A 144,179-nucleotide genomic window follows, 5' to 3' on the forward strand; every position below is an offset into this window, starting at 1 on the left:
CACAGTCCTTCTGCCATCAACCTCCTACCTTGAATTAAAAGTATACAACAGACAATGGGATTGAAGAAATAGTTAGTTGTTCTAATAAGAAAAAGTACTGTGGCTGACCAGTGAAAAATAGGCAACACTGTGCCTCTGACGGCTACTCTGGGGCCTTCTGCTTGGCTTCCCCACAGTATTTCCATGGTGTAAGGTGCTTTACAGATAATGTGCATTATCTGATGTCAATTTTTTTTTTTTTTTGAGAAGTGAAAGATTTCTCAAAGTGTTTATCAAGAGAAGATGATAGGTTTATGGTGACTCCCCCATAAACAAACAGAATAGGGTTACAGAAAAATACATTCTTGGTTTATGACATGATCAACTTACTGATTACATCAGTGTTTTGGTTAACTATTGAAGTACACAAAACACCATGGCAAGAAAGTTTATATTTAGGGGCGCCTGGGTGGCTCAGTGGGTTAAGCCACTGCCTTCGGCTTGGGTCATGATCCCAGGGTCCTGGGATCGAGCCCCGCATCGGGCTCTCTGCTCAGCGGGGAGCCTGCTTCCTTCTCTCTCTCTCTCTGCCTGCCTCTCTGCCTGCTTGTGATCTCTCTCTGTCAAATAAATAAATAAAATCTTTAAAAAAAAAAAAAAAAAAAAAGAAAGTTTATATTTATGTAACCAACAGGAGATATTTGTATTTTTAAGTAACATTTCTGATAGCCTATGGGGAGCCTGGAGATGTGGATACGGGCAAGTGTGGTAAGAGTAATACACTAGATCTGGATTCATACAACCGTTCTACCCCTTTCTTACTTGTGGGACCAGTCATTCCATTCCTCTCGGTCTTTTTCCCTTCCCTAGATGACTCCTAATGTCCCTTCATCTTTAAAATTTTGTGATTATAGTAACTTGTTATAATGTTCTTTTTTTTTTTTTTAGATTTTATTTATTTATTTGATAGAGATCACAAGTAGGCAGAAAGAGAGAGAGAGAGGAGGAAGCAGGCTCTCTGCTGAGCAGAGAGCCCAATGTGGGGCCCGATCCCAGGACATTGGGATCATGAACCCGAGCAGAAAGCAGAGGCTTCAACCCACTGAGCCACCCAGGTGCCCCAATGTTCATTTAGGCTCCACTCACATGATTCATCCGAATGCTAGAAGAGAACCAAGACATTCAATTTCCATAGCTTAGAATAATACCTGCTTATTCAGCAGAACTTAAATCCTTTTGTGGAACAGAGAGACGTATGAATAAGGTAAACTGACAACTGCAGCTACACCAGAAACCATAACTGTATTTTGATTAGGAGGTAAAAACTATTGTTTCCCATTGCAAAAGTCAGTGCATTTTCTGCTGTTACTTTCCAGAAACTGACAGTTTTGCTGTCAATTCATACTAATGAATTATCAAGTAGTCCTAGCAATTCATACTAATAAAAATAACGATCTAATTAACTATCATCTGCTATCATGATCTAAAAAATTAAAGGGGCCTAAATAATACAGAATTGCATAAATAAAAAGTGAACATTTAGAACAGTTAAATAAAATTAAAGATGAGCATACAAAATAAGCCAGGAATGAGGTTCTATCTAATAAATCACCATTAACAGTCAACATTACAACTGCTTCTCTCTTTTTTTTTTTTTTTAAGATTTATTTATTTATTTGACAGAGATCACAAGTAGGCAGAGAGGCAGGCAGAGAGAGAGGAAGGGAAGCAGTCTCCCCGCTGAGCAGAGAGCCCTGGGATCAAGACCTGAGCCAAAGGCAGATGCTTTAACCCACTGAACTACCCAGGCACTACTACTTCTTGTGGAACCCAAATTTGGCATTAAGTTTTCCAGCACCCAGTGTGAATGAGGAAGTCTACCTGATCAATTACATAATTCACAGAGAAAATAAGATGAAAGCAAAAGCTCAGCGGAAATGCAGTTGCTTATGGTTGAAGAAGCAAAAGCTCCTCTTTGGGGGTCTTCACAAAGAATTGTGCCAACAGCATCCTCAGTAACCTTCCTAAAATAGATGCAGTGGGTGGGTACACAGGGCTAGTCCTCAAGACAATTCTTACTTGAAAGTGATAGCATCACATTCACACAGTGGGAGGCATCATAGCACAATGGTTAGGAGAAACTCCAGTTCCACACTGTCCAAGTTCAAATCCCAGCTCTGCTGGGTGACCCTGGTTATTCTGACCTGCCACGGGTCCTTAGTTTCTTTAACTGTGAGGTGGAGAGAACAACAGCAATTTGCAAAGATTAAGCAAGTTAATAAGCATTGTATTGTGTTACCACTTTTAATGAAGAGCTTAGTAAAAGTAATTAGGGTGGGCACTGCCACAATTCAATTGAGTACACTGATCTAACTTGACCCTATAGATTTTAGGACAGTGCTGTCCAAAAGAACTTCTGCAAAAATCTGTGCTATTCAATAGACTAGCCTCTTGTAGCTATTGAACACTAGAAATGTGGCTAGTTTTGCTTTCAAATGTAAAATGGAGTTGGGTTTTAGGCTCAGATAACTGTTAATGAAGAACTGAATTTCTAATTTAATTTAAATAACCACAAGTAACAAGTGGTCACCACACTGGACAGCACGGATATAGAAATTTCAGAAAGTTTAAATAGTACTTATCTATAAACGTCTTCCAAGTAATATTCTCTAAATACCATTGCAAGTTTTTGATGAGTATTTGGCAATAAGTTCTCCAGATCGTATTCCTTGACATCTAACTGGTGTGTGGCCACCTCCACTGCCAGGTAAACACAGTTCCTACTCCTTGGGCTATGGACCTGTCCATTTTTGATGTGCAAAGTCCAAGGTGACTGAACAGAATGCCCACCTATCTACGCTGTGAGGAAAGCCAAAGAGGTGTCCACAGCAAGGCCAAGATCATCCCTAAAAAACTGCTTTGAAGCTACTTTAAAGCACAAAGGAGGGCGCCTGGGTGGCTCAGTGGGTTAAGCCGCTGCCTTTGGCTCAGGTCATGATCTCAGGGTCCTGGGATCGAGTCCCGCATCGGGTTCTCTGCTCCACGGGGAGCCTGCTTCCTCCTCTCTCTCTCTCTGCCTGCCTCTCTGCCTACTTGTGATCTCTCTGTGTCAAATGAATAAATAAAATCTTTAAAAAAAAAAAAAAACACAAAGGAATGGGCTTTGATCCCACGATCCTACTTCGATCAGCAGAGTTGGAAGTGTTTGGACTTGAACGATTTTATTTTTATTTCCTTTAAAGATTTTATTTATTTATTCAAGAGACAGAGAGCAAGAAAGTATAAGCAGGGGAAGGGGCAGAGAGAGAGGGAGAAGCAGGCTCCCTGCTCAGGACCTTAGGACCCCAGGATCATGACCTGAGCCAAAGGCAGATGTTTAACCGACTAAGCCACACCAGGCACCCTGGACCTGAACAATTTTAAAGGGTAGTTTAACCAGGTGCTGGCCTCTTCTTTCCCCCAGTGTTCTATTAACTTCATGAAATGCTATTTCCTGGATAAACTATTTGGAAAGGGTACATTAAGATGACTAAATGAGAGAAGGTATAGTAAGGATATGAGTCCCAGAAAAAAGTAACAACTGCTAAAATCAATAAAATGATTTCATATAAGTCATGCAATATAAAGGCAAAATAAAGGTCAAGTAATTGATAATAAAACGTGTATTTCAATATATAAATGCTTAGGCACGGCCACACAAGAAGCAATAAAGTCATCAATACCTATACACAGACCTGTGATGGTGACTCAATTATCACCAGTAGCACTGGTAACAAGATTTTCTGAGACAGGTACAGTTCTTGGTCAAGTTTTAATGAAATAAAGTAAAATCTTCCCTCACTGATTGCATCGTTGTATTCTTAGAAAATTCAATGTACATTGAATGTACATTGTACATTACTGTATATGTACTATACGTACTGTATGGTGACTAACATAACACAATTAATAAAATGTATTAGGTGAAAAAATTTTTAGGATGTTAAAATTTAGTACATGTCTTATACATCTAACACATAGTTGATAATATCATATAATTTTTTCAAATACGACTTAGGTTAAAATTTAAATACTGTAACACTAAGCACAAAGAAAAGGACTCAAACATGTTCACTGTCAGTAAGCAATATCAACTTTATATGTCATAAGGAGAATATGCAAAAATCAGTTGTTTTAGAGAGGCTAAAAAAAACTAAAAATGGAGTTGGGTTTAAGGCTCAGAAAACTAAACTTTCTTTTTTTTCTGAATATTCAATAGAACATTCAAGAATCATGACCTATAGAACAATTCTTTATTGTGTTAAACCTTCCCATGTACTATGGGACATAAAACACAGCTGACCCCCCTGCCCACTAGTTGCCAGCAACACCTCCAACCATTTTTCTAAAACCACTGCTCCAAGCCAATCATATGGGTTCTATCACTGCCACCGTCACCAGTATCTGGCTCATAAATCCAGGCTTCACTGTCCAGTGCCTGGCTGTGGTTGGTTTGGGAAGAGGAAACATGATGTAATGTCAGCCAATGAAACACAGAGCAAGTTTGCTGGGCGCCTGGCAGGAAGTTTCCTAGGAGAAAACCACAGGACAGACAGTTTCTTTCTTTTTCTCTTCATGATTACAAATGGATATGAGGCCTGAAAATTCTAAGCTCATCTCAGAACCAGCTGGAAGATGAAGTGAACAAGCAGGAGGGCAGAGCCAGAAGCACAGGAGAACTGAGGTAAATTTGGATTATCACCCTTGGGATCTACTCTACCTCTACACTTCCAGTTGTATCAGTCAGTAACTTCCTATGGTTTAAACCACTTTTAATTTGGATTTTGGTTTCCTGCAGCTAAAAGTACTTTGATACATACATGAACAACTTCACAAGACAAAGAATAAGACCTGGTTGGGGGAAAAAAAAAAAAAGCCAAACCAAAACAACATTAACAGGTTAAGTATTGTTCCTGGACTTCTAGAGCAAGAACACACCAATTATATATGTGTGTGTATATATATTTTTTAGCCTGCATGCTCTTAGTAAAGGAGCCACAGTGTTCATGACTGTGCAATTCTCCTACCAAGTGACAGGCATACTGTGAAGAATGAACAACACCATTCACACATGTAGCCTGTTAGAACATGTGAAAGGTAAAAAGCTACTTAATCTGAAAAGAAAAAATACAGCTACAGGTGAAAAAGCAATGCTGTCAGTATGTGTGTACAAAGAGTCCTACACAACATAGGAGGTACTGTGGACAAATAGGGTAGTAATAGGGATTAAGCCCTTGCTCTCATGAAGCTTATAATAAGAGACAAATGAAAAAACATTGTTTATTCAGTATGGTAATTGATGAGGAAATAAGAGGCAGAGAAATGGGCTGTCAAGGTTAACTAGGGAAGGTCTTCTGAACATGCCAGAGTTAGACCTTTAATTTTAAAGGTTGGTAATACTAAGAAGATGTGGTAAATGGAGCATTAGAGGAGGAGGAAAGTTTTTAGGAATGTGGGTGGAAAATTTAGTAATGTATTACTGTGATGGCAGCAGGCAAGGTTCTAGATGACTCCATTGTTAGGTGTATGACAGTGGGGCAGAAGGAAAAAAGAAACTTATAATTGGGGTAGAGCCTCAGCTTGGAATCCCTGTTCCACTATGTTCTATCTGTCTGACTTTGGATAAGTCACAACGCTCCCTGTGTCAGTTTTCTCACTTTGCAAAATGGGAAAATGTAGCTTGCGTCGGGGGACTGACAGACAGCACAAGATGAGGCATGTTAAGTAAAAATGAGAAAGGTGCTTGATCATGGTAGCTACTGTCGCTCTTGAATCCACAAGCAATTCACCCAAATTAGTTTCAGAGCACTTACAAGGCAAACATATGTGAAATTCAATATACCTGTTATATCAGGTTTGAAAAAAACATTTTTTTAAACAGGCAATTGTAACCCATTACAAAGAGTCCTAAATTAAAAGAAAACAATGACACACTAAGAAAATGGGTTGTGATTAAGAGACTATAAATGCGTTTATTGGTAGTATTACTGAATGCTGAATGCAGAGATTAAAATAGAAAGAAATCAGCACTTAAAATCTTCTAAAAATGCAGTATCTTTACATATATGTTAACCAATCCTGCTTATCTATTTAGATTTACAAACATAAAGCAAATTCCAAAGCTTTCATTCTGAATATACTCTGATTCTGAGTTCTAGTGTTCTCTACTCTAAAGTCGGTTTTTATTTTATCGTTTTTATTTATTGTTTCTACCCTAAAAACAAGACTCTCTGAGCTGATCCTGAAGCAGTCAGTAAAATCAGGAATTTTTAAACAGTTCTTTAAGAGAGGATAAAGCCACATGAAAGAAAACACCTCATCCTACATATATAAATACAAGAGAAAATATCAAGAAGCAATGAGAATCACAGAAATGCCAATCCTACTCTAAACTATAATTTCTACCTCTAACAACAATTCAATTAGCAGTAGCTTAGATGCCTTTGTTCTAAAAAATAAAACCATTAGTTCTTTCACTACAATTTTCTGACTACACTCAGTGAATAATTATCAACTTCATATACTTTTTAAAAACTCAAGAATATGATTTATACATAACAGAGTCATTAACAAAAGAGGCCTTCAAACATACTGCTGAAAGCTGCAATATAGTTTGAGGACCAGATTTCGATTTACATAATATTACCATCCATAAAGAGTTAATGGCACCCAGTACAGTAGTGCTCAACATGGTTACCTCAGAAATACTCCATCCGTTCTTGCATCAGAGAATTACTGACACGGATGAAACTGTTAAGACAATTCTAACAGGGCCTCTAAACAGGACTGCATGTACAGTTGTGACAGCACAGCTAGCCTGTAAAGCTGAATTTTCCACAATAATTACACTACAGAATTACAGTGACAGATGTTCAAATTATCTTTCCCTGCTAACTACTGAGTAGAAAAAGTGTTTCCTGACTAAATTTTTGATGAACAGGAGATCTTTGATAAAAACACTAGGGGAAACACGAAAGTGAACTAAATGAACTTAAGTTTTTTCACAGATATTAACAACAAGCAAAGCAGTTTACAAAAAAGAGAATCAAAATTATCCTATAAACAAATAAATATAAGATCAAATCAATCATTTTTGAAGAAAACACAGCTAATTTTCTAGAGTTCTGTTCGGTTTGTAACTAGACTTTAAAAATATTAAAATAAACCAAACAGCTTCCCACAATACTGATTTGCTATACAGGATGTGAAAAAAAGCACTTCAAGTTTTAAGCTTAATGTTTCATTCTTTCCCCTATTCCCAGGAAAGAAGAAGAAAAAGAAGAAAAGGGGCTCCTGCAAAAATAAACAAAACCCAAATCAACCAACTAACAAAAAAGTAATCACATAAGAAAATCTTTCTCCTATTGAACACTTCACTTTAGTTGGTCCATATTAGGGTAAGGTTTCCATAGCAAGTCACCTCCACGTTTTTATGAAACAAGGCTATGTGAAGGCATTCTAACAAGTTGGGCTGAGTCAGAGGTAGCTTTAGGATGAAGTATACTTGACTACGGTATGTGGTTAGTTCAAATGACCACGTTGTTCGAAAAGGATTACAATACATAAAAATGCACAAAGAAAAAATGTACAGCCCTCACTGCCTTGCACTAAGAGAAAACGTTTGAGAAACTCAGGACAACAGTGGAAGCCAGGAAAGAGACACAGGCCCCACCCCCATGGGCTCCTTTAATGCACCAGTTCCGGCTGGTTCTCCACAAAGGGGAGCACCCCGCTCACATAGTATGCAATGCCAAGAGATAGCAAAGCAATGACAAAGATCAAGAGCAACACCCTCCAGAAGCCCAGGTCCTCGACAAATTCCTGCCATGTGGTTCGGAAGCTGGACAGGACTCCTTCCCCTTGCTGCAGGTTGGGATTGAGGAGAGAATGGCTTTCCATGGCACTGTGAAAAGGAGCAAAGACAAGGGAAAGGGGCATGAACAACACATTCCACCCATTTCAGAAAGATACAACAGCAACCATGTTACTTAGAAAAGCCAAGACAACACTTGCAAGAAGAAAACTGACATATACGTGCTCTCATACATTCATGTACTGATGTATGTATCTGCATGTATCAGGACAATCTACATTCAATTGCCAATTAAGCCGCAATGATTATGTTTCTTGGTTTGGTATCCAGCAGAGTTAGAGTCAAAAATCCTTTTCTAATGAAAAGGTCCCAAGCAGAAGTCTTGACTGTAGGTCAAATGAGTTGTTTTAAACTCTTAGTATCTAAGTTACTTTAAATTTAGAAGAATTCAAAACAAAGATTCATATTTTAAGAATTCATATTAATGAAAATAAGCAAAGATGGGTAAATCTAAAAATGATTTTATGATTCACTTTTACACAGTGTGTGAATCTTAAAGTCAAAAGGGGATTTTCATTAACTTTTAAATTATCTGAACAATGAAGGAATTACTTCTTTTAACTGTAATCCTCTAAAAATGGACACTTAGCTCAGTCTGTTGAACATCTGAACAAGCCTAGTCATTAGGAATTCTTAATAGCTTCCACCCACTGGTTGTAGTTCTCTCTTGTACAATAATACAAAATAAGTTTATTTTGTTTCTGCATAAAGGCTGAATCTAGGTAGCACAACAGGTAATAAGGTAGCACAAAAGCCATAAGAATAATTCTGGTTTTCAGAACTCTATCAATGAGAAATATGACCCCTGAAAGTAGAAAACAGGGTATCTGACTTTGATATGTGGATGGCCACACTGTGAAGAATTTAAAGCTCAGAGCGATAAGCACCTGCAATTATGTCACAAAATGCAGGTCCAATAACAGGGTATCATTTAGATTAAAGCCACAATCACCATAATCCTATATATCAACTATCTGTTGCTTATAAAAGATCATTTACCACCCTTCCTAAAACCTTTCTCTTCATATTCTCCCAACCGTCTGGGCTCAGAACAATGGAAACAAAATAAAACAGTGTCTTACAAACTAGCATTTTTATTTAACCTATAATTTTACTTTACTTCTTGACACTTAACCAGACATTCTTCAGCATTTACTAGTATTAGAGGTCTTCTCTAATCATAGGAAGCTGACTTCCTAATTGGCCACTCTGCTTGATATCCAAGCTTTTCTTTCTTCTATATTAAAAGATGTTTATTCTCTAAATAAGAAAAGACATTTTCAGTGGGAGTCTACATGAATACAAAAATTTAAGAAAACTGAAGCAAGTTCAAAAATAAGATTGGAACTTTGAGAAGGTTTAAACACATGATACCATGATTAGATAAAGAAGTTCAGGAGAGGTTAATTCGGACTTGTATGAAATATAGTGAATGTCCAAGCTGATGTGATCTCATGTTCAAAGATATTAGATATAAAACGAGAATTCCGCTGAGCAATCTCTAGGAGCTTAAGAAGCTCTGCCAATCAGAATTTTCCATAGTGACCTTATCCAGTGAAATGTTTTCTACTGAATGCTCAGAAGTTTTTTTGTACGTGTGTCATCTACAGTGTCTTTGTCATCCTATACCCACAAATTTAAAATAACTATTAAATTTAGGATATATGGGGGAGTGGGAAAATATTTTTCATCATCTTGATTTATAGACCCTTAAGTTATGCTATGTCTCAGAGAATCCTAAGAGTGATGGAAAAACTGAGTACATTCAAAACTTGCTTTATGTTCTGCTAATGATCACACAGCTTTGCCACAATGCCATGTGCTAGCCAATCCCATTAAGCTTTATTCCATAACTTTTTCTATTGGTATAGTTCATATATAAAATTCATCTTGTACAATAAGGCGTATTTTTTTTTAGTATATTGACAAAGTTATACAACCACCACCACTGATGTCAGAACATTTTAATCACCTCTATAATCAACCCCGTACCCTTTAGCAGTCACTTCCCATTGCCACTTCCATCAGCTCCTGGCAACCACTAACCTACTTTCTTTCTGCCAATTCCAAACATTTCATATAAACAGAATTATATAATATATGGCATTTTGACCAGCTTCTTTTATGGAGGATGCTTTTAAAGCTCACTGACATTGTAGCACATATCAGTAGTTCATTCCTTTTTATGGTGTAATATTCCACTAGATGCACAGATGACATTTTGTTTATCCATTTATCAGTTGATGGACTTTTGGGTGGTTTCCACCTTTGGGCTATTATAAATAATACTGCTATAAACATTTGTGCACAAGTTCTTGTACGAAACCAGGTTTTCAATTTTCTTGGGTATATACCTAAAGTGGAACTGTTGGGTCATATGGTAATTCTGTATAGCTTTTTGACAACTGCCAGGCTGTTGTCCAAAGCAGCTTTGCTACTCTACATTCCCACCAGCAATGTACAAGGGTTCCAGTTTCTCAACATCCTTACCAATACTTGTTGTTGTTCCATCTTTTTGACTGTAGCCATCCTACTGCTATGAAGTGGTAACCCACTACGGCCTTGCTATGCATTTCCCTAATGACCAATGATGTTGTCCTTGAGTTTTTTAATTTAAACTTCAACTACCACATGTCTGCCATGATACTGAAGGGCAGGAGTAAGGTAGTGCAACCACACAGTACAAGTATTAGTAATTGGGTTTTTTAAGAACTGGCTTTACACAATGCTATAAATAATACAAATCCTTATGCAAGGAAATGACAGGTATGTGAGAGAAGCAGGAGTAAATATTTCATGTGGAGCAGCTCAAACGACTAATTATTTCTACTACTTAGTAAGTAATCACTACCTAGGCAAAATAAAGTTAGACATATATTTCTGATAAGGAGATGCCAAGAAACTGGCTATTAACAAAATGTAGCAAGCAAGGTCCCCAGAACATACCAAGCAAAAACACATTCTTGGACTTTTTTCATGGTAAAGAAACTTAAAGTATTTATGAAAATAAATTTCAAGATATTTTGGAATAACACAGTCTTCAACAAATAATAGAAAACTCAATGTTGTCATATTGATTATGACATTCTGCCAATTCAGAGTACACAGGTGGGAGCAAAAGAGCTTGCAATATATCTTGGACTTCTTATTTTATCCACATGTCAGTTTTCAGTGATAACTCATGAGCAGCATGCATTGTTCTAGAAGTAAAACTCTTAATTTCTTTGGACAGTAATAAGTTCTTAGAAGTATCTAAACAAATAGTCTTATGATTGAGAGTAGAATTCATGGTTCCTAAGGAGTATACCAGCCAGCACATGAAGGAAAGGAAAGCAATCACTGGTACAAAGGAATCAAATTAAGGGTCAACTATAAAAAAAAATAGACAATTTCAATTAGAACTCACAGAAACAATGATCCCAACAGTCTAACTGGAGCATATGATCCTATTTCCAAGTCCTGATCAGTCAAACTACTGGGTCAACAGCTCATGAGAGCCCTTGAAATATATTCCACTGAAAATTTTGGGAGGAGACAATAGCAGGTTCATCACCTGTCCTACCTTGCAATTACCTGGAAGCCTGAAACTTCGTGGCAATCAACCAGACTCCATGCTAGTACAACTCAGTCTGAACTACGGACTTTACCCGTTGAGCTAGTGGGGCCAGGAGAAAAGATGATTTGTCACCTTTTCTGAGCTCCCTGAACCGTCTTGTAAACTGCTTCTAGATGAGAAATGATGAGATACTGAAGGCCTGTCAGTCACTACATCTTAGCTTCAGTTACTTACAGGAGACCAAATTTCATTTGTTCCAAATCATGGGAAAGTTACTTTCACTTTCACATTCCTGAACTGGGTGTTAAATTTTCATTTCTCTCCTCCTGTTTTACTTTTCCTCAGTGCTCCACTTTACCTTTGAAATGGCCTTTTCAGTCTTTCTAATGTTGTCCAAGTTTCTAGTCTTACCCTTCTCCCGCTTTAAGCAATTCCATTCTGTTTGTGACCTGCACTTAAAGTTCTCAAACTCCTGTTTCTTTCCCTCAAATTCAGCTCTTAACCATCTCTTCACCCTTGTGCTGACAATACTGCAAGGCTTCCTTGCACAGGGACTAACAGAACATTACGTGCATGTGGGCACGTAGTACTTTCTCTTAATAGCTTCTCAATTGTAATCTGGAGCCATACGGACTTATATAAAGTTCAAAGAAAGTATCAAAGCTCTGTACTTGAAAGCAAATAAATAGAAAGCTCACAAAGTTATTATAAAAGATCCAAAGACTTAAAGTGACTTGTCCCTTAAAAAATTACATTGTTAAGTACCTTTCACTCTCAGCTGTCTGCATGGTCTCCAGTTTTGAGTGAGTTCCTCTGTTAAATCCTTTTACCTCTTGTTCTTCCAAAGATTCCAGCAATCGAATGACATCTTTATTCACTCCTCTGCGCTTTGCCAGAACCAAGGGTGTAGCACCTTGATGATTACTTAAAAAAAAAAAGTTCATAAATATAAAGACGTCATCATTATAGTTGGATTATATCATTAGTACCCTCTTGTTTAGCTCTCAGTGACAAAGGAGTGGGCCAAATTAACTCAAAGACCAGAGCAGAACCAATGACTGAACTGGAATTTTAATTTTGAGTTAAGCTATTTTTTTCCTTATAGGGAAAAAGGAAGAAGAATATATAGGCAGAAGTGTAAATAAATGAGAATAAATCAAAGAAACATAGGGCATTTTCTTAGAAACTAACTGCAAATTCTAGATTCTAAATTCATTCCTACCTGACATTTATATTTTATGGCAATAGAGCATATTTTTTTTTTTAAGTCTAAGAATTAAAAGCAAATAAAAGCCCAAAGCAACCAAATAAGCTGCTCTGGCTCACCTAGCTACTGAACCCTAGTAAGAGAAAAGAGCCAAGTAATAGTGAATCCCAAAGCCAATTCGCACCACATTTGTCCATCACATTTGCTGTCTTTTTCAGATTTAGGGACAGCAGAGCACCAATAAATCAATGCAACATGTAAGTGTAGTTTAAAGGTCAAGCTCAGTTTTAAAGATGGTCTCACACCTTTTCCACTCTGAGACAAGGTATCATTAAAACAAACACTATTTCTTCAAACTGTTCAGTATAAAAAGGACTCTGAGTCCCAGAGAGATTATGAAGCCAGCATGGAATATTATACGATAGAAGACGGAACAATTTGGAATCCGGCAGAACTAAGTTCAAATTCCAGCTGTGTGACCTCTGTCTTTGTTTTAAACCCTTCTTGTATCAAATGCTGCATTTGCAAAATGAAGATAACACCAACCTTAAGAGCTATTCATTCTAAGGATTAAATGAGCTAATGTAAGTAAACACAGCACCCGGTCCATAACACGTTTTCAACAAATGTTAGTTTTTTCCTTTTTTTTTCTCTTATCCGTCAATATGCAATAACTGGTAGCAGAACCTCACCACTGTTTTCACAGAAAACTTGTACTGCTTCAGCATAAATCTAGAAGTTGGCCTCTCGTTTTCTCACTCCCCTAACAAGATTACCTTGTCCTCCATGCCTTGTTGAACTTGTCACTGCAGCTGATCAATGAGAAAGCAGAATCAATAGACTCTGAGATTGGACCACTGGTTGACAAACTAATGGGAAGAAATGACTCGACTTCAAAAACCACAGAGCACTTACCAAATATCAATTTTGAGTCCATTGGAAACTAAGAATTGAATAGTATCCACATGGCCACAGAGATGAAGAGCTGTGTTTCCTTGATAATCTGTGGCCAGAAGATCAGCACCAAATTTATGCAACAGCTGGCAGATGTCTACATTCCCTCTAGCTGCTGCGAGGTGAAGGCCAGTTCTGCCCCTGCTGTCACGAATATTTGGGTCAAAGCCACTTTCCAAAAGCCGCTTGGAATAGTTAAAGTCTCCATCAATACAGGCTTGTAGCAAGGGCACATTAGTCTGAGACGAATCATTTACAAAAACGTAGGACATTATTCTGATGGAGTGGATGGACTATGCCTGTAATGAAATATGAGGTGAGATTCGGAGAAGCCAAACTAAATCAAGACAATGAAGTCATTTAAAGAAGCACTATTTCTTATCCTTCTTGGCCTCCTGCCTCTAATAAATTACCTCAGCAAACAGAAACAACAACAAAGTTATCAATTAGATTTTATTTCTCATTAAAATGTCTTATTTTCTTCATATCCACTTGATCAAAACTGCAAATAAATTACTATAAAGCTCTATTTTGCTTTTTATTAGGCAAAAGATTAAGAACTTTTAAAAACTAAGGAAGATATGATTGCTTAGAGTTAAGTTTATTGCATTGTCAGAAGACATACATAACGTTACCCTTAAACTTCAAACACATGCTACTGCTGGTAGAGATTCTTATTTAAAACAAAGTAACTCTCTTTCCCATATGTGCTTTTTTATCGTATTTGAGATATTCTACATGGTAAACAGAACTACCTACTCAAAAGTTAATTAAATCAGTAAGAAAAAACAATGAAACAGCTTATTCGTTTTTAATAAAGACCGCTGAATGTTTTGTCTATAGCAGAAACTTCAATTTTCATAGAAGGAGAAAAGCTAAGAAAAGCAACAAACTAAACTGAAAAATTGGAAATACCATGAAATCAATTCAGACTTTTTTATAGTATTGATTTTATTTTGCTATTCTGTGGTTATCTAAATAATCGGATTTTGCCAAACTCCCACTGTCTGAAGACGGAGACAAAGAAAAATAGGTCTGTTTGGGAATAAAGGCTGAACAAAGGCAACAATCCCAACTGTTTCCACTCTGCAAATTTAATCCAACCGAACAACCTAGCCTCTCCAGTGTGTCCACACCTCTTTCACTGATACTTCACTACCCCAGCAGTCTCTTGGTCTCTGTGTGTGTGTGTGTGTGTGTGTGTGTGTGTGTGTATCTCCCTGACCTCCTCTTGGTTCATTTAAGAAAAGTTAAAGTCTGACAAAAGAAACCTTGCTAAGAAACTCAAGAGAAAACAAACCAAAAGAAGAAAACACAAAGGCAAAGACCAATATGTTTATAGAGATGACTCCCTCACTTTATAGCTACAAAAACTGAGTCACAGACAGGGTTGGCTTGTAATTTATCAGATAAAGGCTTTCTTTCTGGAACACTGATAGAGCTGGATATTAGACCAATCTATTCTTGTGTTTAACCTCAAGGGGATTCAGGAAAGCATGGCTATCGAGTATGTTGAGATTCTTGGCCACCACTCCTTTTAGCCTGGTTTCCCAACAGAGCCACAGTCCTTCTAGATGTGGGCTACCTTCCACCAGAGCTCTGCCGGTTTCATGGGTTCTCTGTGCAAAGGGATAATATTAACACACACTGAAGGCCTGTTCCAAGGCAGGCATCGCACCAAGGGTGTCTAATGAATTTTATTTAATCTTCCTAACAACTCTATGTAAGGGTTATTATACTGAATTTTAGAATTTTAGTCACTGAAAGATTTCAAGTCATGGAAATGGCATGGTCTTATTATATTAGTCTTTCAGAAAGATTACTCTGTCAGAAGGAAAGGTTAGTTTAGAGGGGGTTGAGGCTGGAGACTGGAAGATCAGCAGGTCACTAAGAAATGATGACAGCCAGATCTAAGGCAGTGGCAGGTAGATGGGATCACAATGGAGAAGGATAGAGAAGATAGAATTAGCACAACTTAATGAATGGTGAGAAGTTGTTCTTAAGGATAATTCTAATTATGGGAAAAAACTGCTAAGGATTAAGAAATACAGAGATCGAGATAAAACAGATTTCAGATTATGACACTATATAATGCTTTTTAAAGAAATCAACCCATTAAGAAGAAATTACTCTTTAAAATAGTCAAGAATTGGGGCACCTGGGTGGCTCAGTGGGTTAGGCCTCTGCCTTTGGCTTAGGTCCTGGGATTGAGCCCTGCCTCGGGCTCTCTGCTCACCGGGGAGTCTGCTTCCCCCTCTCTCTCTGCCTGCCTCTCTGCCTACTTGTGATCTCTGGCAAGTAAATAAATAGAATCTTAAAAAAAAAAAAAAAATTAATAAAATAGAATAGTCAAGAATTCTGTTTTGAGGGTAACCTCCCTATTTTCCCCTACCATATTCACTGGATTAGATAATTAAAAAGGACAAAGTTATCAGAGGCATTTAAAAAAAATAATATACCACATATCAAGTGCTTTTCAAGAGATACTGTCTTTTGGTTCAATTCTATAAGAACAGATAATGAAAAACAAACTTGATATTTTTGGTTCTAACACAGTAAGAATTCTTGTGGTTTGAAGACCTGGGATTCTTTTGAATGTTGGCTCAGTGGTGGGGGATAAAAAGTCTTCCTTGTTTGTTTATTTTTTAAGTGAGAATAAGAGTGGTGTATTTTGTGATTTTCTTTGTGTCCTTGAGAAACTAACTTTACCCCCAAATTAAATAAGGCCAATGATAGATAACATATTTCATCTTGATCACAGAACTGAATAAGCCATAAAACAAGGTATCGTAGCTTTCAAATATTGTGAGGAAGTTGACAGCAGAAAAATACTCACGTAAGCCTGGAGATTAGATCTTTCTTTCAGTGGTCACCCAGAAGTTTCTCTGAATTCTTAAGAAGGTTCAACAGAATATCAAGAAATGTGACAACAAGGACCTACAGTAAACAAAAACTTCAGTTATAATAAGGGTGTGACATAAGTCTAGCTGTTCTATTAAACACAGACAAGCTGTTGGGCTCTGTGGATAGTCTCCAGAAAATCTATTGGTAAAGCATCAATTTGTGAGGCTAGTAGTAACTGACAAGTAATAAAGTAGTGAAATGGGAGAACAGAAGGCCTCCTAAGGAGTGGCTCTGTTGCCCCAAACAAGAAAGCATGGCCAACAAGATAAAAGAAAAAGAATCAAATTATGTGCCACTAGTAGAGGACAAACTGGACTCTGAAAATTCATTCTAAGTCACTGGAATTCAGAATGCCCATTTTTCATATTATAAATAGTGGCTAGATCTCACAGTAGTCCACAAAAGCATTTCTAGAAATAAAATGCTATGGAGGTAAGTAAAAACAGTCAATATTTATATTTAAACCAAATAGGATACATTTAAGGAGAAATATTTCTAATCCATCCTGAATGCTGATACTTAAATCTCCCTATGAGATGGATCCTCTGTCCCTTTTGCTCTTCAGTGTGAAAGAAAAATTGGCCCAAATCTATCTGCAGACTTTTCCACATGCCAGACCATGCTCCTCCTGAAACATGCTGCTGTCCCACCTTCATGCTCTTGCTGGGACCCCCTCACGTTTCCCCTCTGCACTAAGAGACATCTCAAGTACCCTGTCTGCCCCTTAAAGGGATTGTGGAAGTAGGGTCATGCACAGGCAGCAGGGACCACAAAACATCAGTGTAAATTCATGAAACTAACATTTACTATGTGCTCAAAATATGGCAGATACTATGCTAAGTGGTAGGGTATAAAGACTAAATCTCGAATTTGTGGCTCAGGCTGAGATTCAGATTAAGTTTTTACTGGTTATTCATGCTCAATATTATCAAATTCCTTTAAATAAACTTGTACAAGAAATAATGAATGGTATCTTATGAGGCTCCATTTAAATACATAAATCATGTTGTATCAAAAGGGTTGTCACTGCAAGACTAGAAGATGAGGGCTGACAAATTATATGTACCAATTTAAACAAACTTCAAATTACAGCCACTTAATCACTTTCTAATCAATTTCTAATCACAAATATTCTGAGTTCATCCAAAGTACAGTACCTTTACTTTCTTATCCTGACCACTAGAGGCTGAATCTTCATGACTAAAGCCTACTTCTAATACATGATTTTCAATGTTAAAATGCTGCAGATGTTATTCTGAAGATAGTGGGGTTCACATTATGAAAAGAACAAACTTTGCTTCTCATTTGGAGATAGAGTTATAGATTAAATAGTTACCCCTTTAAATGACCTGTTAAATTCATAAGAAAGTTCCTAAACTGATGGTGACCATAAGGGGAGTGGGTGGGGGGATGGACTAAATAGGTGATGGGGATTAAGGAGTGTACTTGTTGTGATGAGCACTGGGTGTTGAAGTGTTGAATTGCTATATTATATACCTGAAATTAATATTACACTATGTTAACTGGGATTTAAATAAAAACTTTTTAAAAAGCCATAAGAAAGTTTCTTTACATTCACAAGACAATACTTCTGCCACTTTCTTTTGATGGCAAGTCCCATAAGAAAATACATTTGATCAAATTACAGATTTATGTGATTTCCAATTTAATATTACACAAATGCATTAGACCTAATTATACTTGAAACCTGCCAAGAAAATGTCTAACACCCCATTTAGAACCTAATCACTAGAAATCTATTAATAGCTTCTCAAGAAGTTATGAAAGTAAAACTCAGAACACATATTAACTATGGTTCAAGGAATGAAGAGGACTAAAGATTTTTTATTAAACTTTCTGAAATAATTGTAGATTCACACGAAGTTCAAAGAAATAGTACAAAGAGATCCTGTGTACTTTCACCCAGTTTCCCCCGATGTAATATCACAACTAGGATACTGACATTGATAATCAAGATCTAGAACATTTCCATCACCACAGAGCTCTCTCATATTGCCCTTTTATAGCCACACCTACTTCCCTTCCACCCTCACCCCACCTTATCCCCTGGAAACCACTATCCTGTCTTCCATTTCTAGAATTCTGTCATTTCAAGAATGTTATATAAATGGAACCATACAGCATGTAACCTTTTGGGGTTGGCTTTTTTTTCTCACTCAACATAATTCTCTGAAGATTCATTCAGGTTGTAGTGTGTATCAATAGTGTGATTCTTTTCTCTTATGGAGTAGTATTCCATGGTATGGATGCACCAGAGCTTGTTTAGCCATTCACCCTTTGAAGGACATTTGGTTGTCTCCAGTTTGGAGGTGTTATTAAGCTTCTAAAACATTCAGGTATATGTTTTTATGTGAACGGACGTCTTCATTTCTCTAGGACAAATGGCCAGGAGTTTAATTGCTGGTATGGAGGTTTAAAGATTTGGACTAAATGAAAATTTATGGGGTGCCTGAGTGGCTTAGTCAGTTAAGCGTCTGCCTTCAGCTGTGGTCCCGGCCCCAGGGTCTTGGGATCAGGCCCTGCTGCTGAGTCTGCTTCTCCTCTGCCCTTCCCCCCTACTTGTGTTCTCTCTCTCTCAAATAAAAAAACAAAATCTTAAAAAAAAAAAAAAAAAAAGATAGTCAAATCTGAAGGTGCCTACTGTCCCTATGCAAAAAAAAAAAAAAAAAAAAGAAAAGAAAAGAGAAAGTAAGGTGTTCTTTGGGAATCATCTGCCTGGATGGCTCACACAACCAGGACAGCGAGAGGTAATTTACAGAAGAGTTTGTTGGATTAAGCGTTAATAAGGACCCTAGTATTTACCAAAGGTAGTGTGCAGTAAGAACCATTCCACAAGTAGAGTTAGAAACATTAATGTGTGAGTATGAAAACTGAACTACTATCTTTCCAGATTCACAGACGGATGAGTCTGTTCCCCTGTAAATGAACATAAAATCTAAGCATAGTGAAGACTGCTTTTCAAGGTAGAAGAGGAGGAGGGAGAGAGCTAAGATACTGTCTGACTTTCCTGAGGGACTACTTCCAGGAGTGTATAATAATCTAGACAGGCACTTTTTCTAGTGTCAGAAGATGTTAAAAGAGCTCCCTCACCCAGAATGTATCTGGAGCTGGGGTTTGAACCCCAGTTTAGCTACTTACTAATTGTGTGACTTAAGTACTCAAAAATTAATAGTTATTAACTTCCTGAGGATGGGCATAGTTCTGGGGAGCTACTTCTCTGCTGTACTGAAGATAGCCTGCATGGAACACTGAGCATTGATCCCCTGGTAACAGAGCATCATCTAGCAATGGGGTGACCTCTAGTGGGGAGTAAAGACTTCCAAGAAAGGAAATTGATAACAGATTCCTGGCAGAGGAAAACCCATAAGAACAGTCAATTGTGGGAACAGTCAAGCCCCCCAAATCCTCTCCTTGTTCACCACAGCCCGGTTCCTAAGGGACAGTGTCCATGAAGGACAGTGACTAGTTCAGAGGCCAATTCCCTGGGATTGTTAAAAGGCAGACTCTGGGGGTCATGTCTTGGAGGGAAGCAGTCACCTAGATGTCAGTAACAAGAACTCTTAATGCTACACAGCGCATGTCTCAATCCAAATGACAAAACAATAAGGGCATTTTAGAGGAAGCATGTGAGTCACTGACTTGATAGTTCTAATTAATATTCTTTTTCTTTTATATTTTTATGTCAATACTGGGCCATATCTATATAACCTTAAGATAGTATTCTTGGTGGGTAAAGAACTAATGGAGAAAACCTGTTGTATTTTAATATACATTCATTAAACCTAACTTTAAATTCATCTTCTATATCCAGTATCACCAACCATACATAATGTATTCATTTATTTTTCATTTTGCCTTTCACTGGGAAAGGCAAGACTAAGTGATACATTCTTGGTTCACATGGACTGACATTATGCCTACATAGCAACTTTGATCAGAGATCAAAGCATCAGACACTTCAGCAAAATGCAAGGGGAAAATGGCATACCTGGAGAGACGCATTATCAGATCGGACTGCCTACATTTTCTAATGTCCTAGAAAAGTATTAAAACTGAGAGTGATATACAGTAAATGGAAACCCAAATCTGGATTCTCTATACTTCATGTGGTTATTCTTAAACTTTTAAAAGGATACAGTTGTTTCAAAATACAAAAATAACCTCAAAGAACCATAAAATAAGAACTTCCAATGAAGTCATTAAATCTTAACTGCTAGCACTTTAGAATTACTGTTCTTAAAATCCAAGTGCTATACAGATCCACAGGTACTAGGGTAAGGGAAAAAAGCCACATCTAAAAGAAATCTAGCTCTGCACAAGTCAAAATTTTAACAATTCCTTCTCAAAATGTTAATAATATATTTTTTTCAGCCTGCTTTTCCTCAATGGCTATATATCTCTAACATAGTGGTCTTAATAATTTCCGAGGCTCAGAGAGGTTAATGAGTCTAATGCCGCACTGCTATTAAGTGGCAGAGCGGGCTTCAAATTTAGTCTACACTATTTCTAATATGCCACCTCTATGCAGTTATCAAGATAATCAGTAGGAAATGGGTCACACAAAGCTCGGTTGCTTGCTCACAACTGTTTGCAAAAATTCCTGCCAGACCTTGTCTCTAAAATGCAAGAAATGGGTCTGAGATGTCTGTGTATCCTTGCATATTACATAGTGCCTGGCACATTTTTTCTGAAATCTAGACATAGGAGAATCCAATAATTCTTTGTGGATTACACATTCAATTAAGTTCATCTTAAAAAGATTTTATTTTATTTTTTTAAATATTTATTTATTTGAGAAAAAGAGAGAGAGAGAAAAAGCACGAGCGGGTTGAGAGGCAGAGTTGGAGAAGCAGACTCAGCATTAAGCAAGGAGCCTGATGAGGGGCTCAATCCGGGGACTCTGGGATCATGACCTGAGCCGGAGGCAGATGCTTAATTGACCGAGCCACCCAGGCACCCCCATCTTAAGAAGATTTAAGGTAACATTTTTTATGAGCAAACCTAGAATTTATTAAGAAAATAAATATGAACAAAGAGAAGAAAATAAAAGTTACCCATAATCCTACCAACTAGAAATAACTATTACTACTATTTTGGTGCTATGGCCCTCCAGCCTTTTTTCTCTATATGAATATATATTTAATTCATACTATAAATGCAAATGTTGAACTTTTTTACTTACTGTATCATGAACACCCTTCTACATTACCAGTTTTCAAAAAATAATTTTAATGATGTTATTCTTTAATATCCTAATTTTCCATAATTTCCTTATTAAATCCCTTAGCACATTAAAAAAATTGCTTTGCATTTTTCCTATTACCCGAATTTAAATTCACTGACATTTTAAGCTCATCAAAACATAGTCTGAGAGGGGCACCTGGGTAGCTCAGTTGGTTAAGTGACCGGCTCTTGGTTTTGGCTCAAGTCATGATCTCAGGGTTCTGAGATCAAGCCCTGTGTGGGGTTCCCTGTTCAGCAGGAAGTCTGCTTATCTCCCCCTCTCTCTGCCCCTCCCCCTGCTCACTCTCTCTCTCTAAAATAAGTAAATCTTAAAAAACAAACAAAACATAGTCTAAGAGACCTTTAAATAGTATTTTTAGTACTATCATGATAGGTTCTCATAATTCTTGTAATGGAATCTATCGTAATGGATTCCCAGGCAATGCATTTAACAGATGTGACACAAATGGATCCAGCTACAATGTGGAATTAGTTTCTTTTTCTTTTTTAAAGATTTATTTATTTATTTATTTGAGAGAGAATGTGGTGGGGGGCAGGGGAAGGACAGAGGGAGTCAAAGAAATCTTAAGCAGACTCCCTGCTGAGACCAGAGCCCCACTTGGAGCTTGATCCCACAACCCTGAGATCATGATCTGAGCTGAAACCAAGAGTCGGATGGATGTTCAATCAACTGAGTCATGGGGGTGGCCCTGGTCTTATTTCTTTATGGCAAACAGTTTTACTTTGACAGCAATCCTGATGTAATGCTTGCTTTGCTCACAATAAAAACTTCAAAGATTCTGGTGTATGGTTCATGTTAAACTATAGTTCACTTTAATCTGAATCCCTTTTAAAACCCCTATTTATCGATTTTTGGATGACTGTCTTAGAAGGGCCTGGGAAATAAATTCTCACAGATTGTATGGCTAGAATCCCAATTCTTAACCTTGGACTTATCTGTCCAAAATAAAGGCAAAATATGTGGATATTTGTTTTGAGTTCTTAAAAAAGAAAAAAGGTAGGCCCCTTTTTGATAGCATGAAAGTAAATTGAAAAAGAATTGAGAATATTATCCTTTCAGGATATTCTAGCACCATGAAGACCATCTGAAGGAGGAAGTTCATAAATAGAACCCTCCGAATTTTACTTTCAAGTCTCAAAAATAATTAACAGAAGTTCAAAAAGAATAATTTTTAGATAGATCTGGATCTCCTACAGATATATTTTTACTTTACATTGATTTTGTGATATTTCCAAGTCTAACTTGATTTGTTTAAAATTCTTAACGTTGTGATTTCTTCAATGCCAAGCTTTCAATTGCTTAATTAAAACTTTATTAAAACAATAAAGGTGAGGTTAATTAAAATGTGTGAATTATAGGATGCTACTAAAGGCCAGTTTATTATGTTTAAGTTCATAGAATAATTGAAAGTAGGCTAATCAGGTACTACTTAGTAAACACTCTTAGGAAAGAAAGCTTAATGAAAAAAGAAACAAGAATTTGTTTATATGTCTGCTATTACTATGCAACAACTGCTTAGCAACATGAGATACATAATATTTAACATTTACTAAGTTATTATATTCCAGGCACTTATTGTTTTTCCTGGAATGATTGATTTAACCTTTAGATAAGTCTTATATAAAAGGTAAGTATGATCAATTATCCTCATTTTATGGGCAAAAACCAAATGGCACTAAGTTTGCTTTCATAAAATTCTTTTTCATATAATGAATTAGTTTAGGAAACTTTTCATCAAAGATTACGTAAAGGGAAACATTAGTCTAGCCCACATATTCTGAATTAACTCCTTATAATCATTTCATTCAAAGTAAATTTTTCAAACTGCAGGAAAACAATATAAATATCTGGAAATGTTTCTTACTTCACAGGAAACATCGGTCCATGTTTACCGGAAACATTCAGTCATATATTCTGAATTAACTCTTTGCAATCTTCTCAAAGTAATCTTTTCTAAGTGTGAGAAGACAACAACAAAATATTTGGGAATATTTTCTACTTTATAGGAAGTGACTAAATTCCTGGAGTCATTATTCTCATGGATTTCTTACTCATTGGGATAGTGAGAAAACACTTGTGTAAAATTTTCTTTCTCCATCAGAAAATCAAAAAACACCAAACAAGGATTTCTGTTATATATTTTCTCCAATGTTTGTACTACTTTACTTATATTCTTGCATTAAAATTTAGTTCAGTTCAACTTTTGGAGAAATATTGGCTTCAAATAAAAATTAATTGTTCACAAATGGAGTACTGGTACCGTGGATATTTTATTTTATTCTAATACCTTTCAGTATTTTCCAAAATCTTTACCGTGTAATTTCAGAATGTTTAATATTCTTAGCAAATGACTTGCCCCCATAGAAGTCTTCAGTTTACAATTTGTAATTATATAATAAAGATATTAAATAAGCACTGGAATGTCAATCTGAAGTCTTTCATGCATATGAATTATTTTTGTAATGAAGTGATTTTTCAAAAATCAGGGTTCTTTTTGTTTTTTTGTTTTTTTGCAACAACACTTTATCTGTGACCTAATGGTGCCACCTTGTGGCCTACCTGGGCTTCAAGTACAACTTCAGCATCTACAACCAGAATACAGCAAGAGGAAGTACTTTGAAGTTTTTGTTCATTTCTTTTTTTTTTTTGTTTGCTTTGTTTTTGTTTTTAAAGTTTACTTACTTATTTATTTTAGATATCTACACCCAATGTGGGGCTCAAACTCACGATCCTGATATCAAGAGACTAATGCTCTACTGAATGAACTAGCCAGGCGTTCCCGTTTTATTTCACAGTTACTTGCTATTATTATTATTCTCAATAATTCTTTTTTTAAAAAAAGATTTTATTTATTTATTTGACAGAGAGAGATCACAAGTAGACATAGAGGCAGGCAAAGAGAGAGAGAGAGGGAAGAAGGATCACTGCTGAGCAGAGAGCCTGATGCGGGACTTGATCCCAGGACCCTGAGGTCATGGCCTGAGCCGGAGGCAGAAGCTTAACCCACTGAGCCACCCAGGTGCCCTCATTCTCTTATAATTCTTAATTAGTGAAATTCAGAGTGGAGATAAAGCTCAATTTTCCTTAAAAAAAAAAAAAAAAAAAAAGTTTACCTAACATAATGTTGTATGTCAATTATACCTCAATTTAAAAGTTTACCAAGCATATTAATAGCATAAATATGACTCCAGGACTATTTAGAGATCTAAATCTCATTAAACCCACCCTAACAGACTTTATTTATACAAAATTAAAGTGTTAAAAAAAATGACACTCCTGGAGTGCCTAGGAGGCTCATTCAGTGAAGCGTCCAACTCTTGATTTTTGTGCAGGTCATGATTTCAGGGTTGTGAAACTGAGATTCTCTCTCCCTCTGCCCTTCCCCCCCTAAAAAAAAGACTTATTCATTTATTTGGTGTTATTTAAAAATACAGGAACTACAACTTTTGTAAATTACTCATTTTCTAAATAGTTCACAAAATGTAAACCAGATTCAACTCAAGCAGCCTGATGGCACAAGACTCTGTTTTAAGGAGAACCTTGAATACTTCTATGAAGTTTTTACAGCCAGGAAGTCCATTCAGGATTATTCAACTCAATCTCCTTATTTTACATTTAAGGATACTGAGAATCAGAAAGGCCGTTAACATGCTACTTGACAAGCAAACTACCCCTTACCCTCAAGATTCTAGCTCCATTCATGATTCACGGTGGAAATATAAGGTAAATCATTTTTAACATAAGTTTGTCACAGTTTTATTGTAATCTGTCCCCACCTAATGCTTTCAGTTGTGCACCAGATGGATGCTAGCATGTATGGCATCCTTCACATAGTGACATAGGGTGGACAAGGGACCTCCCTAGGCTATACAAGCCCACAAATGATCTAGCAGACTTCTTTGAGGTGTGCTCTGATTGCATGTAAAGCTATATGAACCACTGTGGTCGAGGGCTCCATACTGCTTACAGTGATGTCGCCTATGAAGACACTTAAAATTCAAGAACTCCTGACATGTCATTATTAGACTCGTGTCCTACCTCACTTATTTGAACCTCTGGGGACCCTAGTAAATAAGGATATACAATGAAAAAAATGACTGAAGAGAGGACTAAGGAACTAAACCAAACAGCCTCTAAAAATGGCATGGTTATGAACAGTGACAAAAGGACCACCATTGGGGGTGTGAGACATTTCCTCTTTTTCCTTAATTCCCTAAGAATTAAGGATAAGACCTTTGGTAGAAAGCGAGTAAAGGATGAAGAACAGATGTCTGAGACTTTAAGGAGAGCCTTTGTTTCCTTGCCTGCTGCCCCCTTTTAGACTGCGGGGCAACCTATTCTGGGGAGGCGTCCTCTGATACCCAGAGAAAGAAAATAAGGGGTGACATACAAATGACTATAGGTTAAAGAAAAGAAAAATAAGGATTTTCCCCCCTAAATTTTTCGGCCCATTTTAGAAGGATAAAAATAAGAATTACAGGGAGAAGTTGTATTTTTTTGGCTGGAGCTTTCTTCTAGCTGCCAGTTAGGAACCTAAAATGTGGGGCACAAAGTGGGAAATGCCAGTATTCTACAGCAGAGCTGAATCAGCAGTCCTGATAGCTTCGTCAGTAGAACAGTATTGCCGAGTGAAAAGGACAATGAATTATAACAACATTCTTTCTGACTGAGACCTGGCCCCTACAAAGCCTCTCCTGTTAAAATGGCAGATCTATGAGTTGGCTCAGTTCAAGTCTATGTACTCAGAGTTCTAGGAAATTTTTCAGAAATGGGAGTAGGGCTGGCAAATCCCTGTATCAGTTTCCCAAGAAATTATTTTTAACTGCCCAGAGACCGACCAGGTCATTGTGACTAATATGAGAAAAAGTGATCAGTGACCAAGGATCTCAAGTTTTTAGCTACATGGCTCTCCATATAATTCCCTTGGTATGTTCCAAGACATAAATACTTTAAAAAGTTTTTAAAATGCCCCTAAACCCCACAATATATCACCCCAAATACCGAAAAACAGCATTAATACTAGAACATCAGAATGCTGAGAAACTGCAGCTATTAATGCTAGGCACTTTACATTTAAAATTTAAATAGCCACAATACTGGATAATGTAGCTCTAATATACAACAAATTTCTTCTATATATATGTTTCTGGCTCTCTACTCTGTTCTAACAGTCTGTGGAACATGTATGTGCCAATATCACACTGTCTTAATAACTTTAGTGTCATCATCATCACTAGTTCTTGATATCTTCTATGGCAAGTCTCACAATGTTGTTCTTCATAATCATTATAACAATTATTTGCAATCTTCTATCCCATCTGAGGGTCAGGATTATTTTGACATGTACCACAGAAAGCCTATTGGAAATTTTATTTACTACACAAAGTCATACCCTTGAACGTGAACTCTCTGGATATTCTTTGCTATCTTTTTAATACATTTTTATAATCTTCCCCATGAAGGTCTTGTATATCTTTTATACATTTTATTTTTTAAAAAACCCATTGTCTTTTCTGCTGTGATTGAGGTCTCTTTTTACTACAGTTTTACTTTGGTTATTACCAGTACAAAGAACGAAACTGATGCATATGTGCTGACTCACATCAGTAACCCTGCTGCGTTCTTACTAATTCTATTAATACATCTACAGGTTCTCTTGAATTTTCTATGTATTGCCATATCACTTACATTAAGTACAGGGCGCTGGTTTAAAAACATGCCTGAAAATTCACTACACCTTTCTTCAAGAGGTCAAGTTAAATTATGCACCACCACCACCCACTCCCCCCAGTATAGGCTTACTAATTCACCACTAACAAACAGGACATGGTAGAAGTGGCTTGTAAGACAGGTCATAAATTAGACAATGCAGCCTCCCTCTTACTGTGTCACGGATTACTCACTCTGAAACAAGCCAGCTGCCATGTCATAAGGACACCCAAGCAGTACTATAGACGTTTCTGTGATGAAGTACCGCCAGTAAACAGCACGGAACTGAAGCTTTTTGCCAATAGACTTGTGAGTGAGCCACCTTGGAAAAGATCCAGCCAAGCCTTCAGATGGCTAGTCCTGGCTGAAATCTTGATTGAAATACACTGAGCCTGAACCACTCAGCTAAGCCACTTTGAAATCTCTGACCCACAGATGTTATTATTTTAAACTTTTTAGTTTTCCAATTTATTGGCGTAAAGTTATACATTACACACGCTCCTGACTGAAAAATCTCTACTATATCTGCATAGTTTCCTTTTTTGTTTCCGATGCTGTTTATTTGTGCTTTTTCTTGTTTTGTTTTTCTTTCCTAGATCATTATTGGTAAAAGTTTGTATATTTAGTTTTTCAAACTGGTGCACCTGGGTAGCTCAGTCGGTTAAGCAGCCAACTCTTGATTTCGGCTCAGGACAGGATCTCAGAGCCCTGGCATTGAGCCCACATCCCCACCTGGCTCCAAGTTCAGTGGGGAATCTGCTTGAGGGTTCTATCTCTCCCTTTCCCTTTGCCCCTCCCCCTGCATGTGTGCATTTGCTCTCTCTCAAATAAATAATCTGGACGGGAAAAAAAAGAACCAGTTCTCCTGTTTTACTGCTTCTGGTTTTTCTTTTTAATTTCTTCTATTTTAAGTTTTATATGTGGTTTTTTTTTTTTTTACCTTCTTGATTTGTATCCTTAACTCACTTTTAATCTTACCTTTTAACAAATTTATTTAAATCTATATAATTTTTTTAGGAAAAGAAAGAAAAAAAATCTATAAATTTACATTAATGTGTCAACTGGACCACATTGGTATTTCACACTGTTGTTTAAATATTATATAATTTCTGTGATGTCCTCTTTTAAACCTATTAATTATATAGAAATGCATTTTAAATACCCATACATGGGATCTGAAAATCTTTTTGTTCATTTCTAATTTATTTGCATTGTGGTAAAAGAAAATGGTCTTTGGGGCAAGAATTTTTTAAAATTTAGACTTTCTTTTGGTTAATGCACCATGTGTATCTGAAATGAATGTATAAAGCATTAGTTGAAGACAGGATTCTACTCTTCATATACATACATTTGATCAATCTTGTTAATTTTGTTGTGGAAATATTCTGTATTTTTCCAATTTTTTGCCATCTGATATATTGGTTTCTGAAAGTAGTGTTAACAGTTTTCCCCCATGATGGTGAATTTATCGATTTTTCTTATAATCCCATGTAATTTGGGGTTACATTTTGGGACAATGTTTAGGTACATGGATCACTGCTCTATCTTCCCAGAAGACTGTTTCTTTTATTAGTGTGCTTCTTTATTCCTATTAATGTTTCTTGCCTCAACATTTGACATTAATGATATTAACATTATTGTAGTATCTTTCTATGGTTATAACTTTGAGGGGATATTTTTCTGTTTCAACCTTTATGTATAGCTTTGGTTTAGGTATATGTCTGGTAAACAGGAAACTAGATTGCATTTAAACAGTTCTGAAGATTTTTTCCCCATAGGTGAATTTATTTTTTTAATAGATTTTTACTTATTTGACAGAGTTCACAAGCAGGCAGAGAGCGAGGAAGGGAACCAGACTCCCTGCTGAGCAGAAAGCCCAATGCAGGGCTCCATCCCAGGACCTTGGGATCATGACCTGAGCCGAAGGCAGAGGCTCTAACCCACTGAGCCACCCAGGCGTCCCCCAACAGGTGAATTTAATCAACTTATATTTTCTGTGATTTCCAACCTATTTGGATTGATTTCCACCTATTTTGTGTGTTTTCTGTTTATCATCTATTTTGTGTTTTCTGTTTATCTTTTTTCTCTATTTCTTTTCTTTACCGAGTTATTTAAAAATTTTAATATACATGTTAATAATGTTTCTTGAAGTCTAAAATTACCTGGAATTTTATTCTGAACACAATGACCAGAATGCACTAACCACCATACATGGCTCCAAGATTTCTGTCTAAGAGTTTTAGCTTTCCCTTTAAAAAATTCCTCTCCCAAACCCCTAAAACTTAAAGTCAACTAAATTTATTAACATTTTATCAATCAGATCACTCTTTTTCAAAAAATCCCATGCCTCCCCTCGGGATTCACTCTTCTGGCTGAAGTTCACTCTCTACTTCTTTTAGTGAGGATATGTAAGAAGTAGCTTCTTTCAGTCTTTGCAAATGCGCAGATGACTTAATTTGACTTGATTCTTTTTTTTTTTTAATTTTTTAAATTCTTTTTTTTTTTTAAGATTTTATTTATTTATTTGTCAGAGAGAGAGCAAGCACAGGCAGACAGTGGCTGGCAGAGTCAGAGGGAGAAGCAGGCTCCCTGCGGAGCAAGGAGCCCGATGTGGGACTCGATCCCATGACGCTGGGATGATGACCTGAGCTGAAGGCAGCTGCTTAACCAACTGAGCCACCCAGGCGTCCCGATTTGACTTAATTCTTGAATAAAAGTTCAGGTGATAGTGAGGTTATAGTTGCCATTCACTTTCCCTCAGTATCTTGAAGCTTTCGCCCTGATGCTTCCAGGCTTTATTATTGCCAGGAGATGTCTGTTTCAGTCTAACTGTTGTTCTTGTGTAGGAATGTCTTTTTCTTTGTTTGGCTTAAAATTTTTCACTTTATCCTTAATGTTCTACAATGTTCTACACTTTACTGGGATCTATTCAGGAGAATTTACTTATCCTGCTTGGAATTCAGAATGGATTTATAATCTAAGTACTCATGCCTTTCTTGCATTCTGGCAAATTCTCTTCAAATAGTGCTTTTCAACAATATCTTCCTATTTGATATATGTTGGAAACTCAATGATCAACATATCCTTTTAAAAAAGTTTTTCTGTGCTACATGCTAAGTGCAGTGTCTCAGCTCCATCTTCTAATTTACTTATGTTCAGGCTACTTTGAATCTAAAATTTTATTACACCTTAAAAAAAAAAAAACCTCAACTACTATAATTTTTCTTTTCTAATTAATTCTTCATATCCACTTTATTTTCCATTTCATAATTTACTCTTCATTTTTAATAAATGTGAGTCCTTTTTCTCATTGAGCATATAGACACTTAATTAAAAATCTTTGTTGGATGGTTTCCTAAAATTTTTGGTCAGGACTGAATCTGTGTTCCAGTGTTAATATTGTTGGATGAGTTCTTCTTAGCACTTAGCATCTTCTTCATTCCTTTCAGAATTTGTGCACTTAGCATCTTCTTCATTCCTTTCAGAATTTGTGCAAGCTTCGTTTGAGAGAAAGTTTTGTTTGTTTTTTGTTCTCCATTCCTTCTCCCCTATGCTCACTCCTTCTGATAGCTGCCTCCACTTTGCCACCTGGGAATGTAGTCCAGAACCAGGTCTTATAGAATGTAAGTTAAGCTCTTGTCTCTTAGTGATAATGGGGCTATTACAGATTTAGTCACTGAGCCAAAGCCCAGTTCAGTTCCTGGCTGTGAGACTGCCATGTCCTTCTGCCTTGCTAGGTCCAGCTTCTTTAAGCCATCTGATTCCAACAGCACTCAAGAACAGTTTTATTTGGACTCCTTTCCTGCTTAGGGAATTTCTACCCAAAGCCTTGACTTTAAGCCATAATCTTATTCCACTCCTGTCCTGTGTGGAATAAGCACTTGTAATCCTCATCACCCAGCAGGAGCCAAATATTTGCCCACCACTGCCCACTTCCAGAACAGTTGCAGCTCCACTCATCACACTGTGCTTCTACTCCATAGAGATGTTTAATTCATGTCCTGTTCTCACTACACTTTTCTGGTTCCTTCTTTTTATGTATGATTAATTACTGCCATGTACTGAAATGTGAACTTAATGTACCATTTTGATCTAAACCAACTATATGTGTTTTTCTATCCTCAGAAGGCTACTGCCACTGTAGTGGACACACTGGCTGCCAACCTAGTATCTATTCCTATGTTTTTCTGCACCAGAGTACCCAACAGTATAACTCTTCACTGCTCACATGCCTTAAAGGGGTCAGACCTGATTAAGCCATTTAATATTTATATTCCCCTAGCTGTAGTAGTTTATTGAGAGATAAACATGTGACCAGTCCAATAAGTCTCTGCTTGGAATGCTGGAGTGATACATTCTCTTTTTTTCCTAAAAATACGGTGTGTGTAAATACCAAAAAATTGTTTGTCATTTTGACATATATTTTATACACATGTGCACACATACACACACATATGCATGTGTGCACACACATATAGGAAGCACACAGAGAGAAAAATGGAGTCAAGCCTCAATTAAACCTCATCTGAAGCACATACTAACTCTGGAATTTTGAAATACAGGCATCAGTGAAGTTCCATTTTTTTATTAAGCCAGTTTAAGTTAGGTTTTCTGTTACTTAGAGCCAAATATTCAACACAGAACCTAGAGTGATCATTACTACTTAGTATCTAACCTACTGTTACATGCACCTATAACTGCTTTCTAAGAAATACTGTAAAGAAATACAGTAAAAATACTGTTTTTATTACATGTTTCATTAAAAGACAAAGGTCAAAGGAAGGGTGGGGTGTAAAGATATCTATCGCTTCAAGAATGAGATGAATTAAGGCCTAAGAAATCCCACACTTAAGTGGAACAAATAGCACAAGGAACTGGATGCTGACTGAGAGCTGTGGTAAATTCTAGGAACTGACCACGGAGATAACCCAGAGAACAAGTTGAAAAGATACCTTGAATAAACAAGTGAGATAAAAATAAACTCACTGTGGGAAAACCCTTTTTTTAGGCAATACCAGTTTTTGTTTTCAAGATAAAATAAATATAATAGTCAACAGGCAAAATACAGTCAAAAGATGGGGAAGGGTGAGATAAAGATTTAAATGAAAGAAGCAGTGCCAGTTGGGAAGTGGGGAAAAAAATGACTGACTTGACTTTAGGGCTAAAAATGCCACCAAAGTTACAAATGTCTAAATTCTTCCAACAACGTCACACTCAGGACATTTTATTTTAAAAGTAAACTTAGGATGGAGCGTCTGGGTCACTCAATCAGATAAGCATCTGACTCTTGATCTTAAGGCTCTGAATTCAAGCCCCACATTGGTCTCCACAGTGGGTATGGAGCCTACTTTAAAAAAAAAAAATTAAACTTAGGTTAAAGGAAAAAAAGACAATGTCATTAGTAAGAGAAAATACATAGGTTATTTGGCTAATTTTAATACATTTGTTTCAGAAAGTAATACAACGAAGTATCTAGTCTCATAAAGACCCAATGTGGAAAAGGTAGCTACGTAAACTATGTTCTTGCAGTTCTGACTGACTTGCTACCATTCCTAAATAATATCATGCACATATCTTTTAAGTGATTATATTCAGAAATTTGTGGAAAGTACTTATTAGTGCTTAGCAACATATTTATGGATATGTCTCCTCAGGTAAGGGAAACAAAAACAAAAATAAACTATTGGGGTTACACCAAATAAGCTTTTTCACAAGAAACCATCAAAAAAACAAAAGGCAACCTACTGAATGGGAGAGGAGATCTGCAATGGTATATCCAATAAAGGGTTAATATCTAGAATATATATAGAAGTTACAGAACTCAACACGAAATAAACATCTGATTAAAAAATAGGCAAAGTAGGTGAAAGAGATTAAGAGGCAAAAACTTCCAGGGGGAAAATAAGTCTACTTACTGGATAGCTTATCGAATACATACAAATATCACTATTTTTTTTGTAAATATGTGTTTATGGTGACATGAAAAAGCTAGAGGCAACAAATTGTCCACTTTTTAATCAAGTAGGTATATTTTTACTATTTACTGGACATGTTTTGGTCTTAGAATTGTTTTGTTTCTTTAATAATTACTGGCCATAAAGATAATAAATATTTAAGGTTTCTAAATACTGCCTTGGAGGAATTGCTAACAGTCTTAGTGATCGAAGAGAAGCTTCAGAAAAACTTAGCTATAAAATAAGAACAAGTTCACAATTCTGGGTATGTAACCAAAGGAAATAAGATCACTCTCTCAAAGAGATACCTGCATGTTCATTGCAGCAATATTCACAATAGCCAAAATTTATAAATAACCTAAGTGTCAGTCAACAGCTAAATAATGCAGAAGATGAAGATGTGGGGTGTGTGTGTATACAGATACACACACACACACACACACACATATATATAATAGAAGACTATTCAGATATAAAAAAGGAGGAAATCCTGCTATTTACAATACCATACTTAAACGAGGACATTATGCTAAGTGAAATATGCCAGACATAGAAAAATAAATACTGTATGATCTTATTTATATGTGGAACTTCAAAAAGCCTAACTCATAGAACCAGAAAATAGAACGGTGGTTGTTTGGGACTGAAGGGTGGAGGAAAAGATAGTGGTCAAAATGCATAAACTTTCAGTTAGAAGATGACTAAGCTCTGAAGTTCTAATGTACAGTATAGTGATTATAGTAATACTGTATTATATACTTGAAATTTGCTGAGTAGATCTTAGGTGTTTAAACACACATACACAAAGGTAACTATGTGAGATAATGGATGTGCTAATTGACCTGATTGTGGTACATATTTCATAGTGTAAAAGAATACTAAATCATCACGTTGTACCCCTTAAAAAATTACGTTGCGCAACCTAAATATATACAATTTTATTTGTCACTAATACCTCAGTAAAGCTGGAAGAAAAAGGACAAGCATCCTTTTAATCTGGAAATTAGCTGTTCCTTTGCCACTGATTTTTTTTTAAAGATTTAATTAATTAATTAAATTTATTTATTTGACAGACAGAAATCACAAGGAGGCAGAGAGGCAGACAGAGAGAGAGGAGGAAGCAGGCTCCCCGCTGAGCAGACAGCCCGATGTGGGACTCGATCCCAGGACCCTGGGATCATGACCCAAGCCGAAGGCTCTAACCCACTGAGTCACCCAGATGCCCCTGATTTTATTTTTATATATAAAGTTTAAGTTAAGCTGATCATTCTTATGTCTACTAACTGGTTCATAAAAAAGGGACTTTATTACAAAGACTTAACTATAAACATAAGTTTTAATAGCAAAAATTATTTTAAATAGGTAAATCCTTTGTCCACACTACAACAGAGTGCTTTATGGAATGCCTACACACAATCCAATTCTCTAATTATTTTCCTTGTAAGAAATCTAGAAAAAGTCTTTAGTAAAATGGTATTAAGCAAATATGGCATGACAATTCAATAGTATAGTGACAATCTCAAAAGTTTTTTCATTTTTAAAAGGATGAATAACAAAACAAAATCAACATGGATCAATGAAAAATTTTGCACCAGAAGAGATTCATCAGCTTTACATGAAGAAAACCATACCACTGAAAATTACTTAAAATAATAAATTGAAAAAATCCAGGGTAAAAAATGTGCTTTAGGAATATACAAAAAAAACAAGAACTCAGGGTGAGAGGAAAAATACTAGAAGGAGATTGGGATAAAACAAAACTCTAAGTTAAATAAAAACATAAAAAAAAAAGTAAATCCAAATTGTGAGCAGTAAGAAACAGAACAAATATTGCAGAAAATCAAATCGGGGACAGAAAGGCCTCTTTAAGAAGTGATGGAAAAGAAAAGAAAAACTTAAAGATTTGTGACATGATTAACACAACTAGAAACCAGAGCCAACCCATGAAAAATTCCCACAGGAAAAATGAAAATGAAAACATGAAAAATTAAACATGATAAATGAAACATGAAAAATGAAAAAACAAAAGGCACAAACTTAAGAAAATACTTGCCTCAGCTGAAAAAATAGATTGAAGGACCTGCATCTTGCAGATAAGATTGATGGATTAAAAAAATCAGTGGTCATAACACTGAACTTTGAAATATTTTGATCACTCTAAATCTTTACAATGTAACAAATGGCTGCAGCTACTATGGAAACAGTATACAACAAGATCAGGGAAAGAGCTTACACCCACAGCTAAGATGATGTAGATATACCATATGCTGGGTATCCCACTGATTACTTTGTATTTGTATGTGGGCATTAACTTACTCAGAGCAAACACAAGAACCTAAATTCATGTCTTCAAATAAAAACCACAGTCTGGTTTTGTTTTACATTTACTCCCTTTTTAAACCATGCTGTCTTAGATTATTATTTATTTGCAAAGAAGTTATTAGTCTTCACACTTTGTAAGTAACAGAAGACAAGTGTTGCTTTGTTACTTATAAATTAATTCTTAAAACAGAAATGATGTATATCAACACAGTCAGTTCTTACTACTACTGAGATAGCACACTTCAAAATAAATCCTAGTTCTCAATTTCTGGATCCATGTATTTTTGTTTTTAAATACACAGCTGTAACACTTGTAAGTTAGTTTTTTAACCTAAGGTAAGAACAAAGTGGTAAAAGAACGCATGTCACTGAAGCTCTTTCATGAGTCCTGAAATGTGTTATATCAAAAGGACAAGCTTCCTGGTGTATTGGTTTTGAAGGTTAATAATACATTATTATTATCGGTAGTAGTAGCATAGTTATTTACTTCCAACAGTTATTAATAAAATAATCCAAGTCTAGCTGCTAAGTGGGTGAAGCTGGAAATAAAATTAGTCACTATGAAAATGACTTCAGTGCTTTCAAATAATTTATGTATGAAAAATTTACAACTAACTTTTCCTAAAGAGTTGTCTATAGCTCCAATTCCTCTCCTATTCTCTCTGTAAAACCAGGTTTTAGCCCAGGTTTTCTCCCCCCCAATTCTCCTGAAAGTACTCCTCCTGCGCAGTCACCAAAGACCTTCACATTGCTAAATCCAATGGCCATTTCACAGTCCTCATCTTACATGACTTGTCAACTGAGGAGGAGACATAGATGATCACTTTCTCTTTCCTGAAACACTCTCTTCACTTGGTTTCCAGCACTCCATATTCCTATCTTTAAAGGGCTTTTTTTCCTTCTCAGTCTTTGAGGTTCTTAATCTCTCCAACCACTGTATGTGGAAAGCCCAGAGCTCAATCCTCTGTTCTTTAGACCAGATTTCATACAATCTCATGGTTTTAAATACTATCTACTTGTTAATGACTCCCAAATTTCTATTTCAGGTTGCAATCTTTCCCATCAACTCCAGCCTCATATAACTCCATGTGAACAGGCATCTCAAACCTAACACATATAAAACTAATTCTTAATTCCCACTTCACCCACCTCCCCTTAACTCTCCACCCTTAAATCTTCCCCATCTCTATAAACAGCAAATCCATCCTTCCAACAGCTGGAAAGGCCTTAGAATTAGGCTTCATTCTTTACCCCTATACTCCACATCCAATACATCAGGAAATCCTGGCAGCTACCAGATGGTCTAAGCTCCCATCACCTTTCTTTTTCTTTTTCTTTTTTTTTTTTAAGATTTTATTTATTTATTTGACAGACAGAGATCACAAGTAGGCAGGGACTCCCATCACCTTTCACTTGGATTCCTAAAACGCTTCCTAACCAGTCTCCCCTCTTTCATCCTTGCCCCCACAGCCAATCTGAACAAAGCAGCCAGAGCAACCCTTTAAAAACGTTAAGTCAGATCCCCCAATTCCTCTGCTCAAAATCTTCCACCCACTCCCCTCTTCACTCAGAACCAGTCAGCTCTCAGACCCTCTGCCCTCCCTTAATCTGCTGAAACCTGCTGGCCTCCTTGCGGGTCCTCCAGTAGGACTGGCAGTTTCTGGCCTTCTGCACCTGCCCGGTATACTATTATTCCCCCAGATAGCCCCATGGCTGGCCCTCACCCCCTCCAGTTTTGTTCAAGAATCTTCTCCATGACGCTGTTCCTTATTTTAAAACTGCATCTGTTTCTTCTCTGGTTCTTCTTATCTCCCTTAGCTGCTTTATTTTTCTTCTTAGCAACAGTTACCATCTGACTGGATATACTTAAATTTTTCAATTATTTTGTTTATTGTACCCATTCTCACATTCCTCCAGTGGAAAGTTAGCTCCAAGAACACAAAGATTTTTTTTCCCCACTCCTCTTCCCCAGTGAGTAGAACAGTGCCTGGCCATGGAAGGCATTCAATATACCTTTGCTATAAGAATGTTGAGTATATAAACTCCTATATCCTGTTAAGGCTAAGAGATTTGGGAGATTCTAGTATCCAACCTCTTTCCTCTTGGGAAGCAAGGACTTCCCTTCTGATGTTCACAGGAACCCTGGAGATTGTTTATCCTTCACAGTAAGTAACTCAATTTGCTCTGAACAACATGCCTAAAATCTCTTCATTCCTTTTTATTTCAGTCTCTCTCCAGTGCCTTTCCTACATCCAGTAAGATGTTAACGGTCACCGAAAACCCGTTCATTTCCCTTCAGCACTACTGTCCTAATATATTGCAAAGACAAAGTGAACTCACTAAAATGGGATCGAAACACAGATAAGGAAGAATAGTAACGAAGCGCACACACACAACCAAAGAAACCCAACTCCACTTCAAATCAAACCGCATTGGTGGTGGTGAGGGCCCGAGTCCAAGCCTGACTTACTATCCACTATAATCTGTAAGGAGCAAACATCCTTCTCATTAAACTCCTTCAAAACTAAAAAGAGAAGTTCGTAGAAGGCTCTTGAGCATAGCCAGGAAAATTACGCGTGCGAGAAATCGGCCCAGGCTACAAACCAAATCAAACACACACACACACACACACACACACACACACACACACACACCCCTCTAAAACACGTGTGGACCGGTAACAGAAGCAAGAACACTGCAGTGAGGCGGATGAGGCTCAGACCCCAGCCCACCCCCTGCTAGCTGTCTGACCTTCAACAAGTGAACGCAGACTCTCCGTGCTCGGTTTCCTTATCTGGAAAATGGAAAGGGTACCTACCTCCCAGGGTGGCTACAAGAATTAAACAGAAGTATTCAAACACTCGGCGTCATGTCTGACACACAGCAAGCACTGCAAATAGTTATCCCTATGATTCCTGTACCACGGACATTGCAGCTGTTTAAACTAGGAGCTCCTTGGTATCACCGTTATTTTATTTTATTTTCTTAACAGTGAGACGTGTCACTATTCAGCGGTATATATGTATTTTTTTTTACCTAATTATATTCAGTAGCCAATTTTAAAGAATAAACGCATCTTCTCCCCCAGGCAGGGCGCTGCACTGGAAAACCCGGCCGGTAAACCGCCCGCTTCCTCGCACTGCACATTAAGAGGCAAACGGCTCTTAAAACACGGGGCCAGGTGCCATTCGAGACGGTTCGGTCGCACCACAACAGCTGTTCACACCTAGACTGCGGGCTCCCTGCGATCCGCCGCGAACCGCCGCGCTCCCGCCGCGAAAGCACGCGCTCGCTCCGGGCGCCACAACGAGGCGCCGGCGGAGGGCTGCGACTCGGTCCTCCCGATTAACCGTGAGCGCGCTCCGCCCCGGGCCCGCCCGCCGGGGCCCGCAAACCCGCGCTGGCCCTCTCCTGCGGACGACCACAACCTTTACCCGCGAAAACAAACAAGAACCCTCGCTGGCCTTTTCGTTGCCCTCACGAGCGACACACCCTTGGGGGGAAGCCACCGCGGACCCGCGACGCCCGGTCGGGCTCCCTCCGGCCGCCGAGTAGGTGCGGGGGACCCCCGGCGGCCTCGCTCTCCACCCCTCGCTCCTCGGTCAGGCCCCGACCGGGCCTCTCAAGTGCATCAGGGCCGGCAGGGGAGGTGTCAGCGGTTCAGTCCTGGGGCCGCCCACGAGCCCCGACCCAGGTACCTTTGACACACGGCGGAGCTGAGGAGGGAGCGCCGGCTGCAGCAGGCTGAGGAAAGGAGAGGGGCGGGCCATAGAGACAGGCGGAGCCCCACCTCCGGGCTAGAGCGGCCTTACGCAGCGTCGGGCCGCTCGCCCCCTGGAGGCGGGAGGCCCGAGAGGCTGCTCCGCTTGCCCAGAACTGGAAACGCGGAATGAGCCTGCTCTGAATTAGGGAAAAGACCGAACCTGGCGCGGGCAGAAGAGAATGACAGGCCAGGAAGAGGTTTTTCGGACTCCAGTCCAGGAGCATTTTGCACTATCCTATTCTAAATAGACATCCCACCCCCTCAGCTAAATGAAGGCTTCTAAGCAAGGACCATTTTATTAAAAGCCGTAGGTATCAATTAATAGTCACTGGCCTCCAGGTAAAGTTAATATAGAAGCCAAATGGACAAACTCATAATAGTAACAGCTTTAATTCTAAAATATGATGCAAAGTTGTTTTTGTTTTTGTTTTTTTAACAATGGTTGGATATTTACATCCCATTTTTTAGGATCCCTGAACTAAACGCAACGTGTATACAGCCAAAACTCACTAAAAATGTAGTGGGTAGTGGGGTAGTAGAAGTTAATTTACTGGAAACATAAAATTATATATTATAAAATTATAAAATTAAATATTATATAATATAAAAGTATAAATATATACAAATATATATTTATATTAGGTATACATATAATTAGGTAAATAAATACATATATGTATGTTTATATATAAATATATTTGTATACAAATATATATATATATATATATATATATATGTTTTAGTTTACCAGCTCTGTTCCGACAGACTTCCTCTGCACAGTGATTACCCCTTCTCCAAATTCTAGCACCTCTCGCCTGACCAGGTCACCCTCTGGGATGTCTCAGGTCCATTCACTCAAGCATTATTATTCAGTCTAACAGTTTGTTCTTGGTAAAGTCATGTAAATGTTTAAGATAACTGTCAAATTCAAGAGACTCTCTCTCAAATTTCGTTCACATAAGAATTATGATTTCAGGGCATTTCACATTTTCTGGTAAAGTGACTAATCATAAGTATTAAATACTCTCTGAATGGGTGACTTTTATTAACCAAAATGTCATGGATATCCCTTGTGGTTTGGGTTGACTTTATAATCTCTTCATTGATGCCGGTAAATTGTGTCAAATCTGCAGAGAATCTAAACCTTTCCCAGTGTGTTGATGGGATGCACTTCTCTCCATTAATTGGGTTACTAAACAATCTGAGAACCTATTTATTACTTCTATTCAAACATATTTCTTCCCCTTTGTGAATTGCTCTTTTTGTTTGATTTGAAAAAATGCAGGCACCCCACAGTTTTTTTCTCTGATGAGATTAAAGGAGTGAGATGCACACTACACATACTCTGTGATTCCTCCATGTCACCACACCTGGGGACGTCAGCAAATTGGTCATTAGGAGTATTCATAGAAGCCATTTCTATGCTTCAACAATAACTTAATGCTGCATGTGATCATGAACCACATGAATGTATCTCATTAAATGCAAACCAGAGTATTCCCAACTGCATTTCTACTTAGCAAGAGCACCAAAATATCTATATTCACTCCAGTACTACTCAACTGGTGAAGAGGCCTTGGGAAATCTGAGTAGAAAGAGACAGCAGCCTTTATTATAGCTAAAATATATTAATTTTACAAGCTTTACAGAAACATTTGGCCCGTGAACGTACTTCAGGGTCTTGGAAGGGAACTGTACAAAGAAGGGGTGGGCTGTATTAGTTCCCTATGGTCCCTGTAACAAATTACCACAGGCTTAATGACCTAAAACAACACTCAATCATCCTCTTACAGTTTAGGAGGTAAGAAGTACAAAATCAGTTTCACTGGGCTAACATCAAAATGTACGCAAGACTGCCTTCTTCTGGAGGCTCTAGAGAAAACCCATTTGCTTCCCTTCTCCAGCTTCCTGAGGCTGTGCATATTCTGTGGCCTCTGGCTCCTTCGTCCATCCTTAAAACCAGCCATCTAGCATCATTTCTCCTTCTGACCTTTGCTTCTACTCTTATGTCTTCTCTAACTTTGATCCTCCTGTCTCATTATAGGGACACTTGAATAACATCGGGCATTCTTTATAAATCCAGAATCTCTCCATCTCAGGGTCTTTAACTTAATCACATCTGTAAAGTCCTTTTTACCATGCAAGGTAACATAGTCATAAGTTCTGGGAATTAGGACATGGACATCTTTGAGGGGATGTTATTCAGCCCACTACAGGGCCCTGAAGCTCCAATTCTTTTCCTTTCAGGTAAATCTGCCTCTTCTTCCTCAATACCAAAGTCTGTTTGATCCCGACTTCTGATTGTGAGACTTCCACTGGGGAGGATTACCTGTAATTACAACTGGGATAAGTGTTATGAAGGAAGAGATGAGATGCTATATAAAGGCAAATAATATGGGACCTAATTTAGGTGGAAAGGCAGCAATACCTTTGAAGAAGTGATATTGCATCTGAGACACAAAGGATGAGGAAGAGTTATTTACGCAATGAACAAGGGCAATGTTCCAGATGAGGGGATAGTATGTATGGTCTGGGAATGGAGGTGTCAGAAGGTCAGTGTGGGGGCGCCCGGCTGCCTCAGTCAGTAGAACATGTTACTCTTGATCGCAAGGTCCTGAGTTCAAGGCCCAGGTTGGGCATGGAGCCTAGTTAAAACAAAGGAGGAGGAGGAAAAGGAGGAAAAAAAGGAGGAGGAGGAGGAGAAAGAAGAAAGAAGAAGGTGAGCATGGCCCATTTGTGTCCCTACCATTGAACCTTAGCACTACCACAACGAATGGCACATAGTAGGTGCTCAAGAATATTAGCTTAATAGTTCTCAGCCCTTGTAGCACATTATAGTCACCACAGGAGCCTAAAAATACCAACAACTACGTCCTAGTCAAAACCAAGTCAGAATTATTTTGAAGTACGGTGCCAGCATCTACATTTTTAAAAGCTGCTCAGGAAATCCCAATATGCAGCCAATGTGCAGGGCTGAGAATTGCTGTGTCAGATACAGCTGAGCGAGTGAATGAGTGAATGGATGACAGAAAAGATTTGCTTGGGGTAGGATTTTCTTTTAGGTCATTTTTTTCTGGATAGGGAAAAAAGGGTTAGACTGATTACATATTACTATCCAGTCTTAGGAAATGCAGAAAGAATTTTCCCAAACATAACTGAACAGTTATCAGAAGGGACTCAGAGTGATCTAGCAACCATCCCAGTGTAACCAATTGTTACACTGTAGAAAAGAGATATGTTGGAATGGGAAAGTGCTTTAAAAACCCATCATAGTGAGGTGCCTGGTTGCTTAAGTGTCTCACTCTTGTTTTGGCTCAGGTCATGATTTCATGGTTAAGATTGAGCCCTGTGTTGAGCTCCTTGCTGGGTGTGAAGCCTGCTTAAGATTCTCTCTTTCCCTCTCCCTCCCTAAAACAACAAAACAAAACAAAACAACACCATACCTCAAAGGAAGAGGGATTTCTACTTGTTTTTGAGCTTTACTCCTGTTCCAGGTTGGTTTTTGTAGTACTAACAAATGACCGTCAGAGGGAGACATGTTCCTGAAAATGTTGCTTCCATGGGCGTCCCATCTCTCATTCCTGGCTAGGGAGAATCAGGTGTTTTTAACAACACTAGGGATTCTGAAGGCTTAACCATCGAATAAATAAATTACATATATTTATCTACACAAGAATTAGATTTATTTCGGTTCCCCAAGAGTTTAAACATTTAAACCACCAGGAAAAAAATGAAGTTTGCATGTGTGCCAAGCATTATTATATCTGCAACACTGGGAAAAAATTGGGAGCCTCAGGGGATAATCTGTCCCTCTAGCAACCAGCCATAACTAGAAATTAAGTATGCAAGCAAAACCCTCAGAAAGCGATCTCTCTCCCTCTGTTAATTGCAAAGTAAACATCTTAGATCTTGAATTTCTGGAGTTACTAAGATAAGGGTTAGATCCCTGCAAAGAATAAAAGAACTTGACTCCTTCTCTGCAATACCCATTTGTTGTTTTCTTATCCACACATGCCAGAACCACACAGATGAATATATTAGACTAACTATGTATGTGATGGGAAAGTATATAGCGCTTAGCCCTGATTAAGCTTCCCTTCCAAAAGTTAAGGAACTGATCATTAGTAAGGGAATACCTTTTGCAAAGGTGTAAGCAAATGCATTGATTTGCAAAGCCTTTAAAAGCGACTGGTGAGAAGTTATGCCTGTGATCAGCAGGTATCAGTCATTGAGTAATGAGATAGGAACTCTTAGGAATGTGGAAGCCATACCTTACTTGGCATATAGGGATTATGTGGGGAACCTAAAAGACTATGTCCCAAAGAGCAACACTGTATGTCATTGAAAAAGTCAATAAAAACTCTTCAGAGTTTTTATTTTATTTTAATTATATTTTATTATTCTTATTGCATAAGAAATGATGAGGTCCACATGTTGTTCATTTATTCTATACTTCAAAACAAGCACTAGAAACTCAGAAGTCAGTAGGTTTATAAATTTTTTTTTCAGAAGCAGGCAAGGAAAACCAACAGGAAACCAAACCAAAAGGTCTAGTCTTTTCTCCTTTCCTTTCTGGCCCTAAATTTCCTTCCTAACCTTCTAATATTCCCACCCCTTAGAGAACATGTTAGTTTAGGGTTTGTTCAGTGTGGGAGAGGAGAATCTAGGGAAGGGTTCATGCTGGTCCCAGAGGGCTCTGGAATGTCTGCTTGGTCCAGAAAATGAGCAGCTCATTCCAACAATCTGTGTTGTTAAAGGGATTCGCTTCAACCCTGGAACGCTGCTAAGCTCACTCCGGGGGCTCACACTGAACCGACATTTTTGGCTTAGAGGGATCTTAACTCTTATATTAGTCTCAAAATAAACTCCTGGCAATCATTCAAACAGAAGCCAAGCTCCTCTCCTTCTCAGTCCTGAAACACACTCTAGGGAATGAGCTTTATCAGAACTTGCCTCAGTTCTGCTCTCTTCCTCTCCAAATACGGAGTTGGTGCTTTCATTTCCACCTTTGTGAAACTGTGATGCCCCAGTCAGGAGAAAGCCCGAGGCTATTCTACTCTGACAACTATTTTCTGCCAATACACCTGGACTAACATCTTTCGAACTTAAAACTTCTGACCAGCAAGAAAGGAAACTTGTGACATTTTTATAGGGAAAAAAGGGGGGCGGGAGGAGTGGATAAGTAGTGCAAATTACTCTTAGCCTATGCATTTGTTTTAAGGCAAACAGAATCAGAAAAGACTTTCAAATGATTTTTTTTTATAAACCTCAAAAATGTATTTTATATATCTATCTTCCAAGCTCACGAGACACATTAAAAGAAGAAATGGAGTTAGTTGTCTTTTGTGTTTGTTTTTGTCATCATCCAGCAGGATTTTTTTAACAAGTCCCAGGTAACAATTCCTTACCATACTTGAGCAGGAAGGTTTTAGGATTTTTTTTCCTACAGTGATTTCACTAAGATCTCAGCCCATCTTCATTATCACCCTTAGCCCACACATCCCTTTTGTTTTAATTCTGACAAATGAAAAGGGAAAAGAGGATATGACAGAAGAAAAACAAGGGAAAAAGACATCTTGATACAAACGACCCACAGTTAATTGCAAAAGAGAAACTAATACCGACATACATAATTGATATAAATCCAGTCACCTGTAAGAAATCTTCGATTTAACTACTGTGATATGTATTCAGTCAATATATGAAAAAAAAAAAAAAAAGAAAGAAAAAGAAAAGAAAACCCCACCTCTGATATACAGTCTTCCTATTTTCTCCCTTAACACGGTGCCATACAAGTCCTGGGACGTGGAACTGCTTTCCCTTTGCACATAAATAGGTGCACTTGCTGGAATGGTGCCTCTGGAAAGCTCCTCCAGCAATGGCAAAATAGCTACAGTTGAGTTTTGAATAGAACCCGTCTCCAAGTGGTTGACTTTGCCACATGTATGTTTCATCACTGTCATTTCACTTGTTTTACTCAACATTTTGCAGAAAATCAAATTCTAACTTCCCTTGATGAGGACCCAGATGCAGTAGATTTCCATCCCCTCTTCCTCTGCACACTAGACGCGATACAAAGAGGGGGACCACACCAGACATTCTGTGGGGACTTCGTTTTCAGTGCGAAGAAGAGCACGCATGCGCGCAGAGAGGCCAGCTCATACTCCCGGCTTCAGCCTGCCGCTCCAGGCGCCTCCACCCCAGACCACGGCTGCACCGCAGAGCCGGTCCAATGAGGGCTCCTGTGGACAGATGGAAAAGCCATTAGGAAGTACAGCCAACTCCGTGTTCCCACATTTCCGGGACAAAAACCACATTTAGTGCAGGAGCTGTGCAAACTCACCAAAGTCAATGCCTTTAAATCAACGGAGTGTCCGACTTCTTCCAAGATGTTACACAACCAAAGCCCAACTGGTGAGCTGAAGACTTTGCCCCACAGAAAAGTAAACAGGCTACACGGCTGGACCGAAGTGCCAAGCCCACCACGGACTTTTCCCATAGCTCTAATTTTTCTTATCTGGAAAACTGTTCAACACATGACTTCTTAAGAATACAACAAATAGCTATTATAAGGTAACTTATAAGCAAAGTACAATTATACATCAATAAAGTGGAGGAAGTCGAATACAATGATAAGGCGAAAAGCCATCCTTTAAAAAATTTTTAAATGAATTTATTAGAGAGAGAAAGCATGAGCACAAGCAGAGGGAGCTTCAGGCAGAGGGAGAAACAAGCTCCCCACTGAGCAAGGAGCCTGATGTGGGTCTTGATCCCAGGACCCAGGGATCATGACCTGAGCTGAAGGCAGATGCTTAATGGACTGAGCCACGCAGGCATCCCTGAAAAGCCTTTTTTTTTTTTTTTAAGATTTTATTTATTTATTTGACAGAGAGATCACAATAGGCAGAGAGGCAAGCAGAGAGAGAGGAGGAAGAAGGCTCCACACCGAGCAGAGAGCCCGATGCCAGACTCGATCCCAGGACCCTAAGATCATGACCGGAGCTGAAGGCAGAGGCTTAATCCACTGAGCCACCCAGGTGCCTCAAAAAGCCATTTTCTAAGGGATTATTGGTGTTAGGTATACATTTTCTTTCATTCTTTCATTCTCTTTCTTTCTCTCTCTCTTTCTTTCTGACTTTTTATTTTAGAGGAGAGAGACAGAGGGAGAGAGAATCCTAAAACCAATTCCCCACTAAGCAGGGAACCCAATGAGGGGCTTGATCCCAGGACCCTGAGATGGTGACCTGAGCTGAAATCAAGTCAGCCACCCAAACGACTGGGCAAGGTGCTCCCGCTATACATTTTCTAGGTTAACTCAGCATGCTTTATTTTGGAGTGTAAGAGCCAGAAAAATATGTCTAACTTTTTCTTGACTATTTTTCTGGGATCCCTGAGGACAGGATTGAGACCACCCTTACAAAGGAGAAAAGTACCTCGTACCCCATCTCCCTCAGTCCAGAGTCCACATGGGCCCCTGGCTGCAGTCCTCTTGGTGAGCCTTGGTCCACACACGGCAGGGGGAGGGCTAAAAAAGCACCTGGAGAAGGAGAGTTGACTCTGTTGCTGAGTTTTCTTTTGTTTTGTATTGTACGATCACTTTGGCCATTATTTTCCCACTGAGACTTGGAACCTGTTTGGTTTTCCACAAATTAGGGTCACTCAGCCCTTCTCAAATTCACTTTGAGGGTAAACATTGGGTAATTTCTCACTTACATAGGTAGCATAAAGTTTGCTTCCCAAGGGCCCAGCTGGGGATGTGTGCAAGCCACAGTCTCACCACATACGAACCTACATGGAGACCTGGCTTTAGGAAGTGAGCATGTCGGCCCTCCAGACAAAGCCTCACATGATTCTCTCCAGAACCCCCAGGGGCTCAGACTCTTGGGGGGCCTAATCACAATTGAATCAGCTCTGCCCTTTTTTCTTCTATTTTGTGAACTTTTCACACTTTTGGGTTGGCCTGTGAACCAGGGGCTTAGGCCAGTAAGTTTAGGAGAATGAACAGCCACAGAAACACATACATGTGTCTAGAAGCAGGGAGAAGTGATGTTGGTGAGAACAGATTCATCAGGAGAAAATCTGGCTGACTGGAGACCAGTCACAAAGGTATAAGGGAGAGAATCTATAGACGATAGCATATGCTGGTAATTTCCAAAGCCTTGCCACACCACTCAGAAGTTACCTGAAGGGTTTCAGGAGCTGCCCACCTTTACAATGTTCATGCACTGGCTCATGTCTTGTCCTGGGCTGAGGGGCTAGGCTGCTGGGAAGGTTCTGCCCAGCAGCACCACACAAGAGTGAGGTCATCACCCTCAGGACAGATGGGGGCCCACTGCTGGCCTCTCTTGGAGCCTGCAGCAGGGAAGGCCACTCTGGGGGTCGGAGTTTAGACTTTTCACCCACTGATGAAGTGTTTTGATGCAGAAGTAATTCAAGCCTGCAACTCCTTCTAGATAAAGACAGGCCCAGTAATCCCCAAAGGGGCTAATGGTTCTTTCTTCTCCCACATAACTGCTAAGGAATATATCATTTTACAAAGTAAATTTTGAGTTTGGTCTTCCACCACCCCAGTTCCTTTATTCTTCATGGTACATACTATGGAAGGTACTTGTTTCTTCTTATTTCCTGATATTGATGATGATCTCTATGTCTTGGGGAAAAAACTATTAAATACAATCCTTCTGTTTTTGCCATCTTCAAATAAGGGATAAACCACTCTGCTCATTTTATAGGAATGCTACATTTGTGGGGCGCCTGGGTGACTCAGTCAGTTAAGTGTCTGCCTTCAGCTCAGGTCATGATCTCAGGGTCCTGGGATCCAATCGGATATCAGGCTCCCTGTTCAGTGGGGCGTCGCCTTCCCCCATCCCTCTCCCCACTGCTTGTGCTCCAGCTCTCTCTCTCTCTCTGTCAAATAAATAAATAAAATCTTAAAAAGAAAAAGAAAAGAAAGGAATGCTGCATTTGTGTCTGCATAGGTACCGATCCCTCTTCTCTTTTAGCTTTATCTCCTAACTATTCCCTAACCTGAAACTTCGCCAGCACACAGTGTGGTTTTGCTTATCATTTCCCACTCGTTGTCCTGTTAAAGCCTACCCTACCCTTTCACATGTGTCTCTCCTCCCCGTGGCTGTACTCCTTCTTCAAAGTCTCTCTTCCCCATGGGCCTTCCTGACCATCCCCAACTTCCTCCGACACACAGGTCCACACTACACACTGGACACCAGCCATGTGTTGTCTGGGATTATCAGCTCTCAGGTATCAGGTTGAAACATATGAAACTGACAACATAAAACTCTTTTTGACCTACAAAACAGCAATTAGGTATAGTTCAATCTAGTATATGTACCTTCTCACCCCCAAATACAAGTTCTTTTTGCACTCCTAGTCTCTCTAGTAGGCTCTTACACAGTGTAGGGTTTGCAATTAAAAAGAAATTGATGGGGCGCCTGGGTGGCTCAGTTGTTAAGTGTCTGCCTACCGCTCAGGTCATGATCCCAGGGTGCTGGGATCAAGCCCTGCACTGGGCTCCCTGCTCAGTGGGGAGACTGCTTCTCCCTCTCCTGCTTTGCCTGCTTGTGCTCTCTCACTTTCTCTATCAAATAAATAAATAAAATAAAAAAAGAAATTGACAAACTATTCTTAAATTGGCAAAATAGTAGATAAACTTCTACTTTAATCTGAAAATGTATCCTAATCCATTAATACCATCACCATGGATGATTTGGGATGTTTATTATACCCCCTCCCCTGCAAAACCTCCTTCTACTGCCTAAAATATAAATACAAAACTTAATGGCACTAGAATTTATGGCTAGAGGCACTGCTATATAAACATTACAGGACTTTAATAGATTCTATATTTCAGAAAGATCATCTCAGAATTTTCATCAGTAAATTTTATATTCACTAGAATATATTTCACATTTATTACATAATTAGTTACACAATCCAGTGAGAAAAGAACATTAGAATATTGCACTTTATCTAATTACATTACATAGAGTCCTCTGTCCCTCTCCCTTATTGCAGTCTTAATTCCATATATAATTACATTCATTCATTATCATGATAAACTGAAACTAGATAAGGAAAAATCTAGTGAAAAAAATATCCATGGTTTTAAAGCTAAGAAACTTACAGAGTATCTGAATTTGAGTGCAGGGTCCCATTGCTTTCCAAAATAAAAAATATTCAAAATAGCATGTGATTATTAAACTGAATTTCATATTCAAAGATAAAACATAGTTACATCAGTGGAGAAGTAGAGAAATGGGCAGACTGTTACTTTTGGTCTGTCCCTATGGGAGGCTCAGGATTATGTAAGGAAAGAAATTAGTATTTCATCACCTCCTTACTCGGTGCTATGGATGGATCAGTGAAGTCCAGATTTCTTTTTCAATGATTCCATTTCCTAGAGCCACATTATCCGGAGGGGGTGAGTCATGTCTTCAGAACTTAACCCCAAATACATTTATAGTGTTTTATGCTAAGCTTTTCATTCATGTAGTATCAGAACATACAGAAGACTCATCAAGCCAGGTAAACATCTGTTAGAGTAAAAAACAAACAAACAAACAAACTTCATACTAATTGATTTGGATTTGCCACTTGTCATTTATGAGTCATTAAAAGCAAAGTGTATAACTTGGTTCATATTTCTTTTTAATCTTAAGATTCACAGAGCTCTGAAGTACCCTTGGTGAATACGGTCAATCTTTTTTATTTTTTGCAATGCATTTATATATACATATTTTAATTTTTTAATAAACATGTAATGTACTATTAGCCCCAGGGGTACAGTCTGTGAATCGCCAGATTTACACACTTCGCAGCACTCACCATAGCACATACCCTCCCCAGTGTCCATAACCCCACCACCCTCTCTCTACCCCCACCCCCGCCACCCTCAGTTTGTTTTGTGACATTAAGAGTCTCTTATGGTTTGTCTCCCTCCCGAGCCCATCTTGTTTCATCTTAATGGCAAGAGAAAATGGGAAGGGGTTCCATTTCTTCCACTGCTGGTGGACAGCCCACTTTTAATCCCCAAGCTCTTTCACTGTCGAGACAGCCCAGAGGACATTTAAAAATGTGAGAGTTTCTCATCAAAGGTCTTCTTCCTCTATGGTCCCAAAAACACAGTCAACATTGGCCATCTCAATCTTGTTTTTTCTTGGTAGAAAACGAGAAACATCTTTCTGTTGTGAAATAAACAGGTCAGAAATGTATGTGAGGAAATAATTTCCATAACAACAATAATAATTACAAAGTCACGAGAATGTTAAAATAATATTAAAAAGGCAACAGAAAGGTTACATTTATTTAAAAGATGGTTATTTCAAGTATTTTTTTTTTTCTCCTCATAGAAGCTTTGTCTTGGGGTAGGTGTCTGTGTTAGGACCAAGAGTGCCTCCTGCTGGTAGCTGAGGTAGACCTGTTCAGAGGGCCTTTCCAGGCACTGGGATGTCCCCAGGTAACATTTGGATGCTGCCCTCATCCTTTTACCCTCCCCCGCCCCAGTCTCACCCCCTTAAAGCTATGCAACTTTCCATTTTTAACTCTATGTCAAATCTTTATGCACACCCCACACAAATACAAATTTCTAACAAGTTTTATATTTTAAAACATTATAAGTGGTTATGGTTGCTATAAACCCTCAGTGAGTGAAGAACTGGCCTTCAATATTTATGAAACCTCAAAGACAAGGTCATGGCTTTGTCACTGGTGAAACAAATGTTCCTTAATGGCCAGATAAGCTAAAAAAAAGTTTTTTTTCTTTGAGGGATTTGTCTCGATAGAGAGGCCCCCATGGCAAAGTGTTTAAAGAAATAAACAAACTTTACTGGTTAAACAACAAATAAATACTGCTTCAGTTCTGATACTGGCTCTGTAATTTACTTGCTGTGTGACCTTGAGCAAGTTACTTAACCTTTCTGTGTTTTCAGTTCCTTTGGCTATAAACCAAGGATAATAATAATAGCTGGGTTGTTATGGGGATTAAATGAGTTATATGTGGAATGCAATTAGAACAGTGCTTGGCTCAGGATAAGCTCTATATAAAGATTTGCTAAATAAGTTGGGATTCAATACACTTGGACAACTTTTGACATGCTAGCCCTGCTTAGAGCATAAGGGAGGCTGGCCTATTTTAGCATTGCTATTCATCTGAGAGGACATCTGAATTAGTTTCAATGTTGATCATAGTTGTGCTATGTGTTATCTATTGTTCTAGAACAGGGACTCTCAAAATTTGACATGCATCTGACTCATCTGGAGGGCTTGCTAAACACAGATTACTAGCCTCCATCCCTGGGGTTTCTGATGAAGTAGGTTTGGGGTCCAAAACTAGAATTTAAATTTCTAGTAAGTTCCCAAGGTATGCTGATGGTATTGCTCTGGGGACCAAACTTTGAGAACCACTGTTCCAGGATAATAGTTTCAATCCTGGCTGTATATTAGATGCCCTGAGGAGCTTTTAAAAATTCTGTTGCCAGGCCCCTAGACCAATTAAGTCAGAGTCTTTGAGGGTGGGGCCCAGCCATGATTTGTTTTTAGAGCTCCCCAAGTGATTCCAGCACGTAGCCAAGGTTGAGAACCACAGCTCTGTGCTAATCACTATGCTGCTGATGAATGGGAGTGACGGAGTGATTACTACCTACACTTTACAGGTAAAGAAATTGAACCTCGGTGCAGTGTTCCCCATTGGGGTGCTTGCTATAAATGCTGATCTGCTAAATCACTCTTTTGGAGTGGGGCCCAGGAATTTACATTTTAATAAGCACCTCAGGAGTCCCTTAAACATTTAGTTTTTGATCTGTTTGAGGACATATCCACCAGTCCATGGTGGAGTTCTTACCCTCTATCTCTGATCTAAGCAGCCAGAAAAGCTGGTATTATGAAAGAGAGGAAACTTTGCATTTAGTCTGTGTTTAAATTTTTTTCCTTTTTACTGAGCTTAGTCACTCAAGAGAGGACCTTCTATTTTCATAAGTACTGTTCTTATATACTTAGTGCATTTATATACACAGCAAGCAGACTGTGTAACAGGAGTGGATCGATAATAAATCCCATTCAATTGCTACTTGGAGGTCACCTTTATTTCACTTACATACACTAGGATTTGAACGTAGAAAGGAAGAGTTAGTTAAGGGCACAGCTCTGGAGACAGACCATCTTGCTTCTTCCCCCCATTGATTACTGTGCAACCTGGGCAAGTCACCTAACTTCTCTGTGCCTGTTTCCCCCAATGATTTATAGGACTTTGGTGAGAATAAATGTCATGATCCACATAAACATGCTTAGAACAGTGCCTGGCACTGAGTGCCTACTATGCTTTCCACTTTGATATCTACTGTTATTGTTATCTGCCCAACAGACCTAAATGCTCCAAACAGTATTTAATAAACTTAAAGGCTGTTTTCTACTTTTCTACAGAGTACATTGCAGAGAATTCACGAAAGGAAAGTGTGAACCAGAAAGAGGATTTAAAAAAAAATTGCATGGTGTGTAGGAGAAAATCACTAAAGAATTCTATGTTCTTGGACATTTTCTATGTAAAAATTCAGGAGAGTTTGTCTCCCGGTCCTGCTGGGTACTACAGTAAAAAAAAAAAAAAAAAATACTATCCTTCTGTGGTAGTCCTCCCATTGGCACAATCCTATGTGAAAGAGCTTCTGGGGGAGAAAATTCTGGCTTGTTCTTAAAAGTAGAATGAATGACTTTGGTTACTTAAAGGGGGAAAAGGACAGATTTATCAAAATTATAATGTCTCAATTACATCATTTTACTCACAGACCTGGCTTTGTTGAACGCGGTGTTTTTTACGGTTGCCTTGTTCTGGAACTTCAATCTGCTAAATAGATTAGTAAAATGTCAGTCAGCACAGCCTGGAGAAGCAAGCACACAAATAATCTATTTAACTAGCACGTTTCCCCTTCTACAATAATCCTCTTAATGGTCTCCAAGACTGCCTGTCAGCAGGCACACCTGCTTCCCATCCACACAACCCCCCTTCATTTGCAAATATACAAACGTGGCAGAAATGGAGCCCCTGAAAGTGAAGTGAAGGTTCGCGTTTAACACCGGTGGTTGCCTATAGATTTTGTGATTTAACACAGCTTCCAAGAGGACTTCACACGAAATGAACTCCTAAATCCTGAAATAATCCCCAGAACTCCAATCCATATGCTGAATCAAAGCCAAATGGGGGCTTTGATTAATCAAAAGGCACCATGAATCAAGTGAAGATCAAATGGAAGTTCAAGACACTTGAATATACCTCCCGTACATGAGGTAAACTTAATATAACAGTCAGGGTCCCGGCAGAAAACAGATGGCACACTCCTGAGGAGCAGTTTTTTTTTAAAAAAGGAACTACTTCATGGAGGTGCGGACAGGATTAAATGAATCAGCGAAGGGATGTTGGAGCCCCTAGGGGCTCGCTGTGAGGGGCTGGAGGGTAATGTTTTCCACTCCTAGGCCGGAAGGGGTAGGGGTAGCAGCTGGTACTGGAATGAGGGGAGCCAGAGCTGTGGGGAGGAGAGGCCACCTCCAGGAGCCTGGCCCTCAGCAGAAGGCTGTGCCGACCACAGAGACCCGACAGCGACAGAACTGGAGAAATAAATCCCACAATCTCACTTTTCTTCTACGCTCCATCCAGTGTGGCTGGGTTTTCCCATGGGTGACCCCAGTAGGAGGCCCGAGAACAAGATGGCAACACACGGAGATGTGTCTCCAGAGCACAGAGTCGGGTGGAGGAGAGTGCACCGGGAACTGGGAAAGGCAAGCAGGGCCTGGCACAGCCAGGAAACGTGACCTGGGCAGGGCTCAGGAGAAGGAACTCCTAGACGCTTCTTCGAGGAAAACAACACTCTTCTCAGCCACTAGTGTTAAGATATGGGTTTTACCGTATCACTCTACCACCTCTCTCCTCCAACACATAAAGTCCTTGACTCTGGATCCTCGAGTTTCCAACCACTGCCTGGTAAATGTAGGCGTTTGTAAATGCAAGAATGACGTGTGAGGAAAAAAAAAATGAACAAGGTGTGAATTGTTTATTACTGCTTATTCTTCATAAGAATATAAGGAGGAAGAACATTTCAAAATAACTGGGATAAGTAACATGACACCACAAAAGAGCGTGGCCTTTGAACTACAGTTAATATCGTTATAAAATAGATTGCTTTGAAGGATGCAAAGGACTTCCTTTACGTTAGTATTAATAGGAATGTTCATGTATTTGAAGACCAGCTTAATAATTTAAAAAAAAAAAAAATCAGTTACTAGGGATGCTTGGGTGACTCAGTCCGTTAAGGGTCTGACTCTTGGTTTCGGCTCAGGTTGTGATCTCAGCGCTTAATGCAAAGGTTACTTGAGATTCACCCCCTTTCCCTCTCCCTCCGCCTCTGCCCCTTTCCCCACTCATGAGCTTTCTATCAAATAAATAAATAAATAAATAAAATCTTTTTAAAAAATCAGTTATTAAGTCTTGGTAAATGAGAAATTAATGCTCTGTAGTCTTACACGTTTTGTTATAGTATTATTGTTACTGTTTACAGTATTACGTTATCGCTCGTAAGTAGCCTTGTGCAATGAAATACAGATGTTGGCGTAAACAGCTCAGAATGTTTCTCTCTCCTATTCTCCACACCCTTCCTCCCCTCCCTATGTTGAAATAAATAAAATATAACCCACTATGGATGTTAAGCTATTTCTGATATCTGTTTCCTTGACTTACTCAAATAAGAGCTTTAAATATTTTATGTACTAGGGGGAATAAAGTTGGGGGGAGGAAGCGAACAAATCCTTTTTTCATAACGCAGTATTCCTATATACGCTTCTTCATCAACGGGTAGTTTCTTTTAATAACTACTTACTCTCACAGGGTAATTTCCCCCTGGCTCTCTAAAATTCTGTCTACCTGCTATGTTCACACCATTCTCAAGTGGGTTGTGATGTACCTGTACTTTCTGTTTTCTAGATAGCACCAACTCTTTGAAGTCTGACATTCCCAGAAAACCAATTTAGAGATTCAGAATCACTTTTTAGTAAACCTAAGGAAAAAATATACAAACTAATAAAACAAACTAGGTATGGATTAATAAAAAATCTAAGTTGTTTTTCAATTCAGAAAATTAGTCACCATAGGAATAAGTCCCTATTTCTTGCATATATTCAGATTATGGTTCAATATACAAGATAATAATGATACACTTTCAGAAACTCATTAGGAACACATCTATTGCTTAAAATATATCTGCTTCCTTTTCTTAATGTCCTTTAAATTTCTTTCAATGGCAGAGATTGCTGGTAGCCCATCCTATTTTCCATTCTGCCCTTCTTTCTTAGTAATGCCACCCAAATTAATCTGGAGAGACAACATAACCTGTAAAAAGACTACAGTTACCAGACTCCCTTGCAGGTAGATATAGGCCTGTGGTGTGACTAACTCCTGACCAATGAACTGTAAGTTGAAATCTGTGGGATTTCAGGGACCCCTCCTCAAAGAAGAGAGATGAGCCATTCCTACTTTCCATTTATACTACTGCCTAGGGTGTGGATGTAATGACTGGAGCTCCAGCAGCCATATTCAAACATGAGGTAAAGCCACACACTAAAGGTCTCTAATGACATCATGGAGTCACTGTTCCAGCTCTAGACTGCCTACTTCTGGGTTTCTTTTAGATGAGAAAGATATAGACTTATAGACTTTTATTTTACCTAGGACACTTCTTCTGTCTTGTTTTGCTCTTCATTATATATAGCTAAACCTACTGGTAACAAATACACTTTATTTTCACATAAAATATTTCTTAAAATTCTGTTTTAGTTAAAAGGAGCAAATAATAACAAGATTTGTTGATTATAGGTTTTTGCGTAGGGGCACAGCTCTAAAAAGAATGTTACAATTTTTCCCCTTCTGGTTTGCAGTTAATACTGCCTTTAAAAGAATATAACATGATATTGTTGTATGTTCACATTTTTTTTAGTGCATTTGACTGCAAATTTTTTATTTTATTTTATTTATTTATTTATTTGACAGAGAGAAATCACAAGTAGATGGAGAGGCAGGCAGAGACAGAGGGAAACAGGCTCCCTGCTGAGCAGAGAGCCCGATGCGGGACTCGATCCCAGCACCCTGAGATCATGACCTGAGCCGAAGGCACTGGCTTAACCCACTGAGCCACCCAGGCGCCCCTTGACTTCAAATTTTAATGATCTCTTCAGAAGGGTTCAAGTCTTATCATTGAAAGCAATGCGTATAGCTAAGTTAATTAAGTTAGCACTAAATTTCTTCTTTTAAAGCCTTCCTTCTTACTAGGATAAAATAGTACTATTTAATCTGCTTCTAGGAACTATCTGATTTATGGGGTTCATTTGGTTATAGTTTCCTCAATTTCTCTCCCCCCTCTCCAAATTCTTCCTGATTTTCAAAATCTTGGAATCTATTCTATCTTGCAAAATAGGATCTGGATCCTAGTCCATACAAGCCTTTAATAAGTGATACATGTCAGTTCAGATTTTCTGTGTTTACCTAGAAAATGAGTGGATGTCACAGTCACACATTTATATGGCTACTTAAAGTTCCACAAAATGATTTGTTCTGGTCAACTGTGCTTTGTGAGGAAACCCAGAACCCAGTATACATTCAAAGAACTGATCTGTCTGCAATTTTCACTTTCCAGGGTCTCATTCTACCCAGGGGTTTGTAGATGAAATTTCAGGTTGAAATATGGACTATCCCTATAATATCCCCTTGAAAACCCAATTTTCTTTTTTTTTTAATTAAGAAAATTTTTTTTTACTTATTTTAGAATAAGAGAGAGAGGGAGTGAGAGTGAGCAGGGGGGAGGGTCAGAGGGAGAGAATCTCAAGCAGATCCACCCCCACCAACTGCTGCTGAGTGCAGAGCCCAACGTGACACAGGGCTTGATCCCAGGACCCCGAGATCATGACCTGAGCTGAAATCAAGAGTTAGATGCTTAACTGACTGAGCTACCCAGGTGCCTCAAAAACCCGATTTTCCAGAGGAAGGGTCTTAACTTTTCTTTCCAAGAACCAAAACAAGAAAGGGGGTAGAAAAGGAGCGTGTGGAACTAAAACTTGTGATTATTTGGATTAAGCCATGCAATGCTGACTGACATGCTGATTTCACTATCTGCCACAGAAAAGGATAGGTTTCAATTTGTGTGCAAATCTAAAGAATGTGGTTAGTGTTTTTTTTTTTTTTAACTTTAAATAGGTCACTACCTTCTATTATTCAGCAAATGCTTTAGCTACTCATTGTACAAGTATTTCCTGCATCAAGTAGCTTACATTTTATTCAGCCACATTTGAGAGTACTTCTCTCTTTAATGGGACTACTTCAGTTAACAACTTTTTCTTCTTCTTTTTTTATATATAATAATGGAAGCCTAAGGGGGTCCATCCTGCCTCAGAGGTTAGATTTTATGACTCTTTAAAAAAGACCATCCATGATTCTTTCATTGCTTGATTTGCTACTCTATGGTACACTTTGAATTGTTTGAATACCAAGGGGCAGTAAATTTTATTTTCCCTAGGAAAATATTTTCAGTTCTAGAAGAAAGAGAAATAAGGATAAAATGCAACTATTTTCTCTAGTCCTTACTAGACTCAAAGTCTAGTAAAAAGCAGTGTTTAACAAAAGATGTCACCCAACCTCTTTATAAAGGATTCAATTTAAATGAAAACATTAGGGAACATTTCCAAATGTTTCTGTTTCTGTTGCATTTTTAAGGATCAGTATAACATTCTGCTAAAAAAAAAAAAAGTTTATACATGTCAACCAGGCATTAGTATTTTAAAAAAGTATTTGTATTTGTATTGGTATTAATAAAGTATTAGTATCAGTAATACTAAAGTATGAGTATTTGAATCATTTTTAAAATTCCAATTGTACTGTCTTATTCAGGATATGCTTATAGCATGATGGTAACAAGACAAGTCGAAAAGTTTAAAATCTCAGTGTCTCTTTTTACAGTCTGCTGCAGCCCTCTCAATAAGAAACCAGGCCTTTATTGAAGAGATACAGACTAGAAAAGCAAAGTTTAATTTTACACTGAGAACAATTTATGGCCTTAAGAAGTTCTTTTTCTCTATGGCTTCCTTCGACTGCTAATGGCATTCTAATTTGGCACAGTGGAAGCTTCAAAAAACTGTGAGTTCTTTCGAGAGATAGAAGTGTAGAGCTTATTTAAGTTCATCGCTGCTGTGTTTAAGACCCCTCTGGATCCTGACTTTATGATGTGGTTTTTATGGTAAATCTGGAATCTTCCATTTGGGGGAAAGCAGAGATACAAGAATAGAGAGCAATGGAAAAACACTTCTCTTGAAAAAATGGCTTGAATTCTAAAGACTGAGCTCTTTAGAGAAGGCAGAGGAGCTCACTTCTGGGAGGTTGGGTTCTATCCCAGAGAACCACAAGTCATCCCTGTAGGTTAATGTTGGCTGATGGCAGGAACTTAAAGTGAAAAAGATACACAGATAAGAGCACTTACCATTTCTGGATTCTCTGCAGCTAGCTTTACCATCTTTTCTGAGATCATCTTTTTCAAGCAGCTACTCAGCAAAAAAGCCTAAAGAACCCAGAAATAAAGAAATTGCTCAACTGAAGAGATCCTGCCTTTCTTCCCTCCTCACACCACAAAGCAGATTTTGAACTCTGCTCTCCAACAGCACGCTTTTAAGAATTTAGATTTCATCTTTAATTTCCATAAATTTGTATAAGATGCAATTAACAAGTAGCCATACATTTCCTTAATTACATGGATGTACTTAAATTTTTAAAAAGACAGAGAATCATTACATTTCCTAATTTTTCCCCTTTTAAAATTTTCCCTCCTATTTTTTCACATTAATTTGTAAGCAGCTCAAATAACAAGCAACAAATAACAAAAAGTACTTATTATTGTAATCAAATCAATGGAGGATGGTTGATCTTACATTTAACTGTATACATTATTATTGAGAGACCTATTACTAGACATAAATAGTAACCTGTTTGAAAGGGTATATTAGCACCTTATGGCTTTTACTGAACTAAAAAAAAAAAAAACCCTATTTTTCATCATGTTCTTATTTTTCAGGCACCTTTAATCACTCACTTTTAAGACTGATGGTTGCTCCCAGTATCACCTGTGACTTCTTGTTGGCCCAGCGTTGTCAGTGTCAAGACCCACATTAGATATCTTGTCACACAAGAGCTGGGATTTCCTTTTTCTAGGATCTTCACTCCACATGCCAATTTAAGTTTCCCTATGACTTCCCTACTTGCTCCTTTCCCATTAATCCTCTTTTTCCTTTGTCCTGTTCTCAATCCTTGGCTTGTACTTTTCTCTTTTGGCCCTACTAAAGTTTGAGACAAAGCTTAAAGCTTGAGGTGGCAGGCTCTTAGTATAAATTTATGTCCAAAGATGGTCACTGGCACTGAAGGGAGGGTGGTGATGGAGAGGAGGAGGAAGGAAAAGAGAGAAAACCCAGGTTGGGATGGTAGCCAAAGTAGAGACTCTTGGGAAATAGGACATAGAAAGGAGAATTAGAGGGAGAATGGCTACATATGGGTAGCATCTCAAAGTCTTGCAGGACTGTGGAGCTTGACCAGAATTTAATTTATTTAAAGGGAGAAAAGGAGGTAGAAGAGAAGGAAGGCACTACTACCAATAAGGAAAAGAGTAAAAGAGTTGGTATTTATGTACAAAAAAAAATTTTGATTTCCTGGTTTAGCTAAAAACTAACCCTGTTTACCTGTGCATATCTATAACCTACATAAAACCAGGGTATGAAAGAGTTAAACAACATACACTGAGTTGATAGAGCACGGAAGGGTGTTTAATAATACTTTTTAATAAAAGATGAGGACTGATTCCATATTCCATACAATGTGCACAGATATGTAGGCTAAGACCTGGCTATAAACCAGGTAATATTTATTCAATATAGATGCAGTGAGCTATTGTTTAAAGGGTCTAGAAAATATTAGGATCCCAGCCCTCATTTGTATTTGCCAAGGCACACAAGCCACATTTCTGCCTTTTGCAGAAGTAGCTCTTGGGTGTGTATCAATAAACCCACACTCCAAAGGAAATAAGACCTTACTAGGAATCCTTTAAAAGAATGTTTATTGCCCTCTCTGTAGCGGCTTAAACTCATTTGGTACAGACTAGATTAAAAGACCATAATAAAATTTAACTACTGCATTTAGCATTCTGGGCAAGGGAAGGCAATTTCATTGCCAAGATCTAGTTGCATCTCTCCAAGTGACTGCAAACCATCCTACCATTTCCCTAAGGATGTTTCATATCCAAGGTGAACCTGACGGCCTGTTTCTTTAACCTAGAATTTGGTTTCGCACTTCATGTTTTTTCAGAGGGCCTTGGTATCTATCATCTTTTGATTGCAACTATACTAAAAGCAGAGAGTCTTGGGGAGCTTTCGCTACCTGAAACCAAAATGCTCCATGGAATGTAGTGCGATCACCAACGACTTAAGTTGAATGAAATGTTGACGCAAAGATTACTTTAGTATTTTGGTTTCCTTTTAGAATGTTTGTAGTTTTGATTCCAATTTGAAATAGCTTGAGTTAGTTCATAATATTTTTCAGCTGAATTTGGTGTTCAGAAAATTAAGTTTTTTTAAAAAAATTTATTCCAACTTCAGTTATAAAGTCATGGAAAACCTGCATAGTTTGTTGTCCAACAGTCTCTCCTCTCCTCACAGAACCGGGATTTTGTCTGAGACAAAGGGCCCAGCTCACACTTACTCTAGGGTGATCATGAATTCTGTTCTTTTTTGTTAGATACTTGATTCCCAGATTCCCTTACAGCTAGGGGTGGTCATGTGACTTACTTCTGGTCAGTGAGACATAATGGGAGGCCTATTGGGCTTTTGCCTTCCAGATAAAAGGGGTATCAATCATCTCTAGTATTCTTGTTAAGTGAGATGAAAATCCGTATTGTCTAAGTCAGAGGTCAATAAATCCAGCCCCTCACTTGTTTTTATACATTTTTATTGGCAAACAGCTATACCCATTTGTTCACACATTGTCTGTGGCTACTTTTGTGCTATAACAGAGTTCAGTAGTTGTAGCAGAGACCAGATGGACCCCAAAACTAAACTATTTACCATCTGGTCCTTTGAAAGGAAGTTCACCAACACTTTGTCTAAGCCACTATTAGTTGTGTCTCCTGTTATTTAGTAACTACATCTATTTCTAATTGACCTGAAGACTGTGGTGATTAGTAAAATGAAATCAAACAAAAAATAAACCAAAAAAACCCCACAAAACAAACAAACAAAAAATACCCAAACCAAAAATCAACAACCCAACAGTGTTACAGGCCAAAAAGGAGGATGTATAGCATATTCTAAGACCCTGCTCAGTTGGATAAGAGTAATATGCTTTGTTCACCCCAGCAAACAAGAGAGCATTTCAGCGCTGGTTCTCATACGCTGCCCTGAGAACTCACCTGCTTAGTGTAAATAACAAACCAGGGCCAGTGATTTTCTTCACTAAACTGAAATCGGAGCTCCAAGTTCTGGTTGAGAGTTCGCTGGGGTCCATCTGTATCCAGCAGAGTTCCCTACAGAGAAAAGAGATTATTTGATATCTGATAGAAGCAGCAGCTATTAACTGTTGGGCAAATACCAAAGCGAGTGATACCGTCACTATTGCCAGGAAGCTGTCAGTCTATGAGGGGCTGTAAAAGTAAGCCACACAGTTTGGTATGATAAATAGTATAAGGGAAGCAAACCCAGGTCTACGGAAGGAGGTAGGATTGACACCTGATCCAGACTCAGAGGGGTCAAGGCAGGCTTCCTGGAGGGAGGCGGTGATATCTGAGCAGCAGAAGTAGAAATTTTCCATGTTTGATGTTGTGGGGTTTTTTGGAGGAGGAGGTGGGTGCAGGCGCGGTGGGAAGTGGTTCTGGTAGAAGAAATAACAAGTGCAAGTGCACTGAGGCATGAAGGGACCTGGCACACTGGACACGTGACAAGAGACCGAGTGTGGCGGAAGCACAGGCTGCAAGGCAGGCAGGGTGGTGAGAGAAGAGGCTCACCTCAGAGAGGCAGTGTGGGGCCAGATCCTGAGGACTCTGGAGGAAGCAGATTTGACTTTTGCTATACGGCATCTATCCCTCTTTCTCTTAGTAATGGAGTCTCCTGTGCCCTTGGGAAAACGTCTCTCTTTCCCTATGCCCATGTAGGTAGGGCTGTCAGGGAACACTGCCCTCCTGGAGGCCGGGGCACATGACCCAAGTTCAGGCTAATTGGACAAATGCCTTCTATGCGCCTTCTTTGATTCCAGAGTGGAGAGATCCAAAGAGCATGTCCTGATAAAGAATTCCTTCTTTCCTAGAAACACTGAGCTCATTTTGTTCTTGACTTTCCTAAGCCTCTGCCTCTGCCTTCCTTTGAGTCACTGGGTTATTCCATGCCTCTCTGATAAATCCCCTTTTTTCACTAGAGCCAGAAGTGTTGCTTTCTATTGCTGGCCACCAAAGAGCCCTAGCTGTTCGAGGTTTGATAAGCTAAGTTAAGAAGTCTGAACTTCATTTTGAGGGCAACAGGCATGCATTCACTGATTTTAAAAGCTGGATAACAACATGATTAGATTTATGTATTAGAAGTATTCATCTGACTGCATCAGGGTGAAAATGAACTGAAAAATAGCTGTTTTCAGATACTGAACCACATAGAATCCAGGACTATTAACCCGGGGAGAAGGAAAACAAATGAGGTGAGCCCCATAGCCATCTAGCTTACTGCTTGGAGTTTCCAGGAGGCAGTGGAGGGAAGGGGACCCCAAACAGAGCCCAGAGGTCTTGCTGAGTTGAGGAGAAAGGGATGAAAGTTTGAAGAAATTGAGTTTAGAATCGATGGGGCAGAGGATCACAGACAAGGGCTTTACACAGACTAAGAGCTCTAGAGAGCTCTCTTCAGACCTTCGGCTGAATAACGATCTTTGCAAGTGTGGGGAGAGCCCTCATACACCACCAGGGGGTATATAACATGGAGCAGACTGTTTGGAAAATAGTCTAGAAGTTTCTTACAAAGTGAAACGTGGAATTACCAACATAGTCCCAGCAATTCCACTCCCAATCATATACTCGAGAGAAATGAAAACCTATGTCGACACAAAAACTTGTACACAAACATTCATAGCAGCATAACTTACAACAACCAAAAGAGAGAAACATTACTGAATAAACAAAATTTAGTGTATCCATACAACATAATATTATATGACCACGAAGAAGATAAGGTGTTGGTACATGCTATGATAAGAGTGGACCTTAGAAACATTATACCAAGTAAAGGAAGCCAGTCACAAAGATCACATATGATTCCATTAATCATGAAATGCTCAGAATGGGTGCATCTATAAAGACAAGCAGATTAGTGGCTTCTTAGGGCTAATAGGTAGCTTACAGGCGTAAGCTAAGGGATATGGGACTTCTTTCTGAGGTGATGAAAGTATTCTAAAATTGATTGTGGTGTTGGATGTAAAACTCTGAATGAATTAAATGCCCCTGAATTCACATTATATAAGTGAATTGCATGCTATGTGAATTAATCTTGATAAAGCTGTTACAAAGGAAGGGAATGACTGTGTATGTAGTACTGGGGGAGGGATAGACACATGCATCATGGAACAGACTAGAGAATCCAGAAATAAATCCACACAAATGTGCCCAGCTGATATCTGACAAAGGTGCAAAAGCAAGTCAGTTAAAGGACAGGCTTTGCAACAAATGGTTCCGAGCTAGTGGACTTCCACAGGCAAAAAAGGGAATGTCATTCTGAGTTTCACACCCTAGATGAAAACGAACTCAGAATGAGTCATGGACTTAAATGTATGACCTATAACTGTAAAACCTTTAGGAAAAAACTCTAAGAAAAAAATCTTCAGTATCCAGAGTTTGGCAAAGAGTTCTCCGACTCAACACTAAAAGCCACAATCTATAAAAGAAAAAACTAATGAATTGAAATTCATCGAAATTAACTTTTCCTCTGCATAAGACCTTGTTGAGAGGATAAAAAACTACAGAGTTAAGAGAAAATACTTGCAAACTACATATCCAACCAAAGACTAGTAACTAGAATATATGACTTGCTCTCAAAACAATAGTGAAAAATGAAAAACAAAAAACAAATAAACAAAAAAAACCTCCAACATGGGGCGCTTGGGTGGCTCAGTGGGTTAAAGCCTCTGCTTTCAGCTCAGGTCATGATCCCAGAGTCCTGGGATGGAGCCATGTATCGGGCTCTCTGCTTAGCAGGGAGCCTGCTTCCTCCTCTTTCTCTCTTTCTCTCTCTGCCTGCCTCTCTACCTTATTGTGATCTCTATCTGTCAAATAAATAAATAAAATCTTAAAAAAAAAACAACCCAAACTCAACAATCAATTAGAAAATAGGCAAAAGATATGGAAGAAAGTATCTCACAAAAGAAGATATGCAGATGGCAAATGGGCACATGAAAAGATGGTCAGCATGATTAGCTAGGAGGGGAATGCAAATTAAAATCACAATGAAATACCATTCCACACTTAGGCAAATGACTAAACTAAAAAACAGTGACAATACCAAATGCTGTTGAGGCTGCAGAGAAACTCCATCAGTCATGCATCCATCACTGGTGGAAATGGAAATTAGCACAGCCACTCTTGAAAACCGTTTGGCAGTTTCTTAAAAAAACTAAGGATGCAACTTGCATATAACCCAGCAATTGTACTCCCTAGCATTTATGCCAAAGAAATGGAGATTTGTGTCCAAAACAGATGTATGAATTTCATTCATTATAGCTAAAAACAGGAAACAACCAGGTATCTTTCATTGGCTGATTGGTGAAATAAATCTTGTCCATTCCATACCATGGAATACTGCTCAGCAATGAAAAGAACCAAACTACTGATATATACAACAACCTGAATGAATTACTAAAAAATGATGCTGAGTAAAAAAAAAAAAAAACAACAACAACAAAAAAAAACTACATATGATTTCATTTAGAGACCATTTTTATGGTAATCAATTCCTCTTTTTTATATATATATATATATTTTTGTCTCCTAAATGCAGTCAGTTCTTATTATTCACTGCATTACTGAACACCGAGTCATTGCTCCAGGGGAAATGCAGCGTTAGGTTCCTGCAAACCTCTGGTCACAACAGTTTCATCAGCTGATCAGTACATACCCTTGTTTTAAGAATGTCTCCTTTTTTTTTTTTTTAACAGTTTTATTGGGGTATAATTGATGTAAAAAATAACCTGCACATATTTAATGTACACAACCTGATGAGTCTGGACATATACATACATTCATGAAACCATCAACATACTCAAAGGAATGGATATATCCATCACCCAAAGTTTTACGTAGCACTCCTGAAGTGACACAATTATAAAAATAACAGATGAGTGGTTCCTTGGGTCTAAAGAGAGGTGTGGTGAGAGAAAGCAGGTAAAGCGATAAAAGGCCAGCGTGAGTGAGGGGTTCTTGGGATGATGAAAATGCTAGGACTCTTGCTTGTATCAATGCCAATATTCTGGTGTCGATTTGTACTGCAAGGTATAACTAACAATTTGAGAAAAGTGGGTGAAGAATACACAGGATCTCTGTACCATTCCTTAAAACCGCATGCCAACATACAGTTACATCCAAATTCAAAGCTTAAAAAGAATCAACTGTTTATTTATTTTTTTAAAGAACTTTTTCCCATTGCCTTTATTTATTTATTTAAAGATTTTTATTTATTTATTTGACAGACAGAGATCACAAGTAAGCAGAGAGGCAGGCAGAGAGAGGGGGAGGCAGGCTCCCTGCTGAGCAGAGAGCCCGATGCGGGGCTTGATCCCAGGACCCTGAGATCATGACCTGAGTTGAAGGCAGAGGCTTACCCACCGAGCCAACCAGATACCCCAAAAGAATCAACTGTTTAAAAGCAAAAATAATTATAATGCAGCATGAGGCTTATATTTGTGGAAATATGGCAATAACTATTACAAAAAGGAAAATAGAAATACAATGTTGTTATGCGTTTTGTGATGTGGTATAATAATTAAAAGTGGAATGTAATAAGTTTAAGTATACAAGAATAATGTATACAAGTATACATTATACAAGTCTACAAGTCTTGTATACTTGTATACAAGTATACAAGTCTAATATAACAATAAATGAAAAGGTAGAGCTAAAAAATGGTGTAAATAAAGTTTTTTTCATAATCATAAAATAATCAAATCATGAAATAATCAAAAGAAGGCAGGAAAAGAGGGGGAAAGCTGATAAACCTCAAAGAAACAGACAAACCCACAATTAGGTCTGAAGGTTTTAACATTCCTCTTCTCTCAGCAACAAGTAGAAAATATACAAGAAATATACAAGAAAATATACAAATATACAAGGATATAGGAGATCTGAACACTGTCAACTGCTTGACTTAATACTTCTAGAATATTCCATCCAACTGTGGCAGGATACACATTCTTTTCAAGTACACATGGAACATTTACCAAGAGAGACCAGATCTGGGGCCATAAAACAAGTTCCCATAAATTTAAAAGACTAAAATCATAGGCTGATCATGTCAAGATTGCCGGTTCGGCGTTTAGCAGGTGGTTGAATCCTATTTGCCAAAATGGGGAACACAGAGGGGGAAGATCCCTAGGATGGGCAGGAGAGGGCAAGGATGTCTGTGTGACACCTGGTGTCAATGCCTAGGAGGCATTAGGAAATATTGGACCTTTCCATAGGGATGTAGGCAATTGATTTCAGAGAATACAAAGTAGAAAGATGGAAATGGAACCCCGGGGTAATGAGGGCTTCAGAAATGCTCAGAGGAAGAGGCAGCTCACAAAAACAGGGGAGGAAGGAGAGGGAATTTTGAGAAGCAAGAAATGGTTGACAACACCAAGTGCCACAAATAGGCCTAGTATTGTCCCAGCTAAAAAAAATCCCCATGGATTCCGCAGACTTAGCAACTGGGGATTACAGTTGCTCTGAGTTTGTCCTCTCCTAGTTAACCTCAGTTTCCCGTGTAAAGGGGATAATCCCACTTAGCTTACTGAGTTATTGCAAGAATTTAATTAAATAATAGATGTGGCAGCACTCAGAACAGCATCTGACCCAAAGGAGGCACTCCAGTACATCTGATCAGAGGGTTTTCTCTGGGAGGAGATGGCAATGTAGGTATGATTGAAAGGGATCCTTAAGAAGAGCTCTACTGGTCGGCGTCTCATTTGCAAGGGTAGAGATCTTGTCAGTCCTGAGTCTGTGTTAGGAATTCCACTAACAGCAGCCATTGTTTCTCTATGCTCTCGTACTATAGCCAGCCTCCAAGCAGTAGAGAAGCCTGTCACGGCAAAGTGGGAAGGTGGGTGTCTCTATTGCTATAGATGGGACATTTGAACCAGATGATAGACGGCTTTGACCGTCAGGTGATGCTTCATGTGGCTTAGATGCTGGTCCACTCAATGTGGTGATGCAAATGGCAGAACCACGTCCCTACTGCCAACTTTGTCATCCAAAGACAAGAGGATTTTTAAACCAAAGTAGAGACTTTAAATCACTTTCAAGTGCCAAGATACTTACAAGGAAAGTGACCTGCCAGCGCTTCACTCTGTTCATCTGGAAAATGACTTCCTGGGTCTGGTTATCAGGCAGGGTTATGCAGCAGCTGATCTCGTCCTTGCCAACAGAGAGGACGGCCCCACAGCCTGGCTGTGGGTAGTCACAGGTACACGGATCCAGCCGCCAGTACCCGTAGTGCCGGACCTCTCGGGACAGCTCCAGAAACTGCTCCGGCGGTGAAGGTGAGCCAAAAGAAGCAAAAGACTGCTTGAAAAAGGTGACCACCTTCTGTCAGAAGCTACTGCCATCCTAGTACAATGCACAAAATTGAGCCACAGTGAAAGCGCCTTTTTCTTCTGGATGTTACGAATGAAGACAATGCCCCTTGTGCTCCCTGACAATAAGGCTGGGGAAGTCCATGGTGTGTCCTGCCAAGGTCGAACCATTTCTGCCTCATTCACCATTGTGTCTCTCCTCCTGCTACTGTGCTTGGTACATAGTGGGGACGAAAATATTTGGTGACTGAATGACAAACGGAGAAGAATGGGGGAATCAAATGAACGAGTAGAGAGGGTTCTACCTCAGCAAATTACGACAGCAAAATAAACGAAAAGTATACATTTAAAATGCTGTTTGGGGGCACCTGCGGGGCTCAGTCTGTTAAGCGCCAACTCTTGGTTTCAGCTCAGGTCATGATCTCAGGGTCCTAGAATCAAACCCTACATCAGGCTCTCTGATTAGTGCCGTGTGCCACCTTCTGCTCCTTCCCACTGCTGGTGCGTGCTCTCTCTCTCTCTCTCTCAAATAAATAAATAAATAAATACATAAATAAAATGCTTTTAGGGAGCCTGGCTGACTCTGTCAGGAGAGCATGCAACTCTTGATCTCAGGGTCTGGGTTCAATCCCCACAGGGGATGTCAAGCCTCCTGTAAAAAAATGCCATTTTTGGGGCGCCTGGGTGGCTCAGTGGTTTAAAGCCTATGCCTTTGGCTCGGGTCATGATCCCAGGGTCCTCGGATCCAGCCCCATATCGGGCTCTCTGCTCAGCAGGGAGCCTGCTTCCCTTCTTCTCTCTCTCTCTGCCTGTTTCTCTGACTACTTGTAATCGCTATCAAATAAATAAATAAATAAATCTTTTTTTTAAAAAGCCATTAAAAAAAAAAAACTAAGCTGAGGTCTATGTAGAAAGAAAGTAGTTAGTTTTTACAGTCAGCTTTATATGATGATGGTGTGAATTGTCAGAGGAACAGATTTTGCAAATGGCAATAAAATCAGAGAGTGAGCCTGCTTTCTAAGTAGAGTTATAGACAGCCCAATAGTGTTAAGGGAACACCTTTATGCAACTCTTAAGGGTTAGCTTTTCCCTCTGCCTTTTGTTTGCTTGTTTGTTTTTCAAAAAGAGAGAGAATGTTGGGAGGGGCAGAGATAAAGGGAGAGAAAGAATCTTAAGCAGGCTCCACACCCAACACAGAGACAGATATGGGGCTCAATCTCTCAACCGAAATCAAGGGTCAGATGCTTAACCAACTGAGCCACGCAGTTGCCCCCTTCCCTCTGCTTCTGCCTTGGCTTAAGAACAGAGGACAGTTGGAGTTCACACCTGCGGTCTAGACATCTAGACATCCTGCCCTGACAATAGGTATCCGGGACTTTTCACTTTCGTAAGAAAGCATTATTATTTAAAAAAAAAAAAAAAAAAAAAAGCATTATTATTATTAACCATTGCTTTTTTTTTTTTAAGATTTATTTTATTTATTTGACAGAGAGGGAGAGAGGGAACACAAGCAGGGGGAGTGGGAGAGAGAGAAGCAGGCTTTCCACTGAGCAGGGAGCCCGAGATGTGGGGCTCGATCCCAGAACTCTGGGATCATGACCTGAGCAAAGGCAGATTAATGACGGAGCCACCCAGGCGCCCTTTACCCACTGCTTTTTAATAAGCTGGTATCAGTTTGCGAACCTCTATCTTATTCTTCCAGCTTTCCACCATGGTCCTGCCTGATGCTGTGTGGGATGGGTGTGAAGAAAAGGGAGTTCTCACACAATCAGAGAAGACTGAATGTGATCAGAGAGAACCCTTAGTGACAACCTGGCACTTTCCAGATCCTTTCTTGAAGGAAGGCAAGTTCTTTCAAGGACTATATGAAGCACTCTCTGATGAAGTGAAATGTGAACAGATATGAGCAGTGAGGGACAATTGACTGTCACTACAAGGCGGGAGAGGTGTTCAGGCTCCTGTCCTTTCCAGCCACACATCATCGTCATACCAGCTTACTGTGCTGTGGTCCTTGCCTTCAATTTAAGACATATGTCAAGTTGCCTGGCCCCCCCTCTAGGTCAATGGAAAGGGCAGAAACGACAGGTCCTGAGTCACACCATGCGTGCAGGGGTGGGGTAGGGGCAGAGTAATGTTGCCACAGCATACGGAGCAATTTTAAGCTCTTGCTACAATAGTTTCTTATTTATTATATGGTACAGATCTTTATCTCATTGCATGGTAACACTTTAAAAAACCTTTTGTAATCAACTCTTGGCTGCATGCTCTCAAGGAGATGAAACTGTTTAAAAATTAAGCTCCATTTCTCTAGAAAGTTAGTGATGAATCAGTAACTCGTTCAAAATACTTGTGGGCATTTGTCATTCAACAAGTGCGTGTAGTGATGTTACTGACCATATGCAAACTAAAAGAAATCTGCAAGGATTCGTTTTTTTTGTTTTAAGAAAATTAGTTTTTTAAAGAAGCTTACACCCAAAAAAGATAGTTTAACATGCATAACAGCGAAGGACATGTTCATATATTTTCATTTAGATTGAGGATTGGCAAACTTTTCTGTAAACAGCCACATAGTAAATATTTTCAGTTTCTGGGCATATGGTCTCTACTGCAACTACCCACCTCAATCATCCTAGCACAAGAAGCTGTCTTAGAGAGTATGTAAATGATGGCCACATGCCAATAAAACTTCATGGGGTGCCTGGGTGGCTCAGTGGGTTAAGCCTCTGCCTTTGGCTCAGGTCCTGATCTCAGGGTCCTGGGATCGAGACCCGCATCGGGCTCTCTGCTCAGCGGAGAGCCTGTTCCTCCCTCTCTCTGACTGCTTCTCTGCCTACTTGTGATCTCTCTCTCTCTGTCAAATTAATTAATTAGTTAATTAATTAATTAAAAACAAAAAATAAAAAACTTTATTTACGAAAATAGTGGTCCACGGGCTGTAGTTAGCCTATGATATAGATGAACACATTCCTCCTTTAAGTTAATTTCACTCATTTTCTTCTTTTTTTTTTTTTTAAAGATTTTATTTATTTGAGAGAGAGAGAGAGTTTGAGTGTGAGTGGTGGAGGGGCAAAGGGAAAGCAGACCTCCCACTGGGTCAGGGAGCCTGATGTGGGGCTCTATCCCAGGACCCTGGCATCATGATCTGAGCTGAAGGCAGACACTTAACCCACTGAGCCACCCAGGCACCCCTAATTTCCCTAATTTCTACTCCAGGTTTTCTTGCACATGGACATAAAGTAAAGCAACAGTTGTTAACGTGCTGTTATCTACTAGCAGAAGAACTTCATAAACACTTAAATAATGCCAGTTTTTATGTCAGTATCCTGAGATCCTTCAAGAGAATATCAGTTAATTTGAATCATGGTTCAGTTCTTTTTTTTTTTTCCCCATCTATTTCATGCATTCAAAGTACAGTTTTTTAAAGATAACTACTACAAATAGTATGGTAAAATAAAATTTGTTTTGTGTCAAAAGTACAAATACAAATTTGGGGGGAGTATAGCACATGGTAAAAATAATATTCTTACTAAATTCATTAAATTAATAAGTTTAGGGAGCAGAAATGTACCTTGAATCTGTAATTGTATCCAAAGCAGCTGATGTAACCGATTATATCCAAATATTCTGTCCATCAAAATAAACACTATAATTGAAATTGAACTCCAAAATTTTCATAACAAGCTGAGGCAGAATACCAAGGAAGGAAAATATTGAATCATGGCAGTAGATACTTTTTCCTTTTCTTATCCTGCCCATCGGTACAATTCTCAAAATATCTGAGCTTTTGAAGAATTACTTTCTATATCAATTTAGGTACAAATGAGTCCCCTAAATTTTGTTTGCATTTTGTTTAAAATCAGTGAGTGAACTAGTGAAGTCTAAAGGATAAAGAAGACAACATGATGAAACAGAGTCCATTTCTTCTGTTAACTTATGCCTTGTTCGTCAGGCTTCTATCATTGCTTGGGGACACAGGGGAGTACGAGTTGGTACAATCTTTATGGAAGCTTTAAAACCATTCTTCTAGAAATATATTCTAAGAAATAATAGAACACATACTCCAAGACAGAGGATGTTGGCTGCAGTGTTCAGGGACCTTCAGCTAGGAACGGTTCCAGGTGTTGGGAACATACAGGATATAAATTAGACACAGTCCTGGGCCTCGTGGTGCTCGCTGCCAAAGTGATTTATAGCAGCAAATCTGGAAACCACCAGATTTCCAATAATAAGAAATTGGTTAGCTAAATGATAACTATAAAACAGAACACTCTGTGGTTATTTAAAAAAAAAATGCTGTGGGTCTATATTAACTGGGCAAAGGGTTCATCACAATCTACTGTCTGTATTTTTCAGAATCTTTAAATAATATAATCAGAAAAAATAATGATGATATTCTCATTTCTTAATCTTAAACCATTTTTTGTGGTTGATGGGTTTATAAATTTAAAGACAGCTCAATTCTAATATGTTTTTTTAACTCCCCTCCAAGGGATTTCTCTTGGTGCAATATCTGATTTACCTTGGTTTGGTTGTCTTCTTTCTGGAGAGCCTGTAATTTCTGTCTCTGTGCCTGTGTAAGTTTGGCCCATTCTTTTTCAATGTCCTGAACTGCCTTAAAACAACAGAAGTTGTAAGATTAGCAACCTTACTTACTTGCTTGCTCAAGATGAGCAGAAACGAATTAATCTGGCAAAAACACATTCATGTATGAAAGGCTACAGAAACAGACCCAAGTGGACATATACAAGGATTTAGCATGTTATAAAGGTTATTTATTAAATTAGTGGGTATAGGAAGAATTCGTTCAATGGTTTGGGGACAACTGGCCACACTTGGGAGAGAAAATAAAGTTAGTTCTTTTCTCATGCCACCCAATCAAATAAATCCAGATAAAGGTTTAGATATTTTTTAAAAAGTCAGGGAAAAAAAGCCTGATCTTGAGGTAAGGAATAATATTTTTAAAATATAAAGGAATATGTAATTACATGAAAATATAAAACTTTTATACATAAAAGCCATCAAGAACAAAACTAAGAAATAAATGCCAAACCAGAGAAAACGACTGCATTATATGTGGGGATAAGTTGATATTATTTATGTAAAGCAATAAGAAAAATGTCAACAAGGGATTTGTATCAGCAATCAACAAAAAGGAATTCCAATTTACAAATCCATATATTTTGCCTCTGGACTTGGCAGAGACTTAAAATATATATAATATTCAGGGCTAGCAAGGGTTGAGGGAAACAGGAAGTTCCATATAGAACTGATGGGATTGAAACTGGTATGATTAGCCTGTACTGCTTTTATTTACATGTTTTAAAAGAAGTTTTCCACTGGTCTTCAGTTAGCCTGTCAACCCCTCAGGGGAAAACCTTGAGTCCTTCACCTCAGTGTTTCTTGTCCAGGGTCTTACACACAGCAAACACTCAACAATTCTTCACTAATTGTCAGACACTTATTTACACCCTAGTCTAAGTATAGGTTTATGTGTTCCATTCCTCAGTGTTACTGGTGATGCCTTATCTCCAAATGGAGAATGAAAAGCTGAATAAAGTTTTGATTTAGCTATTTAGATTGAGGAAAAGGAGATGGGTTTAGAGAGGGAAAAAAATATATATTTGTTGAGAACCTGCTTTAGATAGGTTTTCTTATTGACTTTATCCAAATTATTCTGTAGGATAGGAACACCCCCCCCCCCCATCTTGCAGGTGGGTAAATTGAGGTCCAGAGAGTGTATGGCTTTTGAGAGCATGGCAACCTGGCAAGAGTTGGGTTAAAATCCCAATATGGCCACTGCACTGAGTTCTCCTGTCCTGAGTCCTCTTGTCCATAATCAACCCTCCTGATTATGGGCTCCTGTCCTTGGCCAAGCCACTGAATTCTGAGCATGTGGACAGCTACCCACCCCAAGACCTTCTCCTGGTCACCAACTATTCTCAAGACTAAGCATAGACACCCTGCCAGAATGGAATTGATGTGGGTGTGAAGAATGGAACACCTTTTCCTCTCCCCAATTCTACTTGGTGGTAGAGTCCCATAAGGGGCTGTTATCACAGGGCAGAGGTATCAGAAAGCAAGCATGACTAAAGAAAGAAGTTAAACAGCAATCACAACAGTAAGGACTCACTGAAGATAGGTCATTCAGCATTAGGGGACCTGGGACTCTCAGACACAGAGATTTAAATGCCATACCTCAGCAGGACCAGACTGCTCTTGTTTCACTACCTTTGAAAAGATTTAACCCTGATTATGGGCTCCAGAGTCATCAAATACATGACATACAGGACCTCTCCTAACAATGAGAGAGTCAAATTTAGACAAATGGCTCTGCTCAGTTCTCTGGCCCCCCAAAGACTGGCTGCTGAAGACTCATATAGAAACTGATTTTTTATTTTTAAGATTTTATTTATTTATTTGACAGAGAGAAACAGCACAAATAAGCAGAGAGGCAGGCAGAGAGAGTAGGGGAAGCAGGCTCCCTGCTGAGCAGAGAGCCCCATGTGGGGCTGGATCCCAGGACCCTGAGACCATGACCTGAGTCGAAGGCAGGGGCTTAACCCACTGAGCCACAGGCACCCCGTAGATACTGATTTTTAAAAGCCAGTGAAATCTCCTACGCCATGGGTTTCACGTGCTTCCATCACACATATCCCAAATCCCCCCGCAGTGAGAAATGGAGAGAAAGGCATCAGCCACTCGGCTCCAGCTAGGGGAGGCATGGCACAGCAAGGCCAGGACTGTGTGGGTAGGCCTGGGTCTGCATGAAGGGCACCAGGTTCTGGGGCTCCAGGGAAGGTAACGATCAACCCAGGCTCCCTTCCCTGAACCACAGGCCCTGATACAGGGTTAAGCCTGCCTGGAGGAAGGGACCCCTTGTTCTAATTTGCACAAAATTATCATTCTGGCCAGTGGTGCTGAAAAGCAGACCCAGAATTGACCAAGCCTCAATATTTTTGAGAAAATCCAGAAGTGTATAGCTGTATATACAATCTTCCATTTTGTTCCTGTTCCTCAAATTTTAAAAAAGGAAAAAAAAATGTGGGAGTCCACTTGGCTCTCAGGATGTCACGAGGCACAGCTGCTTTGGAAAAATCAAAAGCAATTATGATGGCACCATTATTTACCAGAAGAACTCCTAAGAACATTCTGCATCAATTTTTTTAAAAAGATGATTGCTTCTCACACATTCACACCTCCTAAGCTCCCAGGACAGTCTCTGCCCTGGGCCTTTCAGAGTCTAGTTAGGCAAATATGTATGCGGGCAGTATTTTCAAGGCTGGGTGAGAAGGACCATAATGGGTATAAACGAAATACCACAGGAGCAGAGAGGAAGGGAGACATTTTCTTTCGAGGGGAGCTGAGAAGAGTTTCCCCAAAAGAGGCCACAATGATGGCTGTGACTCCCGGGGGCCAACTTCTTGGTACCTCTGTGTGGATTCAGCAAACAATGAGAATATTGATGGTAATGGCACAGACAGTTATAACCATCGGCAACCATCTTTTGAAGACTTTGCCAGGCAAAGATCTACAATTTGGATAATAGTCTATTCAAGCTGAGAGAGAACTTAGAAACTGTTCCTTCAATCTCATCACTTAACAGGGGGACGTTGTTAAGCGATGAGATTGGATCAGGATCAGAAGAATGAAGGTGGCGGGCCCTCGATCATACCGGAGAAACAGCCCACAGCACAGCAAAGGACAGAATGCATCTTCGAGACTGAATTCAGTGTGCTTTCCGTGAAGCCATTTTCCCCCAAAACTATAAGCAGAGGAAATATAGAGCAGTTCTCTCTGGTTTATAACTCCTTGATGAAGACAGATAAAATTCCTCTAATGACGTTGGCAGCCTCTGCTTTTCCCCACAATGTATGCTGGAAACCAGGCCAGAAAGACTGTTTCCCACCAGAACAACAGTGGACCTGGGTGATGCTTTCTCCACCAAGGATGTGGTATCAAATAGACCAGACACAACTCATAATGCACAATAATAGCAAGGTTACAACAGCAGTGAGCCTCAGACGACATTTAAAATGGTAAATTATGTTCCAACGCACACCATGTGGGTTTAATTACATGGATCAAAGGATGATCAGAAATGAGCTCAAAACTATTCTAGCCATTAAACTACAGTAGTGAACATTAAATATTCAATAAGTGATATTTTGATTTGCCTCCTTAGAATTTAGCTTTGTGAAGATGATTTATTAGATTGCCTTGGTCTCTTACAAAGTCACCTGAGAGAGGCCCCTGGGTGGCTCCGTCCGTTAAGCGTCTCACTCTTGTTTTCAGCTCAGGTCATGATCCCAGGGTCCTAGATCGAGCCCTGCATCAGGATCCCTGCTCAATGGAGAGCCTGCTTCTCTCTCTCTTTCCTGCTCACTATCTCTGTCTTTCTCTCCCAAATAAATAAAATCTTAAAAAAAAAAAGGTCACATAAGAAGGTCACCCCTTATCAACACTCTGGCCTCTGGGCTCTGTGTGTCTGCTCAGTCCTACACCCAGGTGCTCCAACCTGTGATGGAAAAGCCAAGGTCAATGCATGAGGCGGGTGGTCTAGTGGGGGAAACAGAGATGTCAGTGATGCTTTACTTTGTCAGATTGTAGGCACCATGGATTCTGGTACCACGTTTTTGTGAGACACTAAGTAAAAACACTGCCGGTTAAATGGTGGCGTGCCTTGTGACTTTGGGGCCCGGTGCATGGACCCACCATGCCGACCTTTCCCAGCTTCTTTCTTCTGAGGCATTTGGTGATTCTCCTGCCTTGCTTCCCTGCTTGGCCTGTGCTAGGCAGTCCTTTCGCATACAGCTCAGTAAAACTCCCAGAAGTTTCCTCTCTCTGGGCACATAAAGCACCTAGTGGTTGCTTTACAAGATAATATGGAAGTGTGGTCACTTCTTCAAAGATGAGCTTCTGCTTTATAAATATAAAAGGGAAATCTGCCACTCTGTCTTTGCCTTTTTGTAAACTGTTTATTTATTTATCCATTGGTTCATTGATTCATTGATTCATTTAGAATGAGAGTGAACAGGGGGCGGGGAGGCAGAGAGAGAGAATCTCCAGCAGACTCCCTGTTGAGTGTGGGGCCTGACGGGTCCATCTCATGAGATGAAACCACGGGTTGGACTCTTAACTGACTGAGCCACCAGGCACCCTGTCTTTGCCTTTCTGTGCAAGTGGTAATTCTCATTCCGTGGAGAACCATCATGCCTATAGTGACAGGGGGCTGGTGAGGCAGGGGAACAAAGGTAGGGCTGGGGACGTAACTGGAGACCTATCACAGGGGCAGCACCCACTGACCATCCCTCTGCTTAGCAGAACCTTTACCACCCGACTTGGGGAAGGAAAGGAGGCCAAACTCCAAATGTATTTTCTGGGGCGGGGGGTGGGGGTGGGACACTTAGGGCATTGGGGTAGGCAGCACCAACAACATAATTTGAAAGGGACTAATGCAAAATGAAAGCGTGGGTTCTGTTGTTCCAAAATTAAGGATTTCAAGATGGCAACAGCAGAATCTTAAACAAGTTTGGTGCCCTTCTGAGCACGGGGCCCAGTGCTGCTTCACAGGCTACACATCTCTGAAGTGGGCCATGTGGATAGGTACAATGCTTGTCGCCTCAGGGAAAAAGAAGAGGATGTTAAAATGAGACTACATGTAGCTTTAGATTATCAGGGACATCATTTCTAGGCTCAGGTAAATTGGCCCAGATGATGGAGTGTTGGCTGGAAAACTCGGAGAGATTGTTAAAATGGAGGTAGAACTTTTCTTCTTTCTAAATTCTGCTTCTTAAAAAATTTTTTAACTGTGGTAAAATATATATAAAATGTATCCTTTTAACCATTTTTAAAAAGGTTTATTTGTTTATTTTAGAGAGAGAGAGAGAGAAAGTGTGTGTGTGCGCGTGAGGGGCAGAGGGAGAAGCAGGCTCTCTGCTGAGCGGGAAGCCCTGTGTGGAAAGCCTGACGTGGGGCTCAATGTGGGGCTCGATCCTGAGACTCCAGGAGCATGACCTGAGCCGAAGGCAGAGCTGAACTGACTGAGCCACCCGGGGGCTCCACTTCTTAACCATTTTTAAGTGTACAATTCAGGGGCACTAAAAACATTCATAAGGTCGTGAAACCATCAACACTCTCTTACACCTACTTTTTTAGCAGCCCCAGCAAAAATGCTGTCCCCGTTAAACAATAACTCCCTGCCCCCTCGCCCTTAATAACTTCCATTGTACTTTCTGTCTCTGCAAATTTGTCTCTCCTAGCTTTGGAGGTAGAATTCTTAACTATTACCCATTTTTTCCTAATGTTTTCAATCCCAAATGGTGAAGGCCATCTGGTGTTTTGCGAGTCCTCGGTCCCGCTCACCTGCATGTAGATCAGCTGGAGCGCTGCCGGGCAGTCCGTCAGCACGGAGTCCAGGGACGGGTCCATGTACCTGTGTGGTTCAAGAGCATTAAGGTCATTCAGATGCCATGGCCGGTGGGCACACCTGGGAGCCAGTGCTCTCTGCAGTGGTGGCCCCCTACACTTGGAACTGAGCCCCCCCTTACTAACACCCCTCTCCTCGCCTAGCTTTTAGTTTGTCCCTCCAGCTCTCTGTCCCCAACTTTCTTTACACTCTGCGCTCTTGCCTGGTGGACCCTGAGAGGAAAGATGCCAAACGCTAAAGCTGATGGAAAATGGCCCACAACCTGTTCGCACTCAGTCCCCGACTGTGCAAGCCCTCTCCCCACCCCACAGTAGAGTGTCTTCATCAGCCCCATACCCACATCTGTATCACCACCCCACGCCCAGGCCACCCAAGCCGCTTCCTTTGTCAGGCGCCTGCCTCAGCCCTGCCCCTCTGGGTCAGGCGCTACATTCTAACCTGAGTGTTCTTTCCTGAGTAACCTTTGGACTCTCGGTCCCAGGAATTAGATCATTGATCCTGCTCCTCTCCAAGGTGCCCGTCACGGGACACCTAGCTTTCATTTCCAGCTCCATCTATGACCTACCTCCCTCCTCACACTCTACATTCCAACCATGTGTTCTCTCCTCTGCCTGGAAGACCACTGGCCTCCCCAGCCTCCAGCCCTGACTCGCCTGCCTCTTCCGGCATCCTCTGGTCCCCACTCCCCAAGGCTTCCACTCCATCCTTTAGCACCCTAAATTCCTCCTGACCACTGCTCGCCTCATGTGGACCCTGACACCAGGGAGGTCGGGGCTGCGTCCTATTTGGAGTTGCCCCTCTGGACCTTTGCAGAGTAACTTGCAAATGGCGGGGCTCCATGTCTGTCTAACGGATCCAGAATCACCAGGATAAACTGAAATCCTAGCTCCTGTATAAGCACAGGAGCTGCGAAGAATGGATAGAAATGGTCAGGAAAGGACCCACAGCAGCTGGTCTAAACCAATCTGAAGGCAGACGTCAGCAGAATCACTGCACTTAGAAATGAATGGTTAACAAACCAATGGGATTGGCACGGACTAGGAAAGGACGAAAATGTGACTTGAAGATCACCTTCCTCCTGGGGGGTGGGGAGAGGCACCGGAAGCACTCTGTTATATTCTATTTAGCTGACTTGCCACGCAGCACACGCACCCTCATCTGTGTGGCAGAGAAGAACTGTTGCATCAGAACTAGAGAGCCCCCAGACCCATCCCACACTGGGGCTCTGAGAGGCCAGGGCAGGCTCCCTCTGGTCTGCAAGGAACCCTATCATAATCAGAGAGATGCCAGCAGAGAATTCACAGAGAGCGAAAAATCCCCCATAGGCTGGCAAGGCTTCAATTGTGATGCTTCACCTGCCAGGAATCCCACAGTTTATGGCAGCCAAGCCAGCCTCCCTGCTCCCACTCAGTAAGACTTTTCCTAGAAAGAGGACAAAGCTCCTTCAGGATCATACTCCAGGCTCTCCCCCTCAGACGACGTGACCCTCAGCTCTAACAATTGGAGTGAGACCTCCCTTCTTCCCAGTTCCCATAGGCAAAGGCAATCTGCCTGGATCCGAGAGGCTGACACGTGAATGACATCTTCTCTTGCACTGATGATCTAGAATATACCTGTTTAATGAAGACACAGGCAAAGCTCAATTTCCAATGAAGGCTTCAAGATGAGGGACAGAATCCTCATGTCATTGATGTCAAGGTCTCTGGAGAGCCCATGAGCGAAGCAGTCTAAGCCCCAGGGATTTCTGTTGTTACTGTTATTACTATTATCATTATTATCCTCAATATAACAGCAACAAATAAGACCAAAATTTATTGAGCATTTGAAATGATTTTATTTAACCCTCATACTAAGCGTATGGGGTAGACTCTTATTATTATTCCCATTTTACAGATAAAGAAACTGAGGCTTAGTGAGCTTGAGTAACTTGGCTAATGTTATTCAACTCAAACCCAAGAGAATTGGGGATTTAGATTCACATACTCTGACCCCGGGAACAGTCATTCTCAGCCTCGCTTTTCATACTAAACAGCTTCCAGAAACACTTAGATGGAAGTGCTCAAGGTTTTTCCTTTTCCCCTTCTCAGGGTTCCATGACACAGATTTTGACAGTTTCTCAGAATACTTTGAATAGCAGTATATGAACTTTTAGCCTTGCCCAGAACATCCTTCCAAAATTCAAAACCACAGACTGGAGCTCTAAGGGAGGCATCACGAGGTCAAGATCGCTACTATTCCTAGATTACAAAATGCCTTTCTTTAAAACTTCTGTGATCAGATGACAAAATAGCTGGGCTGGGAGACAGTGAGCCAAGAAGCCATCCAGTACAGCCATGGTAATAAACATTGCAGTCTATACTGCAATGTATATGGGATATACGGGGGGATGCTTCTTATTTATTTATTTATTTATTTATTTATTTTTAAAGATTTATTTATTTGGGAGAGAGAGAGAGAGCGCGCATGAACGGGAATAGGCGGAGGAGCAGAGGGAAAGAATCCCAAGCAGACTCCCCACTGAGCATGGAGCCCAACACGGGGCTCAATCTCACAGCCCTGACACCCATGACTTGAGCTGAAATCAAGAGTCAGATGTTCAGCCTACTCAGGACCCAGGCATCCTGGAGTACTTCTTGTTATTTTCTGTTTGTTCGCTTTCCCTAGGGCTTCCTGTTTCTGGGGGAAAGGGTAGTATTTTCTCAAAGATGTTCAATCAGTCTAGGGGTATGGCTGGCCCTGGCTTATATGCATTTATTGTTGGAATCCTCTAGGAACATAAGCGGAATAATACTTTAGAGTTCAAATTCACAGCAAGTTGGCTGAGTCGATCCTTTGCCCTCAGGGAATACCACGGTTCAACAGATGAATCGTACCTGCTTAGAATCATCAACCAATTCCTTCAATTAATCTAGCTGATAATCCATTCCAAAGCAAGCCCACGATCCGCAGTCCCTCGGCATTCCTGCTTCCATCCCCACCCCAACAGCACTGGCTTTTCAAGCCTTGTGTTCATGGCCACCATCTCCAGGACAAGAACCCTCAAGTACTTAGGGGAGACCAGTGAAAGCCATCCTCAACATCTTACTGTTTAGGACAAATATTCTGGTTCACTCTCCGCTCACTCTTCTTTATTGTTCTCCTCTCAACTGTCCCCACGTTCCTGGTCCCTCTCTAGCTGTTAGGTTGGGAGCTGACAGGGTGAGACCAACAAATTCTCAACAGGAATCCAAAACATCCTCAAAATACCTCCGGTCACCATAAATGCTTACCACTTCCTCAGTCCGACCCTGCAGTTTTCCGCTTCAGCGCTTCGAAGACTCACATAAGGGAGCTCGAAGTCCACCAATTTTTTCATGACTAGAGAAAGGGGAAAGAGAGTCCTACTGGTTGAAACAGCACATATAGTTTATATACCAAGGCTTTTGAAATGAGAAAATCAAGCATTACGTTGGAAAGAATATAATCACAACAATAATATTCCCTTGCATTTGTACACAATTTTTAAGTTTCTGAAATTCCCTTTAAAAAATAAGTAGCATTTGATCCTCATAAAATATCAACACCTTTGTAGGGGGTATTTTACCCTGGGATACTGAAGAAGAACCTGAGGTTCATAGAGGTCTGGTACCTTCGCCAGCCCAAGGCAGATCTCAGTGGCCAAGTCGCAACCCAAACCCCTTAATTCCAACTCAAAACCACCTCTCTGTAGCTTCTTGGGAACGTATGGAAACTGCCTTCAGATAATCAATACTATTTCATAAGTAAATAACTTGTCCTATCTTAGACATACACTGTAAAGAAACACAAAAGCCATGTGAATCATACCATCATCTTTCACTAACTCATTACATGAGTTTTAAGAATCTGACAACTTATCGATAGCATCCATGTTTTACAGCCAACATTCCGAACAAGGAGAAGTGATGGTGTGATGGGATGTCCTGACACCTGGAGTTTAGCTATCCATTTTGAGGTTATAGGGTGGCTGGTGGTCAGCAGCCAGGGTGCGAGGGTCATGGTGAGACGGGCCCTGGGCCTGGGACCAGGGCAGGCACGTGATGCAGTGCAGTTGCTGGAAGGACCTGACATCTTGCTACTGTCTGTGCACCCTACGCCACCTCTGCTCAGCCCCAGCTTACCCTAAACACAGACACAACTTTCCATCCCCCATTTTTACTCCAGGGGTTGGGACAATAGTAGGGCCCATGCACGGCCCTCACTGGGCTGTATCTCCTGCATCCTGTGGGCTGGGCACCCACCCACACCAACCCTCCCCGGCTCCTGGCTGCCCTGCATTCCTTCTCTCCTTACCAGACTGTTTGCCCTCTTTGCAAAACCGAATGAGAAAGAGGCCGAAGTAGCCCAAGAGCTCCTGACTCAGTCCAATTCTGTGCGACACCACCTGTAACCAAAGACAAGAAAAGTTAGGAACGTCCGCCATGCTTACGGTGATGGGCAGAATTTGAAAACTGCCTATAAATGTCGATAAAAAGGGGCTTTGATGGGCTGCTGACATTAAAAGGAATCTTTTCTGCTTAACCAACTGAGCCACCCAGGCGTCCCAAAAGGAATCTTTTCTGAATCTGAAAGTGATCATACTCGTTTTAGAAAATTAAGAAATTAAACCAACTAGAGTGAAGAAAATAAAAATCAGCTCCAGCACAATGGACACAAGCCAACCTCTGTCAAGGCTGGTTGTCCCATCTCGGACACAGATGTGTCTCCCAGAGACTTTGGTCTTTACAGTCCACGGGAGGGCAGCAGCCATTCTCCATGTCTGTCTGTCCTTCTGCGGTCAGCCGCTGGGGCCCCCACACCAACTGACCTTCCTACGGGCTGGTTTATCTGACACAGGGAAAAGGGACATGCTCTGTCACTTGGCCGTCCAAGCTATGGGCCGTCTTTGACTCCCTGGGCCTGCTTCTGTCTGATATCTCCAGTGATGGTCAAGTCTAATTTGTCTGGCATTAGCTCAGTGAACCTCAGATCCCAGGCACAGGCTGCTTTCATTTCATGTTCCTCCCTGGCTTTTCTGTCAAACGGCTTTCCTTCTAACGGTTTCATTTTTGCCAGTGGCTCATGAGGCTGGAAGCTCCCTGTGTCCTACACTGACTCACATTCCCTCAGTGGGAATGTCCATGTTACCACAGACTCTCCCCTTCTTCACCCACCCAGACCCTCCCTCTTGAAGACCGGGCCCCCGAGTGATTTCTTTGCTTGCACCCCCTAAAAGCAGTAGACCACCTCTGACACCCTCAAGTGTTCACCTTTACTGCCATATGTGTGAGCTGATGCTTTAAGCATGGCTCCAAGGGGACAGCTGTACAAATATGAGGCTCAAAGGGGTACTTTTCCTATCAGGGATCTGAAAGTTACCTCAGGAGACGGTCTTATTAGGTGGGTGAAGTGAGGGGGTGTTTTCGGCAGAGCTTTGAAAATAAAGGGGAGCCTGGGAACTTTTCACACGTTCACTCAAGGCTTGTCCCCATTCGCCTTCTATTTACCTCACCCATCCCCATGTCCGGGGGAGGGGAAAAACCCCAAATCAAACCCAGCACTCCTGGGTGCGCAGGGGTGAGTGTGTGCTGGGTTGTAACACGCTGCAAAGACATCTTTTCCTAGAGTGTGACCCACGTCCGTTTAGATTAGACTCCTCTCTCCTCTGACTCACTCGGTGAAAACAGCAAGCTCTCGTGTCAGGACAGATAAAGGAGTGGGGGGGTGGGTAGAGAATGGAGAAGCCTTTTGTAATTTATAAAGACATAAACCCACATACCTTCTTTTGAGAGGAGTAAACGTCGACAAAAAGAGACCCAGTATTTTCTTCTTAGCAAATGTTAAGGACACTTCAAAACACAACCACCACCAGTAAGACCAAATTAGCGCAAATGCGTTAAAAACCAAAAGGAGATTTTAGCTTGTTGCTGGTTCTTTAAGGAGCCCAGCAGGATGGTGGTGAGGTGCAGAGTGGGGCCCATATGCTTGAGGAGATATAAACAATGGTTTTCAGTTACAAAATTGAACTTACATTTCTATGCAAGCTGGAGAGATTCCCAGCTGCTGGAGAATTCACCTGTCTGCCTGGCCAGAGGGCTCATTTTACTTTTAATAGAAACTCCGTGGCTTGGAGGGTGGAACCTCCAGGTGAACTTCCCTGATGTTAATGTTGTCAGTGTCAGGGGTGTGAATTTCTCACGAGTCAGTGAGATTGGAAGAGGGAAAGTATATTTTTCTGAGACAACAAATGCACCTCCTTAAATCTATCCTATTAGTTACAAGAGGAACTGGGCAAAATAGATGGGATTGCGGAACCCTAGGCTTACTACCCTACTCAATAGTGACTCAACACTCCCTCCAATAATTGTTATTATCAATAATAATACCCATACTGAGAAATAACCGTAACTACCACTGTTGATGGAACATGGGCTATTTCTATAATTACTTGGACATGGTCTTGAAAGGGTAAGCCACTTACCCAGACCCACACAGTTATGACGTGGCAGTGCCATTATTTGAATCCAGCTCTTGCCCTGACCCCAGGGAAGTAGAGACCCCAAACTCCCACCAGCAGCCAACTTCAGCGGCACATACCTCTCATCAGCCCAATGAGCCCAGGATGTGACAAACATGTCAGTAATGAAGCTGTCAGGCACGGCAGGGGCTCTCCTGTTTTCCATGCCCCACCCCCCCCCCACCCCCCCCCGCCCTGTTCCAGAATTATCTCACATCCCTCATTGGCACCCCTGCGTTACAGGCCTGGCCCTGGAGGCATCTGGGTCTGTGGCCTCTGCCCTATTACTGTCCTTCTCTTTCACTGATGTGTCAGTCTCCCGCTCTGCAGGTCCTCTGGGGGACAATTTAGGGAAGAGTGTTTTTGTATTTGAGAGGGTTTTTTGTTTTACTTTTTTTTTTTTTTTTAAATAAATCCCCTCAGGCATGAAGTGTCCAGGGCCTCTGATGTTTTTTAGAAAGGTCATTCTGGAGGTCAGTATAGAAGACTGGAGAGACTGCAAGCCGGGACTACTTTTGGGGGCTGCTAGAGAAATCTAGTTGAGAAATAAAGGCTCAAAATGAGGGTATGAGGATGGAGAGGAGAAAATGGAGAAAATGGAGATGGGAATTGTTAGGAGAGAGACTTGGGACACTTGGAGGTCAGCAGGATTTGGGGGGGGGGCGGGGCTTGGTTAAGAAGGGGACCCTGGGGTAACTTCTTCATGGAGGGCCTCGGCGATGAGGTGGCTGCTGATCCACCTTCAACAGGACAACGGAACAGGAGCCAAGAAAAGGTGCTGTGCCGTGACTGTCGTAAGAAGGAAGGTCCAAAATGATCACCTTTGGGCAGAGCCAAGACCCTAGAGAAAGGACATTTCCTAGTCTGGGGACAAAACTGCTCTTTGGAGACCAAGAAGGCATGGGCCAGCTTCAAATCCCAGGCCAGAAAGAGAAGCCATGATGCCGGGAGAGGCTGTCCACCCACGCCACGGTCTCAGGTAAAAGTGGGCCTGAGAGCTGGGAACCCAACAGGGAGGAATTGTTTCCTGCCCAGAAGGTATCAGGTACCAACTCCCTAGCGCAAGAATATTCTGTCCTTGGAAGACCCTAGAAACTTCCTGACCTCCACCTTGTTATAACTTTATATTTCCCTCATATACTTCTCTGGAAGATTAGAACTAAAACCCTCCAAAGGAAAAGGGCCTGGGAACAGTGTGTGGATGTGAGAAGCCAGTGTCTTCTTGGCACCCAGGGAAGGGAGGAGAAGCCCCAGGGGCAGAGCTGGTAACGGCTGTCATCGAAAGATGGGGAGGGTAGTCTCTAGGTCTTGTCCTCTCTGTGAAGAGCCCAACTAGAATTCAGGTCTGGACCCACTGGACCCAGAGTTAGACCTGCTAGGTTGTTGGTTTCAGGGGTTTTCCCTATGGGGGGAGGAAGGACAACTCAAAGCCTTTCAGCATTCCTCTGTCACTCTCTAACAGGACCTGTCACCAGCCTACCTGGGTACTGCCTGTTTCAGCCTCATCTGGATTCCACTCCCTTTCCTGCTCCCAACTATGAGGCATCCCATAATAAAGCACTTGGCACATTTCCAGGGTACAACCTTGGCTGAGTCCCAGGTGACTGACAGCAGCCTTGGGGAGGGTCTAAAAGATGTCTGGGAAGTTGATGTCCACAAGGAGAGTAAAACCAAAGACGCTCTGGAGGACTGGCTGTAGCTCAGATTCCTTGGTCCGTCTCCCAGAAAATCCCAGCATCTCAACAGATATGTCATCCAGAATAAAAAAGATAGGCAGGAAGCTTCTGGAAGGTAACTTTATCCTAGTCCCTGCCTTTAAACAGAATGATTCCTAAATTTGGTTCTGGAGTTTTGACAAAGTTTACCTCCAGGACTCTTTCAGCAGTATCTGATGTTAGAATTTCGACTGGAATATTCCTTCCATCTGGCAGAAATATATCCAGAGAGGCTGTCTTGGTAGTGATGCTAAATGTGTCCTGTAAGCAAAAGAAAAGTACAGTGAGCCCTCACAGTGCCCTTCAATGGGGCACACCGAGCAGGAACAGTCAGTGACTTCCTCTACGTGGGCCCTCAGGGCATACGCCATCCAGAGACACACAGAGCTGACTACACAGATTTGGTGGATGGAGTCCTGAGGGGCAGGGTGGGGTGAGGCAGCATGTGGAGAGGCTGAGACAAAACAATGACATGTAGCTTGAATAATTTCCAAATAAACAATAAAGCATCCATTTTAAGGGGAAAAAGAAAAGCTATCCATGTGACCCCGAGGCATCTCAGAATTTAATTCTCACTTTGACTATTTCCCGGCCTCCCTAAAAGTCCATCATTTGCAATAATTTATGCTTTTGCTATAGCAAAAGTCTGAAGTGTGCAAACCATGAGGCCTGAATGAGGAAACATGTCACTATCTGGGGAGCGAGTGTCCAGTCCTGCTTTGCTCGTACTTACCCGTTCTGCAAGGGGCTGCATGTGCACTAGAGGCGACCGCAACCCTGGGGGCCTGTGAAGTTCTTGGGTGAAATGCTCTAAAATGTCAAGGACATGCTAGAGACCACGAGAAAGAGTTCAGGAAAGTGTGAAGCTGAACTGGTGCTCAGTTACCACAGAGAGGGGGCCTCCAGGAGGAGGCATGGGCAGCGCTGCCTACTGAGCCTCCAGGGCAGCTATGTCTGGGAGAAAGCTGTTTTTAGCCCCTGCCAAGTGGGATGCTGTCAGTCCACAGGGCTGCCTCATCTCTGGGAGGCTGATTCAGGTCACAGCCTTTCTGATCCCAGGATCTACGAGAAGATTAAACCCTAATGCACCAACGCATCCACTGTAGGCAATGAGTTCGCTTCTCTCCTGGGCATCTAGAATAACAGTGGTTATGTATCATCCTGGGGAGAACTGAGAGAAACCACTGTCTGTGTTCTAAGCTTACCATAAAAGCTAGAATATCACTAATACAGGGGCGCCTAGACAATGTGCACCCAGCCCAGGTTACTGCCTTTCTGGTATCAGGCTGGGGGAGAGAAGAACCAAATGACCAGTCCTAAGAGAGTTCGGAGATCACAGGGTAGCACTCAGGTGAGCTGACCAACTGGGACCTTTCCCTTCAACAGGCAACGCCTCCCCTTTCCTCACCCCGACCACATTCACAGACACGACAGATCAGGTTTTATAGGGAACTGGGGGACTCCAACAACTCAACTGTATTACCCAGGTACCTCAAAAGGCCGATACATTAATGACAGGCTTACTTTTCCTAATTTTATTATCAAAGGGCAAGCTTTGACTTTAAATTTTAACTACCCTCTCATGTACTTACAATTACTAAGTTTCTATGGGCTCCCTCAAAATAACTGCTGCAAATAGTCTCCTTCTAGGTACATCTTTGCCTAGATGTTGGCTCCTCAAGTGTTGGGGCCTATAATCACAGAGATCTCTTACCTCAGGGGAAAAACACTCAAAATGAATGAAAAGAATGCCATTGCTTTTTGGTAAGATTCTGAAAGAACTCCTAGCATTAACTATATTATCTTATAAATTGGCAACTCCCAACTCAAACCAAATTGCAGACTGGTAAGATAGCTACATTACATGAACAGCTAAAATGATATAAAGGCATACCTTTATTAAATTCTTCTGCAAAAGCGAGAAAGCAGGTTGGATTGGCAGAGTGGGTCAGATTATAAAGAGCCCTGAAATCAGACACTTGAGGATTTTATTAAAAACGCAAAGGAAAGCAGAAGGCTGGAAACAGAGTTATGGAAAGACCTGCCTGGTTATGTGGTGAAAATGAGTGGGAAGAGAGAGAGCGGGGTGGGGTGGGGGGACTCAGAGGTCAGCTGCAGTCATCCCCTTGGAGGTTCCAAGGAACTGGGCTGGACCATGTGAGAAAATGGGTTCCAAGCCCAACTCCTGCACTCACCACATGGGACCTTGTGCCAACCTGGAGAGGTTACTTGCCCTCTGTATTCCTCATTCCTTCAGCTCTAAAATAAGGATGGTAATAGTGCCCACCTCATCGGGCTGTGGTCAAGATTCAAGGAAGCAAGGTGTGGAACTGGGAACAGTACTCACAGCAAATGCCCAGCTGGGTTATATGGTAGCATTATTGCTAGTGGAAGGAAAGAGGAGGAGGTCATGTCCCTTTCATTAGAATGAGCGCCAACAGGTAAGAAATAAAGGATTCAAGAAAAGAGTCAGGAAGATATTTTTAACATTCCTATCCAGTCAAGTACTGAGTTGTGCGTATTTTACATCTTACACTCTTAGCTCTTGAATCCATCCACTTTTCCTCTCCACCACCAGCACCTTAGACCCAACTGACATCTCTTCCCCCAGACTCCTGCAATGGCCTCCTGGCTTCCAGTCTTTCAATTAATTTAATTTTTAAATTTATGCAAGAGAGAAAGAGAGAGTGAGCACATGAGCGACGGGGGTGGGGGCTGCAGAGAGAGAAGGAGAAGCAGGCTCCCCCCTCCTAACCAACTCCAAAGCTCTTTGAACCCCATGGTTTGGGGACTCTTATGGAGGTCTTATCACACAGGCATGTGATAAACATTCTCAAGAGGAAGTAAAGAAATAGTCACTTCTCAGATCCCCCAAGCAAAGCCAGAATGAACTAGACTTCCCAGGTCAGTAGGTGGCCCCTAACTTTCCAAGTGCACAAAAGCTACTCCAAACACCTTCTTAGTCTTCTTTTTCTCAAGCACGTTGTTCACATCAGACCATAGAATACTACAATTTAAGAATCAAGAACATTAAAAAGTCTTTGGTCTAAAGACTTTGATTTCGCCTTTTCAAAAATCCCTTTATCTCCAAGGCGATCACAGGGGAAAAACATAGAGCGTGCACGGTAAATGAAGGGAGTCTAGAGACACAAAACAAAAGGGATGTGGTTAGGGGCAGGGCTGGGTGGGCTACCATCACTCTAGAAATTTCTCATAACATCCATGGAGCAGGGCCTCTGGGTCTAGGCTTGTTGGGTTCAGATCCCAGCTCTTTCATGTATGAGATATGTGCCCTTGGACAAGTTACTTCACCTGAGAAAGAGATCCTAATGGCACCTCCTTCAACAAGTTGTGCGGGATAAAGGAGAGAATGCACATAAAGCACCAGGCCTCGCCCAGGTTAAATCACCCCACAGCAGGAAACCCCTCTTGTTTTTGCAACTTGCATATGATCATCCTCGATAAAGGGTTTCCTCCTGAGGGCTGGCGGGAAACTTGCACGCATTCAGGTTTCTCATGTCCTGTGTTTTTGCCCAGAGAGAAGATACTCTTGTACTGCTCAGCCCAAAGAGCCCGGCCTGGGAGCCTGTGATTACATGGCAATAATCACTTGTTGAGTGCAGGCCAAGCACTTATCAGAAGAGGTGTAAACATGCAGGTCTGTAGAATACTGAGCTGGGCAAAACGGCCAATCCCTGTTCCTCGGTCTCCTTTCACAGTCTGGCAAATCCACGTATCACCACTGCTCATTCCAGTTCTCCCGGCTCCCATGCGCCCTGCACTAAGCAATCTATCTGCAAGCTCGGCGGGCTGACGTCTTCTGCATTTACTGCATCTATTTACCGCCAGTACATCCCTCTGGCCCCTGCAAGGTGGTCGCGGAAGGGATTCCTGGAAGTTGGAGTAGACTCACCCCCATTGCTAAGTGGCTACTGCTTCCCTTTTACTAATATCAGTCCTGAGGCTTCCAGAAGGCCAGACACTATGTGTTTTGTCCCTAACTGGAAGAAAAATGCTAGAGTATAATCTGATACCCCTGCCCACACCAGAAATCTCCAATACCAGCTTTGTTGTCACGTCCTTTAGAAAGTTCCCCAGACACACACTCATCCTAAGGCAGTGTCTCCTGGCCCTTTTCTCACGGGTCACAGCAGATGCTCCTGCATCCACAGTGCGCGGTCCCGGCTCAACAGCGTGTGCTCCTGCATCACGGTGCGCGCTCCTCTATCACTGTGCATGGTCCCGTCATAGTGCGTGCTTCTGTGAAACGGTGCGCAGTCCGATCTCAGTGCGTGCTCATGCATCATGGTGCATGGTCCTGTCTCACAGTGTGCGCTGCTGTATCATGGTGCGTGGCCCCGTCTCAATGTGTGCTTCTGCGTCACGGTGCATGGCCCCATCTCATAGCACAGGCTCCTGCATCACCATGCACGGTCCCATCTCATGGTGCGCGCTCCTGTATCATGGCACGTGCTCCTGTATCATGGCGTGTGGTCCCATCTCACAGTATTCATTACACTTAGTGCCCTGCCCAGTGACTTTTCTGTCTCCCCAAGGCAACAGTAAACTCCGTGAGCTGGACTTGGTGCTATTTGCTGGGGTCTCCTCCACCTCTAGAGCAGTGCTGGCTCTCGGAGCGCATTCACTACTCACTAGGTATTTGCTCGATGTGTGAATGATAAAGGACAGCATAAGGCAGGACAGGGGTGCAGGGGAGATGGAACCACCTTCCTGATTTAAACTCCTTTTTCAAAATCATCAAGCTTCTTTATAAACCATCTGTCCTGCTCTCCTTTCGGAGACAGAAAACAACCGGAAGGAAGATCCTCCTGGGAGAAGTTGAAAATTGTCTGGAGCCTGAACCACTACTGGATTTTCAAAGGGACTGCCCAGTGCAGTTGAAATCAGACCTGGCTGGGGAGGAGAGAAGCAGAAGGGTGGAGGTTCCAGGGAGCTCAAGTCACAGGGAAGCCGGCTGCAAGGAGTTAATCCCCAGGGACTAGTGTGCCTGGGAATATAACTACAGGCCAACTGGACACTACCAGGTGGCAGGTGAGGCCGAAAAAAGAAAATGTACAGACACACTATCTTTGCAGAAAGCAATCTCTCAGCATGGTTGGGAAGAGAAGAAAAGACCAGTGTTAATGGTAGCAAGTACTTCGTAAGTGTTAGTTTGCTGGATGATATTTAAGGGCTTTAAGAGATACTAAAGGCTTACTCAATCCTCAAAATAGCCCTGTGAGGCAGGAATGATTCCCCTATTTTATAGCTGGGGGACTGAGATACAAAGAAGCTGGGTACCTTGCCCCCCAGGCCATACAAATGGAAAGCTGGGCAGCCAAAATTGAAACCTGGGTCATCACACTCCTGAGCTTGCACTCTTAAACACTGAGCCGGTCCTAAAACTACTTAGTCAATGAGAGGGTTTATTTTATTTTTATTTTTATTTTTTTTAAAGATTTTATCTATTTGTTTGAAAGGGAGAGAGAGAGCACAAGCAGGCGGGGGAGCGGCAGGCAGAGGGAGAAGCAGGCTGTTCACCGAGCAGAGAGCCCGACATGGGGCTCCATCCCAGGACCTTGGGATCATGACCCAAGCTGAAGGCAGATGCCCAACCGACTGAGCCACCCTGGCACCCAAAAAGAGGATTTAAAATGCTAGATCATGATGTGTGGAACTGTGGTTATGGCTTCACTGCTAGATACACTGCTCGGCCCTCTGGGCAGAATGTTAGAGAAAGTGCTCAGAAACAAGAGGTAAGATCCAGAAGTACAATGGACAGATTCAAATGACTCAACCCCAGCTCCTCGCCAACACTGAGTGTCAGCTGACTCATGAAGCACAGACCCTTCCAAAGCTGAGTGACTGCCAGAGGAGAAATAGCCAGAGCCCTCGGCAAAACTCCTGCCGGGAAGGAGGAGGAATCGTTACCAACTTAGGGTAAAAACTATATTCTCCAACCATGCCACTAAGGAGATGCCAGTGATAGATATCTTAATAAAAATAGAGCTTCTCTGAACTAAGACCTCAAAGAAGAGATGAAGGCCTCAAAAAAGAGGTACGATAACAAAAAGGTTGAAAAGCTGGCCACGTTGATGGAAGACATAGAGGAGAAAAATAAAGCCACTACAAAAGTGGAAACCTTGTGGAAAGCAAGGTAAGGTAAAACACTAACAGAACTAAAACCAGGCAAAAATCTTTCAGAGTATCAGAAGAAAAGACACTCAAAGCTCCAAGACACTGATACCCCATGAATGGCTTTTGAAAAAGTGCTAAATGGAAAAGCCACAATGTACATAAAAAAGATGATAAAACTGAGGCCACTGTACCTCTGGGGACTGGCATAGAAGGATTTGCAAGATGAGAATTAAAAAAAAAAAGTTTCAGTAAGTGTGTGGAATATGTGCTTATTTGTAAAACAGAAAGGATATGCATAGATATGAATGCATGTGGATGCACAGAAATGTGTAGAAAGAACACGCATTAAACTGGAAACAGCTGGGCACCTGTGCGACTCAGTCAGTTAAGCGTCTGCCTTCAGCTCAGGTCACTATCCCAGGGTCCCGGGATCAAGTCTCTCAAAAAGCTCCCTGCTCAGCAGGGAGTCTGCTTCTCCCTCTCCCTCTCCCTCTGCCCCTCCCCCCAACTCATGCTTGCTCCCCCGCATGCGCGCGCGCGCCCTTACTCTCTGTCTCTCTCTCTCTCTCTCTATATATATATATTCAAATAAATAAATAAAATCTTAAAATAAATAAAAAATAAAAAAATAAACTGGAAACTACTGCCTCTGAAGAGGGTTGCTGGAGGTTGGTGGTGGGATCATACACCCTTCTGTGCTATTTGAATTTTACAACCCTCTTGAATTTTACAACACCTCAACAACAAACTCTAAGAAAAAGAAAATATGTATTTTTTAAGCCATCAAATACAGGTGAAAATATGAATGGTGACACAATGGGAGACTCCAGGGTCACTTCTCAGGTTGAATGGACCAGTTACTATACCAACACGGTTGACCCACTGAATAAATGAAATTTGCTTCCATTTTTTACAAACCCCATCAAAGTATCATTCCTCCCCTAGCTAGGGATCCAGTTAAAAAAATCATGCTATTCTTATGACTTCAATCTTCGCAAAGCTTTCCATTCAGTCAAGAACATACTTGTAGGCATAAAAATGTTTCCCCATGTACAATGAGAATGAGCAGTGTGCTAACCAAGCCTACTGGGCAAACTTCCAGCCTCTACAGGCAAGTGGCCAGTGGTTCTGTAGACCAACAAAGGAAAGGGAGTTGCTCTGCCATTCTGTTCACACTGAATTTTCTCTGTGATCCACTTACAACAAAGTCAGGAGCAGAGAATATACAAGGAACAGTTGGTCCAGCTCCTACTGCTGTCTCGATGTCTTCACTATGGTACACTGGATCCCAGCTACAGAAGGAGGTCCCCGAATTGTTGTGGCACCCTTAATAATAAAAGGTTCTCTTCCCCATGGTCAGTTTTGAGATGTACGATGCTTAGACTACAGGATTAAAAAGTATCTGCTTAATTAAGTTCAAAGGTCAAGTGACATGCTTACTTTCCTTCTAGAATCTAAACCTCCCCCCCCCAAAAAAAAGCTAAAATAGGAAGCATTCTCCAATTTCTCCATTGTGAGGTCAATGGCTGGAAACACACACGTGGTAATTAAGAGACATGTTCAGCAGCAAAATGATCTTAGTAAAGAAAAGCATGCTTACCAGCTGTACGAATTTTAGAAAGTCAATGAAGATGTCACTTCTCAACATGTTTGGGTCCACAGTTACTGAAAAATATGGATGGTGAGCCAGATTAGCATGGGGCTGGGTTGACTTCTCTGTTAAATTGCTCTGTCCTCTAGGGAGCCCTGAAGGTCCTCCCGGTGCACCCCTGTCTCCTCAGGAAACAGAGCTATGACCTGTCAAATACATGCAAATCCACAAAGCTTGCCTCTTCCAGGCAGCCTCGACAGCAACACGAACCCATTATATCCGTTCCAGGAGTCCCACTTTATTCACAGACCCCCGTATCGCTCACTCTACAGCTTGCTGCTGTATACCAGGGTGAGGATGGGATTAATGGGAAAAGGCAAAAAGATCTTCAAACTTGGACCTGAACTCCTACTTTGGCAAGACATTTCTCAATTTGAAAATTTGAAATCAACCAAGAAACCCTGATTCCGAGTACCTTGCTTATGGATAGGAGCTCTCAAGAGGTTATCCCCAGAGAAGTGATTAGAAGGCTGTCAGCGATTTCAAGGTTTCTATTCTTCTATACCTGTAAAAGTATTCGCCTTCAAAGTTCAGATACCAATATTCAGGTGCTGTGGTCAGAGCAGAGGGGCAGAAGCTTTCCCGTGAAAAGTTCCAACTCCTGCAGGAGGTGCTCCCCAGCCTGCTGTCTCATTTTTTTTTTTTTTTAAGATTTTATTTATTTATTTGACAGAGAGAGAGAGAGAGAGATCACAAGTAGGCAGAGAGGCAGGCGTGGGGCGGGGAAGCAGACTCCCTGCTGAGCAGAGAACCTGATGCGGGGCTCGATCCCAGGACCCTGAGATCATGACCCGAGCTGAAGGCAGAGGCTCAACCCACTGAGCCACCCAGGCGCCCCTGCTGTCTCATTTCTTACCCTTTTCCCTGTAAGGCCTCTCCTGGACCCTGCAGTCTAACCAAACTTGCGTGCTTACTAAATCTGTAGCAAATGTCTTTCTCTTTCCCTTCCCTTCCCACACTGCCCTCCCCACCCCCCTACCCCTCCACCCCCCAACCCTGCCATGCCTTTTCCTTTCTTCCTTCCTCCCTCCCTCCCTTTCTGTTTCTTTTTTCTTTCTGTTTCTTTCTTTCCTTCCTTCCTTACCTCGCTCCTTCCTTCTTCCCTTCCCTTTTTCCTTTCCTTTCCTTCTTTCTTTGTTGCTGTTTCAAGTGATTGCCTCACTGTCACTTCTACTAACATTCAAAACTAGCACTGGCAAAGTCATTTCAAGATGCATCTCCCCTGTGGCACCTGGGTGGCTCAGTTGGTTAAGTGGCTGCCTTTGGCTCAGGTCATGATCCTGGAGTCCTCGGATTGAGTCCCACATCAGGCTCCCAGCTCCACGGGGAGTCTACTTCTCCCTCTGACCTTTCCCCTCTCATGCTCTCTCTCACTCTCTCTCTCAAATAAGTAAATAAGATCTTAAAAGAAAAAAAAAAAAGATGTATCTTTCCCAAACAATGCAACATTTTTTTTCAAAAGAAAATAATGAAAAGAAGATCTCCAGTATTACGAGAAACTTTTTGTACAAGGTATTCCCTCTTTTTTAAGGGAGATGATTTTGGGATGTGGGGAGCCCTGTCTTATTTTCTGGAATCCATGTGGTAGATACGCAAATTAACATAATTGTTAGCATGGATTCTTGGAGATGGGGAAAGCTGTTAAAAAAAAATGTTCATCCAATTAGTACTTACTGTGCAACTGTTAAGAACCAGGTACATTGCTAAGCACTTCGTATATTTTAATTCATTTAATCGTCACAACAAACCCTAGGATAAATATTATCTCTATTTTACAGATGGACACTAAAGCTTAAAGAGGGTAAATGTCTTACCCAAGGTCCTACAGCCAGTGAAATGCAAAGCTAGGATTTGACTCTGGGTCTGACTCTGGAGCCCATGTCTTAGCCGCAACACCAAGCTCTGCTCTCTCCTTGCTCTGCCTTGCCTGAAGAGGAGGCAGGAGAAAGCCCCATGTTGTGCACAAAGGCCAGGCCTGGAAAAGCAATCCTGTAGGCTCTGTGATCATTTGCAGAAAGGCCAGTAGTTAAAGGAGTTATTTCCCTCAGATATGAGATATCAAACCAAGAGAGAAGAAAAATTCAACAGATATTACATTTTTGAGTTTGAAAGGGCTTATCTAACAGGTCTAAAAGAATCATATTCTTCATTACAAAAGATGAATGGGAAATAGATGACTTCTAGAATTTTTATTGACTATCTATAAGGAAACAAGTGCCACCATGAGAGGTAATGAATAAAGTCTATAACGGCTGATCTAGAATGGTCTATAAAACACAGATTTTTAAGAGGGAAAAATCAACTTACAGAAGAAAAAAACGTTTTTTTCTTGTGTATGAAGGGTATCAGTGGGTTAGTTGGTGTAGTTTGACAAAGGTCTCTAGATTAGATAACATTATTATATCAGTATTAATTGTCTGCTTTTGATAACTATACTGAGGTTGTCAATGAGAATGTCCTTGATCTTAGGGAATACACACAGAAGTATTTAAGGGGAAAGTGGCTTATGTCTGTAACCCAAGCCTCTCAAAAAGTTATATACATATAATACACACATACCACGAAATTGAGAGGATGATAAAGCAAATATAAAATGTTCGCATTTGGGAAATCTGGGTGAAGACTATACAGAAATTCTTTGCATTATCTCTGCACCTGTTTTGTAAGTCAGAAATTCTTTCAGAATAAAGTTTTTAAGAATCAGGTACCAAAAAGCATACAGAGTACATTCCAGTTTGTGTTTAACAAATAGGGATGTGCATACCCACCAGTAGACACAGAAATTATTTCCAAGGAATATTTAAGCCATCATGTTTACTTCTAGAGGCCTAGGGGTGGGCGGGGGGTGGTGGTGGTACTGGCCTGGGGGGGAATGTACCTTTCATTGTATACTCTTGAGACAGTTCAAGTTTTAAAATATTTCGTGTACCTACTATTACCTCTTTTCAAAATCATTAAATACTTGAATGCCAATTTTGCTATTTCTCCCAAAACCCCTTTCTGAGCATGCTTGATTTTGCCAATCACACGTTGTGCTGTGCACAACATTTACAGAATGCAAGCAAGGGGCAAGGACCAGGACACTTCAAACCCCACCAGGGTCAGAGCAGACCTGGGAGGCTCCCTGGCAAGGACAGAGATGGAAATGCATCTCTGATATTTCCTGAGAGCTTTCAGGAAGACAGTTTATCTCATCCCTCCATTTCAGTCTTGATCCAGGGAATAGGTCTTTGACTTCTTAATCAATGCTAATATACAGCAAATGTGAAAGCAGAATATTTTTAAAACCAAATACAAAGGCCGTATTTTGTATGTTCCATGTATATAAAATGTCCAGAACAAGCAAATCTAGTAAGACAGAAATTAATATAGATGGTGATAGAGGCATGTGGGGGAGAGGAATAAGGAGTGACTGATAATAGGTGCAAGGTTTCCTTTTGGGGTCACAAAAATGTTCTCAGATTATGGTGGACGGTTGCACAATTCTGTAAATATGCTAAAAACCATTGAATTGCACACTTTAAAAAAAAAAGATTTAATTTGTTTATATGAAAGAGACAGCAAGTGAGAGAAGCATGCAGGGGGAGGGGCAGAAGCAGGGTCCCCCACTGAGCGGGGAGCTGGACTTGGGGCTCGATCCCAGGACCTAGATCATGACCTGAGCCAAAGGCAGATACTTAACCAACTGAGCCACCCAGATACCCCAAACTGCACACTTTATTATTTTTTAAGATTTTATTTATTTATTTGACAGACAGAGATCTTGAGTAGGCAGAGAGGCAGGCAGAGAGAGAAAGAGAGAGGGAAGCAGGCTCCCCACTGAGCTGAGAGCCCGATGCGGGGCTCAATCTCAGGACCCTGAGATCATGACCTGAGCTGAAGGCAGAGGCTTTAACCCACTGAGCCACCCAGGTGCCCCCGAACTGCACACTTTAAATGTGTGAATTTTACAGTCTATAATCTGTATCTCAATAAATCTGTAAAAATAAAATGCAAATACCTACCATTCTGCAAATACTGTTCCAACTGGTCTCTCCTCTCATCAGCCATGGATGTGGTCATTGCAAGATAGTACTTTGGTGGAAAGGGAGGCAGGCAATTTCCAAAGACCCGCCTCAGCTGAAATGCAGAGAGCACACAGTTAATGCAAAGAACCCCCAATTCAAGGTTGATGAGACATCAAAGCATCCCCTCTTCAGGCAAGTCTCATTCTAGTACTTAATTTAAAACTAACCCCTCCTGGTGGCCACAAGGAAGAAAAGGGGTTGCTTTGGTTTTCCCAAGAAGTTTATTTCAAGATAGGTTTCTGGGGATACTGTTAGACACACTACAGAATGACCTCTTGAGCCTGAGTTTGATAGATTTGGGGTACCTTTTAATTTTTCATTTGTTTTTGCAAGAGTGCCCACCACTCATACCATACAATTTTCTTTAACTCATTCTCCAATAGTATCTGTGATACCAATGAGCATAGTTAGGGATTTAATTCCCCATCCCACCTCTACCAAGTCTGAACATCACAGACGTTTACAGCATGCTATCTGATAAGGTATCCCCTAGCTAGAGCTAATGAGCCCTGGGAATATGGCTAGTCCGACTTGAGATATGCCATCGGTATGAAATACACTCCAGACTGCCAAACTTAGTACAGAGGGAAAAAAAGTAAAATGTTTCACTAATAACCCCTTATACTGATTATATTTGAAATGGTAATATTTTAGATCCACTAATTAAAATTAATTTTACCTGTTTCTTTTCATACTTTTTAATTGGGTTACCAGAAAATTTTAAATTACATATATGGCTCACATTATATTTCTATAGGACAGTGCTGGCTTGTAAAATTCCTATAAGGCTGACATATGATCCCTGTAGAAATCCAGTGAGGCCCTTCCCAGGCTTCTACCCACCCAAATATTGACATAAGACCAAGGTGGCAGTTATTTTTATGCAAGCTAAATAGTGGATATGTCAAAAATATGTTTTAAATTAGATGATCAAAAGTGCATCTTCCTTCATTTCAGCCCTACACTTACAGTAGCAGCTTGAAGATAAGGCATGACATCATTCTCTTTAAAGTAAGAGAAAGAAGGGGTGCCTGGGTGGCTGGATGGGTTAAGCCTCTAACTCTTGACTTTGGCTCAGGTCATGATCTCAGGGTTGGAGATGGAGCCGCATGTTAGGTTCCACACTCAGGCTGCTGGAAATTCTCTCTCTCTCTCTGTCCCTCCCTATCCTCTCTGAAATAAGTAAATCTTAAAAATAAATGAAAAATAAAATAGGAGAAAGAAAACTAGCCAGAAATCAGGGTTAAACATGGTAGCTTGGGAGAAGGACTAAAACTCTTAATATTATCATAGTCAGTGGCTTAAAGGAAATGAGAACATATTTAAGAGAAACAAACAGGCAGGAATTTTAATTCCATGGCCTTTGTCACAAATACAGTGTGTATCTGGTGAATATTTACCTTGCATAAGCCCTAGCTTTAAAATACATCAAGAATCTTACCAGCTCTCAGGACCCCTGGGTGGCTCAGTCAGTTAAGCGTCTGCCTTTGGCTCAGGTCACGATCTCAGAGTCCAAGGATGGAGCCCCACATCGGGGGGGGGGGTGTCCCTGCTCAGTAGGGGGTCTGCTTCTCCTTCTCTCTCTGCCTCCTGCCCCTCTTCATGCTCTCTGTCTCTCCCTCTCTCTCTTTCAAATAAAATAAAATAAAATAAAATAAAATAAAAACCACAACAACTTACCAATTCTCTCCACCCCCACTGTCATTATCCTGGTCCAAAACACTGTCGTCTCTTTGCCTCATTGCTCCAACAGCTTCACAACAGAACTTTCTGCTTCTGCCCTTGCCCCCTTCAGTTTATTCTTAATACAGAATCTAAAGTAACTTTCTAAAAAGGTAAGCCAGATCAATCCATTGCTTCTCAAAATCCTTCTGGCTTCCTATCTCACTCAAGGAAAAGCTAGTATCTTTGCAATGGCCAAGAGCTATGCCATTCGACAGAATGTCCACTAGCCGCCTGTGACTACTTACACTTAAATAAATTAAAATGAAATAAGATTTTAAATTCAGTTCCTCAGTTGTTAGCCACATTTCAAATACTCAACAGTATTTGTGGCAAGCTGCTACTGAACTGGACAAAGCAAACATAGAGCATTTCCATGAGCACAGAAAGTTCTATTGGACAGCACTGGTCCAAGAGCTAGAAAAGTTAGTAAATGCCTGCCTATAGGTAAAATACGTTAAATAAATGGATGGTAAGTGATGGGAATCAGGTTTTTCATTATTGAAGTGAGAGTTTTTACAAAATCAAGGGGACTAGGCTGGAATGACCCATGTGGTGATGGATTATATTTGGAGATGTTGATATGAACTCATGTTTAGCTCAACATAGACACAGATGGTTACATATAAAGATAGTTATAGCTAGATGTATATACCCATTTCCTTGCTCTGTCAGCTGAGAGGACCTTGAAGCGATAATACAATAGTAGCAATGAACATACCTAGTCCAAGATCTTGGTTTCTCTTAACCATTCCCCAACTAAAGCAACCAGGGTTCCATGAAGAAAATAGTTGATTTTTAGGACTGACGCAGGAGATATAGAAGAGGCGTCTGGAGCATCTTGTAGCACCAAAAAACAAAAAAGTGCTCAAAACAACAACAACAAAAGCAACAGTGGGCCCATGTGAAAAAGTTCCAGGAGCAAACTTGAAGGAGCTTCCTTTGAAGCTGGAACAGCTAACATAACAAAATAAAGCAGTATCAAAGTATAACCCAAAGTCTAAAGTAAATATCCAGAAGTCTATGCAGCTATCAATTACTGAATAAATATGTAGGAGAGAAGAGAAAAATCTGTGAAGAATCCTGAATAATTTCTATTGATCCTCATTCCAAGGACACGGAGCATTCATCCCCACAGTGCGGACTGCCCAGAGTGACCGCCTCCCATTGGGTACACTTTGGGAAGGGGAGGAAGAAGAGCAACTTCACCGTGGTCAAACCTGACAAACACAGCCTCTGCTACGTGATCAAGGCATCAACAGTGGTAAGTCACGTAAATGCAGATGCTCTTCTGTGATGTGATTAGGACGACCTGGACCTCTGTGGTTTTCCATAACCCCAGCCTGACCATGTGAAAGATCTCAGATTCTAACAAAGGGACATCTCACAAAATAACTGATGAGCGCCCCTCAAAAAGGTTATTAAAAACAATGAAAGTCTGTGAAATTGACACAGTCAAGAGGAGAGTAGGCAGACAACTAAATGTAATGTGGGGTCCTAGATGGGATTCTGGGGCAGCCATAGGACATCAGGTTAACACTAAAGAAATAGAACTGAACTGTGGTCTATAGTTCATCATAGGGTGTTAATATTGGTTCATTAACTGTAACAAACGTTCCCTACTAATGGAAAACAACAGGGCAAACTCGGTGCGGGAATAAATGGGAACTCTCTGTACTGTCTTTGCAATTATTCTGTAAATCTAAAGCTGATCCACCAAAATAAAGTTTATTGAAAACAAAACAAAACAACAAAACCCTGATGCTCTGGCTTCTTGAAAAATCAGAGGTTCTAGAATCACTGGGTTCACATTTCTTGGGTAATCATCCCCTTTAGAGGAGGCCTAAGCGGTTTCCACCAGTCCCCATCGCCTCTCACCTGGCACCCGCCTCTCATTTCGATTACCTACCCGATCCCTAGAGCCATTGAAGTTTGCATCCTTTCCTCCCTTAAATCTGTTAGCATAAAATGTTACAGCAACAGTTTTCTTTAATTCAAGGCAATTTTTGTGTTATGTTAAACACTGTCCAAAGACACCCCAGTTGGAGCATCAAACCAGGCAAGACTGCTCAAACAACCTGGGATTTATGTATCCCATCTCTGTTAATGAAATAGGAGCAGAAAAGGGTCTTCTCTGCATGTGACTATTTCTTGATCCATGGATTAAGTGATTTTAGAAGGCGACTGTCTTCCTAGGCATGCGTTCATAAATGTCGAAGATGTTCCCAAATTGGTTTGAATCACAGCAGCCTTGAGCCACCAGAGCCATCTGCGTTTTCCATGGGCAGGAAAGCATCTTGGGGAAGTCCCTACCATAAGTCCAAGAGCTAGGGGAAATGTCACCATGGCTTAAGGTTCAAATACCCAACACAGCCCAAACTCTCCCAGCCGGTTTTACAACCTGAGCTCACTTCCCAAGGAATCTTTCCCCTCCTTTCTCTAATACTGGTTTAAGGCAGAAGATAAACATATAATAAACTGAGTAGTTACGTCTGCCAAACATCAATCATTGACTCCCCAAGTTCTTCAACTCCAGCAAAATATGACCTTTTCTACTGGTCTCAGCATACGGTTTCGCCATTAAAACCAACAGCATGCTAAGAATTACCTGGTATTTGAGTGTAGCCCAAAGACTCTTTTTAAAGATTCTTCAAAGTTCTCCAAAGGAAAGCACACCTCTTTTGTTTATTATGCGATGTATTGTTTGTTTGGGGTTTTTGCTTGTTTTTGAAAGGCCATGTTTAGATAATATATATTTTTAATCCCAGCACAATCTCCTGCATTTCTCCATCAGACAGTTCTGCTTTTTAACATGAAGAGGACTTTACTGGCCAATGGAAAATAGCCTCTCTTTCCCTGCCTTATGCACTCCTAGCCCCCCACGCTTACCCCACAGTGGTGACCTGGGACAAGTGGAATTACAGACACAAACAGTGTCCTTTCTAATGCTGACTTATCCATCCCACCTCTCTAGGGCCCCTTTGAATCAAAACCCCAGAGTCACCAGATGAAGGACCACAGCACAAAGCAATCCAGACTGTGGCATCCAAAGAACATTAGCCTGGAGCTTCCGTATTCTTCCATTTGGTCCTCAAAATAGTCCCGTGGAGTAGACGATCATCGCCACCATCAACATGTCATCCTTCCACCTTCACATCAAAGCTACACTATAATCACAGTAACCTGAAGCTCGGGGAGATCTAAGGTCCCATAAACTAAGGAATGGCAGATTTTCATTACTTTTCCCTTCTCTCTCTCATTTTTCCTTCTTCTCCTTCACCAAATCTCTGCTGAGCATCTACTAAAGAAGGAGTCCATGCTGGGTATAACATACCCACAGCCTTCATTCATTCCTTCTTGTAAATATTTGGCTTTTGTAACTAAATAACCTGGGGAAGGCAAATATATACACACAAGGAGGAATGTGACAAGGTCTAAACATGAAGTGACCCAGGAATCAGAGAAAGGCATCTCATGCAATCAAGGAGGACTTCCCAGGGGAGGTGAGGCTTGAGATGCAAACAGCCACCTAAGTTCTAAACAGTTTCTTTAAAATGAAGTTGTTTCTACTGAAAGAGGAAAAATGTTAAGTACGAGATGTAACATAGTTGGAAGCTGCATAAAGAAATCTCTATTTTGGGGGGCACCTGGGTGGCTCAGTGGGTTAAGCCTCTGCCTTCGGCTCAGGTCATGATCTCAGAGTCCTGGGATCGAGCCCTGCATCAGGCTCTCTGCTCAGCAGGGAGCCTGCCTCTCCCTCTCTCTCTGCCTGCCTCTCTGCCTACTTGTGATCTCTGTCTAATAAATAAATAAATAATCTTTTTTAAAAAATCTCTATTTTTGGATTTTGAAAAATTTGAGATAAATATGAAGTATTTTTTAGTAACTATTTTTATTTTTACTTTTTTATTTGAGACTGAGAGAGTGGGGAGGAGGATCAGAGAGAGAGAGGAGAAGCAGACTGTCTGCTGGGCAGGGAGCCCAATGTGGGGCATGATCCCGGGACCCTGAGATCATGACCTGAGCCTCCCAGGCATCCCCAAATATGAAGTATTAATATCTACTCTATACCTCACATTGGGCATCAGGCTGTGACAATTCAGTATTTAAGAGTCTACTGAAATGGGGCACCTGGGTGGCTCAGCGGGGAGCCTGCTTCTCCCTCTCCTGCTCCCGTTCCCTGACTTGTGCTCTCTCTCTCAAACACACACTCTCTGTCTCAAATAAGATCTTAAAAAAAAAAAAATCACATGTCCTGAAGTTCCATCTGCATGTAATATACCACAGTGCATGCCATCTAATAGGAACTTAGTAAATATTTCTTAAATAAATCAGTTAATTCTCTAAGATGACATATTTGTTCTATCAGGATACAGAACTTCCTAGGAAACGTACTCCAGCGCACACACAGATGGGGCCTTTTATTGTTTCCTCTTTAAAAGCATTTTGTAGTAAGTCAGATTAAGAATTCTGAGCCATTTGCAAATCTCCAGTGGAATAGAAGAGTAAGATCTAGCTGAGAAGCGCCTGAGAGGAGTCCCCTAGATTTTCTCAGACTCAGGGTTGCCAGACAAAACACAGGATGCCCAGTTAAGTATGTCCCAGATGCTGCACGAATCTACTTACCTAAAAACTTCTTGGCTGTTTATCTGAAATTCACATTGAACTGGGGAGCCTGTGTTTTTACTTGCTGAATCCGACAACCTTACTCAGACTACATACAAGATGGGAGTCATGCTGATGAGCGTACTGTGGACCCCACAGAGGCTGGCTGGGCAGTCGGATAAAATCCTGGGCCCAGAACTCAGACAGAAAGTAGAGCTTGGTTGCCTGGGGTCAGAAGTAGAGGGAGAGGGCGCCTGGGTGGCTCAGTGGGTTAAAGCCTCTGCCTTCTGCTCAGGTCATGATCCCAGGGTCCTGGAATCCAGCCCCACATTGGGCTCTCTGCTCAGCAGGGAGCCCGCTTCTCTCTCTCTCTCTCTCTCTGCCTGCCTCTCTGCCTAATTGTATCTCTGTCAAATGAATAAATAAAATCTTAAAAAAAAAAAAAAAGAAGTGGAGGGAAAGGATCAAGGGCAAAGGGGACAAGGGAACTTTTAGAGGGCAAAATTTTCTTTATCCTGATTATGGTCGTAGTAGTGTATACACTTACCAAAATTCACCACACTGAACACCTAAAATTGGGAAATTTTATGTTATTACAAAAGAGAGTAAAAGCTTGTTACTTCAGGACCCAATTGTTTTACTGATACAATTTATTTTGTTGACTTCAGTAAGAAATCACAAAATATAAGGGGCCAGAGCAGGTTCTGGAGATCAACTCTTGACTCCAATACTTACTAGCAGTTTGATTTGGGGCAAGCTGTGCCTCAGAGGCTTTCCTCTGTTAAATGAGGCTAATTATAATCCTCGCTCATAGAACTACTATAAAAATTAAACATGATATTACATGTAAAGTCCTCAGCACCAACCTTAACACACAGTTACTGCTTGTTGTGGTTTTAAGTTAACAATGCAAATAACCACCTAAATTCTAAATAGTTTCTTTAAAATGAAGTTGTTCCTACTGAAAGGAGAAAAATGCTAAGTACAAGATGTAAGATAGTTGGAAACTGTGTAAAGAAATCTCTACATTAGGATTTGAAAAATTTGAGACAAATATGAAGTATTTTTTAAATACTAATTTTATTTTTATTTATTTATTTGAGACGGGGGGTGGTCAGAGAGGAGAAGGAGACTCTCTGCTGAGCAGGGAGCCCAATATGGGGCTCAATCCCAGGACCCTGAGATCATGACCTGAGCCGAAGGCAGATGCTTAACTGACTGAGCCACCCAGGTGCTCCTTAATATGAAGTATTAATATCTATACTATACCCCATGTTGAGCACCAGGCTATGGCAATTCAATATGTAAGAGTCCACTGAAATGGGGCACTTGGGTTGCTCAGTCAGTTAAGCATCCAACTCCTGGTTTTGCCTCTGGTCATGATCTTCTGGGTTCTGAGACTGAGTCCCCCATGCTCAATGGGCAGTCTGCTTGAGATTCTCTCCCTCTGTCCCTCCCACCACAGGCACCCCTTTCTCCCTCAAATAAATAATCTTAAAAAAAAAAAAAAAGGATGCCTGGGTGACTCAGTCGGTTAACTATGTACCTTCCTCTCAGGTCATGATCCCGGGTCCTGGGATCAAGCCCCGCATCAGGCTCCTTGCCTGCTTCCCCTCTGCCTGCTGCTCCCCCTGCTGTGCTCTCTCTCTCTCACAAATAAATAAAATCTTAAAAAAAAAAAAAAAAGTGAGTAACAGTTTGTTGTTAATGGCTTCAAAATAGAAGATCTAGAGTAAAAGTTTACTCACTTTATGTCTCTGCTTCTGAACCTGCTAATATTCAACAGGTCTTAATTTTTCTGAAAACAAGCATTTTTCTGAGTCTGTTAGTTAAGAAGGGCCAGATTCAGGACTTTAAGACTCTCAGTCCCTAAATGTTTACTGAGCACGTACCATGTCCCAGGTTCTGGGAGGAACTGGCCCGTACTCTTTAAAAGTACCCTGGAAAGTGGATACCCATGGCCACCTATCTTCTTTTTATTTTTGATGAAAAACATTGAAGGTCAGAAAGAAGGTAAGGTGACGAGCCAGGGAGTAGTCAATTCCACAACCCCCCTGCTCCCCATTGCTGTCTCATGCTTTATGTGCTGTGAATGGCAACCTCCCCAACCCCACCTCACATTAGAGAAGACAGATTAGTGGGGGAGATGATGACTCAACCTTTTCCTCCAAATACATAACACACCTATACTTTCTCTTTCCTTAAGTCCTCTCAAATCCCCAGACACGTTTTGGTCACAAGTAGCTTCTCATCTTGCCAAAGTCTGAATCCATGCCCTTTCTTATTGAATCAGACCACCATCATTGCTGAGAACCTTCTGGGGCAACTGCAGCAGGTGTTAGCAATTCATACAGGACCATACAAAAGTGCATTATACCTGTTTTTGGTTGACTCCAAAGAAATGTAATCATACCTTGAAAATGGACTTTTCCAACGCCCTCTAATATGAGCAGGAAGGTTTACTGCAATGTTGTGAAAAAACACAACATTTAGTGAAAAAATGATATTGACAGCTGCCCTTCAACAGAAGGTGTATCGACTCACTAGAAACCCAGATTTCCTGGAAGGATTCTCCCCAAAATGTTAATAGCCTGGACAAGTCTGTTTCTCGGTTTTGTTTTGAGTTTAATTTTTGAAGTAATCTCTGCACCCAACCTGAGGCTCAAACTCGGGACCCCGAGATCAAGAGTCACATGCTCTTCCCACAGAGGTAACCAGGCTCCCCTTTCTTTCTAATTTTAGGTATACTCTCTTTAAAATCAGGGTATATAATCTAAAAAAAGAATTGATTAAAAAGAAAACACTATGCAGGGAGGTAGAAGGGAGGTGAAGTTTATTTCCGAGCTTTCTTTTAATCCTCTAACCCACTTTGAAGACTTATAACACTTCCTTATTAGGACAATAAAACCCATTAGAGCAGGTTAATAAATCAGGCTGCCTCCCAAAGAAAATTCCACCAGCACATCTGAGTGAGAAACTATAGTGGGAAATGGCTTCCTGTCTTGATAATTCATCTGTTTCCCAGGTTTCCAGCCTGCCAGTACTTGAAGCTTATAAATACAATTTTTGAAAACAAAATAGACACACCTTTTTAAAGAAGCCTAAGAAACTCTGGGAGAAAGGAGATTAAATACCTATGTACAAGATCACTAAGGCACCTTGGTCTAGGCTGAGTATGCTCATTCTGAATGGGGACATTGTCCTGGGGAAACAGCTGGCACTGGAATGGGGCCCACCATCTCCCAGCACCCTGCCAGGTGGGGCCGCTGGGGAATCATTGGGCTAAAAAGAGTTTAGGAGAAGGACCTGAGCCCGATTCCCTCATCTCCCAGCTGCAGATGGTTAGGAGCGGCCACCTATATACTTGGAGAGGTACGCCAAGCGATACCAAGTTACAGACTAGGAACTTAGAGTCCTCAAGAAGTCCCGCGTCTGGGGAGCACTCAGCTGCCTCAAACCTGCTCACCTGTTCGTTCCAACGACGCAACTGGCTGTAGCGCACCCTGCAGAAGAGGTACCCGTCCAGGTACACCGAATACAGCTGCAACAGAGACAGACCGCCCCCGGTTAGCTGAGCGAGCAGGTGAGCCCCCCCGCCCCGCCAGGTCACCGACCTTCCCAGCCGAGTTGGACCCTGACCACCCCCCCACCCCCCCCCCCCGCGCACCACGTAGCGGCCTCCCAGCGGGTCCAGCCGCTGCTGGGACACCGGGATACAAAAGTGCATCTTCATGGCCACGGCGGCGGCCCGGGAACAGCGGTGGCAAACCGAGCGGCGGCAGTGGCGGCGCGTCCGCGAGTCCGGGATCCGGGAGCAGCTGCGCAGCGGGTCTGCAGCAGCGCGGTCTAGGGTCGGAGTCCCGGAGCGGTGGCCCGGGCGGTGGCCGCGGGGTGCAGAGCTGGCTGGCCGCGCCGCCCCCGGCGTCCGCAGGTGGGGCCGGCCCGGGGCCATACCGCCCCCAACCCCGCCCAGATCCGGCAGAGCCGCAGCGGCCCCGGGCCTGCCGGCAGCCCGCCTCCCAGGGGCCAGGTGGGGCCTGGGACGGAGTACGCGCTCGCTAGGGGTCACCCCGGGGTGTGGACCTCTCCGGGCTCCTTGGAGGGAAAATCCTGCTGCGTGGGTGGCTGAGTGGGTGCGTGCGTGGGGAGAGCGAAATCTTCTGGGGAGAAGATTCTAGGTTTTTTAAAAAAATTTTCATCAGAACCTACAAAAGTTTAAAATGGTTACTACAGCTACATAAATGTCCTGCCCATGCGCCAACCATGTAACTACTTTTCACCCTGCCCCAAAGTCTCAGGATGGGGCTAGGTGCTAGGATGGGGAGGTACGGGGGAGGCGGGTGCGGGTGCGGGGGAGGCGAGTTGGGGGAGAAGGAAGGCCTGCCGAGGAGAAACCTCTCTCCAAGTGTCCGCTCCAGGGCCGCATTCTGACCCCGCGGCTTGTAGAATGTCCCGCCCCCCTTCCAATGGGCCTGTCGTGTAAGCAGGGGGAGAGGGGGTGAGAGACCCAATTCCATGCAGATGCGCCCTCAAGCTCAATAAGTTGACCTTTTCTCAAAGTAGGTGCTCGACAGGACGGAAAAACGTTTGTTTCCCGTTACCGGTGCCTGCCTGCAGTGCTCTGCGAGTTAAGATCTTCCAGAAATACATAAATCTAGTTAGTTGCCCTAGGACCTGCGCAATTATATTAGCTTTAGTTTTGTGTGGTAATATTTGTTAAATCCAACACTGGTATTTATAACCCCGTTTTAGTATTTTTTAACACAATATTTTTCCTTTAAAAAAGATTTTTCCCATTAATATACCGGAAACCTCAACATTTTTCCCCCTTTAATATAACAGAAACCTTATCAGATGAAAAGGGGTTGGGCCTCTCTTGATCCCCAGGAAGTCCTGCATTTAAAAGGTATCAGTGCCCAGTTAGCTCGGTTTATAAACCGAGTCCTCTAGACTAACCTGTGTCCTCTAGACTAACCAGCCCAAGTTCCTTTAACAGTCTTTCATCTTTAGTAGCTGTGTAAAGTAATCCTATTAATTCCCTTATTCTAGTGAAATCAAGTTAGAATTCCTGCCCGCCTCCACCACCATGATCAAGGTCACTGACTGGAGTAAGGGGAGGCTGCAGTTACCTGTGTGCCTGTCACTAGGCAGGCACTGAGCTGCCTCCATGCTTCCTCCTGTTCCTTAATCTCCTAACTCTTATGGGCAAACATCCAGAGCACCTTCCTGCCACTGACCCAACAGGTCCAGAGTGGAAGACCTTTTCCAAGGTCACATGTGATTTCCTCCCCCTCCCCCACTGGTCTGAGTAGTTTATTCTAGGATTCAGTGATAACACTGAAAGTCCTTTGTTTTTTGTTTTGTTTTGTTTTTATGTAAATTCTAGTTGGTTAACATGTATGGTAAAGTTGGTTTCAGGTATAGGATTTAGTGATTCATCACTTACCCAGAACACCCAGTGCTGGTCCCAACAAGTGCGCTCCTTCATTTTTTTTTTTTTTTAATTTTATTCAAAAGTGTTTATTTAGAACAGGAACAGAAAAAGGGCTTAAACTTCATCACCTTTCAGCTAATCCACCTCAAGCAGAACCATGAGGGGACCTAACCACCGCTGTCCTCCTTTCCTGAGCCAGGACCTGGTCCGCCTACCCACCTCTGCTTCAGCCTGGCCCTGAGGCAGACAAGGCCCAGACACCCCGGACACAGCTGAGGACAGGGCAAGAGGGCACACTTGCCTCTCTGTGAGATAGTGGGGTTCTGCCTCCAAACCTCTAACACTTGTGACCTCCCATATAGCCCTGCTCCAGGGACCCACCCACATCTGGTCAAGGGAAGGCGCAACATACAGTACAAATCTCATGAGAAGGCAAACGCATAAAGGCTTGAAGTAGAGTGATTACAAAGACGAGAGCCCAACCCCAGGCCCTGTTCTTGAGCCCCAGCTCTCAGTGTCTGGGGCCTTGGGCCCTCTCCCCCAAAACAGAAGATTCACCCTCAGGCCACCCAGCCCTTTTCCCAGGAGTACCCAAAGTAAGTGCTGGACTGTGGGATTCTCTTGTCATCTTTCCACCCTCAGTTGAGTTCTGCTTCCCCCAGTGACTCACCCCAACCCACCCTCTGATAAAACAAAAACACTCACGGCTTTCCTCCACCTCCTGTCATCCACCTCGCCCATCCCCCGCCCAGCTCCCTCCATCATCCCTCCATTTGTTCTGTAATGCAAGTCCTCCCTGGGTGAGAGCTGAGCGCCTGAAGGGGGATCTGAGACTAGCAAAGGAGAAACAACACTTGCGGAACACCCGTTATTTCCTGCACGCTTACTGAGTCCCGGGCTCTCCTGTTTCTGTTCGTTCTACCACTGAATTTCCCCAGACATTGTGAGCTGGGAAGCATTGATGGTTCTGGTCTTATGGAAAAGGAAATGGAGTCTTAGGGCCGTTAAGTTAGGGAGGCAGTGTAGTGTAGAGCCTAAGAGAATGGCAAGAGGAATTCCTATTCCAGTAGCTTTTAGCTGTGGGGCCTTGGGCAAGTTAGTGGACTCTTACACTGCATTTTCTTCCTTTATGAAATCTTGTTAATACCTGTATTCCAGGGGGTACTTGGGTTGCTCAGTCGGTTGAAATGTCCCAGGGTCCTGGGATCGAGCCCTGCATCCCTGCTCTTCTCAGCTGGTAGCCTGCTTCTCCCTCTCCCTCTGCCTGTACTCTCTCTCCCTCTGTCAAATTGAAAAAAAAAAAAAAAAAAAAAACCTGTACTCTGGGATTTTTTTCAGCCCAGGGTAGATGGACATTAGGGTTTTTCCCGTGCCGATAGGCCATCACTGACCTGGAAGGCCACCCAATACCAAGACCTGGAGTATTCTTGGGTGTCCCCTGGTAGAGGCTGATCAGGTAGGCTTCGAGATCTGGCCCAGTCTTCAGGGCAGCAAAGCAGAACCCATCCTCCTGGAAACTTTCTTCAACCTGTTTGGGGCATGCCTCTATCTCCTAGCATTGTCCAAGTTGCCATTTCCTTCATTTCACTAAGCCAGTCCTGAAGCTGACCTGGAACAGGACCTCCAGTTTGCTCTTGACTCATTCAATGAACATTACTTTTTTTGCCAGAGTATTTTGTATCTTATTTTTCCCAACTCTACTGAGATCTGCTTGACCTATAACACTGTGTAAGTTTGAGAGGTACAACATGATCTTTTGATATATGTGCATATTGAGAAGTAATTGCGGTAATATGTTTACCACCTCCCCTTGTTACCATTTGTATTTTTGTATTTGGGTGTTTTGTAGTGAGAACATTTCAAATCCACTCCTAACAACTTTCAAATATACAATATAGTATTAACTATGGGTACCATGCTGTATATGCCATCTCCAGACTTCATTCACCTCCCAGCTGGAACCGGTTACCTGTTGTCCATCATTCCTCTATCCCTCATCCCTGGCAACCACCAGTCTACTCATTCTATGAATTCAGCTATTTTAGGTTCCACACAGAAGTGAGATCATCTGTTTGTCCTTCTCTATCTGACTTCACTTTGCATAATGTCCTCAAGATCCATTCATGTTATTGCAAATGTCAAGACTTCCTTCTTTATTGTGGCCAATTAACACTCGTGTGCATGTGTGTGTGTGTGTGTGTGTGTGTGCGCGCGCGTGCACATGCATGTATCACATTTCTTTATCAATTCATCCATTCCTGGACACTTAGATTGTTTCCATTTCTTGACTATCATGATAATGCTGCAATGAACTGGGAGGTGCAAATCTCTCTCTCTCTCTCTCTCTCTCTCTCTTTCTCCCCCCTCCCCTTTTTTAATTTGCCAGAAAGCAAGAGCACAAGCAGTGGCAGGCAGAGGAAGGAGCAGACTCCCTGCTGATCAGGGAGCCCAAAGTGGGGCTTGATCCCAGGCACAATCTGAGCCAAAGACAGACACTTAACAGAGCCACTCAGTTGCCCCCAAATATCTCTTTGCAATGTGATTTCATTTCCTTATAGCCAGGAGTGAGATTGCTGGATCATGTGGTAGTTCTGTTTTTAATATTTCTAGGAATCTCCATGCTGCTTTCCATTGTGGCTATACTAACTTACATTCCCATCAACACTGAATTGGTGCACAAGGGTTCCCTTTTCTCCACACTTTGGCCAATACTTGTTATCTCTTTCATTTTTGATAGCAGCCATTCTAACTGTGTGAGGTGACATCTCCTTGTGGATTTTTTACTTCCCTGATGATTAGTGATAATGAGCACCTTTTTATGTACCTGTTGCCTATTTGTAAACCTTTAGAAAAATATCTATTCAGGCCCTTTGCCCATTTTTTAACATTTAGATATAATTGACATCAAACATGTTTCAGGTGTGTAATAGAATGAGTCAATATTTGCAAATATTGTGAGATGATCATCACAATAAGCCTAGTTACCATCCATTCCTACATATACTTAAATTTTTTTTCCTTGTGATAAGAAATTTTAGGACTTACTCTTAACTTTCAAATATGCAATACAGTATTAACTATAGTCACCTTGCTGTGCATTGTATTCCCAGAAATTTGTTTTATAATTGGAAATTTGTACCTTTTTGACTACCTTCTCACATTACTTTTTCCCAGTCCCAGCTCCGGCAACCACTATTCTCTATGGATTTAGAGTTTTTCTGGTTTTGTTTTTCTTTCTTTTTTTTTTTTTTTTAGATTCCACACAGTAAGTGAGATGGTATGGTATTTGCCTTTCTCTGTCTGACTTATTTCATTTAACCTAATGCCTTCAAGGTCTATCCATGTTGTCTCAGATGATTTTCTCAAAAAGATTTCCCTTTTTAAAAAAATGACTAATATTCCATTCTATCATACAAATATACATATACCACATTTTCTTTTTCTTTTCTTTTTTTTTTTTTTTAAGATTTTTATTAACATGTTTAAGCAAGGGAAGTGGCAGAGGAAGAGGGAGAAGCAGGATCCCTGCTGAACAGGGAGCCCATACTGAGCTTGGTCCCAGGACCCTGGAATCATGACCTGAACCAAAGGCAGGTGATCAACTGACTGAGCTGCCCAGACACCCCCATTTTTTTTTTTTAATTCATTCACCCAACACTTCTGTTGGTTCCATGTCTTGGCTATTGTAAATAATGCTGCAATGACTGGGGGGGATTAAGTATTTTTTTGAGTTAGTATTTTTAATATTTTAAGGAAACTCCATACTGTTTATATCGACTGCACCAATTCACACTCTCACCAGCAGTGCACAAGGGGTCCAGTTCCTTTCACGTATATCCTTGCCAACAGTTGTTTTTGTCTTTTTGGTAATAGTCATTCAGGCAGGTGTAAGGTGACGTCTCATTGTGGTTTTGATTTGCATTTGCCTGATAAGTGATGTTGAACATCTTTTCAAGTCTTATTGGCCATCAGTCCTCTTCAGAAAAACTTCTAGATCCTCTGCATACTTTAGGATTTTTTTTTTTTTTTTTTTTTTTGCTATTGAGCTGTAGGAATTCTTTATATATGTTGTGTAGTAAGCCTTTATCAGATATGTATCTTGCAAAGATTTTTGTCCATACAGTGGGTTGCCTTTTCTTTTCCTTTTCTTTTTTTTTTTTTTTTGCCATTTAATCCTTTTAAATTGAAGTATAATCAACATACAGTGTTAATTAGTTTCGGTTGTATAACATAAGGATGCTGCATTTTCATACATTACTCAGTGCTCATTGTGATAAGAGTACTGTTAACCCCCTTCATCTATTTCACCCATCCTCTCATCCACCGTCTCTCTGGCACGGTTTCTTTGTATTTGAGAGTCTGGCTTTTGTTTCTTTTTTCTTTCTTGGCTTTATTTCTTGAATTTCACATATGAGTGAAATCATATGGTATTTATCTTTCTCTGATTGACTTAAATCACTAGGCCCATCCATAACTCTGGGAAATGGCACAATCTCCCTCTTTTTATGGTTCTATGATATTCCATTATGTATATATATGTACATGTATGTATGTGTTTATACACACACACACACACACACACACACACACATACCTTTTTTTTTCCATTCATCTATGGTTAGACACTTGGGTTGTTTCCATATCTTGGCTATTGAAAATAATGCTGTAATACTCATAAGGATGCATATGTCTTTTCAAATCAATGTTGTGGTTTTCTTTGGGTAAATACCCAATACTAGAATTACTATATCATATGCTAATTCTATTTTTAATTATTTAAGGAACTTCCGTACTTTTTCCACAGGGGCTATACCAATTTGTATTCCTATGAATAGTGCATGAGGATTCCTTTTTTCTCCCCATCCTCACCGATGCTTATTATGTCTTGTCTTTTAGATTTTCACCCTTCTAACAGATGTGAGGTGGTATCTCATTGTGGTTTTGATTTGTATTTCCCTGATGAGTGACGTTGAGCATTTTTCATGTGTCTGTTGGACATCTGTAGATCTTCACTGGAAAAATGTCAGTACAGGTCCTCTGCCCATTTTATTTATTTATTTTTATTTTTAAAATATTTATTTATTTGACCGAGAAAGATCGAGAAAGGGAACACAAGCAGGGGGAGTGGAAGAGGAAGAAGCAGGCTTCCCCTGAGCAGGGAGCCAGATGCAGAGCTTGATCTCAGGACCCTGGAATTATGACCTGAGCTGAAGGCAGATGCTTAACAACTGAGTCACCCAGGCACCCCACTCTGCCCATTTTAATTGGATTATTTGGTTTGGGGCTATTGAGTTCTGTAAGTTCTTTATAGATCTTGGGTATTAGCCTCTTATTGGATAGTGTAGTCCCAAAAGTTTATTCTTCCTCTTGTTTTCCTTTCCTGAGGAGGCCTCCAGAAAAAAAAAAAAAAAAAAAAAGCTTCTATCGCTGGTATCAAAGAAATTACTGCCTATTTTCCTCTAGTTTTATGGTTTCAAGTCTCACATTTAGGTTTTTAATCTATTCTGAATTTATTTTGTGTATGATGTAAGAAAATGGTCCAGTTCCACTCTTTCTTGTAGCTGCCCAGTTTTCCCAGCATCATTTCTTGAAGATACTATCTTTTACTCATCATGTATTCTCTTCTCCTTTGTCACAGATTAACCATGTAAGGGTGGGTTTATTTTCTGGGCACTGTATTCTGTTCTATTGATTTATGTGCCTGTTTTTGTGCCAGTGCCGCCATACTGTTTTGATTACTACAGCTTTGCAGTATATATTTTTTTTTTTTTTAAGCTTTGCAGTATCTTAATCTCAGACTGCAATACCTCCAGCTTTGCTCTTAGATTATTTGACTATTTAGGGTCTTTAGTGGTTCCACATAAATTTTTGTTATTCTAGTTCTGTGATAAATATTGGTATTTTGATAAGGATTACTTTAAATCTGTAGACTGCTTGGGGTAGTATGTCTATTTTAACAATATTGGTTCTTCTAATCTATAAGTGTGGAATGTCTTTTCATTTGTGTTCTATTTAATTTCTTTAACCAATGTTTTATAGTTTTCAGAGTACAGGTCTTTTATTTCCTTGGTTAAGTTTATTCCTAGGTATTATTATTATTATTTTTTTTTTTGGTACACTTGTAAGTGAGATTGTTCTCTTCATTTCTCTTTCCGCTACTTCATCATTTGTGTATAGAAATGCAAGAGATTTGTGTATTAATTTTGAATTCTGCAACTTAACTGAATTAATTTATGAATTCTAATAGCTTTTTGGTAGAGTCTTTAGGGCTTTCTAAATACAGTATCATGTCATCTTCCAAGAGCAAAAGTTTGGCTTCTTTATCAATTTAGATGCATTTTATTGTTGCCTGATTGCTACAGTTAGGACTTTCTGTACTATGTTGAACAGAAGTGTTAAGAGGGGACATCCTTGTCTTGTTCCTGATCTTAAAGGAAAAGCTCCCCGTTTTTTCACCATTAAGTATAACGTTAGCTGTGGGTTTATACATATTGTTGATAGCATTTATCATGAATGGGTGTTGTACTTTGTAAAATGCTTTATCCACACCTATTAAGATGATTGTATGGTTTTTATCCTTTTTCTCATTGATGTCATGTATCATGTTGATTTTGTACATATTGAACTATCCTTGTATCCCTGGAATAAATCTCATTTGATGGTGGTAAATGATTTTTTAATGCCTTATTGGATTCTGTTTGCTAGTATTTCACTGATACCTTGTCATTTTATTGATGGTTTCCTTTGTCATACAGAGCTTCTTAGTATAATGTAGTCCTACTTTGTTTATTGTTTATGTTGTAGTATTAGTTTTTGGTGTCAGATTCAAAAAACCACCCCCAAGACTGGTGTCAAGGAGTTACTGCCAAGCTTTCTTCTAGGATTTTTATGGGTTCAGGTCTTACATTCAAGTCTTTAATTCCATTTTGAGTTAATTTTTGTATATGGTATAAGGTAGTACTCCAGTTTCATTCTTTTACTCTTGGCTGTCCTGTTTTTTCAGCACCATTTATTGAAGAGCCTATCCTTTCCTTACTGTACATTCTTGCCTCATAGGTTGATTTCTGGGCTATTTTGTTGCATTGATCTATGTGTCTGTTTTATGCCAATACCACATGATTATTATAGCTTTGTAATATAGCTTGAAATCTGGGCTAATGAGGCTGCTGGCTTTGTTCTTTCTCAAGATTGTTTTGGCTATTTAGGGTTTTTTTATGGTTCCATACAAGTTTGGGGATTGTTTTGGTCTATTTCTGTGAAAAATTCCATTGGAATCTTGATAGAGATTGCATTTAATCTGTAGATTGCATTAGATTTTATGGGCATTTTAACAATGTTAATTCTTCCAATCCATGAACACAGGGTATCTTTCGATTTATTTGTCTCCTTTTCAATTCCTTTTACTTAGTGTCTGATATGGTCTAATGTACTAGTCTTTCACCTCCTTGGTGAAGCCTATTCCTACGTATTTTATTCTTTATGTTACAATTTATGATTGTTAATTTTTCTGATATCTGATAACTGAAATACAACAGATTTTCATATACTGCAATATTACTGGATTTATTAGTTCTAACCATTTTCATGGAAACTTTAAGGTTTTCTACATATAATGTCATTTGCAAATAGTTGACCATTTTACTTCTTCCTTTCCAATTTTGATACTTTCTATTTTTCTTGCCTAATTGCTCTGGCTAGGACTTCCAATATTAAATTGTTGAATAAAAGTGGGGAGAGTAGGCATCCTTGTGTTATTCCCCTTCTGACAAGCTAAAAGCTTTTCACCATTGCATATATTAATCGTGGGCTTCTCTTCTATAGCTTTTATTATGTTTATGCATATCACCCTATACCCATTTTGTTGGGATTCTCTTTTCTTTATCATAAATGGATATTGAATTTCATTAAATGCTTTTTCTGCATTTATTGATCATATGATTTTTATCCTTTGTTAGTGTGGTGTATTGACTAATTTGTGGACACTGAATCATCCTTGCATCCCTGGAATAGATCTCTCTTATCATGGTGTGATCCTTCTAATGTATTGTTAAATTTGGTTTGTTAATATTTTGTTAAGGGTTTTTGCATCGGTGTTCATCAGGGATATTGGCCTGTAATTTTTTGTTTTTGTTTTGTTTTGTTTTTGTGGTGTCCTTGTCTGATTTTTTAGATATTAAGATAATGCTAACTTAATTAATGCATATTAAGATAATGCTAAACTCATAAGTGAGTTTAGAAGTATTCCCTGTTTTTCTATTTTTGGAAGAGTTTGAGAAGACTGGTATTCTTACTTAAAAGTTTTATAGAATTCAACCCCTAAACCATCTCATCCTAGACTTTCATTTGTTGGGAGGTTTTTGACTACTGATTCAATCTCCTTACTAGTACGGAGTCTTTTCAGATTTTCTCTTTCTTCATGCTTAAGTACTTTCATGGTAGGTTGTATGGGTCTATCAATTTACCCATTCTTCTACATTGATTTTTTAGTGTATAATTGATATAGTACTCTTACAATCCTTTGTATTTCTGTATCATCAGAATACAATGTCTCCTCCTTCATTTCTGATAGTAGTTGATTTTTGTCTCTCTCCCCCACTCCCTTGTGTGTCTAGCTAAAGGTTTGTGGATTTTGTTTGTTCAAAAAAAAGAAATCCCAGATCTTAGTCATTTGATTTTTTTTTTTCTATTGCCCCTTTAGTCTGTTTTATTTATTTTCTCCTGATCTTTGTTATTTCCTTCCATTTTATTAACCTTGGGCTTTGTTCTTTTCTTGTTTGAGGTGTCCAGTTAGGTTGTTTATTTGAGATTTTTCTTGTTTTTTGATGTAGGCATTTATCATTATGAACTTACCTCTTCGAATTGTTTTTGCTGCATCCCATAAGTTTTGGTACGTTGTATTTCCATTTTCGGTTGCCTTAAAGGTATTTATTTATTTATTTATTTATTTTTTAAATTTTTTATTTTTTATAAACATATATTTTTATCCCCAGGGGTACAGGTCTGTGAATCACCAGGTTTACACACTTCACAGCACTCACCAAAGCACATACCCTCCCCAATGTCCATAATCCCACCCCCTTCTACCAAACCCCCTCCCCCCAGCAACCCTCAGTTTGTTTTGTGAGATTAAGAGTCACTTATGGTTTGTCTCCCTCCCAAAAAAGTATTTATTTTTATTTTGATCCATTGGTTCTTCGGTAGCATGTTGCTTAATCCCCATGTAGTTATGAATTTTCCACATTTCCTCCTGTAATTGATTTCAAGTTTTCTACTACTATGCTTAGAAATGATGCTTAATATGATTTCAGTCTTCTTTTTTTTTTTTAAGATTTTATTTATTTATTTGACAGAGAGAAATCACAAGTAGTTGGAGAGGCAGGCAGAGAGAGAGAGAGGGAAGCAGGCTCCCTGCTGAGCAGAGAGCCCGATGCAGGACTCAATCCCAGGACCCTGAGATCATGACCTGAGCCGAAGGCAGCGGCTTAACCCACTGAGCCACCCAGGTGCTCCTGATTTCAGTCTTCTAAAGAAAGACTTGTTTTGTCTTTGCCCATGTTTTTAGTCAGATTATTTTTTGCTATTGAGTTACAGAATTATCTTATATATTTTGCATATTAACCCTTTCCCATATATATGGCTTTAAAATATTTTCTCACATTTCATGATGTGAGATGAAATGATGAAAATGCTCTTTCATTTTTTTGTTGTGCAGAAGATTTTTAGTTTGATGGAGGCCTACTTATTTGTGTTTTGGTGTTCTATATAAAAAAATTGATTGCCAAGACCAATATCAAGGAGCTTTTTCTGTATGTGTTCACTGTGTGTTTTGTGGTTTCAGGTCTTACGTTTAAGTCTTTAGTCCATTTTGAGTTAATTTTTATGAGGAGTATATAATAGGGGTTCAATTTCGTTCTTTTGCATGTGACTATCCAGTTTTTCCATAAGAATTTATTGGAGACACTGTTTTCTCTTGCATATTCTTAGCACCCTTATCAAATATTAGTGACTGTATGAATGGAACTTTATTTCTAGGATCTCCATTCTGTTCTACTGATAGGTCTGTTTTTATGCCAATACCATACTATGTTGATAACTATACTTTTGTAATATAGTTTGAATCACGAAGTCTTATACCTCCAGCTTTGTTCTTTTTCAGAGTCTTTGGTAGTTCCATATCAATTTTAGGATTGTTTCCTCTATTTTTGTGAAAAATATCACTGGAATTTTGATAGTCATCTCATTGAGTCTATAGATGGCTTTGGGAGAATGGACATTTCAAAAATATTATTCCAATCTGTGAACATGGGATAACATTCCACTTATGTGTGTCTTCTTTAATTTCTTTTATCAATGTTTTATAGTTTTCAGTATACAGATCTTTCACTTCCTTGGTTAAATTTATTCCTAAGTATTTTATTCCTTTTGTTGCTATTATAAATGGGATTGTTTTCTTTAGTCAGATATTTCGTTGCTAGTGTATAGAAATGCAACTGATTTTTGTACATTGATTTGGAACCATTTCAGTTTACTGAATTCATTTATTCTAACAGTATTTTTACAAAATTTTAAGAATTTCCTATAAACAATGTCCTGTCATCTGCAAATAGTGACCACTTTACTTCTTCCTGATTTGAATGCCCTTTATTTCTTTCTCTTTCTTAATTGCTCTGGCTAGGACTTCCTGTACTATATTGAATATAAGTGGTGAGAGTGGGCATCCTTGTCTAGTTTCTGATCTCAGAGGAAAATTTTCAACCTTTCATTCTTGAGTACAATGTTAGCCCTGGGCCCATCATACATGCCTTTTTTTGTGTGACGTTCCTTCTATATTTGTTGAAAGTTCTTATCATGAATGAATGTTGGGTTTTGTCAAAATACTTTTTCTGCATCTACTAAGATAAGATTTTATTTTCATTTAATTAATATGATGTATATTTTTGTATGTTGAACTTTGCTTACATTTCTGGTATGTATCTTGTTTGGTCCTTGTGCATGATCATTGTAATATATTGTTGAATTCAGTTATTATTTCATTGAGCATTTTTGCACCTATGGTCATCAAGGATATTGATCTTTAGTGTCCTTTTCTTGTAGTGTCTTTATCTGACTTTGGTATCATTGTATTACTGGTCTTTTAAAATTAGATTCAGAGTGCTTTTTCAATTTTGGGGGAGAGTTTGAGAAATATTGGTGTTAGTTTTTCTCTAAATGTTCTGTAGAATTCACCAATGAAGCCATGTGGTCCTGAAATTTGTTTGTTGGGAGGTTTTGTTTGTTTCTTAATACTTCATCTCCTTGCTCATCATTGGCTTGCATAGAGTTTCTATACTTCATCAGTCTGTTGGTTGTATGTAGGATTTTATCCATTTCTTCTAGGCTGTCCAGTTTCTTGGTGTATAATTTTTTATAGTGGTCTCTAATCCTTTGTTCTTATTTCTGTGCTATCAATTGTAATGGCTCCTCTTTCTGATTTTTGAGTCCTCTTCCCCCCCCCCCCCCTTGGTGAGTTTATTAGCTAAAGGTTTATAGATTTGGGGGTTTTTTTTGGTTTTTGATTTCTTAGTTTTTTGTATTTTTAAAGAAGCTATTTTTAGTTTGTTAATCTTTTCTATTTTTGTCCTATTGTCTATTTCATTTATTTCTTTGATTTCATTTACTTCCTTCAGCTGACTTTGGGCCTAGTTTGTTCTTTTTCTAGCTCCTTGGGGTATACTGTTAGGTTGTTTATTTGAGATTTTTTATCCCCCCTTAAGGTAGATTTTCATACTTTCCTCTTAGTCATTCTTTCGCTGTATCCTTTATAAATTTTTTTTAAGATTTTATTTATTCGACAGAGAGAGAGAAATCACAAGTAGGCAGAGAGGCAGGCAGAGAGAGAGAGAGAGAGAGAGAGAGGAGGAAGCAGGCTTTCTGCAGAGCAGAGAGCCCGATGTAGGGCTCAATCCCAGGACCTTGGGATCATGACCTGAGCCGAAGGCAGAGGCTTTAACCCACTGAGCCACCCAGGCACCCCACGCTGTATCCTTTAAGTTTTGGTATGTTGTGTTCCAATTTCCATTTGTCTCAAGATATTTTTTGGTTGATTTCTTCTTTGATATATCAATTGTTCAAGAGTATGTTGAGGGTGCCTGGGTGGCTCAGTTGGTCAAGCATCTGCCTTCAGCTCAGGTTATGATCCCGAGGTCCTGGGACCAAACACTGCATCAGGGCCCCTGCTCAGTGGAGAGCCTGCTTCTCCTCTTCCCTCTGCTGTTCCCCCTGCTTGTGCTTGCTCTGTATGTCAAGTAAAAAAAAAAAAAAGTGTTGAACTTTCATGTGTTTGCGAATTTTCTTTTTTACCGATTTCTAGTTTCATACCATTGTGGTTAAAAAAAATGCTTAATGTAATTTCTATCTTTTTGAATTTGTTGAGACTTGTCTTATAGTCTAACATGTCCCTCTTGAAGATTGTTCCATTACCACTTGAAAAGAATGTGTATTTTACTGTTGGACAGAATGTTCTGTAGGTCTATTAAGTCCATTTAGTCTATAGTGCCTTCAAATCCACTGTGTCCTTACAGATTCTCTGCCTGGGTGATCTAATCATGTTTGAGAGTGTTATTTAAGTTCTCCATCATATTGTATTGCTGTTGATTCTCTTTATTATTTATTTATTTATTTATTTATTTTTAAAGATTTTATTTATTTGACAGAGATCACAAGCAGGCAGAGAGGCAGGCAGAGAGAGAGGAGGAAGCAGGTTCTCCACAGAGCAGAGAGCCCAATGCAGGGCTTGATCCAGGACCCTGAGATCATGACCTGAGCTGAAGGCAGAGGCCTTAACCCACTGAGCCACCCAGGTGCCCCACATTTATTTATTTATTTTAAGATTTTATTTGACAGAGAATACAAGCAGGGGGAACAGCAGGCAGAGGGAGAGGAAGAAGCAGACTTCCAGCTGAGTAGGGAGCCTAATGTGGGGCTTGATTCCAGGACCCTGGGGCCATGAGCCCAAGGCAGATGCCTTAAAGTCTGAGCCACCTAGGTGTCCCTGTTGATGTCTTTTTAGTTCCCTCAGTATTTGCTTTATATATTTTAGTGCTATAGTGTTGGATGCATAAAATTTATAATCATTATACTTTTTTGGTGAATTGATCCCTCTATCACTATATAATGAACTTCCTTGTCACTTGTGACCATTTGTAACACAAAGTTTTTTTTTTTTAAATAAAAGTAACCCCCCCTTTGATTACTATTTACTTGAAATATCTTTTTTTTCATACTCTTCACTTTTAGCCTGTGTAATCTTAAAATGAAAAAGTCTCTTTATCATTAGCTCTAGTGGTTTTTTTTCCATTCAACCAGTCTGACTTTTGATTGGATTTAATTTAATTGGATTTAATTTAATTCACACTTACAGTAATTATTGATAGGTAAGGACTTACTATTGCTAATTTGTTCACTGTTTTTGGATTGTTTTATGGTGCCTTTGTCCCTTTCTCTTTAGCTGTCTTTGTGATTTGATTGCTTTTTGTGGTAGTGAGTTTTGATATCATTATCAAAATCTTGTGTGTATCTACGATGGGTTGTTCCTTTGTGGTTACCCTGAGAATCACATAAAATGTCATATAGTTCTAACATCCCATCTTAAGCTGATAAGTTAACTTGAATAGCATATAAAAATTCTCTACTTTCACTTCTACCCCCACGTCACATTTTAGTTTATTGATGTTATAATTTATCAACAAACATTATTGCGCTCCTTCCATGAACTTCACACTGTACAAGGTCTAGTGCTCAAACATGCCCATGAGTGAGGCAAACTAGCGAACCCTCTGAGAGAATTTATTCTATGCCACATGTGGTTCAGAATACTTAATGTGAGTAAACTCATTCTCACAACAACCACCTGAAGTAAGGACTGACCTGATTCTCATATACAGTTGGGGAAACGGAGGCACAGAGAAGTTAAGAAACTTCCTTCAATCGAAAGACTTTGTCAGTGGTGAAGCCGGAGGACAAAGCAGGCAGGCAGGCTGCATCTACGGCTCATGCTCTATTCCGGTACTTTCCAAGGATGGCTCGTGAAATCTGTACCATGACTTTTCAGTCATGCCATTTATGGGTCTTAAGTCTTAACACAGTTTTAAATAGATTTTTTTAAATGGTGTTCCATTTTTGAATCAATTCTATATTGTTTCCAAGGATTACTTTAATTTACTCTGTGCCTGACACATGGTAGCCATATGAAATAAAAGCTTAACATTTCCTCATTCGAGGACTATTTATTGAGTGCCTCTTGTGATGTGACAAGGAGTTGTCTCCTAACCTCACAGAATCTGCCACCTAGATTACAGATAAGAAGGGAAACAATTTCTGTAGCGTAATCCATAGTATTACCAACAAAGAACACTTAAAAGGCTTAAAAAGCATTAATGTTACTTGCATGTAGCCTATCCAATTTATATAATCTTTTTGGTCTTTTCATATCTGGGACTCACATTCTATGGGGGTGTGAATGGTGAGAAATGGCTATCTTCAGTGTGGAGCTTTCCACTTCCCCTGAGTCCTTCATACTCTTGGGCTTCTGGGATGGGCAGGGTAGTAGGTCTACTACAGAGTGAGGTGAACAAGGTGGTTCCTAACAGCTGGTGCTCTTATTTCAGGGGCCCATCTAGTGTCCATAGGTGCCCTTTGCTCCTCTTATAGCCCAAGCTTTGGGAACCAATCATCAAAGCTCTGGACTATATGAACAAAGAGACTTGAGCAAACATGTAGCATTTCCGGTCAATAAGCAGGGTTTTTGAGCAAACACACAAAAATATAAGAGTGGCAAGAGGGATGGAGTTAAATCCTCCCACCTTATCTATCTTGTCTCATTCGTCAGCATCCTCTTTATTCTCTGGAGGTTTCGAAGAAAGGGTCAAAAAGGTAAGGCTAGAGAGCTTGGGCTGTATGTCTGTCTCTGTCCTGACTCCACCTATGCTGGACTATGCTGAATGCCTTAGAGTCCTTTGGAACTTGAAAGAACACACAAAATTATAGGAAATGTGAGAGACCTGCAAAATTACACCAGTAATAGGTAGTTCTGTAATGTCTGGAGTTCCTGGGTAATTTTCTGGTCTGGAACACCTAAACCCAGAGACTGGCTAGAGTCTGTTGGATAGTGTCCTCCAAATATTCAGGTACTTCTGGAAGCTCAGAATGAAGACTTAATTGGAAATAGAGACTTTGCCAGAGCACAGAGGGTGATGACCTCAGGCCCTGTGTGTGCCTCTGAGGAGATGAAACCAGATGAGAGCAGCCAAGAGGAAAGGGGACCCGTGATCTGAGTGACAGTGTTCTGGAAATAATCCCAGGACTGGCTAGCCCTCATGTAGTGTTCACTATGGACCAGACTGTGTCCATATATACAAATTGCTTGAGCCCTTGCAACAACCATAGGAGCTTGACCCAGTGGTCATCCTTGTTTATGGGAGATGGAACTGAGGTAGATTAATACTTGTCCAAGGTCACACAGCTTCTCTGATGGACGTCAGGATTCACACCCAGGCACTCTGATTCCAAAAGCCTGATCTCTTCTTCACACAAAAATAACACTTGAGTTTGTACCTGCTAATAGGAAGAACACTCAAAAAGGGACCCAGATCCAGGCACTGAAATCAGGAGAAGCTGGTGCTATGGAAGGGACACCAGGAATTGGGTGTTACAGACACTGTCCCCATCAGAGGGGGACATAAAGGGGCTGCTGGGAGGCTCCCTTCTGTACAGGCACCACATTAGCATCAGTGGTGGGAGTTGAAAACTGGACCATCTCACTGTCCACTGGAGCCAGACAGACACCGCTAGCACCGTGGGGAGTTCTGGGGTGCTGTGCTGTGCCAGCAAACATGGAGAGTGGGGGAGGGGCAGAGAAGCTTTCTGGAGAAGGTGAGTTTGACAGGGATGAGTAGAGGCCATGTTCCAGAAACATGGGCCAGCAAGGGCCTAGGATGACTTAAAAAAAAAAAAAAAAAAAAGTTTATTATTGGGAAATAGAGGTGAGGCCAGAAGAGGTGTATTGTGGAGCTGCAGACGGAGGCAGCAGGGATTCTGAAGGAGCAGCCACGGGGCCAAGGAGCTTGGAGTCCCCAGATGTGACCCTGCTCCGTTCCATTCTGACAACTAGAGGTTGTATGAGAAAAGTTAGCAGGAATTGAATTTCAAAGAAATAAAGGAGCAAGGACAAACATTCAAGAGTTGCTTTCCTCACTAACCAAGCACACACAGAAGGATGACATGTCCCTGTATTTTCTACCTTGCAATAAATCCGTGTTAAATTGTTTTTAAAAACATTTTAGGAGGGGAAGTGAGGCAGGACTTGGATTGGCTCTGGAGTGAAGAAAGGGAAGAGACCCAAAGTGGCTTCGGAGTTTGGGCTAGAAGGTCTGGACAGCAGCTATCCCCAAAGGCTGCACAACTATTTTGGAAAAGATACTTGGTTTTAATAAGAAGCACAAATGACCTTTGAGAAATGGGAATAAAGTGCAAGCACGCTATTATAACACACAGACCTTGAGTATCAGAATTTGAAGGCCCTTCAAAACATTACCCAAAAGCTACCATGCAAAAGGGTTTGCTGCCTCTCAAAGGTGATGGGACTATTATGAGGGAAAATTTCCTCTGGGTTATAGAGTCTGAATAACCATTGGTGCCCAATAATGTTGACAGCAATAATAGTAAGGAGCTCAGCCAGTCTTGTAAGGGTTTTCTCAGTGCCCAGCACTGTCTTCTTTACACTGTACTAACTCCAGCTCACTGTGACTGTGCGGTAGGATCGCTTGTCCCCACTTGACATTTGAAGAATCAGAAGCATGGTGTAGTTAGGAGTCCTTCCCGAGGACATACCCGTCCTCTCTCCCTTGTCCCCCATCCCCCGCCCCTCGCCGCCGCAGCACTGAGGCTGCCCCAGCTTCTTCAGAAATTCTCCATAGTCCCCTTCCCTGGGCTTCAAGGCACAGCTTCCCATCTCACCTTCGGCATGTACTCCAGGGCTGACTCAGCTCCCCTCACCGAGAGACTGAATGCCTTGGGGTCAGGTCCCCTTCAGACCTAGGAGCCCCGGATCTGCCTTTGCCCAGCCCTGCCTTTGAACTCCTACAGGGAGCTCTAGTTGAGAGCAGGGGTGGTGTTACCACAAAAGGAACTCCTCCCCTTGTAAGACCAAGCTGTACTACCTGGGGCGGGGGGGCCCTCAAATGAAGTCTTCTAAAAAGATGAGAAAATACCATGGAGCTTCGATATCCTATGGACCCCCTTCCTGAGGCTGCAGTCTTGTCAGTTTATTGACCCCTGCTTGTATCTTTAAATATGACCACAGGCTAAGCACCATCTATGACCCATGACTCCCGTGAAAACCTTCACAGCGCAGCCTTGGGTTTACACCAAAGCAGCACGGCTCAGCCTTGACTGCACACTGGGTATCCCCTGGGAAGCTTTTAAAGAAATACCAGGGACTCCTAGGTGGTTCAGTTGGTTCTGCGACTGACTCTTGCATTCTGCTCAGGTCATGATCATAGGGTTGTGAGATAGAGCTCCGTGTCCAGCTCTGTGTTGGGTGTGGAGCCCGCTTAAGATTCTTTCTCCCCTTCTGCCCAGCCCCAACCCCCACCTCTTGCATACATTCACTCTCTCTTAATAATAATAATAATAATAATAATAATAATAATAATGCCTGGGTTCCCCCCTTCAGGCATCCCAATTCAGTTGAGGAGCCCAGGCTAAACCCTAAACCATGTGTGAAAACTACCAGGGAGTGAATGCACCCATCATGGCCAGAGCCCCGCCCAGCTCTCAGAATTCTGCAGGTTGACCTTGGCTCAAGCCTGATCTATAAGAGAGATCTCGTTTTTGGGAAAAATTCCTCTCGGGAAAGCTGCGTAAAGAACTTTATCCAGGCAGCTCGCTGGGACAAAACCGAAGCCTGGGGTTTTATTCAAAGTCTTTTTCATCCACTGGTAGAATAAAGAATCTTTCACGTGCTGCCAGGAACCTACAGAGAGCGCAAGAGGGTGCTCGGAAGCTGTAGAGGGGTTGGCCAAGAGAAGCGATCCCCGCGAAGACGTAGTGAGAGCTTACTGTGTGCCAGGCATGACTCCGGGCCCTCTGCAATATTTGCTTAATGTTCACAAACCCCCTAGGAAATACGTAGTACTGTGCCCGTCAGACTGAAGAGGAAACGGATACAGAGCAGTATCTTGCCCGAGAATACCTAGCTGGGAATCCTTACAGCAGGATTTGAAATCCAGCAGTTCAGACCCTACAGAGAAAGGTAGGGCAAAAGGACACTCACTGGCAGCTCCATGAGGGACACAGTGGGACAGTGGTGGCGAGAGTGAATTTCGTGTGAACACACACTATACCACGAAGAGGTTCTTCGCGATGGGTCCGGGGCCTGGTTTTTTACTCTGGGTGTATTCCATCCCATCCCCAGTGCCCCCCTCCCAAATAAGGCCTTTTAACACTTGTTTCCTGCAGACTCCCCCTTTCGGCTCTGTAGTGTGACATAAATGATTGCTTTTACATGAGAGATCAAGCGAGGCCCGGCTATGTCAATCAGCACCACACTTTAATTCCTCAAGGGGCACACGCCCCTGGCCAGAAGGAAGAAATTTTCTAGAGGGGTCAGAGTCTCCACCTGGGGAGTTTCCTATAGGATGGTTCCTGCCAGTGCTGGCTGGGCCTCTCTAAGCAGCCCAGCCAGAGTCTCTCAGACCCTCCTCCCTGAAGTCTTCCTCTCCACAAATCCTGATGGTTAGCCATAAAAACGTGCTGTTCATACATTGGAATAATATTTGCTGAAGGGCTGCTTTAAAAGGGAAATCAAGTTCTGCTGGCAGACTGAGTCCCGGCAAACCCAGGAACTGTGAAAACGCAGACCGTCTATATCCCCTCACGTACGCCTAACGGCAGGGCATGTTCCAGAGTAGTCTGAAGAGAATTTCTACCACTGGCTTTCACAACAGTCCAGAAAGGCAGGTAGCTACTGCAATTTCCATATTTCTGAGGAACACTTAGTCTAAGGTCGAAGGACTAGTAAGTTCTAGAAGCATATGTTCTCATAAGGGGGAGAGTCTAAAAATGTTCAGCTAAATCAAGGATTGCCAATAAGACTTGAATGTTGACCCTGACCCAGTAGTGACCAACAGGGGTGGGGGCAGTGGGAAAGAATAATGGCTCATCTTTTTCCTTAAACAGCTTGAGAGAGAATTGACCTACAACAGACCACCTGTTTCAAGTGTACAATTTGACTTTTCACGTGTGCACGCTTATGAAGCCATCCTCTCAGTCAGCCTAGTGAATATATCCACCACCACAACAGTGTAGTCCTGACCCTTTGTGATCCTTCCCTCCCACCTTGTCCGGCCTTACCATTTCCTGGCAACCATGGATGCACTTTCCATCCCTAGAGATCAGTTTGCGTTTTCAGTTCTGTGTAAAGGGAATCATGCTAGATCTACCTTACCTTATTGGTGTATTTTCATTCAGCGTAATTATTTTGAGATCCAACCAAGTTGTTAGTGTTCATAGTTGTTATTTTTTTTTAAGTACTTTTCGTTGCTGAGTCGTATTCCACTGTATGTATATATCACAATTTATTTGCTTGTTGATGAACTCTTGTTGAGAAAACATCTGGTTTTTGGTGTAAGAACTTAAGATTTCTTGAGTGCTTGCTTTGGGCCACTCTTCCAAGTACTTATAGAACTAAAATTATTTGGTCATTCAGCCAACCCCAGGACATGAGACAGGTACACTTGTGTTCTCCCTTTATCAGTGAGGTAAGTGAGGCCCTGCATGATTGACTAACCCAAGGCCATGCAGCTGTTAAATGGATTCAAACCCAGTGTGATTCCAGAGCCTACCTTCTCAGCTTCTGTGCTACACTGCCATGATCCCTTGGTAACGCTTGTCATAGGCTGGAGATAAGAGTGGAGGATAGCAGATGTACCCTATATTTCCAATACCCAAGCTCTTATAACTACCATCCTCTCCCATCTAAACTGTCCTCTTAGAACCTCTGTTTCTGCTTTTCATTGAATGGAAGACATTTCTGGGTATGAATTTTTTCAGCACTACACCCTCTCTCTTCTAACAATAGAGTATCATGACACCGTTGGCCTAGTTTAAATATTTTGCTTTTAAAAACCAATGAATGAACATCACAAACCTATGATGGTCCCAGAGTAACATCTTTGTAGTTAAGAGTTAAAGAGAAATAGCTCTTTTCTCGACAGCACAACTGGAAATGACCCAACCAGCCCATTTGTGTGTGCACGGGGCTTTTGCAGAATGCCTTTGCAGAAAAGTGGTTTTCTTTTTGCTTTTGACTCTTCTTGGCTCCTCTTCCTCAGTTGCGAGGAGACCGTGTGAATTACAGCCATGCCCCACAGCTCCGAAACAATCAGAATGGGGTTCTCTCTGCCATTTGAAATCCTATTGTCTAAGGGTTCATATAAAGGAGATTCTGTTTCTTCAACACAAACGAGAGGCCCAGTTCTGTGGCTGGGGATAAAGGCATTACCAGCCATGCCTGGGTGCACCGCTGGGGTACATCCCGCCTGCTGAGCCGGTCTTACTATTCAGCTATCGGACTTTGGGTTAAGTAAACATGAACTCGGGGACATCCAGCTTTTCTGCATCTCTAGTCAGGGAGTTGTAGGTGCAAGGTGGAGCTGGCGGTTCCAGCAGTGAGCCGGTTGGGCAAGGTGGGCTGGTATTCAGGCAAGAGGGGAGAGCACATTTAGTGGACATCTGCTGTGTGTCTGGCCCCGTGCCTCAGTGGACATACCAGATGTAGTCCCTGTGCCCCCAGGGTCTCATGGAAAATCCAAATATTCAGCAAGAAGAACATGACCGAACTCTATTCCAGGTGTGACCCTCTCTATGAAGCCAAGAGCATGGTGCCTGCACAGGGTTGGGGGTGTGGAGAGGAGCCCCGCGTCAGAGGCACATGGAAGGCTTATCGGAGACCTGAGACGTGAGGTGGGTCAGTCAGATGAAGAGTCTGGGTAGAGGGTTAGAAAGAGGATTGTTTAAGACAGAAAAACAGCAAAGGTGAGAAAGACTTTGGTTCTCTCAGAGCAACAAACCAGGCCATGGAGCTGGAGTGGAAGAGCAGGAGTGCAGGCAGGGAGCCGACGAGGAAGGTGAGGCACTGAGGAGTGAGCTGACAGGTCCAAGCTTCTGTAGCTGGAACGGACCATCAAGGTCCCTCTTCATGAGTGTTTGACCACGTTGTCTTGCTTTATTCCTGTTAGCCCTTAAAAACATACCCATTTTAGAGATAAACTGAAGCTCAGAAAATGACTCCAGGGATGAGGGTCAGAGCCTGGGTTTGAATACAAAAGCGTGTTGTTGTTACTTGTGTTAACCTTTGATTAAAGCCACAGGAAACCTATTACCTCTCTGTGCACAGCCCCTTTTCCCCCCACCAGGCGGTCCTGCAATGGATGACCCACCCCCTGCCCTCACCATGGGGTGTGGTTTCCTGCTGATCTGATTTGATGAGAAGAGAGAACTTAAAATACCTATGGGAATAAGGTATTAGAATTTTTTAGAAGCAAGTAAAGAAGCCCCCTGGAGATAAAACCGAAAAGCAGGATTTTGCTTAAAGATACAGGGGTTCTTGGAGGACCCAAGGGCAGGATATAGGTAGATATTGGGAACGGATGGGATTTGGAACTGAAACATTTCTGAAACTTTTTCTTCACCTTTGCTAATCAGTTTTTGCTGTTTCCCTAAGTCACCTGGCACACCACTGTTGCCTTATAGCTCTCCCCTCCCCCACCCTAATATTCATGTTACCTACAAACGTTCCAGCCCTAGAGAGAGGGATTCAGTCCTCTGGAACCTGGGTTGAAATTCCTGGGAAAGGATTTTGATTGGTTCATCCCTGGACCAATCAGCTATGCCCAGGGAATGTGGCTGTAGTATAGGACACCCACTAGGGCTGTGTGTGTGTGTGTGTGTGTGTGTGTGTGTGTGTATAGATCAGTTCCATGATAAAAAGGTCATTTGTTCAAAACCTTACTATGTCTGGGGCATTAAAGAGGGCACGTGATGTGATGAGTGCTGGGTATTACATGCAGCAGATGAATTATGGACTTCTACATCTCAAGCTAATTATGTCTTATATGTTGGCTAATTGAATCTAGATTTTAAAATAAGTAAAAAAAAGACTTAAGTCTGGCCTACTAGGACCTAATACTCTGGAACTCACTTTACCCTATTTATATTTTGCAGAAGGAAAAGATCAATAATAATGATAAAGTATCATCAAACCACCCCCCCCAAAGGATAATTATACCTACAACTGCCTTTTGAACCATGTCCTAGCCTAAATTTTGGGTGGGTTGCACGAGTCAGAAACCAAACTTAATGTAATACAAACAAAAAGGAAATCTAGTGCTCAGGTAAGCCAGAAAATACACATTTTCTGGCTTCCTGCACACATGGATCCAGGAACTCAAATAATGCCTTTAGGAGTCTCTCTGGAAACACCCTCCCATTCTGCCTTCCTCTGTGCGTTGGCTTCGTCCACATGTTCTAATGATGGCTGCTTCCAGGAATCTGGGCGACAACGGCAAGCAGCACTAGCTTTGAGCTTCAGATCCCAGCACAGTGCCTCTCAGGGTACGGAGTGAGATGGCAGCAGTGCCCCCTAGAGAGTGTATCAGAAACTTGTGGGGAAGAACTGGGTTGTCACGAGGGTGGGGAGCTACTCCTTGAATTTAATGCTCAGATATCCTGCAAAGCATGGCACACTTAGACAAGGAAGAATTACCTCACGTGTCAAGCAATTTCTACTGTCCCAATGGACATGAACGCAGGAGCAGTGCCTACTTAGGCTCAAATCTAGGCTCAGGTAATTCTATTTTATTTTTTATTCTTGCAGGGATTTTTTACACGGAGCTAAAACTCACATAGAACATTATTGGTTTTGGCCGTAAAGCAGCGATTCATGCTTTTTTGCATTGTGAAATGATCAGCCACAAGAAGTCTTGTTAACATCCGTCACAACACATAGTTCTAAATTTTTTTCTCATGATGAGTAGCTTTAAGAGGTACGCACTTAGCAACTTTCGAATACATGATATAGTGTTATTAACTACAGTTCCCATGCAGCATGCTACATCCCCAGGGCTTATTTATTTTATAACTGGAAGACTGCACGACTTGAGGCCCTTCACCATTTGAGCCACTCCTATCCCTTGCGTCTGGCAACCACCAGTCTGTTCCTTGAATCTAGGATTTTAGCTTTTTGTTTGTTTGGATTCCGCACGTAAAGGATATCCTATGGTATTTGCCTTTCTCTGATTTATTTCACATGGTGTACTGTTATTGTTGCTGCAAATGGCAAGATTTCTTTCTTTTTTTATGGCTGAATTATAGTCCATTTTTTGTGTGTGTGTGTGTGTGTGTGTGTGTGTGTATGGCACATGGTCTTTATCTGTTTATCCATCATGGCCACTTTGATTACTTCTGTGGCTGTTGTAAATAATGTTGGCAATGAACATGGGAGTGGGGGGGATGGTGAGTGTATCTTTCTGAGTTAGTGTTTTTTTTTTTTCCCTTTGGATAAATACCCAGAAGTGGAATTGCTAGATCAAAATGTAGTTTTACTTTCAGTTTTTGAGGCATCTCCACACTGTTTTTTTTCCATAGTGACTACCCTGATTTGCATTCCCACTAATAGTGCATGAGCGTTCCCTTTTCTCTACATTCTTGCCAACACTTGTTATTTCTTGCCTTTTTGAGAATAACCATTCTGACAAGTGTGAAGTGATATCTCCTTGTGGTTTTGACTTCCATTTCCCTGATGATTAGTGATGTTGAGATGATTTCCTGTACCTGTTGGCCATGTGTTATGTGGTCTTTAGGGGAAAAAAAAAAATCCTTTGCCCATTTTCCATTTTTTTAAAATACTTTATTTATTTGACGGAAATCACAAGTAGGCAGAGAGGCAGGCAGGGGCGGGGGAAGCAGGCTCCCTGCTGAGCAGAGAGCCCGATGCGGGACTCGATCCCAGGACCCTGAGATCATGACGTGAGCCGAAGGCGGAGGCTTTAACCCACTGAGCCACCCAGGCACCCCCACCCCATTTTCTAATCAGTTGGTTTTTGTTGTTATTATTGTGTGTTTGTTTTGCTGTTGAGTTATGTGAATCACTGATATATTTTAGCTACTAACCCCTTATCAGATACAGGACTTGCAAGTATTTTTCCCACTTGGTAATGTTGCCTTTTCATTTCGTTGGTGGTTTCCTTTGCCGGGCAGAGTTTTTTAGTTTGGCATAGTACCACTTCTTTCTTTATTTATTTATTATTTATTTTCAGCATAACAGTATTCATTATTTTTTTACCACACCCAGTGCTCCGTGCAATCCGTGCCCTCTATAATACCCACCACCTGGTACCCTTCATTATTTTCGCTTTGTTGTCTTTGCTTGTGGCGTCAAATCCAAAAAATTATCACTGAGACCAATGAGTTTACTCCCTATGTTTTCTTCTAAGAGTTTCATGATTTCAGGTTTTATATTCAAGTCTTGAATCTGTTTTGAATTGTTTTTTGTGTGTGGTGTGAGTTAGGGCTCCACCATGATTCTTTTGCATGTGGCTGTCCAATTTTCTTAAAACAATTCATTAAAGAAACTGTCCTTTCCCCATTGTATATCCTTGGTTCCTGTTCTCTTAAATTAACTGGCGATATGTGTGGTCATATTTCTGGACACTCTATTCTGTTCTACTGATCTCTCTATTGTTGATTACTCTGATACTATTTTGATTACTATAGCTTTGTGATGTAGTTTGAAATCCGGACAGGCGATCCCTCCATCTTTGTTCTTCTAAGTATTGTTTGGTTATTCAGGGTCTTTTGTGGTTCCATGAAAATTTTGGGATTTTTTTTTCTATTTCTATGGAAAATGCCATTGGAATTTTGATAGGGATCCACCTGAATTTGTAGACTGCTTTGGGTACCATGCACATTTTAACAATATTAATTTTTATAACCCATGAGCACAGAATATCTTTGCATTTATTTGTCTTTGTTCAGTGTCTTTCATCAGTGTCTGATAGTTTTCAGTATACAGGTCTTTCACCTCCTTAGCTAAATTATTCATAAACATTTTATTCTTTATGATGCAGTTGTAAATAGGATTGTTTCCTTAATCTCTGCTAGTTTGCTATTAGTGTATAGAATCATAACAGATCATTGTATGTTGATTTTTGTATTCTGCAACTTTACTGAATTTGTTTATTCTAACAGTGTTTGGATTGAGGATTTTCTATATATAATATTATGTCATCTGCAAATAGTGACAGTTTTACTTCTCCCTTTCTGATTTGGATGCTCTTTATTTCTTTTTCTTGCCTGATTGTTATGTTGAATAAAAGTGGGGAGAGTGGACATCCTTGTTTATTCCTAATCTTAGAGGAAAGTTTTGTTTTTTCACTATTGGTATGATGTTAGCTGTGACCCTAATTATGTTGGGTGAATGTTTCCCCTACACCCACTTTTTTTCTCTTAGAGTTTTTTTTTTTTTAATCATAAATGGATGCTGTATTTTTCAAGTGTGTTTTCTGCATTTATTGAGACAATCATATGATTTTTATCCCTTATTTTGTTAATGTGATATCACACTGATTTTGTGGATATTGAAGCATCCTTGCATCCTAGGAATAAATCCCACTTGTTCATGGTATATAATCCTTTTAATATATGGTTGAATTCAGTTTGCTAATATCTTGTTGAGGGCTTTTGCAGTTATGTTCATAGAGGATATTGGCCTGTAATTTTCTTTTCATGTGGCAACTTTGTCTTGTTTTGTTATCAGAGTAATGCTGGCCTCATAAAATGAGCTTGGAAGTATTCCTTCCTTCTCTATTTTTGGAAGAGTTTGAGAAGGCTTGGTATTAATTCTTCTTTAAATGTTTTGTAGAATCCACTAGTGAAGCCATCGGGTCCTAGACTTTTGTTTGTTGGGAGGTTTTTGTTTATTGATTTAATGTTCTTACTACTTATTTGTCTTTTGAGATTTACTATTGATTTAGTCTTGGTAGCTGTTATTAGGAATTTACCCATTTTTTTCTACATTTTCCAATTTGCTGGCATGTTAATTGTTCATAGTAGTCTCTTATGAGCCTTTGTATTTTTGTGGTATTGGTAATACCATTTCCTCTAGAATTTCTGATTTTATTTACATGAGTCTTCTTTTTATTTATTTATTTTTTTGGATAAGTCTAGTTAAAGGCTTGTTTCTTCTTTCAAAAAAATCATTTCCTAGTTTCACTGAACTTTTCTGTTGTCCTTTTGTCTGTAATTTGTTTCTGCTCTGATCTTTGTTGTTTCCTTCTTCTAGCTTTGGGCTTTGTTCTTTTCCTGTTTTTTTGAAGTGTATTTTGAGGTTTTTTGAGATTCTTCTTGTTTCTTGATGTAGCTCCTTATCATTATGAACTCTTAGAATTGCTTTTGCTGCATCCCATAAGTTTAAATGTTGTATTTCCATTTTCAGATGTCTCAAGATTTTTATTTCTTTGCTCTACTGTGTGTTCAGTGACATGTTGTTTAACTTTGACATATTTTTGGATTTTTTAGTTTTCTTCTAGTAATTGATTTCAAGTTTTCATACTATTGTGGTTGGAAAAGATGGTTGAAATGATATCAGGTGTTTTTTGTTTTTTAATACCAGTTGTTTTGTGGCCTAATATAGGATCTATCCTGGAGGACATTCCATGTGCACTAGAGAAGAATGTGAATTCTGTTGTTTTGGATGAAATGTTCTGTTTATCTCTGTTAAGTCCATCTGGTCTAACATTATCATTTTATGTCCATTTTAATATTCTGTCTGGATGATCTATCCATTAATGAAAGTGGGATATTGAAGTTCCTTACTGTTACTGTATTTCTTCTTTTGGGTTGCTTAATATTTGTTGTATATATTTAGGTGTTTCTATGTTGGCTGCATAAATACTTACAAATATTATATCCATCTGTTGGATTGACCCTTTTATCATTATATAAACGTTTTCTTTGTCTTGAAGTCTATTTTCTGTGATAGAAGTATAGCTTTCACAAGTTTCTTTTGGTTTCCATTTGCATAGAATATCCTCCTCAATCCCTTCATTTTCAGATTGTGTGTCCTCACATCTGAAGTGAGTTTTTTTGTATTTGACATATAGTGAGTCTTATTTTTTTTGGTTTTGTTTTTTAATCTATTCCACAGTCTAGAGACTCAGTGGAGAATTTAATCCATTTACGTTTAAAGTACTCGTTGTTAGATATGTACTACTGACCTAATGTTAACTGTTTTCCAGCTATCCTGTAAGACTTGTGTTACTTTCTTCCTTTGTAATTTCATGATCCTTCTGTAGAGGTATGCTTAGATTTCTTTCTCCTTATCTTTTGTGTATTTACTATAGGTTTTTGCTTTATGGTTACCATGATGCTTACATAAAACAACTTATATTTATAAAAATCTATTTTAAATTGATAGCAGCATAAGTATGAACACCTTCTAAAGCTTCACGTTTTTATTCCCACAGACAATATTTTATGTTTTGATGTCACAATTTAAATCTTTTTATCTTGTATATCTCTTAACAAATTGTTATAGTTTTTTTCACTACTTCTCTTTTAACCATCATACTAGGTTAAACCTTTACAATATTACCTTTACAACATTAAATTATTCTGAATTTTGTTATATATTTATCTTTACCAGTGAGATTTATGTATGTGTGTGTATGTGTGTGTGTTTACCAATGAGCATCTTTTGGTCTTAGCTTAAAGAAGTCTATTAAACATCTCTTGTAAAACTGGCCTAGTGATGATGAACTCCTTTAACTTCTGCTTTTCTGGAGAACTCTTTGTATCTCCTTCAATTCTGAATGACAAACTCTGCCAGGTGAAATATTTTTGGTTGGCAGATTTTGTTTTGTTTTGTTTTAAAGATTATTTTTTTATTTGAGAGAGTGACCATTAGCAGGGGTAGAGGGAGGGGGAGAATCAGACTCCCCACTGAGCAGGGAGCCCAATGAGGGCCACGATCCTGGGACCTGAGATCATGACCTGAGCTGAAGGCAGATGCTTAACCAACTGAGCAACCTAGGCACCCTGGAAGGTTTTTTCCTTTCAGCACTTTGAATGTATGGTGCCACTCCCTTTGGTCCACAAAACTTCACTGAAAAACCTGCTTATAGTCTTATGGGCATTCTCTTGTATGTTATAAGTTGTTTTTCTCTTCCTGTTTTTAAGAGTCGTTCCTGGCCTTTACCTTTTGACACTTCATGGGGCGCCTGGGTGGCTCAGGGGGTTAAACTCTCTGCCTTCAGCTCAGGTCATGATCCCAGAGTCCTGGGATCAAGCCCCGCATTGGGCTCTTTGCTCAGTGGGAAGCCTGCTTCCTCCTCTCTCTCTGCCTGCTTGTGATCTCTGTCTGTCAAATAAATTTAAAAATCTTAAACAACAACAAAACTTTTGACACTTCAATTATAATGTGTCTTGATGATGTTGGTCTTTTTGGGTTCATCTTCTTTGGAACTCTGAACTTCCTGTATCTGGATGTCTGTTTCCTCCCCCAGGTGTGAGATTTTTTCAGCCATTATTCTAAAATAAATTTTCTGCCCCCTTTATCTCTCTTTTCTTTGTAACCCCCTATAATATGAATCTTGGTCTGATTAATGCTGTCCTACAAGTCCCCTGAGATATCTTAAGATTTTCTCATCTTTTTTTTTTTTTTTCTTTTTGCTGCTGAAATGTTCTGTTTATCTCTGTTCTGTTTATCTACCCTATCCTTCAGTTTACTGATCATTTCTTCTATTTTTTATAGCTGTCGAATCCCTCTAGTGTATTTTGCAGTTCATCTATTGTATTTTTCAGCTTTATTAATTCAATTTGGTACTTTGTTATATTTTCTATCTTTTTGTTGATATTCTCCCTTTTTTCATCCATTCTTTGCTGAGTTTGGCGAGTACCTTTATGATTATTATTTTGAACTCTATCAGATAAATTACTTCTTTCCATTTCATTAATGTCTTTTTTTCTAAGGTTTTCTTATTATTTCTTTTGGAACACAATTTCTACTTCATTTTCTTCAGCTGTCTATTGATTTCTATGCATTAGATAAAACAGCCACCTCTCCCTTTATTGAAAGAGTGGCCTCATGTTGAAGATGAGCCTTATGCTCAACCTTGTCCTTCTTAAAAAGGGCACCTAGGCAGCCCAGTCAGTTAAGTGTCTACCTTTGGCTTAGGTCCTGATCAGGATAGAGCCCTGTGTCAGGCTCCCTGCTCAGCAGTGGTCTTCTTTTCCCTCTCCCTCTGTACCTCCCACCCACTCATGCTCTTTCTCTCTCTCGCTCTACTCTCAAATAAGTAAAATCTTAAAAAAGAAAAATAAAAAGTAGAAGGAAAGCTGAACAGCCTAATACAACAAAAACACAATCTAAACACTCAAATGCACAATTAAATACACAACTTAAAACCCAAGTAATGGAAAAATTTTAATGGAACCAATTTATACTACAGCCTGCAGGCCTTCAGGGCTCACAAAACGAACTTGCATCATACCATATTGTGAAGGATGGACAGATACAGAGAGTTATCGCTAAAATGTGGGAAAAACTGGAAAAAAGAGCCATGATCCCACTCTAAACAACACTGGTGATTCAATAATAACAAAGCTTATAATAACAAACCTAAAATTGGCAGGAATTCCAGCAATGCTGGGCACATACAGTGGGAGGTGGGAACACCCAAGAGCAGGGCTTGGCAGCCAGGCTCATCAGCTGAATGTTAAATCAGTCCCTAGGAAACACTAGCAAAGCACTAATTTTGGTTACCCTTGACTGCATATAAGCAGTTGTACGTAATAATGGTCCTCTAGGGAATTATATGCACTCACTTATGAGAACCAAGGAAAGGACTTGCAGTGTTCCAGTCAAGTGGTGGCCCATCTGATGTTCCTTCTCATGGGCTGCTGACCATATTTTTTTTTTATAAAACAAAGCCTTAGGAGATCACCATTCGTGTCACACCTTGTAGCTGGGTTTTGCATGGAACTCAAGAGTGAAAAATTAAGACTAGAATCCTTCTAATTGGCTGATGGAGGGGCTATACATGGTTAAAAATTTATATCTTTATTCAACGAACATTCATAGAACCTATTCCATGGCCCAGCATGGTACAAAGACACGAAGACTTGCAACTTACAGTCTAATGAGAGATCACAGTCCACAAACAGATATGCTGAGTAACCCATGGGCTGTTTTTCCTATTCACTCCATGCATCCCAGCCCTTTTCTTCTTCCTAGATCTACACAGCAGTTCTCTGCCACATGACCTTGTGTTTTCCTATTCTCTTGAACCCAGGTATTTGGCAAATCTCTTTCTCCATTCAGGACTCTACACCAACGGCAACTCCTTGGAGAGGATTTTCCTGACCCCCTCAATGGAAATAAAAATCCTCCCTTTGGCCTCCCAGCCTTTTATGCCCTCACTCCCACCTCCTCTATCCCCTAACCCAGTTGTGTTTCAGGATTTCTCTCCATTAGTGTCCATGGTTCTTGGTCATGCTGCTTCAAAGAATGAAGAGGTAGACCAGACAAAGAGTGGTGGGCAGCAAAGCAAAGTTTATTGAGCCTTAGTACAAAGCTCCTGAAGAGGGATGAGATCAAAGAGCGTTGCCTTAGAAGTTTCTAAGTCTAGGGGTTTTTATGAGATTATTAGAAGGCTCTTCTAATCTTAATAACCCTCCATGTGCCTGTGACCCAGTCAGATTTTTATCTGTGTGCTCATCTATCTATCCAGTAGTTGTTCTGGGGGGGAAAGGGTGGAGGGCTCCTTTCAGGGTGGCGTAGTTAACAGGATGGAGGGCTTTCCTCTTAGGGGGCCCCTTGGCCCTGCTTGCCTTTCTTTCAACTATCCTCCATTAGTTGGATTTGTCTTCCTAACATTAACAGTATCTGATGTTAAATAATAGTTAATTCTTATTGAATAGTTTCTGTTCGTGTGAAATTGGTCTAAGCACTTTACATGGATTAATTCTTTTCATTCTATGATTTGATAGTGAAGTTACTATTATCATCCCCTTCTTGTACATAAGTAAACTGAGGCAAGAGATGTCAAGTAACTTGCCCAAAGTCCCATGGAGCTAGGATTTAGACTCCAGCCAACCCAAGATGACAGACTTAACCAGTACATTATGTGGCTGCTCTCCATACTGTGGTTGATCTGTTTTTTTCTTTGACAATCCACTGTCTCTCTTCTGGAACATAAGCTTGAACAGGGCAGAGATTTGACTGAGCAGCCACCATACCTCCAGGGCCTAGAGGGATGACTTGCATAAGGTAAGCAAGCAACAAACACTAGAGGCACAAATGATGATGCTGAGTATTCCCACCCTCGTCCCCGAGCACTGCAAGAATTCAAATCCTCACAAATTTAGAAGGACTTGAGAAGTTGTGGCCAATACCACCCACACTGGATAAGAATCCGACCTTCCAGCAACAGATCTCCATGCTGGCTGCACTGTGCAGTCCCCTGGGAGCTACTGAAATTTGGATGCCCAGGCCTCCCACCAGACCCATTAAACCAGGGTCTGTAAATTGGACCCTGGCCTCACAGCTGATAAAACTCCACTGCTGATTTCTCCTGGGCAGCCAAGTTTGAGAACCACGCCCATGGCTGAACCTGATCAAGAGGTAAGGCAAACAGGGTGGAGGTTCTAAGATATTGCCTCATCAAATCTGGGGGTAAAGTAGAGGAGATTACAAAAGAATTCACAATGAGTAATTTGAGTCTAGGAGATACGAGACATTAGACTCCCAGCCTACCACAGCTTCCTGGGAAGGCAAGGAGTTCTTCCATGTAAGTGCCAATGCTCTTCCTTACCATTAAACACACACCTACAACTCTCCCTGGACCTCTGCATCTTTAGAACTTGGGTCCTGGCCAACACTATCTGATCCATCAGCAGTTTCAGCCCAGTCAACAAGAAGGTATCCCCTCCCCAGTTCACTGGGACTGATAACTGTTTTCTTACTGAGTGTGTGACTTTATTCTGGGAAGGTCTTGGGCTTAATTTTAGAGACGATGGAGTTAAACCCATTGTATGAACATTTTTGTGTTAAATTTTAAAAACAGCTTATGTAATATTTTTCCATCGGGACCTAGCATGTTGGTCACGTTTGAAAGGACCTAGCATTGTAGGGGATCCAACATATTAGCCTCATGAATGTTAATGTAAAATGTGTAACTGAATAATCAATTGTAGTCTTTAGGTTTTAAGTTGAAAAGTACGGTAGAATTTATCCATGTTTATTAACAATACTGCCACGTTTAAAGGACCAGGCGAAACACTGTCATTACTCATGTGATTCATGCGATTTTCTGTGGTTGCTTCTGTGCTGTGGAAGGTTATTCTTGTTAGTCCAGCTTTGGAAATGCTTACAAGTGATTATATGAAATATACAAAATATATACAAAGCTTAAGACATTTATAGGAATTGAACTAAGTTGTGGAAGGGGTTGGTGTGTACTTTGGAGCCTTAACTCTCTCTCACATCCCATTTTGACCCATCGACAAAGCCTGCTGCTCTTTCTTTAAAATATATCCAGGATCCCACCCTTCTCATCCTCTTGACTACTTCCACCCTGGTCTAACCACCATCATCTCTCACCAGGATTTTTAAAAAAATGGAGGTTCCCCACTGCCCCCTGCTGCTCCCTGCTTCCCTGCTCCTCTCCTGTAAGCCAGCTCCCGCCGCTCCCGCTCCCAGCTTCAGCAGTTTCCTTCCTCCCTCAGGACACTCGCACCCACTGCCCTCTCCTCTGCTCTCTCTGGACTCATGGTGGATCCAGGTGCCGCAGGTCTAGGCCCCTGCACCCACTGCTCCTTCTGCCAGAAATGCTCTTCTTCCAGATGGCTCCCTGGCTCATCCCTCACTTTCTTCTGTTAACAGATCCCCTCCGCAGAGATGTCTTCCCTGACCATCCTGGGCAGAACCCTCCCTGCCCTCCTCCCATCCTTGCCCTCACTAGCTTCCTTGCCCTGCTTCAGTTTTCTTCGAAGCACTTACCACCATCCAACAGATTAGATACTGAATATACATTGAACGTATGTGTGTGTGTATACATTTTTAAATTTGGGGCACAAAAAGTATCTTCGTAGGCAGCAAAAAAACAAAAACAAGAACACCTCACACTGACATGTGGAAGGGAGATTATTGACATTTAGAATGGTTTCAGCTGGGAGCACCTGGGTGGCTCTGATGTCACTTAAGCATCTGTCTTTGGCTCGGGTCCTGGGATGGAGCCCCAGGGCTTTGGCTGGCTCCCTTCACCGCTGCGGGGAGCCTGCTTCTCCTTCTCCCTCTGCCCCTCCCTCCTCTCATGCTAGCTCACTCTCTCAAATAAAGTCTTATAATCAACAGCTGGAAACTTTTTTTTTTTAATTTGTAACAATGATACTCTTATGTTAAGAAATAAGGAGCAGCATTGTG

General features: G+C 40.8%; 2 protein-coding genes and 3 long non-coding RNA genes across 9 annotated transcripts; 2 read left to right on the plus strand and 3 right to left on the minus strand.

Annotated features, from left to right (window-relative positions):
* The first annotated feature begins 4,247 nt into the window (after positions 1 to 4,247).
* LOC116574830 lies at positions 4,248 to 29,345 on the plus strand. The gene is made up of 3 exons (XR_004279515.1): positions 4,248 to 4,702; positions 25,399 to 25,501; positions 29,306 to 29,345. It is a non-coding gene; the product is annotated as an uncharacterized LOC116574830 (long non-coding RNA).
* Positions 7,438 to 39,554, minus strand: ANKRD46 (ankyrin repeat domain 46). 2 transcript variants are annotated; one of them, XM_032315658.1, is made up of 5 exons: positions 39,462 to 39,554; positions 16,445 to 16,545; positions 13,570 to 13,907; positions 12,213 to 12,371; positions 7,438 to 7,921 (listed from the first exon to the last, which is right to left on the minus strand). In XM_032315658.1, the coding sequence occupies exons 3-5, from the start codon at positions 13,878 to 13,880 to the stop codon at positions 7,705 to 7,707; spliced, it is 687 nt and encodes a 228-aa protein (XP_032171549.1). In that variant the 5' UTR covers positions 13,881 to 13,907; positions 16,445 to 16,545; positions 39,462 to 39,554; the 3' UTR covers positions 7,438 to 7,704. The 2 variants fall into 2 exon arrangements, with proteins under 2 accessions (XP_032171549.1, XP_032171550.1); XM_032315659.1 differs by lacking the exon at positions 39,462 to 39,554 and adding an exon at positions 39,256 to 39,448.
* Positions 29,416 to 39,260, plus strand: LOC116574829. The gene is made up of 3 exons (XR_004279514.1): positions 29,416 to 29,457; positions 37,991 to 38,093; positions 38,125 to 39,260. It is a non-coding gene; the product is annotated as an uncharacterized LOC116574829 (long non-coding RNA).
* Positions 39,555 to 44,835: 5,281 nt separating the features above from the next.
* Positions 44,836 to 50,292, minus strand: LOC116575480. Its single transcript, XR_004279800.1, has 3 exons — positions 49,877 to 50,292; positions 45,870 to 46,051; positions 44,836 to 45,768 (listed from the first exon to the last, which is right to left on the minus strand). It is a non-coding gene; the product is annotated as an uncharacterized LOC116575480 (long non-coding RNA).
* Positions 50,293 to 50,453: 161 nt separating this feature from the next.
* On the minus strand, positions 50,454 to 109,173 carry SNX31 (sorting nexin 31). Of its 4 annotated transcripts, XM_032316836.1 has the most exons (14): positions 108,896 to 109,173; positions 108,695 to 108,769; positions 98,839 to 98,953; positions 94,784 to 94,848; positions 87,196 to 87,306; positions 83,128 to 83,218; positions 82,086 to 82,173; positions 78,753 to 78,822; positions 72,910 to 73,002; positions 68,137 to 68,340; positions 62,011 to 62,124; positions 59,044 to 59,121; positions 53,322 to 53,378; positions 50,454 to 50,724 (listed from the first exon to the last, which is right to left on the minus strand). In XM_032316836.1, the coding sequence occupies exons 1-14, from the start codon at positions 108,959 to 108,961 to the stop codon at positions 50,632 to 50,634; spliced, it is 1,320 nt and encodes a 439-aa protein (XP_032172727.1). In that variant the 5' UTR covers positions 108,962 to 109,173; the 3' UTR covers positions 50,454 to 50,631. The 4 variants fall into 4 exon arrangements, with proteins under 4 accessions (XP_032172727.1, XP_032172728.1, XP_032172729.1 ...); XM_032316837.1 differs by lacking the exon at positions 72,910 to 73,002; XM_032316838.1 differs by lacking the exon at positions 68,137 to 68,340.
* Between the last annotated feature and the right edge of the window lie 35,006 nt (positions 109,174 to 144,179).

This window comes from Mustela erminea, chromosome 16 (genome assembly GCF_009829155.1).
Source record: "Mustela erminea isolate mMusErm1 chromosome 16, mMusErm1.Pri, whole genome shotgun sequence".
Lineage (NCBI taxonomy): Eukaryota > Metazoa > Chordata > Mammalia > Carnivora > Mustelidae > Mustela > Mustela erminea.

Coding starts and splice junctions, on each gene's coding strand:
- ANKRD46 (XM_032315658.1), bottom strand. CDS start 13,880: ATGTCCTACGTTTTTGTAAATGATTCGTCTCAGACTAATGTGCCCTTG. Junction 12,372..13,569: donor GGACTCAAAATTGATATTTG/GTAAGTGCTCTG, acceptor TTTTTTTTTAAG/TAATCATCAAGGTGCTACAC. Junction 7,922..12,212: donor CAGACAGCTGAGAGTGAAAG/GTACTTAACAAT, acceptor TCCTTTTCACAG/TGCCATGGAAAGCCATTCTC.
- SNX31 (XM_032316836.1), bottom strand. CDS start 108,961: ATGAAGATGCACTTTTGTATCCCGGTGTCCCAGCAGCGGCTGGACCCG. Junction 108,770..108,895: donor CGCTGGGAGGCCGCTACGTG/GTGCGCGGGGGG, acceptor TCTCTGTTGCAG/CTGTATTCGGTGTACCTGGA. Junction 50,725..53,321: donor ACCGCGTTCAACAAAGCCAG/GTCTGTGAGTAA, acceptor ATTTCACAACAG/AAAGATGTTTCTCGTTTTCT.